The 144,179-nt window shown below is 33.3% G+C and overlaps 1 protein-coding gene across 1 annotated transcript; it reads right to left on the reverse strand.

Moving 5' to 3' along the window:
- Nucleotides 1-22,546: 22,546 nt before the first annotated feature.
- LOC149552588 (protein SPA1-RELATED 4-like) lies at nt 22,547-93,275 on the reverse strand. The gene is made up of 8 exons (XM_089788182.1): nt 92,778-93,275; nt 90,383-91,959; nt 90,061-90,218; nt 25,217-26,225; nt 24,906-25,052; nt 23,555-23,875; nt 23,321-23,380; nt 22,547-22,966 (listed from the first exon to the last, which is right to left on the reverse strand). Exons 2-8 carry the CDS (start codon nt 91,355-91,357, stop codon nt 22,775-22,777), a joined length of 2,862 nt encoding a protein of 953 aa, XP_089644308.1. The 5' UTR covers nt 91,358-91,959; nt 92,778-93,275; the 3' UTR covers nt 22,547-22,774.
- Between the last annotated feature and the right edge of the window lie 50,904 nt (nt 93,276-144,179).

Consider the following 144,179-nt stretch of genomic DNA (forward strand, 5'->3'; position numbering starts at 1 on the left):
CAAATATCTTCCTTGCATAAAAAATGAACCTATACAAACAATAAATACCATAGATTAATTAACCATAAATAAACATAATCTCATCAATTATCTCAATTTCAAAAGTTAAACATTGATACACTACTAACTTGTGGGAAACATAATTTCATATTGCACATCACATGTGGTGTTAATTATGGATTATAGTGTGTGGATTAATATTTCTAATAGTTTTATAGTTGTCTAAGAAGGCATGTATGCCTTAGTGTGGTACTATGTACTTAATTGTGCATTGGAGAAGTCCTAAGAGGTCTACCTAATTTCTTATTTGTAACTAGTATAAAGGAAAGTTATTTCCTTCATTTGTAATATACAAGTTGTGTGGAAATATTATGTATGTAAGTCTTGATACTAGAATATCATACTAGAGCTTAAATATTATTAGATCCTTTAAGAAGAGGTGAATGGAATCTATCATTCCTAGTAGACTTCAAATGAATTGTAAAGTCAAGTGTGTTATTGTTCAATCAATTTAAGCTTATTAGGTTTTTCTATACAAAAGGTGGTTTAACCTTTCATCCTTTGGTCAATGTGCTTGAATAGTGATCCTTTTATTCTCATCAAATCCTAACATAGTTGTGAAACTCCTGACAAGGGTTTAGGTCGTTTAACAAGGATACTTTTACTAAGTGCATTGTAATTAAATCCTAATTGGGTCATATCCTTTAATAGGGAATTTATATAGTAGCACAATATATAGTGGGTAACCTCTTCAAGAAGGAAGTTGAACAACTTGAGGAGATAAAGTATAGCTTACAAGAAGGAAAGGCTAAAGTTTCATGAGACAATTATGATAGTTGAAAGAACAATATGAGAACTCACTTGATTTGCATTGTTACTTATTTTCTTGATGATTACAAAGATAACAAACTATTATAAAATAAGAGAATGATAAATCTTTTTATAAAAATGATGAAAAAAATACATTTTAATGTAATATGATAGCAAGAGAATCACTAATTAGTGTATTATTAGAAGAAGAATTTGTTGAAGTAAAGGGATTGGATTTTAAAATGAGATATGGACAAAATTGAAAATATTGTATGAAGGAGACCAGTATACAAAAGCAATAAAAGTTCCAAAATTGGGAAGAAAACGTGGAGAGTGCGAGAATGCAAGAGGATGAGTCAATTAGAGACTATGTTAGGAGAGTTGCAAAGATATTTACAAGGATAAGGAATACTAGTGGAACAATAACAAAACATGACATTGTGTTGAATATTCTTATATCATTAACAACCTATGAGAACAAGATTAATGTTATTAGGGAATTGATTCCTATCATTCTAAGATTCAATAGGGAGACATTAATTGGTAAAATTCAAGCCTTTGAAAATTCTAGATCAAAAGATTCTTTACATAGGATTGAATATTCTTTTAAGGCTAATGTTTATGAAGATAAAAGAATGCTAACAAAGGATGTAAGAACAAGTAGAGATTGTGGAAATCTTGGAGAATATTCTTAGGATTGGAAAAAGGTAGAGAAAGAATAAAGAAGGCTGAGCTTTGAAGCTTTGATCATAAAAATACAAATGTATGGTAAATGTTTAAGAAAAATTAACTATAATCTATTATACATGTCAAAAGATTGATCACTTTGCATCTAGATGTCCTATCAAAATACCTAAGTTCAAGCTTAAGCCTAACAAGTCAAAAATTCCTTTAAAATGTTACTATGCTAGTGAAGATGAGCCAGATATTAACTTTCAAGATAGTGATGATGAAGATTAAATAGGATTTGTTGTTGATATAGATGAAAGTATTGTTAATAAAGAGAAAACACTAATTTCACATGTTGAGAAGAAACTAGAATGGATTATAGATAGTGAGTGTTCACATCATATGGTATGTGATAGATAAAATTGTTGAGTTGAAGAAGTATGTTGGTGGTGTTTTCATGTTTGGTGATATTACACCTTATTTGATTAAATTAAAGGGTTTTATAAATCTTGATGGTAAAAATAACACTGGTGATGTTCTTGTGTAGGCAAGAGCCATCTGAGAGATCTTGGGGTTGAATCTACTTGAACTTAACTAATAATTGTAACAATTAATCACAAAAAATAATAATTAACCTTGTCTTTGACCTTTTACCGATAAAAAAACATTGGTAATGTTATATTTTTTGGTGATCTAAAACATAACTTGTTGAGTGTCGGATATCTTGTGGATAAGGGTTATCATTTAAAATTCAGATGGAAGATGTTCAATAAAATACCAATCAAGAAATGTGATTGCATTTGGTACTAGAACTAGAGGTAACATTTTTTAATTAAATACTTTTAAATGAGTTTATTTGTTGGTAAGATTGATGACGATTGTTTATGGCATAGAAGATTTTTTCATGTAAAAATTGATAACATTGTGAGAATCAATATCTTTTATATAGTGATAGATTTTCCTAAAATCATAAATCCTACTAACAGGATGTGCAAAGAGTCTATGATAGGAAAATACACAAGGAGCAGTTTATAGAGAAAGATCTTCTATGTTATAGGAAAGTTGGATTTGGCACATACAAATCTATGTGGTCCTACAAAGACAAGAACACATTATGTTGAGAGATACTTCATTCATTTTATTGATGATTATTCTAGAATGACTTAGGTTGGTTTTCTAAGAGAAAAGTTTGAAGCCCCTAATAAGTTTGAGATTTCTAAAGCTAAGGTAGAGAGTGAATATGGATTAAAGATAAAATATTTAATGTATAATCAAGGAGGAGAATTAAACTCTACTAAATTTAATACATATTGTGAGGATAATGGTATTTTCAGATAGACTTCAACCCCTAGGATAGCACAGTAGAATGGTATAGTAGAGAGAAGGAATAGGATAATCCTTGATACAACGAGAAGCATGATGCTTGGAGAAAAGGTACCACATGTTTTTTGAAGAGAAGTTTAATACTCTAACATATACCTTAAACAAAGTTCAAATATTACATGGAGCAGGTAAAACCTCTTGTGGCCTTTGGTTTGGTCATGTGCCTACAATCAAGTATTTTAGTATTTTTGGAAGAAAATGTTATACTACAAGAGATGATGAGATAGGGAAGTTTGATCCTAGAAGTGATGAAGGAATATTTTTTGTCTATTCTACTAAGACAAAAGATTATAAATGGTATAATCTCATATTAAAGAAGATAGCTAAGGGTGCAAAGTTAAAGACAGGTGAAATATTTTGAGTATAAGAAAGAATATATGATTATGAATTAGATGAAGATTAAAATTGGGCTAGCACTAACAAAAGCCAGAACCGAACTTAGAATCAAAATTAGAGTATAGCGGAAGAGGAATTCTTTAAGATTGCCAATGGGATCCATGTTCAAATTGAATAACCAAGAGAAAAGAAAAGAACACCAAGGTATGTATCTTTAAATCATTCAGGTAATTAGATTATTCAAAATGAAAGTACTATTCTAATGACTAGAGAATGAATGATAAATTAATTATGTTTGATTCTATAAGTTGAACATAAGAGTAAAGATGAAGCATGCAAAGAGGAATCATAGGTTAATGCAATAAAAGAAGAGTTAAAACATACTTAAAATAATAACACATGGGAATTGGTTCAAAGGCCTAAAGGATAAACTTTATAGGAACTAAATTGGTATTCAAAAACCAAATGAGTTAACAAGGTGACGTTGTGAGAAGTAAGACAATATTGGTATGCAAAGGTTATTCTCAACAATAAGGTATTGATTTTGAGGAAAATTTTGCTCTTGTTGATAGGTTTGAGGCAATAAGATTATTTTTGGTATATGTAGCTCACATAAATTTCAAAGTTTATTAGATGGATGTCAAATCTTCTTTCTTGACTGGGAAATCGGAAGAGGAAGTAAACATTGAGAAACCTAATGGATTTCCTTTGACATGTCAGGAAGATGTGGTGTACAAATTGAAGAAATAATTATATAGATTGAAGCAAGAACTAGGGTCTTGGTATGTGAGGTTGGATATATACTTATTGAATTAGGGGCTCAAAAAAGGTAGTGCGGATAGTAACTTAAAATTTTGAATTAATCCTAAAGGTTTTTTTTTATCATTTAGGTATTTGTTGATGATATTATTTTTGGATCGAAGTGATGAAATGAGAAATAAAATTTCTAATGAAGTGAAAGATGAACTTTAGATGTCTATGATAGGTGAAATGAAATAATTTTGGTTTGAAAATAACTCAGAATGAGTATGGTCTATTTATATCTAAAACAAAGTTTCTTAAGGATTTGTTGGTAAAGTTTGGAATGGAAAATTATAAAATAGTTGGAACTCCTATGATACATGGATGTAAGTTGATTTGTAGTGCCTACCCCTAGTTTGCATTTATGTTATCATTGCAGAACTCTTTTAGGCTAGTTTTATGCTTATGTTTAGTGGCATTGTTTTAAGATTATCAAATATTGTTTTAGATTTAGTTGATTATATGATGAGATTACTTGGTACTCTATACTTTGTGTATGCATGATGATTATTTAGTGATTTTAGTTATTAATGATGATTAGGTAGATGGATTATCATATGTGTTTTCTTATGGATACTTACCCCATACTGCATATGTATGGTATGTGTGTTTTTTTTCTTTATGTATGGTGTTTCTGATGTGGTTAAGGAAGGGAGTCGTACTCACCTACTAGTTGGGATCTACATGATGCACCACTTTCTGTCATTGCCTGTTTAGCTTAGAATATTGTGTTTGTACATGAATGGATTTTATGCAGGTTGCAGGTACCAGGTATCAACTTCCCTAAATTGCCAGGATGAGCATACCCTATCGCATTATCTCAATAGTAAGAGAGGGGACATAAATTCTTAAGTCCAAATCCTAAACCTTTAAGCCAATTGTCCTAATTGAAAATTAGGACAAGTATCCGAGTTGAGTACTCTCTGAATGTGTCAAATGACATTAATTCATGATTTTAACCCTTTAGTTTGATTTTGTATGTGTTTTTCTTTGATGGGTTTTTGTATGTTGTTTTATGAGTGTTTGGTGAATTTTCTATTAATTAAGTCTAATTAAAAGATTAAATTAATGATTTAATTTAATGGAAAAGTATTATGATATTTTAATATTTAATTAATTTAGAAATTAATTAAATAAAAAAGAATTATATTTGAAAAAAAAAGTTATAAGAATAAATTTAGAACGTGATAATATTTATTTAATTTAATAATAATATATTTAGAGTTCATTTTTAAATAATTTTCCAAATATTATTATTATTTAAGTTAATAAATATTTTATTAATTAAGTTTCAAAAATCAATTTAAAAGTGAAAGTATATTAATTTATTAAAAGTTTTAAGTTCGCATGATGTATGCATGAGATGAAAATATAAGAAATTAATTAAAAAGATAAAACATGTGAGCTTAATAAAGATATTTTATTAAAGTGTGCATGAGACTTAAAAGTTAATAAATTAATTAAAAGAGAAGTTAAGTGGAAATTAAATAAAGTTATTTAATAATTCATTTGACGTGCATGAAAAGATAAAAGAAAAGATAAAGAAAGTTAGTTTAAAGTTGAGTCTGGTGAGTAGAGAGTTATCTCGAGTAAACACACAATTAGTGCCCCGATTTGAGGAGAAAACTCCTTATCACCAATTGAAGGTTCATTTTCGAGGGGCCAAATTTTTGGAAGCAAATTTTAGAAGGGAATTTTTGGGAAAGTAGGTTTGGATAGAAGTGAATTCTCTCACAATCTTCAGGTGGTTGCGTATTAGCATCAGGTTTAGGTGGGGTCTTGTGTTTTGATCACTAATTAATTACACAATTTTTCCTTTCTTGTCTTCTTCAAGCCTGTGGATTGTAAATCTGAATTCTCTATGATGAACCCTTAAACATTTCAATATTGTAAATAATTAAATGCTTGCTAAATATCTTCTACATATGTGGAGATTAGAAAAGTAATCAGAAACCGTTGTTTTCTAGGTTAAAGAATTTAGTGTTTTATTTGGGAAGGGTTTGAAATAAAAAGAAACTTTTATATTAGGAATTTGAATGGTTAAACGTATTTTTCCTATCAAATTAAATTGGTAAACATTACAAAAATATATATATTTAAAAATATTTTAGCATGGAAGGAAGGGGCTATTGTCTTTCAAAATTTAAAATTAAATTAAATTTAAAGAACAAATATATATATCTATATCTATATATATATATATATATATATATATATATATTTAAAAAATATATTTTGGGGGAAGCGGGCCACCACCCCCCACCTCCCAACACCCCTCTACGCCGACAGCCACTAACGTAGGCTCTACAAACGCAAGCACTATCGTCGTAGGCCTACGGCAGCGGTTGGCCATCCCTTTAAAAGGGGGCTGGCGGCTTTAAGCCTACACGTATATTTTTTTTAAAAATTAAAAATTTAATTATTATGTTATTTAATAATACTTTTTATTAATACATTTTTATTATTAATTTATTTATTAATATAATTTTCAATTATATTTATGTTTAGTTAAATATTAATTAATGAATTTTATTAATAAACTTTGTTAAAAAAAAATTAAGTAATTAATAAGTATTAATGTTAGTATTAATTAATAAATAAAGTATTAACTAATATTAATATGGATCTTTTAAGACATGAAATTATTAATTAATTTAGTTAAACTTTATTTAATTAGAATTACTTAATAATGAAATATGTTCAATTAAGTATTAAATTTATTTAATACTAATTTTTAATAAAGTCATAAATTATTTCTTTGAAAATGAGTGAGTATTATTTTAATAATTTAAATAAATTATTACTCCTTGATTATTTTGGAAAAATTGACCTAAATCAAATAGGGGTAACTTTGTGAATTATTTAAAAATGAGAATGGGTTATTTGTAAGGGTGAACTATAAGATTATTTACTTGAAATATACATTGGAATGAAAACTGAAACCTTTATCTTTAACCCAACCATGTGATTTAAAACAAACCAAAACATGTACTTGCATCTTGTTTCTTATGTTGTTTGTGTTTGGGGTTTGGGGTTAACTAGAATGTTGACCAGTTATAGGACATCTACCAGAGGCTTAGGGGTTTTGTAAGTGTGGTATCATGTTGACTCGATCTTGATTACTTTTTCTTAACCATGGTATGTGATGGTATGATCTATGTTGAGTGTGTTTATATTGTTGATTACTGTTTTCAGTGTCTTTTTGGGATAGCGAGACTTATGCTATGAGATATTTTGACTTAACCATTTTTGGAGTCCTCGATCAATTATATTTGAATTGTTTTTCAGTCACTTGATAGGACTAAAGTGTTTGCTTTGTTCTTGATGATGTCATGTTGTGACATGTTTGACTTAACCATTTGAGTCTTTGATCAGTATTATTGGGACACTTTTCGGTTGCTCGTTGAGAAGCAATGGGTATTGTGATTTATCTTGGGATGCTTTCTAGTTGCTCACAGAGAAATAATGTGATTATTGTGGATTATCTTTTGATGTTTTCTAGTCACTTGTGTATGATTGAGGTGATTTTTATATGATTATTGATTTGTTTTTTTATTGAGCCTAGGGTAGGTTATCTATATGTAGTGTCAAGAAGTGGCTTGTAATGGGGGTCTGGGATGTGAGTGGTTTGCAGGGTAACTCATTGTAAGTTGTTTAATAAGTGAAAAAATTATGCTAAATGGGGATTAAAATGAACCTAATAAGAGTCTTTCTATGTTCTCTCCCATGCCTTGAGTCCTAGTATAGACTAGGATGGGAGTAGAGAGAATGCTTGGTTGCGACCTTGCATTTCGTATTATGCCTTGTCAGTACGAGAGGATACTAGTGGCCGCGTAGGGATCACTAGGGACCCTAGGGTCCTGAGTGACTACTAGGGTAACTCCAATGTGATTCATGCGATGACACTTGCCCGCTTACATAGTAGGTTTCCTATGTGTCATGTGTGCCTCCGGGTATAGATGTCGACCTATCTTGGAACCCTTTGAGTTAGAATACATTTAGGATTTCTTGGACTTAGAGAGTACTTTTGATATGTGGATTTATATCATGTTTGGGACTTGAGACTATCTCCTCAGCGCGGTGGGAGTGGGCCATTTAGGTTCCACGTAGTCAAGTGGTAGTGATTTTTCACTCTTACCATTGAGATTTGTCTATAGTCACCATGGCTGGAGCTTCCTTGTCTGCATTTATTTTCATTCTTTCTATGTATCATTTGATGGATGGTTATACTTTATGATGGATGTTTATATCTTTTATGATGAATGGATGTATCATGTATGGTGGATGGTTTCATTTATTTAATGTACTTTGTATCATGGATCCGAGGAGGAGGATGTATTTCTATTTCTACATATGTGTATTTTTTTAAGCCTTTCATACCTTGTGACATGTACAATGGATGATTGAGCATTCCGAATTTAATTTGCCAAGAGGCATTCGGAACAAATGTATATTATTAAAATGGACTTTGGACTTTATAATTATTCTTTCATATGGATGTGGTATTTGATGGACTTAGCATTAGATTAAATTTATATGTAATTCAACGTCTTGGGATCCTTAAGAAATGTAACTTGTTATGTATGTTTTTAGTTGATTGTATGTTATTGCTTCCGCTACTATGTGTTTGATGTGTATGTTATTCTTTCTTGTTTTAAAACAAAAATGTTGGAAAACTTAATAAAACTTTAGGTCATTTCTTTTGGATCCCTTGGTGGGACGTTACATGACTTGTACTGATGATTCACCTAGTATTTTTTAGATAAGGTAGAAATATATGATTAGAAGATTATAATATCTAACTCACACTAGACCAGACATAGAGAATGTAGTTGGCATTGTTTCTAGATTTAAGAAGAGCCTAAGGGATGTCATTAGCAATTGTGAAGAGAATTTTCATATAACTGAAAGGAAAAATAGAATATGTCTATGGTATTCAACAGATCTAATGATATTGTATTATATGTTTGTACTAATGTAAATTTGGTAGGAAGCATTAATGATAAGTAAAAAACAAGTGGAGGAGCATTCTTCCTAGGTGGGAGATTGATTTCATGGCTATGAAAGAAATAACATTGTATATTTTGGTCTATTGCAGAAGAAGAGTGTATTGTTGCTACAAATAATTGCACCTAGTTGACTTGGATGAAATAGATGTTGAAATACATTAGTATACCCCTTAATTATCCAATTATTATGCTCCGTAATAATACAAGAACTATAAACATGTCAAAGATTATGGTTTTACATTCAAAGACTAAGCACATATCTATAATATATCATTTTATGAGAGAGAAAGTGGTAGAGAAGGAAGTAATACTGGAATATTTAAGCACAAAGGAATAAATTATTTACATTTTCACTAAGACTTTACATAAGGACACCTTTGAGTATCTCAGAGGTATGATTGAGGTAATGACCCTACCTTGTGAAGATTAATTGAAATAGGTATGTATCGGTCCAATATGGATTAGAGCACGTTCACACACCTGTACATGATGCTTGGTAATACTTTGAATGAAGAGTGGTTGCAATGAGAAGAACTAAGTTTAAGAGGTCTTTTTTATCAATTTTTTGTTAATATTATTTTTTGGCACTTGATTTTTCATTTTTAGTTGTGGATTCACTTTATCCAAACAACTGATAAGATTAGAGGTATTGCATGTTTTTTTTAAGGAAAGAGATTGATTAGAAGAGATTGTTATCATAGGAGGAGAGATCATTTTTTCATTGATTTGACATTATTATGGAACCCTTCTCCATTGATGTCAAAGGGAGAGAGATTCATGTGAAAAACCTTCATCTAGGAAGGTATGTTAATAAGAAGTTGGGAAGTTGTATATGTTGAGGATATTCAAAAAGTTATATTTAAAAAAAAAAATCAATTGATGGTTTTTCACCATATGTTACAATTAATACCAAAAGGGGAAATTTTTGGGATTTTTTAGATGGAAAATATATTGTATTGATGACAAGTTTTGGCATTGATGTCAATATATGTTATGTGGTTTCAAACAAACTTAGATTATGTATGTTATAGGCTATTGATTGGTACAATATGGATAATAATTATTAATCCTAAGTATTTTATCATGATTTCATGCTTTAGGATGAGCATATACATAATTTCTATGGTCACAATACATTAAATGTTATTTTGGATGAGTTGCAGTTGATTTAGTAAAGATTGGTTGCAAGCTAGTGGACAAGGAATTATGTTAGGGAAAGTTACAATATTTTATATGTAACTTAATTTTTCAAGCATATAATATGTTAGAAGACTCTATTTAATGAATATTTTCATATTTTTGGAATATTTAGTTAATATTGAAATGCACGCTAGCATGTAACATGTGATATGTTATATTGGCAATCAACTGGATGATGTGGTGTGTTGATCTTTATTAGTTGTACCATATTAAAATGGAAGAACCCATCATGTAAGGCCTTTTATCTCCTTACTTTTAGTGACTTTCATATCATGGATGGATTTCTTCTTAATCGTCTCTTTCTCTCACTCAATCATGTTTCTTCCATTTTCATCTATGCATTTTTTGCGACCTTGAGGTTATGCCTTCTCAGGATAACCCTAGAGTAGGTCAACCCGATTTAACCTATTATAGAATAGGATGACCCAAGTTTACCTATCCTAGAATAGGACAACCTAGGTTGATCTATTCCCCAAGGACTTTAGGACCTAGTGAAATTTCTATGTTGGGGAATCAAATTTGAAAATTGGGCGAGCTCGTTAGCTTTCTTTATTTTTGCACATGAGAACTAGTATAAAAAGAAACCTAAGAACCTCATTTCAAATACATAATCTGTAATTCATTACACAAATAATGCAACTCAAGATAGCATATTTTCTAATGCATTTCAAGCAATCAAGATTCAAGGATCCTTTGTGAGCATTTCCACTTCAAGATCTAGTGGTTTTCTTTCCATTAAGGGAGGAGATCTATGTTGTGGCATTCATTTTATTATTATTTGGTTCACATGTACATCCATGGATATATGTTGTGATTTTGATAGATCCTTTGCATTTTTATATATTTCCTACATCCTTTATTGCCAATTCAATATTTATAACATTCAAGCATTGCAAAATCCTTATTGACAAGGGTTTTACCAAGCAATATGAAAATTTACATTTGTCTTGCTTCCTTTCATTCTTTACATTTCATTTCATTTCAAGGTTGGTTCCTCAATATAGGGGTGGACCTAGGAAATCCATCACCCAATAAACAAAACCATTTTTTCTTAAGTACAAGAGGAGGATCAATATTGTAACTATAGATCAAAAGCTACTTACTGAGAGCTTTTGGGAGAACCTGAGTCAATTTTCCTATAGTGACCTAGAAACATGTTCATCTTCCCATTAACTATTTGAACACTTTTCTTTAGGTCGACTTGTTCCTTTAGATCTAGGAAAATTAGGGCTTTTTGGTTTCTATCATGATTGTAGATCAATAGTCCTAATTATAGTTATAGTTTTAGATCAAGATGTTTTGGAGTGCAAAGGCATCTTCATATTTTAAGATAAGTTCTCCATACTTTCTTTCATATCTTAAAATAGACCTATTTCTATATCTTAATTGGGTTGATTGCATGCATTTAGTACCTAGATCTATTTTACTCTTGTCATTAAATCAATTATTAATTTACTTACATTGCACATTTTAAAAGTAATTAATATTACATGAAAGAGGACTTGTTTTTGTACTTCCTTGATATAATTTGGGTTTAGCATTGGCATCCCTTTATCTTACGTGGCTTTTTGTAATCTAATTTGAGTTATATTGAGAGTTATGTTTGTAAGCCCCTCTTTCTTTTTTATTCAATGGCTTAGTGTGAAAGTCTTTGGTTAATCAATTTACCTCACAAAGTTTATATTATCAAATTCATCTACTTCCACATCCCCCTAAACATTGGCAAGGGTTTGTGGAGTCTAGTGTTGTAGATTAATATTTTTGATGGTTGTATAATTTTTTAACAAGGCATGTGTACCTTAGTGTGGTCTTATGAATTTAATTATATATTCAGGGAGTTCTAATATGACGAGTCAATTTCTTATGTTTAATTGGTATGAATTAAATTTCTTTATTTCATTTATAATTTATTTGATATGTGGAATGATTCTGTATGTGAGCCTTGATGCTAGAAAATCATAGCAGAGATGAAAGTTTGCCAAATGCTTTGAGAAGGGGTATGAGCATATCTATCACTCCTAGTAGACTTCAAAGGAACTTTAAATGCAAGTGTATTGGTGTATGGTCAATTTAGTCTTATTGGAATTTTTATCCAAAAGGTGGACTAACCTTTAATCCTTTGTGCAGTGTGCTTAGGCTATGAGCCTTTAATTCTTATCAACTCCTAACATGGTTTTGAATCATGGTTCTAAATCTTTTAACAAGGGTTCAAATCCTTTGACAAGGATCGGTCCTTTAACATGGATAATTGTACAAATTTTAATTGAATCCTAGAAGGGTTAGATCCTATAATAAGGAATTTATATATTAGTACAATATTAGTGGGTGCCATCCCTAGTGAGGCTTTCCCCTTTGGTCAATGGTTTTCATCGAGATCAAAAATTTATGTGTTATGGCATTGGATTTCTTGTTATTATGCATTGTTACCTTTTTATTTAGTGATTATTTTTGCCATTTTTAATTTCTTAATCATTGTCTACAACTGATTCACAACCACCCCACCCCACCGCCCACCCCATCCCCCTTAGTAGTGAGGTGTGGACTTTGCTTATCAACACTTTTGGGACATTTATAGATTTAAAATATATTTCAATATCACTCTTCTTGAAATGGACTTATCTGTAGATCTAGATATTTTTTAAGAGAATGCAAGCCTTCATTAACACTTTCAACAATATATTTTTGTAAATTAGAAGGTTTATTATTTTTTCAAAGTTGTATCTACACAAAATAATTTAAATGGCTCTTTCAACTCATCTTTGAGAAGTGAGATATATAATAGTTGGGTTTTTTTAAGTGTACCAAGTTTTTCAAATTGTGCAATTATTTTCTCTGAGATTTTATTCAATGCCCTCTTCCTATTATATGAAGGTTTTTTAGCATAATACCTCAATTTTTCCACATCCATTTTGATTAAATGATCTATACTCTTTTATAAAAAAAATCCTCTTCAACCTTTGAGCTAGATTAACATTCTCATATGTTTCTTGAGCTTGGGATGAAAAATAAATTAAACAAAAAACTCCTAAGAGATTCTTAAGGGGACCCACATGAAAAAAACTAGAAAGAGACTGATGACAAATGAGAGAGAGGGAGAGAGAGGGAGAGAGAGAGAGGTATACTTGTTTGACCTAGGGATGACCCTTCTCCAACATTCATTGCTTTAATTTGGGTTTCCCCTTGTCCAACATTTTCTTCATCAAAGGCTACACAGCAATAAAAATAACTCTTAAGCAGAAACACCCAAAATATATATTCACCATAGAAAGACTTAATAGAGAGAGAGAGAGAGAGAGAGAGAGAGAGAGAGAGAGAGAGAGAGAGAGATGTGTGCCCTTTTTATCTTGAGAAAACCCTTCTCCAACTTCATAAGGTTATTTTCTTTTAACATGTCCTACATACGAAGAAAAAATACAACAAATGTCCCAATGAAAAACATATCTAGAAATCTAGAGAGAGAGAGAGAGAGAGAGAGAGAGAGAGAGAGAGAGAGAGAGAGAGAGAGAGAGAGAGAGAGAGAGAGAGAGAGAGAGAGAGAGAGAGAGAGAGAGAGAGAGAGGTATATAAGGGGCACAAGGTATATTAAAGGTTCAAGTAGGATTTAATAAGGGTTCCTAGAGAGAGGATCTACTAAATAATAACAATGAGAGAGAGTTAGAGATTCTTAAGGCAATCAAGAGAGATAAGCTTAAGGGGATCAATAAGTAGAAAGAAACTAGAGAGAGAGAGAGAGAGAGAGAGAGAGAGAGAGAGAGAGAGAGAGCGAGTCTATAAAATAACTACAATGTGAGTGAGAGAGATTCTTAAGGGGGTCTAGAGAGAGAGAGAGAGAGGATCTAGGGGAAGAGAGGGGGCTAGAGAAATGATCTATGAAACTATAGTGGGTGGGTGAGTGGGTAGGTGGGTGGATGTGTGTGTGTTTGTGTGTGTGTGTGTGTGTGTGTGTGTGTGTGGTGTGTGTGTGTGTGTGTGTGTGTGTGTGTGTGTGTGGTGTGTGGTGTGTGGTGTGTGTGTGTGTGAGAGAGAGAGAGTCTTAAGGGGGCTACAAAGAGGGGTGATCTATCAAACAACTACAATGAGAGAGTGAGAGATCTATAAAATAAGTAGATCCTATTATATAGATCTATAAATTAGTTGAAAGGGACAAAAATGACGGGGAGAAAGAGAGGTTTTTAAGGGGACATATGTGTGTGTAGAGAGAGAGAGAGAGTCTTAAGTGGGTCTATAGAGAGATAGTCTTAAGGGGATCTAGAGAGAGTTTGTTAATGAGATATAGAGAAATTTCTTAAGGGGATGTAGATAGAGAGTCTTAATTTTTTTAGAGAGAGAGAGAGAGAGAGTAAAAATAGGTTATAATATGCACGACTAAGGATTATTATGTCAAAATAGGTCACAATGTGAAAAATGAATGGTTGTTATATCAAATTGGGTCATAATAGACCCTATAATGTAGAATAGGTCATATTATCCATAATAAACCCTATTAGGTTGTTGTACTTCTTGTTATTATGCATTGTTGTCTTTTTATTTAATCATTATTTTTTGCAAATTTTTAATTTATTAATCCTTATCCACAACTAATCTATAGATCTAGTTCTTTTTTAAGAGAACGCATACCTTCATTAACACTTTCAACAATATATTTTTGTAGTTTAGAAGGTTTCTTATTTTTCCAAAGTTGTGTCTACACAAAATAATTTAAATGGATTTTTTAACTCATCTTTAAGAAGTGAGATTCATAATAGTTAGGCTTTTTTAAGTGTACAAAGATTGTCAAATTATGCAATTATTTCCTCAAATTTTTTATTCAATGCCCTCTTCCTATTATGTGAAGGTTTTTTAGCATAATACCTCAATTTTAACACACCCATTTTAATTAAATGATGTATGCTTTTACAATTATTTTTCCTCTTCAAACTTTGATTTAGATTAACATTCTCATGTTTTTGAGCTTGAAATGCAAAAAAATAAAACAAAAAACTCTTAAGAAATTCTTAAGGGGACCCAAATGAAAAAACTAGAAAGACACTGATGATGATGATGTGTGTGTGTGTGTGTGTGCACACGCGCATGTGCGCGTGCATGCATGCATGCATGTGTGTGACCATGTGACCAAACAATTGTGTGTGTGTGTGTGTGTGTGTGTGTGTGTGTGTGTGTGTGTGTGTGTGTGTGTGTGTGTGTGTGTGTGTGTGTGTGAGAGAGAGAGAGAGAGAGACACACACACACACACAAATGTATACTTGTTTGACCTTACGATGACCCTTCTCCAATATTCATTGCTTTAATTTGGGTTTCCCCTTGTCCAACATTTTCTTCATCATAGGCTACACACAACAATAAAAATAACTCTTGTGCGGAAACACCCAAAATACATATTCACCAAAGAAAGACTAGATAGATAGAGAGAGAGAGAGAGAGAGAGAGAGAGAGAGAGAGAGAGAGAGAGAGAGAGAGAGTTGTGTGTAGGGTTGAGCTTGGGACGACCCTTATCCAATTTCATAAGGTTATTCTCTTTTAGCATGTCCTGCATACAAAGAAAAAATCACAAAAATGTCCCAATGAAAAACATATATAGAAATCTAGAGAGAGAGAGAGAGAGAGAGAGAGAGAGAGAGAGAGAGAGAGAGAGAAGTATTTAAGGGGCACAAGGTATATCAAAGGATCAAGTAGGATTTAATAAGGGTTCCTAGAGAGGGGATCTATTAAATAATAATAATAAGAGAGAGTTGTAGGCTCTTAACACGATCAAGAGAGATAAGCTTAAGGGGATCAACAAGTAGAAAGAAACTAGAGAGACAATTTATAAAATAACTACAATGTAAGTGAGAGAGAGTCTTAAAGGGATCTAGATAGAGGGGGGATCTAGGGGGAGAAGGGATCTATGAAACAACTATAGTGGATGGGTGAGTGGGTAGGTGGGTTTGTGTGGGTGTGGGTGTATTTATGTGTGTGTGTGTGTGTGTGTGTGTGTGTGTGTGTGTGTGTGTGAGAGAGAGAGAGAGAGAGGGTCTTAAGGGATCTAGAGAGATTTTGTTAACGAGATATAGAGAAATTTCTTAAGAGGATGTAGATAGAGAGTCTAAGTGTTTAGAGAGAGAGAGATATATATATAAAATAGGTCAGATTGGGTCATAATATGCAAGCTAAGGGTTATTATGTCAAAATAGGTCATAGTGTGAAAAATGAATGGTTGTTATATCAAATTGGGTCATAATAGACCCTATTATGCATAATAGGCCCTATTATGCATTATAGACTTTATTATGCATAATAGATTGTATCATGTGATAATATGCAACACTAAGGGTTCTTATGTCAAAATAGGTCATAGTGTGCAATACTAAGGGCACTAATATAAAAATGGGCCGTACTAGATCATAATAGACATTATGTCATAATAGACCTTGTTATATCACAATTAATAATATTAAGGGTTCTTATCTCAAACCGGGTTATATTATGTCATAATAAACCCTAATATGTGATAATATGTAATATTAGGAGTTCTTATGTCAAAATGGATCATATTAGGTCATAATATACCCTATTATGGCATAATATTAAATACTACATGTTCTAATGTCAAAATACTAGGTCATAATAAGTCTTTAATAGGAGAGCTAAACTGTCAACAAAAAATGAGGTGGAGTATCATGTCAAAATGTTAAAATAGGTTGTTAAGGGATCTTAATGTGTCATAAAAACTCCTACTAAGAGGTATTTGGTGTCCTAAGGGACCCTAGCTATCATAAAGGGTTTTAGGATGTAATAAGGGATTCTCAAATACCATTTTAACAGATTCTAACTATACTATAATAGTTATACATCATATTTGAAAAATCTATAACATCTAAAAATAAGTAGAGAGAGAAAGAGACATGGAATTCTCAAAATAAGTAGAGGTAGAGAGAAAGAAATAGGAAGAGAAATACCTTGCTTCCTATGATAATATCTTGTCAATACTTCTTTGCACAATATTTGTTCTTTCCCGGCCGAATACTTTCATGTAGTCTTATTTACTATTTTCTTTTTATCTCCCATCACTTTCATTCACAAAATAGACAAAATACACTTCCAAATTTCTTCCTTCTCAAAAATGTGAATTATTCTTCAATTTACAAAATGACAAAAATGCATGTTTATTATATGGGATTATTAGTAGCTCAAGAACACATTAAATTGGTCGACTCCGATTTTGATTGAAAGTAAGGAAGTGCTTTTGATCGGAAGTACCTGAGTTAAGTTGTTAACCATGTAAAATCTATGAAATACTTCTACAGTTTCCATGGCTTTGGGGCTCAAATAGATGGCTCAAATGGAAAAGTAAAGACAATCTCATTTGCATGACACAATTACTCCGAACGAGATTTGTATGGTTGTAGATTTGATAAATTTTGAGTTTATTATGTAAATGTTTCCTAGTGTTCATCAAATGATTGTTTATTACCAAAAAAAACTACATGTTTGATGTTCATTGAGAAATAGTAAACAAGAGGGGGGGGGAAATTGTAAAGTAACTGTAATCCTCATATTGAAGTCTTCTTTCTAAACAAAATTGAAATTGGACAAATACACAACAACTTACAGGCTATGAGGTACAATCCTATAACACAACAATAACTTGTGAACCTCTCATGTGGGAGGTCTTAGGTTTGAGTCTAATCAAGACTAACATATAATATTAATTGATTAGAACAAATAATAAAAATTAAACTAGGCTTCAACACATTAACTATCAAAAATAAACTTACAAGCTATGAAAAGAACGTATGTCAAGATTACAGTTAAGTCAACTTCAAATGTTAATAAAATATGAATATTAAGCGAAAAGTTATGAAACCAATTACAGACTCTTGATATGGTTGTTATAAAACTAAGTTACAAAGAAACACATTAATATCTAGTTTAAGAAAAAAAATGATGCAAATCAATTCCAAAAAAATTAAAATAGATATTTAGAATCTAGACACAAAATCCTAAAATACTATAATTTACTTCATCTTCAATTTCATAATGGCATAGTGACAATATGCATCTGAAAGTGGAATGTTTTTCAAAGTGCATATTCAATGTTCGTTTAAGCAAAAAAATGTAACCCACTATTGTGAGTCAACCTCTCAAAAGCTATAGAGTAGCATTTATTTCTTGTAGCTTTGGAGTTAGAATGGCTTTAGTGGGGACTTAGTGAACATACTATGATGACCCATTTCAAGTTCACGTCCCTAGGTTGACAAACAAATTATTCTTCACCATGATAAAGATGACTACTCAAATAGGATGTCCAATCCATTAGTAGAGTGTTACAACTTATTTATTAATCCAATTGTGAAGTCAAGCATTCATAACATTCATTCTCATAATAAGAGCATTATAGGCAAATTTGATTAGATCATCATATCATTGAGAGTATCGTTACTCTAGTTCATCTAGTTTACAATTCATAATGAAAGAACTGCACATTAATTGAGTAATTTTGATCATTTAATATAGTATTTGCATCAATCTTTCATCATTGATCATAGCATCATACGCCATTTCATATTCTCACATTATAAGTTGTCACTTGAGGATTTAATTGTAGCTGATAGCATAATTCAAGCCCCTATCATTAGAGGTTTAGGGAATGCCCTTGATTTCTTTCATTTCAAATTACCTAACTAGTTAGATATCATGTTTTTTTATTTGGAAGCATGTCAAATACATGTTATATGAAGGTTTTTATTCAAAATACACACACAATAGGAAACTATATTCTCATAGTAGTTGTACATGAATGATGACTTGATCTTAGAGAAATGAATTCAATCCCAAGATTGTCTTATGAGATGATGAAAATGAGACATTGTTTGTCGTCACTTATAAAATGGTTTGATTATATGCACTAGTTATTGGTTATGTTACTTTCTTCTAGCATAATATACTTAAGATTACTTGAAAATTTGAGGTAAATTACTCTATTTATTTGGTGGTAAGGAGATTTTTTTGCAGAAGCATAGTTAACTTGGTTGAATGAAAAACTAACGTACACTTAAATCAACCTTTCCAAACTATTTCTTTATTTATTTTAAAGTTTTAAATTCTATGAAGAAGTTAGAACATGATGCTTATTTTATGACTATTTGATAATTTTATTTTATAACTTTCAATTCTTGTATGTAATACTCTATTTATTTAACTAAAACTAGAACTTTGCCCTTATATTTGTCAAACGTTCATGGTCTCTATCATTTGTTTGTGAAATGAGTTATCTTGTGGGATTATTCAAACTTTGCGCAAATCAACAAATACACGTAGACTGAAAGTAGAGACAATTGAATATCAAATTTAAGGACCATGATTGTGATAGCATACTCTACATATATGAATCAAAGTACATATTCCATAGGAAATTAGTGGTTGAGGAGAATTCCATGTTTCCTTTGATCTCATTTGGAAGTAGGTATGTAGCCATTTTTTTGGGCAAATGATGCTCTTATGACCCAATTTTGTAGGGGTTGTTTCAAGAATAAAACTAGGGTCTAAGGTTGTCCCTATGGTTGACCTTATTGTGTGTGCATCATTAAACTACATATATAATGTGCATGCTTCTAAAAATTGAAAAAGATTAATATTGATTTATGAATCATTTAGTACAAATTTTGGATGTTAATGCGTGCGTGCGTGCGTGCGTGCATGCGTGCGTGCGTGCGTGCATGTGTGTGTGTGCATGTGTGCGTGTGTGTGTGTGTGTGTTTGTGTGTGTGTGTGTGCGTGTGTGCGCGGGGTGTGTGTGTTTGTGTGTGCGCGTGTGTGCACATGTGTGCGTGTGTGTGTGCATGCGTGTGTGCGTGTGTGCGTGTGTGTGTGTGTGTGTGTGTGTGTGAGAGAGAGAGAGAGAGAGAGAGTTTATAGTATCCTCATATTTGTTTAAAAATAATGAAAAGGTATTGAGTAGTTTGCTCCTTGTTGAACCTTGTTACATTAGAATTTTGGTATTTCTCGTGCATAATACCTAAATTATTTGTGTTAACATGAAAATTCCTACGAGTGTATAATCCTTACAATATAACTTACTTTTATTATTGATTTGGGAATTGTCTTTAAGAATATTTCAATTATATACATTTGTGTTGGTTCATGCATAGGTGATTGACTAGTGCCTCATGTGGGTTAATGTATTATTTGCATGGTTGGTAATTTGAGCCACAAAATTTATACCCATGTACATATGTTGATGGGTCATTATGATTTTCTAACAAAATTAGCTTGTCTAATGCATGTAAATGATTAAGAGATCTTGATTGTGTCTATTTGACTATAAGGTGACTCTACATATCATAACAAAGTTTGATATAAATATAGTATAATTGGCTATCACTAGTATCACTTTAGTGATGGATGCCAAGAGCCAACTTTTTATTTTACCTAGACTACGTAGCTTTCACCAATAATATATATATATATTTGTGATAGAGTCTAGGAAACATCATACTCTGATAAGGTTTGGCAAAATTTACTAGTAACACATAATGATATATAGTAGGTGCTACAACTTACATCACACCAAGTTAGACTAACTTTTGCCAATAACCTTGTATAATGAATGTCAAGATCTACCAACTCAAAGGTTCAATAGATTGTGAAATCTTGTTATGACCATGTGTTTTGCATTTGTGCAATGGTTAATGTTGATAACATATAGTGTGAGACACTTCACTCACCATCATAGATAACTACATAATAGGATAATAATGGGCCCATTGTGTTATATGGAGTGCATTGGTTTTCCTTTTCCCAAGCTCTCACCTTATCTTGATTTGTGGGATAATAATGGACCCATTGTGTTAAATGGTGTGCATTGGTTTTCCTTTTCCCAAGCTCTCTCCTTATCTTGATTTGTGTCATTGAATTAGGTAAAGGAAAGTATGCATGTAATAGGATCATGTCATCTTCCTTTTTCCAATTGATTTTTATGTATATATGTGATTATTGTGAGGTGATAAGCTCAGAAGGAAAGAAAGAACAAGTGCCCCCTATCCTAAGGAGCAGATGGGAACTGACTAAGCTCATTAGCAAAGACCCTACAAGTTTAGAATTCTCTCCATCCATTAGTAGGTGTGTGAGGACCTTTCAACAAGAGAAAAAATAACCATAAGAGCTTTGAAAGCATTGTAAGAGTAGCGCTTACTTCAAATGCATATAACAACCAAAAGCTATAAAATATGTGGACTGAGTATTTAGTTGCCTATGCTTCTACTGACACGGGATCTAAAGTGGTGTATGTACATTTAATTGATGTATGAGTTGATTGTGTGTATGCGTATGTGTGTGTGCCTATGCATGTGCTTATATTTGTTGTTGACATCATATCAATGTTCCTTGTTTTATTATTAAGCATGTGTCCAAGTATTAATATCAATTTAATTATAGTTTTTGATATGAAAGATAGGTCAAATGTCTCACCTGGATTTCAAGGATTATGTCTTCTAGAAATGTTTAATGTAAACTATAGAGCCTCTAATTCCTAACAAGGGAAATATACATTGTACCATTTCAAAGAATTGTTGGAAAATAAGTTCGGATCTACGAAAATATCATGATATTGAGAGTTTACTTTTACTAATGTGAAAATGTGAGCTTGCAAGATGAATTTGATATCTTGATGGATTTGATGTATTTGCCATGTGGCAATGCCACAAATCTTAGAATTCTTAATTGGAATAAATTATTAAGTTGTATAGATGCTTGGTGTCACAATTTAAGGTGTGAAATCTAATGAGTTGCTTGGTTAATTAAGATTGCATTAAAATGTAACGTAAATGATAGTAATAAAAATAGCAATAACTAGAGCAATTCTTCAAATAAGTGTTCATTGCCAATCCCCTCCAAATCAAGTCCAATATGTACAATTAATCATAATATTGAACTCATATATTTTTATTAAAGAATAGTCATCTAAGACATCTCAAAATTCCAATAAGATAATAAATCATATTACATTTGTCACACACACATTAATACTAAATCTAAAACTGAATACATTTATTTATTTGAATTTAACAAATATCTTATCATCTCTCCAAATCTATGTAAACTCTGTATTCTTCATTGAAATTATTAATCCTGGTTATTTAATTGATATCCATATTTTTTTTTTCACTAACATACCAAGACCTTAATAGACCCACAAGGCTGACGAGTGGGCTTACAAACCTCTTTAATTTTTCAAGGTTCGGCGTGCCTTGGCTTCCAAAAGCTACTTGTGTATTCACTTGAAATATTATTTCGTTTAACAATTAGTTGAACTGTTTTGCACTTGATATGCTGGCTGTTTCTATATTTTTAGGGGAAAAAAAAAAAAAAAAAAAATCTTTACGTATTAATGGTGAAAGCAAAGGTATACATATAGAATTCAGAGATTTTCTATACAAGGTTTTGTGGGCCTGGCAAGTTTGGACAAAAACTTTGATATGAATCTCATCCACAGAAAAAGAAGAAACAATGATATACACCAGTTCCATCAATTGCATCCGTGACAACAACCGTCTCAAACTGGATTATGAGGTAGATGTGTGCCTCAAAAATTAAACCATCTCCAGAAGTCTTACATTTCCTGAAGAATTGGCAGCTGCTAATGTTTGTGTTTGCCCTCTCCAGCAAACACATGAAACAAACTGTGCATCATCATCTTCCATCTCCAATCCCGTCACTGGGTCTGCAGAGTTGAACTTATAAGATGCCACAGGCATTGGAAGTGATTTGTGGTAAACAAAAACCTGAAAAGACATTACAAAAAAATGTCACTGAAACATTAATCTTTGATTTGCATAACATAAAACAATTGCAAACACATGAACATAAACTAGATTGATGCTTTCCAAGATGGAAAAAAACTATTGATGATTCCTGAACAAATATTTGTATAGATTTGAAAAGTGTGAAATGGATGTTTCAGCACACTCATATTCTCATTCAAACTCTCACACCCGAAATTTTCCTTTACTATTCGCGGAAGTCGTCACAAACTAGATCTAGAAGCCTTGTCCTAAGAACTAATAACATAAATGGCAAGCATTAATCTACGGAAAGGTGTTCTATTGACAACCCACGCAATGGTAATAGCATTTTACCTCATTTGTTTCTGAACCAGTAGCAATATACCCATCAGATACAGAAAGCCCAACAAAATTCTGAAGACAATACCGGCATTCAACATGTCAGTTGGCTGTATATGAGGCAAGTCTCAAAGTTTTATCAACCCCAAGTACCAAGTGGCTGAATCTTGGATACATTTTTTTGTTGGAAAATCTATCTAATCTCTTCAGCGGAAAAGGAAAAGATGCCATTTAGTGATGATCACACACCTTTACATTTGAATGCCCGGTAAATGTCCGGGCAGGACTTGCAGTATTGCCAAGTACTCTTGCCTTGTTTGTTACTAAATCCCAGAGCTTGATTGTGTTGTCCGTCGAAGCAGACACAAGTGAACCTGAATCAAGAAACTTGACGTAGCTCACGGTCTTATTGTGACTTGTCAAGGTGCACAAAGGTGCTTTTACGTTCCGAAGATCGTAGCAGTAGACCTTATAGTCTGCTGAACCCAATGCAAGCAGACGACCAGAATCTGGGGCAAACTGAACACTACAGACATTTGCCTTCGTCCGGACTGTAGCAATACTTCTTTCCTGTCAAAATGAAAAGAACAATTGATGAAAATCTCAATCAGTGCAAAGAAATAACAAGATTTGAGCCTAAGGAAACCGTTATACTTTTTCCATCAATTAAGTTTAAGTTTTATCATCTTAAATTCCAGTAGCAGAGTTGGTGCCTAATAGAACTAGATGTTACTAATCATCCAGGCATGTATAATTCAATTGTGCAAGTCCAAAGTGCTATACAAACCACTGCTCTATGACTGTGTTACCAAATTCTTTTATGGCAATCTTAAAAGCGTGAACTGATTTTTGTAAAAGTCTGGTCCTGCAAAAGTCTACTCAAATTTTGTCTGATAAACGGGGTACAAAATTGGTACAAAGTTTGCTGTTTTTATTGTGAGTTTGCAAATCTGCAGTAGGACTCGATCTGAATTTGGCTGAAAAATGTTTTTTTTTTTTTTTTAAAAAAAAATTGGCTATTGTAGTCAATCCAACCATCCTTACAACCATCCTTGTAATAGATCACTAAAAAGGCAAAAAGTAAAACATATGTCATTTAGACTAAATTATTAATATATATGGTGGTGTATTTTTCTCTGTTTCTTTACTACTAGCATAACAGTGTATGAACTTATATGGTATATGCAGACACAAGTGCATATATTTCTTTTAAAATAACATGCCTTACCGGAAAAGAACTTTTTTCTATATTATCCAGAATTTTGGCTAAGCAGGCCACCAAATTGACCATCTATACTCTGTTTTTTTTTTCATTGTGACTGTATTTTACAATTTTAATTGAAGAGAGAGGTGATTTGTAATAACAAATTTTGATTAAAAACTAATAAAATTTAATAATAAAATATATAATTAAACTGTATAACAGTTTTGATCGTTCAGTTTAGTTCTCTACGTTAGAAAGTGATGTGTATTCATAATAGTATATTTTATAGTTATTTAATATTATTAAAATTTCTACTTGGATGAAAAGTGTAGTCACAAACAATCAAATTTAATAAATGTGCCTGAAATTCCAGGCCTGGTTTAAAAAGGTGATTACCTGATTAATGTTCCAAAGCTTCACCATGCCATCGTCACCTCCGCTTGCCAATTTCGTTGGATCAGATTGGCAAAAGTCAACTGACCAAACACGTTTCCCATGCTCTTTGAAGTCCATAATAGATTGACTTCTAGTTATATCCCATAACTGCAACATAAATCGGTGTAAGAAGGATTTTTAAAACTCTATTTAAATAGAGAGATCACGGCCTAATTATAAGCATTGGAATAGTTGAAGTCCATATAGAAAATATGAGAGAAAAAAAGAGTTTGAAGCAAAGGTGCTGAGGTTGAGGAAATTTGCGAACATACCCTCACAACACCATCGAAGTCACTTGATGCAATCTGGTTTTTGATATAACCATTCCAACAAATATTGCTAAATTTGGATCTACTTGTCATCTCAACAACAGGATAATGAATATCCATATCCTCATGTAAGACTGCATTGTACTCGAAGATTTTAATTTTCTTATTGACTCCTGCGGTGGCGAAGAATTCCTTATCTCGACCAAAACTCAAGGAACACACTAAATTAGAAGAGTTAAGCAAGTCCCCGTGCTTTAGGTTCGCAATCACCTTGAATTTGCTGAATCTCAAATAGTTGCATACGCTGTCAAAGAAAGATCCAAGCTGATCATTCATTCTCCCTCCACCTTGATGCGCTGTACCTGCTAGACTGTCAATTGAACTCACATTACAAGCATCTGTTCCCACGAAAGATTCCCATCCAATGCTGCCCGTACTTGAATATCTTCCTGCTGAATCACCAATACATTGCTTTGCTTTACATCTCGTAGAAACATAGACTTGTTCAAGTTTTTTGAAATGTTTCATCAACCGGGCACATCTGGATAGGAGTTCTTCCTCTCTATCCATCTGGACATCAGACTTGCCATGCTTCCTTCCACTACTTGCCCTTATATGAATCTTACACTCTTGTCGAAGATGTTTACCTAGCATGCTTCCTTTTCCAGTAGATATACCGCTTGTGTTCGTGAGGCTTTGTTCACTGATCTGATCTAGTTGGCTAGAAGAATCTATGGAGTTCTTTCCTTTAGAAATTGGAGATTTATCATTTCTACCGAATGCAAGATTCTGAAGAATGAACTGTTGTCTCACAACTTCTTCTATGTCTCGTGTAAGGCAAGTAATAACATCAGATAATTTATCAGCCCTCTCTTGCTTTTGCTTCTGCACCTGCAGCAGGAAATCTAGCAACAATTCTGTGTCAGCAATTTTCCCCTTCAACTTCACTGCAGCTTGCCGTTCTTCCAAAGCCTCTTTGGCTTCACTTATCATTTCACTCTGAAGAATTTCACTGTCACAATTAACCACCAACGTTTAAACTGAGAGATAGGTATATTATAAGTTAGTCTTTGCAGGATCTAAAATTAAATATAATTACAATTACAAATGATATAGGGGAATACGAAAATTAAAGTTCAATTTTATATTGTGAAATATCCTATATCTGTAAATAAATCACAAATTAACACTATGAATAATATAAATCAACAAACTCTTCGCATTGGTCTTTGCAGCATCTAAAAAACTAAATGCATATAAATAGTAATGGAGAATTACAGTTACAAATGATATAAGAGAATACAGAAAATTGATGTTCAATTTTATATTATGAATAATCCTATATTTATAAATAAATCACAAATTAACACTTTGAATAATATAAATCAACAAACTCTTCCCTTATCCAATGCGGAAACAACAAATAATTTAAAACACCTCTTAGCTTTGACCCACCTTGTTACTTTACAAACTCAGCCTTCTCTCTCCTAATACGAATCAACTACACCTGTACACATCGTCCTAATGCCTGATCCTCTCCTTCATAAGGAACCTGCAATCCTATACAATGTACATTGCCTCCTAATGTAAAGATCTCCCTCTTGACATTGTTTTATTTTTTTCTGGCATTGCTTAATATTAAAATTCATCTACCGACAAACCTTTGCCCCTCTCTATCATATACAATATGAACAAGATTTGTCCTTGCTTAACTATAATGACCGCATTGTCTTGGTGATTCCTTGTACTGCCAGCACTCAAGAGTATACTCGACCAGTGTGCAAATGCATCACAAAAACATCAGCTGAACACACTTCGCCTTTGCTCCTCTAACATAAGAAACACCTTTAAAAAGTATTTAAGTCACTCCCTAATTGATAATAATAATAATAAAAACCTACTTCCGCCTTACCAGTAAACAGATGGAAAATAGAATAACACAACTTCACCAAACCACTGCTCTAACCGATGCTTAACAAAGGGAAACTAAAATTGAACACAAGGGAGAGAAAATAGAATGTAACATAACTCTGCCAAACCACTGTTCTAACCAACGCTTGACAAAGGGAAAGTAAAATTGAACACCACACAATAATTTATCAGTACAAACATTGGAAAACAAAATAACACTCCACCAAATCACTGTGTTAACAGATGCGTAACAAAAGGAGACTAAAATTCAACACAGCACAATCCGTAACGAGATTAAAAATAGAATAACTCAACTCTACCAAACCACTGCTCTATCCAACAGTGAATAATAGAAACACCAATTAGTCAGCTAATTGAAGATAAGGGCATTCCTTTAACCTCTAGTCGGTCCTATAACCTGCTCTTTGACCTTTAAGTAAATGATTAGAAATAAGGTTTCTCTTTCGAGGACAAGTGATATAATTTCTTTTGATTAATACTAGAATAATCTAACATCTTTTATATTCTTTTGATGCACAACAAAATATATTCTTTTAATTGAAAATTATGTGTCCTCCTTCATAAATTGTCATTTTCTATATACGAAATACACAAACAACTTTAAAATTGGCTTTATCTAATTTCTTTATTAAAAATTACATAAGAAAAAAGAGCATTAGTGAAATTGGACCCATCTATCAACATATCAGCCTCAATTTTTCTCCCTTTTAATAAATTAATATAATAATCATTTTAAATATTTTTTTAAATCTCAAACATCCTCTTCTTCATTCAATTTAGTTTTCAAATGTTGTATCTACAGATCAATTTCTTGTATGCAAGGTGCTTATCATTGTTGGAAAATGTCTAATGTCTACCCTCGGGATTCACAACATCGGTAAACTTCCTACTATGAGATCTCTAATTAGATGGCAACAATTTCTTGAGTAGGTGATTCTTTTGGGAGAAGAAGACAGCTCAATTGATGCAAGGTCAGAATCCACACAAATGACATATGCAAATCAAATAAAGATTTAACATTTGAAACAAATCTGATATAAATTAGCACACTTGAAAACAAGAACAATTAGGAGAAATTATCTCCCTCCTCTCAGATTTCTAATATAATCTAGCTTCCCTATTTCATTGCTATTGCAAATCACCATCACATGACCATACGGTCATCAAATAAACATCTTGAATATGACATAAATAAAAATAAGCAAGAGGAAACTACAAGGTCTTCATCCCACACTTGAGCTATAAGTCCACTTCAATCTCTCTCCAACTTGCAACTGACAAATTGAATCCTCCAACTCGTCTTCAATGTCATGAAATATGATGCCTTGAATAACTCCACTTTCTTGTATTGAACGTTGTTATAATGCCACACAAGTCCACCTCAACTTCCACCCATCAAAAATAACATAAATTACTATGGTCCACGCCATTTTGGGGATGGAGGGGAGGACAATAAGGGTCGTGTCTCCAAGCCATTTCCTAGAGGGCTAAAAATAGGGAAGAACAATAAATACATATGTATATGTATGTATGTATGTATATATGTATGAAAATTTCAAAATATATTACTATATTATTATTTTTTTACGTTTTATATAGCTCTAAATGACAATATTAATGGTGCAATAAAAAAATGTACTATTTGAGACACAACATAAGCTTGCACCTCTAACACTTGAAGTTTGATGTATGCATGAAATATAGATTCAAATTAGAGCCAGCTTAGAACTATTAGTTAATTAATGTCAAAGCCCACTTTGATTTGTTTCTACTTTTCTGTCTTAAGAAAAGCATTTGCTTGTGTTGATTTTTAAAATGTTTGACGGCATATTGTGGATGACGAGGGAAGCATTTTGAGGACATTTCTTATAGGACCAAAAATAGGGGACATTTCACCTTGGAACATAGATAATTTTTTAGTGCAAAATTATTTTTTCTCCAAATACCACAACCAAATTAGCATACCACCAAAGATAAATGCAAGATGCTTCATAACTGTTGCCATAAGCCACCTCCACTAATAGCCAATCAAACTAGTCGAATATGGCAGCTCCATAACTCTACAAGAATCTATAGTAATACATGCATTGTCACATGTCTCCTAGATACCCACATATGAAGAGATGCTCTTTAAACATAGTAAATGTAGTATTTTGAAATATGTAGTTTTTGGTAACCATCACCACCACTATCCAAACTGGAAGATTGTAAGAATTTGCCAAAAAGATGTTGTTGGCACCAACATGTCAAACTTGTGCTAATTTATTCAAAATGCATTTTAATATTAAACTAATAATATAAAATTTGTTGATGCAAGATTGCTCTCGCATCATCTTGGAGCATAACTCTCTTCAAGTGGTATCATAGTGAGGTTGCATGTTTAATCATCTCAAATAACAATAGGAAGGAGACAATTGGAAATCTGTCAAGCATTTACCCTCAAGATTTCTGACATTGGATGACATGTTCAACTCCCTTCAATCATATAAATCCTTCAACATCTTTAAAGTTTTCATAGTTTCTTTTTATATGTTTTAATATGAACAAATAACCTTGGAAGAACAAGATGATTTAAGCAAGGTACGTATTTCTATCTTTTTTGACAAATTCACCAAAGCTTATTAGCATTTGTGGGAGTTTGATAAGATTCAAAACCCATCCTTAAGGCATTCAAGTCAAAAAAAAAAAAATTTACTTTAAAATAAAGGTTATTATTTTTCAAATCATCAACAATTATTCAACACAAAGTGTTTTTCAATTTTAATTGGTATCATTTTGTTTTCCCTAATTCATAAGACTATTACAATTTGCTTTATTTGAGCAAAATAAGAAATTTTAAAGGCTTCAAAATTTCTCTAATTTATTTTGAAATTATTTTTAAAAACTATTTATTCAAGATATTTTCTCTTTGTCATAGTATTTTATTCAACATAAATCAAATTTGGTAAAAATAACATGCTTAATAATTAATCAAGAATATTAAAATTAAAATGTTTTCAAATAGTGGACGAGCTTACAACACAACTTCAAACTGTCAGGCTCTTATGTGGGAGGTCTTGGGCTTGAGTCTAGTGGAACTTAACAAATTAATCACAACACATAATAATAATTAATCTTGGCACTAGTATGCTCCCCTGGACCAAGATTAATGTATACTCTCTTTTTTAATGGTTAATACTAGAGTTCCAAGCTTTTGTGCTTGCAACGATCAGCCAATTCGTTTTTATTAATATTTTTTAAAATTATAATTTAATGTGCATAAATTAAATTAAAATTAATTTTTAATTTAAGTAAAATAAAATTTAATTCTTTCAATAAACTAAATAAATATTATTTATTTATTTAGTTTATCGTATACTAATAAATGTCATCCAAAAAAATAACACGTATTAAGTGAATAGTAAAAAATAAGCTAAAATAATTATAAAAACTAAAAACTAAACTAATTTAAAGTCTGTTGACTTAAATATATAAATAAAATAATCATTTAAACAAATCACCATCAAAAAATTTATATACCCTCATCTTCAACCTCTTTGTGACTCTTTTCTTGCCGCTGGATGGGATAAAGTGGCTCATTACAAGACTCCTTATCAATTGGACCTGTTGTTGGTTATAGATGGAAGCATTTCTCTAATTGGCCTCCTGGAGGTACAGACATGGATCGTCAGGAGCTTTCTCAAATTCTGGCCTCTAGAGAGTGTTCCTCTTTGCTTGGTCCAGATGTATTGGCTTGGGGCGGTACCTTGTCTGGTAAATATCATGTCTCTGCTGGGTATCAGGAGATAACTAAACAATTATTTGGGGATGCTGAGGTCCCTTGGTGGAAGCAAGTCTGGAATAAAGTTTCTTGGTCCAAGTGCATTTTTTTCATGTGGCTAGTGGCTCACAACCGTTGTCTTACCTGGGATAATCTTTGTAAACGTGGATTTCAAGGCCCCTCTTATTGTGTTTTGTGTGGTAATGGAGAGGAGTCTGTCTCCCATCTGTTCTTCCATTTCTCCTATTCTACTCAGATATGGCACCTTTGGTGGAGCGCTTGGGGTTGCTCTTGTCGGCATGCTTCCTCTTTGCCTGAGTTCTGGGCTCGCTTGGGTAGTGCTCCCTCCAAGTCTTCTTCTCTCCATGCTGCTTGGATTGCTGGCCCATCTTTCATGCTTTGGCATATCTGGTTGGAGAGGAATCGTCGCATATTCCAAGATGTTCGGCTTGGTGTTTTGCATCTTTGGTGGAAAATATCACATTCTCTCCAGGAAACTATTCTTGTGAAGTGTGAGCTTGATGGGGGTATGGATCCAGTTGATCTTGCTATCTGTAATCGCCTCAATTTTCATCTGCAGGATGGGGTTGTGGCTCATAGGTTTCCTTCTATGCCCAGGCAGCTTCACCATCAGAGGAAGGGTCGAGTTAACCAGGATGGGCACTGGACTCCTCCTCCCTGTGGAGTTCTGAAAATTAACACTGATGGTTCTTCTCGTGGGAATCCTGGTCCGGCTGGTATTGGCGAAGTGGCTCGTTGTAATTCTGGGAATGTTAAATTTTTCTTCTCAATTCATAAGGGTGATTATACTAACAATCTCATGGAAGCTCAGGCTATTTTATATGCTGTGGAACAATGTTGCTTGTGGGGATGGAGTAAGATTATTTGTGAGTCTGATTCCCAGGTGGTGGTGAACATGCTTTCTTCGCAAGAGCTTGAGGATGTTAGTTGGCAGCTGGCCACTGTTGTTAAGCAGATTCTTTTCTTCTCTTCCTCTTTTCAGTTCATTAGGTTCAAGTATATTCCGCGAGAATGGAATAGATCTGCTGATTGTTTAGCCAAATGGGCTTCTAGTCATGATCCGGGTTGGAATATTAGGGATAGGGGGCAACTGTCCTTTGATGGTGCAAGAATTTGATGATCTTGTTGCTCAGGATCGAGCTCCTTATTGAGCTCTCCTTGTTGTATTCCTTTCTGTCTTAATAAATTTTTACCCCTCTTTTTGCAAAAAAAAAAAAAAAAGGAAGAAAAATGTGAGTTAAAAATGCATATAACAACTAATTAAGTTTCTAAATAAATAAGGAAAAAATAGAGTTAAAATTAGAGATAAATTACAAAAATTATAAATTAAATAAACTCTAATCTTAATAAATCAGATTATAAATAATTTAATTAAAATAAAATAATTTTATTTATAAAAAAACTAATAATAACTAATTAAATTAAATAAATAAATTTAAAAATAAGAGTTACAAGTAGAGATAATAGTTAATTAAGTTAAATAAATAAGAAAAAAAAATAGTTAACAATGTAGATGACAACTAATTAAATTAAATAAATTGATAAAATAAGAGTTAAAATGGAATGAAATAACAATATGTTAAAAAATTATTAACGAAAAGAACTTTTACCGGTCAAAGGTAATTTTTCGACCAAAAAATTATCTTAAGAAAATATAGCCTATCGACTAAAAAATGAGTATACATTTTTTAAATTATGAATAAACAAAACAATGTTAAGACTTAACAAAAGGTTGCATAGAGTGATGGACAAAGTAAAATAATGCATGGGCAGCTCATTTGTATGTCAATTATTCACTTAAAAGAATATTTTTTACTTCTAATATATTAACAAAGCTCCTTAATGAATTTGTTAACCTTTATAAATCAAAAGAATGGTCATTTTAAAAGGTCATTCCATATCTAATAATCTTACATTTAAAATTACTCTTATCTATAGACAAAATCTTAATAATTGTATACAAATATTCAAGTAATAGTACACAAATTAACAAATAATAAACCTAAAATAATCAACTTATTATTAATTAACTTTTAGTAACTATGAAATTAGTAATTATGAAATTGAATATAAAATATATATATAGATTATTAGAAATGCTGAGGGAATGACTAATTATTTTAATTTATTAATTACTTAAAAATTACAAAACAATTCTATTTTTATTTTAATAATAATTTATAAATGTCAAATCACACCATTTGAAACTCGTAGCGGCCAGAACTTGGGACCTTCTTTCTCGCATTTTGCAAATCATCCGTCCATCGTCACAATCGCGTCTACTACTATGTCATGCACAAGAATATTATTAGGTTTAAATAATGTAGAGCCTTAGTTTGGAGATATAAAGTAATAATTTATTAGTTTAATAGTTTGATGGATGAAGGATTTTTATCTAATGATGGATATTTATCATTCAAATGAATGAAAAGATATAGCTTTACATCTATATTTGAAATTGTAAAATCAATTTACCATAATATATAGTTTTACAAATATAAGGTTTAAGTATTATTTTGTACATTTAATGACTTAATCTTTAAAAAAAATTGTTGAATTAGAGTCAAGTTGAAATCTTAATTTTTTTGTTGAATTAGAGTCAAGTTGAGAAATACTAAAAGAAAATTTAATGTTTACCAAGTCTTGTCAATATATTACACTATCTTCAAAAAAAAAACTATATATCATGTGACTTTTTAGTTTTTGTCCATAGGATATCAGATTTTAATGAAAGCTAACAATTTTCAAGTCACTGAAATTATTTTATTTTTGACTATTACATTAATATATTTTTATAAATATATTACTTCTAAATTCATAATACTATACAAAAATTAATTATTGCTTTTTACTTTTTATTATTTATGCATAGATTTAGATATTAAGTAAATGTTATTTTACATATTTATATTATATTTTGACATTGTTATTGCTTTGTACTATATTTGTATAATCAATTCTATTTTACAATGTTTTTTATAATGAAATTTTTAATATTATATATTATAATTATAATGGTCAATACTAGCCAGTTGCTGTTACTAGTGATTTGCAAAATTAATTTGTTTAAGTATATTGATTATATGCATAAACATCAATAAGCTATTTCATAAATTTAAAAAAGATATTAAGTAAATGTTATTTTACATATTTATATTATATTTTGACATTGTTATTGCTTTGTACTATATTTGTATAATCAATTCTATTTTACAATGTTTTTTATAATGAAATTTTTAATATTATATATTATTTATAATGGTCAATACTAGCCAGTTGCTGTTACTAGTGATTTGCAAAATTAATTTGTTTAAGTATATTGATTATATGCATAAACATCAATAAGCTATTTCATAAATTTAAAAAAAGTCATGAAATAGATTCTGTTTTAGAAATCAGCTTATATAAATTTATAAATTGTTACATAGTCACTATGAATCTTATTATAATTTCATAGATTATAAGTTCAAGACTCTAGCATACAAATGTATGATATAAAAAAAATAGATTATTTTCATTACAAAATAATCTTAATTTTTTCCTAAATATCAATTACATATAAATTATTTTGATGCAATTGTGTGGAAGATTAATGTTAAATATTTAAAATCTAAATGGGAGAGGTCCAAGGGGGGGGGGCTTAAGTTCTATTTTTGAGGAAGCGGGTGGTCTCATAAGCTACGGGATTATTTGGAATCTTCTTCTAAAAGGTAGAAGCCCTTCTTTTTTAACAAGCATGTGAAAAAGGGGTGGGGCTGGAATAGCTTCACCTTCCTTAAATTTCAGAGCTAAAATTTCCACCTTGAATATACTACATAATTTATGCTACAGCTAACTTTAAAATTTTCTCTAAAAAATAGCAAGCGCCTTCCACTCTATTTTATTGAGTTGTTTTAAAATGTAATGTTTTATAGTATCAAAAAATGGTATGTTAAGGGAGAGTAGAAATATAAGTTGGAGAATCCATAAGAAGAATGAAGGAAAATTCTTATAATTATTTCACTTTTTCAAATGAAGATTGGGCAGACCAGTCCAGAGGTAATTTTGATAGGAGTGGTTGCATTTCCTTCAAATTTGATTGGTATGTTGTGTTTAATTTTATTCCTCTTTATGGAACATTGATGAAAAACAATGGTTTGATACAATCATATAATTATATCTCTAACTTCTTTATTGATGGAAAAAGCATTTCATAATCAATAAACAATCAGTTAATACTCTTATCAGTTCTATACTTTTGACAAGCATGGCCTATGTTATGGAAAATGGAGTCATTTGATGTATATATGACTAAGTCGATTGTAAGTTGAAGCTGCATCAAATGTTGTAGATATAAAAGGATATACCATGTATGGCCGTAGTAAGTAGATAAGAAGAGGCAATCAACCTTTGAACTACATGAGTCAATTGCGCAAGTCACCAAGTGTCGCTCATGCACAAGTATGAAGCAAAGGGTTGGGCATTAATTAGGTGGATATCAGTACATGGGAACTATTCTAAACAGCCAACAGGCGACAATGACCAAAAGAGAAAGACAGTAATGTGGACAAATGACCAGGGCAATAAACTATGACAAAGACAGCAATTATGCATGGCATTGGCTAAGTTGGATAGAAAATGTATCAAAGATTTATTTATTTTTTATGGAGGGTTCAGGTCTGTAAAGTAAGGCTAGCTACCAAAGATTTTCTTTAAAAAGTCAATAATTTTTTTTTAAATTTTTTCTTCAAAATTTGTATAAGTTGAATGACTTACAAAGAGCCCACCAGGGATCAAGTCTTGCTGAGTGCAAGGCTCCCACATCATAAGGGATGAGGCCAGGATCGTGCCCCCGGGTGATGTTGACAGCGTGAATGCCCCTCAGTCCTTGGCTCTAAGTCGAAGAGGTTTCAGGTACCAGTGGGCTCGTAGCGGGTTCCTAAAAAGTCTATGTGGTGGCCTTCGCTGGTTGGTGGCTCGTATCCTTCATGCCTCACAGGTCTGAACCCTCCAACAACAAAAAAAAATTAAAATTTCAGAAAATTCTATGATATTTTCGATTTTTACAATTTTGATAACAGTGTATTTTGTCTCGAACTTAGTCGCCCTACATAAAGCTCTACATTATCACTAGAACTTTGCAAGGGTGACAATCCAGTCAAAGGTCTTGGTAAATATAAAAAGGTTTGTTTGTCATTGTTATCCGTGCTGATCTGAGCATTGCAGTCTGTCCTGGAAACACTTAAAAAGGAGAAAATAGCTTCATCGATGCTACAACGAGGCAATTCTTTTATTCAAAAAATAATAATTGCATTTATTTTTATATGAAATTATCGTGGATAGTTGCAGATGAAGTGGCACCAACTGTTGATCTTATCTTCTGTCTGCTTCTGCGAAACAGAACAATAATGAAATTGTTGAGGAAACGTGGTCGAAAAGGTGCCACCAGTTGGCTGGCATTTTATGGTGGTGGGGGACTCAGAAAATCATACTTTAGAGCAGATGGTCAATCCAATTGCATATTGCAGTTTAAACAAGTTCATATGGAAGTTACCTCAACTTAGTAGTCTAGAGAAATTTCAAATCAGCTCAGCAATAAATATAAAACATTTGAAAAACTTGAGATCAACTCAATAAATGGAAGTTAAAAACTGAAGCTAGTGGAACCATCTCTAGCCACTGGATTTGTCGTAGAACGCTTAGAGTTTTAATCTCTCAAATTTGAAAGTCTTATAATTTTGTAGCAATAATAAATGTGATAAAATTGATTAAATTAATTTTACTCATTAGTCAATGCTAAAAAGTTATAGAAGCTCCATATTTAACAAATAAATCTTCTTAATTAGTCAGGCAACTTGCTAATTCCATCCTAAAGACACTTCATTGTGTTGGGATTAAAGAGTCAATTTTGATCATCACATTAATAATTATTTTTTATTAATTATTTGATACATATTGATTTATCCTATTTTAAGAGGTTGAAATAAAAGAATAAATAACTGATTCAACAACTTCCTATAAAGACTTGCAAATCAAACTTTTTAAATAAAAAAAATGAAACAGTTTTTTGGTAGTTTTTTCTTTGAAACTAAGTTAAGAAATGATTTTCTTTTTTTGAAGATATATACGTAAGAGAAAAATATCTATTGAGATGAAGTTGGAGTCATGATGAAGTATTTTCTTTAGCTTTATTGCTTTGTTGATGATGAAAACTCTTTTCTTTGATGTCTAGCTTTTAAAGTTTGAAATACGTGCATTGTAAGCTCTATAAATACAAGCATTACTAAAAGAGATATATGAGAGAGAGGAATTCATTTTTACAAGGGTTTTGCTCCATGGAGCATGATGTAAATCTCCATGTAAAAGCTTGTAGCAGGAAGATTGTATTGTAACTGTATTTTGTTGTCGAACAATACAATAGCCCTTTTGTTTTTGATGTGTAGTATTTTTTGTTAGGAAAGCTACATGCGAAAACGCCCACCAAATGCCAATTTACAGAGGAAATATAAAAGATTTCAAATCTACTTTAAAACATTAAGATGCACAAGACACAAGAGACCAAATTTAAAGTGGGAAACCCTTTCGGGAAAGACCCACCACCCAAAAACCCCCAAGAAATTTTGTATTACAATAAATAAATTACATACAACAAACAATGGTATCTAGACAAGCTCACAAGCTCATATTGTAGTACAATCAACCTGACTTTCACAGTCCTCTCATTCCTCACGAATCCCACAAACATTTTTACATTTTGTAATTCGTTATGGAATCTGGTGCATTAACTATCAAGAAAAAACCAGTTACAAGCAGCCTTGGAAATCCTCCATTTGACAGTCCCAACGGTCACTCATCCTTCCAACAGTCACTCCTTCGAGTAGTGACTCCTTTCAGCATCAGGTGACTCCCTTCGACACCAGATACTCCCTTCACCCTTCAGACACACGGATGTTTTAGTCACACGGATGCCTCGGTCACATGGATGCTTCGGTGACACAGATGTCTTTGGTGACGCGGATGCCTCCGATCTCTTCGTCCTAACACACCATACTCATTGTACTCACCAATCTCATCATGCTCATACTCACATACCCTTACTCGTACTCACTAAGCACATCGCACTAGCCTCATTGTACATGAGATTGACTTGTCCAAGAAGTTGATATTACGATGGTCCTGTAAATCCATCATTGTACAGTGTTTCACTGTACAATGATCAATCACCATATGTGCTTGTCACTGCCAACAATCTCCCACTTGACGAGGTACATACTCATATCCACAAAGATACCTCACATAACCATGTCCACCATTTGAACTTAACCTTGTCCATTTTCAACAACATCACATAGAAATGCAACAACAAGCTCATAGCATCAAGAACATCAACAATACACCATCCACGTATCATGTCCTTCTACTTACACCTCTAAATACTTCACGGCCCTCCTCCTGAAACCTTCAACAATTCCAACAAACACATTTCTAATCAAGATAACAACATCATCTCCATCTCTAAGTTTTCGTGAGCACCTGCAACTGGTGCAACAAATGATCAATGTACTCAAAAAAAAGAAACTAAACCAAGATCAATGTCAAAGTTTCGACCATGGCCTCGGGAACATTATCATGACAAAATGATCTAAAACATCTCACCAAAGAGAAAACATGTTCTAAAAGAACATACCACAATCTACACCTTTACTAAAAACTCCGTTGAACCCTCAAGATGTCAACATCTTCAGTCACATGAAGATTAACATCTCCAAACAGTACTTCAACAAATGCAAAAAGATTCTTCTACAACATCAGAATCTCGTGCCTTCAATATATGCAATACTAATGAAGATCATTCACTATGTCACTACCAGCAACTCCGCCACTAAGCTGTGGTGTTGAGTCACACGTGACTTCTACATCACTGCCAACAACTCCCACTGTATGGTGATGCTGAGTTACACATGGCATCATGACAAACATCTTCAACATGAAGATTGAATTACTCCAACCAATCATCATCAAATGACCAGCCAAAGCAACACGTCTTGCATCTTCATCAGCACTCTGAGAAGACTCAGAATTGGAAGAACTCTCCATTTTCTTCTTCTTCTTCTCTTTGAAGTCCTTTCAGATACGACCAACCTGCCCGCAGTTCCAACACTTCACTGTGGACTTCTTTCCAGAAGATTCAGGCTTCATGTCCTTCTTGCTTTTGTCCTTCGCTCTGCCTTGAACGATGAGAGCCTCCTTAGCCACCTTAGAAGATTTCCTCCGCATCTCATCTGACAAAAGTGCAACAACCACTTCATCCATTTTAAACTTAGTGGTAGTACTTCCAATGACCATCACAAGATGATCCCATTAATCAAGCAACAAGCATAGCAATAGCATGCAATGCTCTTCTTCATTAATGGACACACCAACATATGTCAGTTGCACGAGCACCATAATGAATGTGTTTAAATGATTTGCCACAGCTGTTCCTTCGTCCATCTTCAGAGAGTACAAGTTCTTTCTTAGGAAGAGCTTGTTTACCAAGGATTTTCACTGATAAATATCTCCCAACTTCTTCCACAAAGAATGTGTAGTTTTCTCCTCGTGAACATTCAAAAGAACAAAATCTGCAAGACACAACCTTATCCTCTGGCCTTTCAATCTGTTAGATCCCAATCTTCATGCTTCATGCCTGAAGGCTTGTTACAAGACATAGCATCCACAGATCTCGATCAACCAATATATCTTCACCTTTAAGTTCCACAACTCAAAGTTTGTGTCGTTGAAGCTTTCAATGTCTACTCTCGCCATCTCAATTTCTATATAAACACTTTGCAAACCCCCACTAAAACCAAATTGACACAAACAACCAAACCCTACCAACAAGGATAACCTAGGCTTTGATACCACTTGTTAGGAAAGCTACATGCGAAAACACCTTCCAAATGCCAATTTACAAAGGAAATATAAAAGATTTCAAATCTACTTTGGAACATTGAGATGCACAAAAAAAACAAGAACATAGAAAAACAATATGCACACAAGATAAACACAGAAGACCAGATTAAATGTGGGAAACCCTTTCTAGAAAAAACCACCACCGAAAAACCCTCGAAAAACTTTGTATTATAGTAAAAAATTTACATACAACAAACTTTGGTTTCTAGACAAGCTCACAGGCTCAGATTGTATTATAATCAACTTAACTTTCACAGCCCTCTCATTCCTCACGAATCTCGCAAACATTTATACATTCTGCAATTCATTATGGAATTTGGTGCATTAACTATCAATGAACAAAATGGTTACTGGCAGCCTTGGAACTCCTCAATTTGACAATCCCAACGATCACTCATCCTTCCAACGGTCACTCCTTCGAGTAGTGACTCCCTTCGGCATCTAGTGACTCCCTTTGACATCAAATACTCCCGTCGACCTTCAGACACGTGGATGCCTTAGTCACACGAATGCCTCGGTCACATAGACGCTTTCAGTGACGCGGATGCCTCTGGTCTCTCCGTTCCAACACACCGTACTCACCGTACTCGCCAATCTCGTCGTGCTCATACTCATGTACCTATACTCGTACTCACTGAGCATGTCACACTAGCCTCATTGTACATGAGATTGACTTGTCCAAGCAGTTGATATAACCGTATGGTGCCTCTACGTAAGGTGGCCCTGAACATTCATCATTGTACGGTGTTTCACTGTACAGTGAACAATCACCATACGTGCTCGTCACTCCCAACATTTTTTACCCAAAAGGCTTTTCCTTGCTAAAATATATGTTCTTCTATTTTGTTTCTTGTTCTTTCTAATTAATGATTTCGCTTGATGGAAATTTGAGAACTAAAAATGAAGGGCTTCCCTATCTAAAAAAGATTCCAATTTATCTTATCAACTTGAAATTATGGCATTATGTGGATTATTAGTATGAGGGGACTGGAAAAGATGAGGACAAAGATGACCATGTTTTTGAAGAGGCAATATTGAAGATAAACTAAATGGGTTGGAGGACTAGGAGGATGAGAGGTCATTCATCTTTGCTTTTAGGCATGTCACAGAATCTTTATTATGCATTTTTTGGGTGAGTATTGTTGTCAAGCATTCCTTGATAGTTTGGGTGTAAATTATTTAGCCAAGGTGTAAATTATTTAGTCAAGCAAGGCCATACTACATCAAATTTTGGTCTAGATGCTATTGGCATAGTTGTTATCTTAACAATAGTTTCAAACAAGTATTGGAACATACTTTGCTCTACCCAATGGCTAAGATTGATGTCTCTCGTTGATTATGGCTCAAATGGGTGTTCGAGGGAAGGATCTATCCCTTGCTATTGTTAATATTGGCCCTCGCGATGTATTATAGATGTCTTAGAATCTTCCTTTGTTGACTTGCTTTTACACATTTTGCGGTGATAATGTCCCTCCTATCAATGCCACATACTTTCTATGTGGGATGAATGCTCAAATGAATGTTGTAAGTCAAGTGAAACTTGTCTTGAGACAACTTCTTTGCACGACATCACTATAATTGTCACTTTGAGGGATTTGTCTTGATGCGGCCTATGGTGCGTGATTTTGGAATTGATAGTTTACCGTTAAAATTTTAGGTTTATGCTTTTAAAGATAAGAACATCTCTTCTCGTGTGTAATTTTTAGCTTCATAAAGGTATGATAAGGGTCTATGGCTTCAAGTTCCTAATTCTATTGTTGATAGGTTGGCATTTAGTTCCAGGGAATTCAATTACTAGGAAATTGGAGCTACACTAAATGTTGATGGTTATAAAAATTGGGTTCAACAAAAATGAAAACTTGGGCCAAATGGATATTTCAGCATTAACGAAGGAGATTCCTTTAATCTCTCTTATAAACCATGAAGATTGTGTACAAACCCTTTTAGATACAATGTGGATTATTCCTTCAAAAATTGAATTCAAACTACAATCATGAGAAGAAAAAAAATGCATCAAGAAGCAACATCTAATGTTTAGGATCTTAGGTTGGCATTGGAATATCAGGAAATTAGGTCTTGATGGGTATATTGACTCTTTCGGCAAACCTATTCTGATGGATGTTCTCATGAAATCCAAGAAACAACTAGTATTTCTCAAATTCTATGTTAATGTTAAGGTAGATACAATGATCCCATATTTGATTTGTTTCTCCTCTAAATTGAATGAATGAATGCAACACATAGTCTATGAGGATCCTTGGTGATGTGCTAAAAATTTCTCAAAGTTTTCATATTGTTGTTGGTATTTGAGAAATATGAGAGAACACATTTTTAAGTAAAAGTGAATATCTAGTGCTAGCAATATGAGAGAACACATTTTTTAAAATGAATATCTAGTGCTAAGTATCAACCTCTTGAGATGACCTTGGTGATCAATAGCAAGAAGGTTGTCCATCTTTAGCGAGAAATAACAATGAAAATAGAGCCCTTTCAAAAGCAATGTTGAAGAAGGATTACAAGGAAAGGGAATTTGAGGGAGAGAGGTTTTGGGAGACATTGGAGGTTTTCCTTTCAAATGAGACACAAATGTCACTCAACCCAGATAAAGAGAAAAGGAGATGGAGTTGGCAAAGAAGATTTCTAACAATCCTTTTAATCTCACAAATTCAAGAGTAGAAATTCAAAAGGAGAGAATATGCAAGAAGGAAATTTACTTTAATGAGCTAGTGGAGGGTATTATTCAAAGCTCTCAAAAGTATTTTGGTTTCAAATGACCTTGAATTGACTAGTCTTTTATGGTCTTTGGGTATTAAGCCTTAAGTTTGTTACATTAAGCTCCTTTTTATTGGGATGTTAAAAGTTTATTGTTTGTTTACAACCTCTGCATTGTTTGATCCTTATTGATCTCGATTGTTAGTTGGGCTTCTTCAATATATTACTCTTGTTTTGTGAAAAAAGGATTTAAGCCCTTTCAAAAACCCCACCTTTTGCCACAAGAAAACCTTCTCAAAAGTATTTTGGTTTCAAATGACCTTGAATTGACTAGTCTTTTATGGTCTTTGGGTATTAAGCCTTAAGTTTGTTACATTAAGCTCCTTTTTATTGGGATGTTAAAAGTTTATTGTTTGTTTACAACCTCTGCATTGTTTGATCCTTATTGATCTCGATTGTTAGTTGGGCTTCTTCAATATATTACTCTTGTTTTGTGAAAAAAGGATTTAAGCCCTTTCAAAAACCCCACCTTTTGCCACAAGAAAACCTTCCAATTTATCTTGTAAACAGTTCTCATCATCTCATCGAATCTTCCACTACATAAAAATAAATCATAAAGCCCCTCAATAGATCGCTCCTTACCCAAAATTCCCATAACATGATATTTGGTACTTGTTTCTTGATTTGGAAACATGTCCTTATTAGGAGGAGAATTACAAGGATATCTCTAAATATTTGATGATTTCAAATGAAAGTCCTACATGACTTTCAGAAATTTCCTTTGAAAATAAACAATTATTCTAAAACGGTTCTTAGATGTATTATGTAAATTGCATTAATTATTTTCCTTTGATGCTAACAATTGGTTATTTTACTCAAAGTGATGATAATGGGCCAAAAAGAACTAAAAGAATTCAAGAATACACTAAGTCTTACATTTTCTAATTTTCACAAGATGAATTATGGATTTTATTATTTCTTGTGAAAATCCAAAAAAGGCACTACTAAGAATGTAATGCCACCAAATTAAATATTCAAAACTTAAAATATTTTTGGTAACTACATTAAATCATTCTTAGTTCCTCGATTATAAATAAGATTTTAATAACATGTAGTGCTACTTCTCAAGAATAAAACATGGTACAAATGAATATTTCATGAGAAGAGGGTTGATACATTGTGAAAAATACCTTCTACTTATTACAAATTAAAAAAATTGAGTTTTATTCGTGATTGAATAATTTTTATGAGATCTCTTTCACAATATCTAAAAACGATTAACTAAATTAAAGTGGGTAAATACGAGAATTGTCTCAAAGAAAACACAAATGTGTATTGCTTATATTTCAAACTACTTAATAATGAATAATAAATAGGTAGAATTTGCATAGAATTCTAGACATCACTAAGAAATACAAGAATGTAATGAATTGCTCTCATAGACTAGCTAACTTCCCACTAACATTGATTTATATAAAGAATTAATATTTTTTAACCAAAATAAAGATGAAATAGAACATACATCTCACAAATTCATTCATTATATAACATTCTCATTCTACATATTTGGATATAGAAATCATTATCCTTAAAGCTTTTACAATCACATTTATGATTCATGCATAGCATAACTGATTTATATGTAATAGTAATTCCATTTCCACGTCATAAAAACAATTCTAAATCTATAAAAAAAATCTGATTTGAATGAAAGTTTCAATTGGTCCATATAACTTAACAAAATAAAGGTCAGTAGAATCTATGTATCACACGATAATTCACTATAAATTATTCTCATCCTATATGTTCCCTACAAATAACCATTATCCTTACAAAATTCCCAATAACTTTTACCACTCATATATATGATTTTAGAACTATGCACATCATAAATCTGAGGTAATTTAGACACTTTAGCAATTCACTTTGCATATACAGAAGGAAAATATAAATTAGGGTGGTCTCAAAATAGTGTGTTTCAGTTTCTGTTTTGGGAATAAGGGAAAATAGGTGTGACAGAAAATTTCATTTTCAAGAAAATCAAATGGAATCTACTTTAACTAGTATTGATACTTCTATTTTATTTCAAATAGTATTTATACAAATATTTTCCTAATTAATCATATATCTATACCAATTTTTTTGTAATTGATCATTTTATTTCTATATTTTTTTGGAGGGGGCAACACCTATGTCATTGTCATGTATTACTATTAAATCATTTTCATTGATATAAATGTGATTTGATATTACCTAAGTATCAAATCAGTAAGCATAAACTAGTTATACTCTTGTATAACAATAATTAATTCCATCATTTTTTTTTTTTTAAGTTTAAGCAAAATCCATAATTACAAATTGACCATATTTAGTGTTTAATTTTGTTATGATATCTTCTTGACTAACCTATCTCTCAAACTTATTTGGAAGTCTTGTTTACAAGTTAGAGCTTCAAGAAAAAATATTTTTGGACAATATTTTATTATTATGTCCAATTTACAAGGCTAGGTATAAAAGCTTCTAATTGTACACTCTAATTCTTGATTTAAAAACTCATCAACTAGTCTATCTAATCCCTAAAATATCAACTACATTCAATCCATGGTCTCATTAATATAATTTTAAATGAAGAAAAATAGTGGAAACACTGCTATCCTAATTTGTGAGGAGAGAAAATACATTAAGTTATATCAAACAATCTTACAAAGGAATATAAAAACATGAATTTGCATAAACATGCAAATAGCATACAACTCCTTAAGAAGACAACAACTGACATAGTGTTTACCTCGGGAGAATCCATAAAATTGGCCTCCACATTCCAAAATAAGAGTATTCACAACAACTATAATGATTAAAATTCAATGACAAACTTAATCTTTCACAAGAAAACAACACAATAAAGCCACATTTTCATCTATGAGCTTTGAGCTTTATCACTCTATAAAATTTCAAATTCCCTGCTCCCTCACCCCCCATGGGTGTCATTGGGAGGTTGGGGGGAAAGGGGGCTCTCCCAAGTGGGCCCTCTTTAAAATATGGTTGATGATGTATGTTTTGTGTAGGCTACATTGCCCTCTTTGGTGGGCCCTACTCCTATTAGTCGTGCAGGTCAAGAATTTTTAACCCCAAGGTCAGGTTCTTTCTTTGACAAAGACAAGTCGACCTTGTTTGTTGCAAAGTTGATCAGGAGCAGCACTCAAGTGGAAAAAAATTGATGATAAATTATAGCAAAAGTTTAGTTGTTTACTTTGAAGTTGGTCTAGATGTCATATTCTAGACAAAACGATGAATTCGTTGTTGGAAGACATGAAACTAGCCCTTATTGGCAAGTCCTTGGTATTAACCCAAATATTGATGAAGTGAGAAGATGGGTTAATGCGCAAAGGAAGTGTAACCATCACTACCATGTCAAAAAGTTTGTTTCTTTTCAACTATGTTGACTATGAGGATCTCATTAAAGTGTTGATTCTGAGTCCCTGCGCCCATAGTTCAAAATCTCGTTCTCTGTCACTTATCAGTGAAGCAAAAAATAAAGCTCTTGGCAATATAGAAGATAACTTGACAATTTCTAGGGGAAAATATCAAGAAATTTAAAAATAACATAAATTTAATTAGAAATTCTATTTTTGCAAAATTCAATAAGGATGTGCATCTAATGAGTCGGTAAATGAATAAACAAACCAAAGAAGCTGATCTAGATTTATGTAAAGGCAATATGTAACAAAGTTGCATCCTCTTGTAGAATGTCGATGGTTGGCAGCCATTTTCAGAGACTCTCAACTCTAAAGCAAACTAGAAATAGAAAATTGTCTTTGCAAAAAGACAAGCAAATACAAATGTCAAGCAAAAATGAAACTAATCTACATCTTCCTCTTCCCCTTCCCCACTAAAAAGAAAAAGAATTTAGAAAACTTACTTGCGAATCCAAAATCTGCTTCAAATCCCCTTGTGATCTATCTACAAGGCTTCCCAAAACTATCTATCTCTATCGAAACCCTTATCCTCTCCTCCAAACACTAAAAATTGTAAAACAAACAATGAATGGGCAAGACTCTAGGTGTCTCTGTTTTACTGGTGTCGCCTAAGAGAAGTAGTTAAGTTATCGCGAGAGGTTTGTGATTTATCGCAAAGAAGTGGCCAACCTATCAACAAGAGTTTGAGGTCTTCTCAACTTGAATTTCTCACTAGAATACCTTAAGATTTCTCATTTTGGAAAAGTTCTCGCATGAAGTAGAGATATTTGCCACTTCTCAAAGAGATTTTAATCTATGCCTCGTGGACGACAAAATTTTAATCCTTTGGCAGGTCTGGCATCAATCGCTCTAACATGGGTCTATCTTCCTCGACTTCCTTTGGGGTTCTAGGATTATAATACTTCTAAAGGTATTGTTGATTCTTTCAATACCCTTTTCATAGTTGATAAGGCCTCCATGTAGAGATCCAAATTGATCTTTGCTAGATTTGTGTCAATTTTGAGGTAAACAATGTCCTCACATCAATTACACTTAAACCAAAACTTGGGAAACAAAATCAATCCGTCTATGAGAATGCTAGCTTATTTTTCCATAGTTGTAACAATAATGGTCACTTAAGTGATGACTATAAACAACCTACCATGGGTAGGGATGAGGTTGTTAAAAGAAATCATATCCAATACTCCTCTCAACACGATAGTGTGAGGAACCAAGGCAAGAAGGCAGAACATCAAGATAAAAAGAGAGTGAAGAATAAAAGAAAGGAAGATCAAAATCAGAAATTATAAAAACAACACAATTCTTGAAGGTGTCAATGGTCAAGAATCAAGAATCGATTAAAACAACTAGACAAAGTATGCCCTTTGTCCATACTCTTCAAGATTCAATTGTTCGGGTCTTAGTTTGTCAAGCTAATACTTCACTACAGGCTTCAAATCATAGAAATAAGGGGGCTAAACAATAGGATCAAGAACATGTGAAAAGGGAACAAAGGAAAATAACTAAATTAAGGAGGATTTGGATAGGGAACATGAAGATTAAAACATGTTCACCCTCTTTAACATAATCAAGGATTGGATTTCCCTCTCTTCCCTCCTAATCAAGATTCAAAACACCAAGAAGGAAAATATATCTCCCCAATTGTGGCTTGGGAAAAACAAGTTGAGACGTATTCTCTACAAGATATTGAAGGGAGTGTGATATTTCTATCAACCAAGGTGGAGAAGAAATTTCTTAAGATATAGTTGACAAGACAATAGATTAGAAGAGTTTAAAAAGATTATTTGGCCTTACTAGGGTTTTCGTCTCCTAATAAGGATAGAGAATGTTAATCTCAGATTGGTTTTGACAAGTGAGTGTCTATACACGTAAGTCATTTACTTAGTTCATGCTGAACAAGTAATGTATGTCGAACACACCATGTAAGTCAGAGCATGTCGGGTAAACAGTGAGTGTCGAGTCACTCATACGCCAAGTCACTCAAGTGTCGAGCAGACAGTATGTGCCAAGTGATTCAGAGCTAAGTAAGCAATGCACGTCGAGCCATTCAGATGACAAGTGACAGCATTGAAGTCACAGTATGTGCCGAGCACCAGGGACTTCAAACGCCGAGTAACACAGTTTTGTCATAGTTGTTTGTATTGGCACAAACTACTATTTAAACCATTTTTGGGCCGACTTAAGGATTGAATTACAATATATTGTTGATAAGGACGAATCTTAAGTGGGAATCTCTATGTATTACATGCACCGAATCAAGTAAAGGGAATGTTTAAGCGGCAATATGGATGAATCACATCCGTTGATTCGTACCTAACCCCAAGTCACCTAGGTCTTCTTAAGGAGGACAAACCCTAAACTTTTTATGAGTGGGAAAGGAATGAATGAATGATTAAGGAGAGTTTTTGCAAGCGCAAACTAGGACATTCATGGTGACAAAGGCATTATGATTTGAATTGAATTGCAAAATCATTTAAAGGAGAGCAGAGGAAGGAAACAGTGAATAGCAAAGAGACATCTGATTGAGAATGATCAAGTATACATCAGTATAGAGGTGATCTATCATTAAGCAATTAGAGTGCTAATCGCAAGATCATTGCTGAGACATTCTAACAAGTGAATCAGTTAAATCTCTTAACAAAGTAGTCCTAATAGGCTGTATTGAAATCCTCTAACAACATGCTTACTTAATTATGAGTTAAAGTCCTTTGACCAGGCACACTTCCAACAGGGTGTTGAAATCCATTAATAAGGTGAGACCTAACAATCATTGTAAGCCTTTAACAGGGTAGATCATGTTTCATAATCAAACATTGTAACCTTCATTGGATACACTTTATTACTACAGTAGTGAAGATTTGTGGGTGTCATCCCCAACCCAGTTTTACCTTCTCATTGGAGGGTTTTCTGGGTAATCATATCTTGTGTCATATATGTGTGAATGCTTACTTGTTTACATACTTTAAATGTATATGCTTTACAATAGTATTTCAATTTACTTATTGAATATGTAAAATGGATGTGTGGTGAATATTTTTATGGGTTAAAGTCTAAAGCACTGATTCACCACCCCCCCCCCCCCCCCCCCCCTTCTCAAAGTTTACCTTTCCTATTGTAATTCCAGCAGAGAAGAGGACAGTGAATGGACCTAAGTGTTGTGCAAACCAAAGAAGAAAAAAACAAATGTAGGTTTACACAACAAAGTTTGAAGACCGTCTCAAAAAGATTCAAGGATAAAACAAGCAACAAGACATGTTGTGAGTGGGAAGAAGAAAAAACCTTAACAATGTGTCAAGGGTTAAAAATAAGAAGACATAATTTGTTTTTCCTAAGCCTTATAACTCATGTACTTTTGCTCTTAAAATGAAAATTATTTCTTGGAACATAAGAGGATTGCACAGCTCTATCAAACAACACTTGCTATAATGATGATTTATCAAATTGAGGATGGGCCCTTCTTTTATATAATTCGCCATTCACCTATAGTTCTCTAGTAGAAGAGAATTAACATCCTTATTATTCAAGATACTAAGATGAAACGTGAAACTTTTGAGAAAATCATATTAAAAAAATTGAAATACGACCCATTTTGTGATTAATAATGGGAGGGGGGTAGCCATCCTTTGGAACCCTGTGAAATTTGAAGGGTCTCTCAAAGTGAGAGATAGAAACAATATAGTGTTCACTATGGAAGAGATAATTGCAGTTGATAAATGGAATATGATTAATGTTTATGCTCGAACAACTAGAGTGAGAAGAGTTACTTTGTGGAAAGAATTAACTGAAATAATTTAAAAACAATAGTTTGGACCATTAGATGGTTCGTGGAGATTTCAATTATCCCCTCTTTCCCTTAGAGAAGCTTGGGAGTCGATAGGATTAGTCTAATAGTATGATGGACCTTACAAATTTCTCTTTGTTACAGGGATAATAGATATTGAGCTAAAAAGTGTCAAGCTTACTTGGACTAATAGAAGACAGGGTGATAATCTGATACAAGTTGAAATTGGTATTTTTTTTATTTCTAATAACTAGAATATCCTTTCTCAACTATCTCTAAATTAGCTCCCTATGACTAGTTCAAATCACAATGCCATCCTTCATAATTGGGCATAAAATTTAAATACCAATCCTTTGATTGTTGATTCTAATTATATCTTTTTACAATTATCTCTTGAGCTAAAGGACATATAGGTTTGAATGGAGAGCAAATATTTGGATGACAATATCTACGCAAAAAAGAAGAGAGATAAGAGCACAATAGTTAAAAATATCCAAGAAAGAAGAGGTCTTTTGAAAGTAGAAGTCAAAGACAAAAACACTAATTTCTTCCTCCAATCCACCATGAAACACAAAGCAAGAAACAAAATCAGGAAACTAAGAAGAGAGGATGTTATTGTTCTCACAAAAGATGAGGATATAGCTATAAAGCTTGTTTCTTTCTTTTCCAAAAATCAATTTAGACAGTATAACTCTAGGGTTATACAAAACTTAATCTATGAAGATGATCTAAAAGAGAAACTTGAACATGTTTCTATGAAGGAAGTAGGAAAGGAGGTGTTTTCCTTCGAGACATTTAAGGCCTTGATACCTAATGGTTTCCCTTCTTCCTTCTTCTAGGAGCACTAGGGTATTGTGGCAGAAGATATATTAAATATGGCTAAATATGTTTTCAAATCTGGAAAATTTCTTAAAACCATATAAATGCTACTCACATTGCTTTGATTCTCAAAAAAGATGATGCTTCTTCCATGCATGAATTTTGTTGAATAAGCCTTCTTAATACTAACAAAATTCTATCAAATTTGGTGGTTTTTAGACTTAAACTTGTCCTAGATAAGTTGGTTTCTCCAAATAAGTAAAAAAGGATGTGTTCAAGGAAGGCACGTAATAAATTTGGTGCTTGTAAATCACGAATTAATTCAATCTATTGATCATAGTAAAATATCGGGCATGATCTTAAAAGATAGATATCTCCAAGGCCTATGATAGAGTTTCTTAGCCTTTATGACAAAGGTCCTAAAGAAATTTGGATCTAAAGGTAGGTTTCTAATCATTTTAGAAGCCTTCTTCACTACTACCTTTTGTTTTGTTCTAGTGAACGACTCTCCCAAAGGTTATTCCTCCTATGGTTGAGGCCTAAGACAAGGTGACCCCTTGCCTCTATATTTGTTCATTCTTGTGGACAAAAGAATTTTATGTGGGGTCTCCTTTGTTATTAAAGATAAATGGAGGAATGTGGTAGTGTCGAGTTGGTCTATAAACTACACTAAAAGAAAGATTTGTTTCTTCGATACTAATGATAGATTAGCCTAGACTGGTATGGATATCATATGTTGTCGAATGGAGATTCTTCTTGCTTCCTATCTTGGTCTACATCTAATCTTCAAATCCACCAATACCTTTTGGAATGGTATAATTGAAACATTACATAATACATTTGCAGGTTGGAAGGGTAAAATGCTTAGTCAAGCTACTAAAATTAGCATTTGAAAGGTTCTCTTCAAAACGTTCTTGTATATTATCTTTCCCTGTTCAAAACTCATGTTTCTCTCATGGAGAAAATTGAGAGTCTCCAAAGGAAATTCCTTTGGGTAGGGGAAGAGAAGAAGGCCAAACTTACTATTTTCAATTGGTATTATGTTAGCCTCCCAAAGCAAGAGGTAGTCTCGGTATTAAGAGACTTAAAATCATTAATAAGGCCCTCCTTTTTAAATTTTGATGGCAATTTATACAACTTTAGGTTGGCTTTCTATTTTTTTAAATCAAAATACCTAACTGGGGTTGATACTCATGCTTTCATTTATAGAGAAGGTCTTCCTAGCGGCTCCATCATCTAGAATAACTTAATAAAATGCGGGGAAATGTCAAGAAAACGTATAGAAAATATTGTTGGTAATGGAGATGACACCTCCTTTTGGAATGATGTGTGGAGAGGGTATAAGTCTCTCTCTTCAATGGGTAATGTTGAATACCTTTAAAACTGTTCCATTAGGATGCTTGGAAACAAAATTCAAGACTACATTTCTTGGAGCAAGGGAACTCCTTCCTAGAACAACATTAAATAAAGGCTTATCTCTAATATACATATTGATAAGAAATGACAACTTGATTGGGACATTGTGATCAAGAATATCATCTCAATATTGAGAGAGTTCTTGCTATTGGATAAGGATAAACAAGATGACTAGATTTGGACACCTACCCAATCAAGAGATTTCTCAATTAGATCAATTTGCTCCATGTTGGAGTTGTCTCCCCAGTGCACTACCTAGTTAGAAGGGGAGAAGGTTTGGATACCTAAACTTACTGCCAAGATTAATTATTTCTGGTGGATTTCAACTCAGAATAATATCCTTGCAGTGGACAACTAGTACAAAAATGGATTTCGATTTATAAAAAAAATTCCCTTTGTTATAGAGAAAGTGAATGCGTTGATCATTTGTTCTTACATTGCCCCTTTCCTTTGAAGTTTGGTCAATGGAGATATGCCTCTTACTTTTGTCAATTGGGTATTCCTAACTTCTCTTTCTTGATTTATGGAATCATCGAAACTTTACGTAATCAAACACGGATCATAAGGGAACTTTGGGAACAAATTCCTCCTACGGTCTCTTGGGGTCTATAGAAAAAGTGCAATAAAATAATTTTTAGAGAGACTTCTAACACTAGTCTAGAGGTTTTTAAGATTATTAATCATCAAAGAATTGAGAATACTAATGTTGCTTCTTATGGGACCTACAAAGATATGCCTACCTTGCAAGAAAACAAGATTAAAAACTCTACGATCTGAACCAAAACATGACCAATATTAAGCTAAAAAGGTTGAATACTCAATGATCTCCTCCTAATTATGGATGGATAAAATGCATTTTTGACACTTGCTCCAAAGGCAATTGAGTCTATGTGGTGTTGTTGTTGTTCAGAAGGCCATAAAGGAAGGTTTAATGAGTGAACTGTTATGTTTTTAGGAATTAAATCCACTAACTTCGTTGAAGCCACTACTGCATGGAAGGTTATAAAGCTTGATAAAGAACTAGGATTCAATAAGATTGTTGTTGAAGGGGATTTGAAGTTGATAGTGGACATCCTAAGAGAAGAAATTGCAAACTTAGGAGATTAGGCCCCAAATGAGAAACAACATAAAAACTTCAATGGTGGAAATTACTTTCTTAGGTCTTGGTTAGTTGTTTAGTCAAGCAAAAGCAAGATTTTGTAATATTATCAATTGTTGAATCAAAATATATTGCAGCCTCCTCATGTTGTACTCGTATGTTATGGGTGAAGCACACACTGATGGATATTGGTGCTACTTTTGATGACCTAATTTGGTCATGTATGATAATACCAATGTTATAAGCGGTGTCCAAAAATCCATTATGTCATTGCAAAACAAAACAAACTTTTTTTAGGATCATTTTACTCAATAAAAGGTACTAGATGGTTAAGTGGAGCTTGAGTATATGCCTACAAAGGAGAATATTGTTGATATATTCACAAAACCTTGTACAATGATACTTCTGAGTATCCAAGGGGAAGTTGGGTGTTATGCCCCTTCTGGTGTTCACTAAATGCACCAATGTGTGCATCGGTCTAGTGATTTGTTAGCTTATTCTTTTTTGGATTAGTGCTTGGTCGCTTCCTCTCAAGGGAAGTAGGGTGAGTCATTAAGGGAGAATTTGGCCATTTTCCATTGTTGTTAAAGAGGGAGAAAGTTGTGTGTTGAAAACAATGAACCTTGATGCCGATATCTTTTGGAGTTATTTGATTTGTTACTATTGAATTTTGTCATCAATGACAAAAAGGAATATTGCTAGAATGTGGCGTTAATGTTATTCATGATGTTCTCATTAGTGGTTGTCACTGATGTCAACATATCCTATGCATGGTTCTATCAGTTTATGTGTACCAATAGTCTTGGTTTATCAATTGAAGTGTATCGACAGCCCATGTGTATCAATAGAAGTATTCACTAAAAGATGTGTTATGCCCCTTCTAGTGTTCACTAAATGCACCAATATGTGCATTGGTCTAGTGATTTGTTAGCTTATTCTTTTTTGGATCAGTGCTTGGTCGCTTCCTCTCAAGGGAAGTAGGGTGAGTCATTAAGGGAGAATTTGGCCCTTTTCCATTGTTGTTAAAGAGGGAGAAAGTTGTGTGTTGAAAACAATGAACCTTGATGCCACTATCTTTTGGAGTTATTTGATTTGTTATTGTTGAATTTTGTCATCAATGACAAAGAGGAAGATTGCTAGAATGTGACGTTAATGTTATTCATGATGTTCTCATTAGTGGTTGTCACTAATGTCAACATATCCTATGCATGGTTCTATCAGTTTATGTGTACCAATAGTCTTGGTTTATCAATTGAAGTGTATCAACAGCCCATGTGTATCAGTAGAAGTATTCACTGAAAGATGTGTTATGCCCCATCTAGTGTTCACTAAATGCACCAATGTGTGCATCAGTCTAGTGATTTGTTAGCTTATTCTTTTTTGGATCAGTGCTTGGTTGCTTCCTCTCAAGGGAAGATGGGTGAGTCATTAAGGGAGAATTTGGCCCTTTATCATTGTTGTTAAAGAGGGAGAAAGTTGTGTGTTGAAAACAATAAACCTTGATGCCGATATCTTTTGGAGTTAATTGATTTGTTATTGTTGAATGTTGTCATCAATGAAAAAGGGGAAGATTGTTAGAATGTGACGTTAATGTTATTTTCTCATTAATGGTTGTCATTAATGTCAACATATGCTATGCATGGTTTTATCAGTTTATGTGCACCAATAGTCTTGGTTTATTAGTTGAAGTGTATCGACAACCCATGTGTATCAATAGAAGTATTCATTGAAAGATGTGCTTTAGATGTTTAATCTATTCCGTTCTCGATGATGGTTCTACTATATGTGCAACATATGGTGGATCAATCATTTTGGGTTCAGTACTTCTTGGAGCGTGTTTGTTTTTTGTTTTTGTCCAACAAATATCATGTAATGTGTTCTTCATGACTGTTGGAGCCAATGGACTTGATGATGGTGTTGCGTGTTGACTTGTGCGAGGTGCATACCATTGATTGAGGTGGTCCACATCTTATTCCTTGCCACTGCTAGAATGTCGACCTATTTCAAACTATTTTTGCCAACATGGTTGATGACATCAAGTAGTATAAGAAGAGTGAGAACTTCAATTGTCTATTTGCCTTATGCAATATTGATACACTAAGTGATTGCAAAACTATTTTCTGGAGGTCTATGTGTTGATGATCGTATGTTAATGCAATTAGTATGATACAAATATATCATTTTTGTGTTGTGATGTGTTGGTGACAATGATCTTAGTGGTGAACTCAATATCTTTTTATGTTCTTTGGCGATGAGCCTAAGTGTACTGATAGTGAGCCCTTTGTATTGGCAGTTAGCCATTTTCATATTAAAGGGTAGTTAGCCCGACCAACAATGAGATAACCTGCAAAGAGCCTCTCCCTAAATGCATCTTGGTCTCTCTCTTCATCTATTATGGAATGCATGTTGTGCATAGAGGCTAACATGTATAGAAAAGTATGGATTGAAGAAAATTTAAAGAGATCTTCACTGTGGTTAAATCTGGATCAAAAGCTTGCTTTCTTGGCTTCATGTAGTCTAATCCAAGACTGTTGTCTTTGAATCATCAAGTATGACAATTAATGTGTAAAGCTTGGCACAATCACAACATTGGCCTTAAACAGACCTACAACATTACTTTTTGTGATTCTAATTTGCAATAATAGAACGATGATGATTCGCTTGGTGGTTTTTTATGATATTTCATCATGATGGCTGATTATTAATGTTGACATTATTGTTTTTAAACGAAAACATTTATATGGTTGTGTATTTTCATGTACTACATTAAAATTAGCATAGTGGTGTATGATCTTATTTGTTGTTGCATATATATGTATATATTCTTGTGTAGACGAACCCAAAATGAATCCGAACCCAACACCAAAAAAATTTCAACAAATTTTGAACCCAAATCTCAAACCCAAATCCGAACTGGCAACTTTTTTATCTATCAAATAATTAATATTTTTCCATCTAACATGTATGTTTGCAGCTAACATGTTAAGAAGCAGTGCACCACCGTCTCTCTGCATGAGCACAAGACTCTGCTTCCTCTTTGCATATCAATATAATTTCTCTAACTCTTTTTATCCACTTTAGTTATCTCACTAACTCTAATGTAACTTACATCTCATTAATGATATGCTTCCTAATGTTGGGGGATGGTTTGTGCAGAATGTAATGTTGTAAGTTGTATCTTGTGTAATAATCGATGCCTCTGCTTTGGCCAAATCAAAGTTCCACGCAAAAAATGTAATGTTGTAAATTTTATCCCCATGTTATTATCCATTGCATGGTGCCTCCACTTTGGCCAAATTAAATTTCCACCTAAGCCTCTACTTCACCTCACTTCCCTAGTCATCATCTTCTAATGCAAGTAAGGTTACACTACGACTAGGCAAAGTCCAAACTAGTCTAGGTGAGTTCCAAGGCAAAACTACTCCACAATATAGGTCAAGCTACAAGGCAATAGGTGATGGATTCTTTCCCCAATCAACCTAATCACTTTCAACCCCTTGTTCCTACTCCCACATCCACAACTCCACCTAACTCCAATTTGACTCCTTACCTTCCTTCAACCCTCACAAGCACCCCCTAGGATCTTTTCACAACTACTGCTACATGGCATTTAAGGAGCATTACAGAGGTATTAGTCATATTTTCTAACATGCTTCCACCTATTCACAAGGTTACAAATTTGTATCCAAATACACACAACATGGACAAGCTCATAGACCTACAACAGACCTAATAGAAATAAGCCTCCAATCTTTGTTTTTGGAAAATAACCTTAACTTCCTCCAAAACACCATCCAAACTAATTTGATATTTGGATGTCCATTTGGAAGATCTATAAGATTCCAAGGTTTCAAGTTCTCAACTGGATTCTTACAGCACAAAGTCCCAAATTACCCAAATAATGAGGGTTTTAAGCCAACTTTGACAAGACTCTAAGGGCCCGTTTAGCTACGGGAATAGGAATAGGGGAATAGGAATAGCTATTCTGGAATACTTATTCCGGAATAGAAAATGGGGCTACGTATTCTTGGTCTCTGTTTGGTTCAGCCAATATTTGATGGGGAATTCGTGGACCCCAAAATTTATGTTTTCTAAAATAAATAAAAGTGGAATAGGAATACATATTCCAATAACACCTATTTGGGTGGAATTGCAAAACCTCATTTTTGGGCCAAAATTGGAATACGTATTCCTATTTTACTTTGTATTCCAATTTCGATTTGGTGCATCCAAACGAAGAATTCAAAATTTTAAGAATTTACCTATGCCTATTCCGCTTGTATTCCTGTTGCCAAACGGACCCTAAAAGAAACAACTCCAACATTTTTCTTGGCTTTGTGTGTGCAGGTTTGAGGAGCGGAATGGAATGAAATTTGAGACTCAAAAGTGTTATAAGATCTCTTGTTCTCTTTCTTTTTTGGTTAAAATATTTACTTTCATCTTATAGTTTACATATTGTTGTTTATATTATTATACTTTATGTTCCAATAGATTTTTTTTTTTCCTTGTACCTTTCTAATATGGCTTTTTGTACCCTATTCACAGAAGGATAATGAGCATTTGTCCAGAAAATTCACGAACCAAAGGTGGTTTTAAGAGCATTACACTTATTTTCCTTGGAAGCATAACACCTCCTATGGTAAGCCATTGATGCTCAGATTATTCCTCGATTGTTTTAACCTTATTTTTGGCTTCACTGTGCAACTCCTTTGTTACTTAAATATGCTACAATTCATTCACATGTATTCTAGAGTATTTTAAAAGCTTCTTGTTGGTAATTTTGCAGTGCATTATTCAACTCACTTCATTACTCCACCATCCCTTTGTGTAAAAGGTCATTCTCGCCTTCATTCCACTACGCTCCAATCTCATGGCTTCGAAGGGGAGTTGTCTCACACCTCACACTCGTTTCATTTTATTTGATAAAGCATATATATAGTGGTCAATATCATTTATTCATTATCAATCTATCAGTCGTTGGATTATCATATATATATATATATATATATATATATATATATATATAGTCGTTGGATTATCACACACGCGCACGCACACACACACACACACACACACACACACACATATATCTTCGTAATTATTTGTGGAGGTATAAACATCGTCATTTTTCTTGGCTTCGTGCATGCAGGTTTGAGGAGCAGAATGGAGTGACATTTGAGAGGCTCTCAAAAGTGTTATAAGATCTCTTGTTCTCTTTCTTTTTTTCTTAAAATATTTACTTTTATCTTGTAGTTTACATATTGTTGTTTATATTATTATACTTTATGTTCCAATAGATTAATTATTTGCCTTGTACCTTCCTAATATGACTTTTTGTACCCTATTCATAGAAGATGAATGCGCATCACATTAGCCTCCTACATTTGCATTGTAGTCCTTGACTTCCATATACATCCAGGACAAAGATCTAGAACAACGCCTATCAAATTCAATCTTGTTAGCATATTGGGAAGATTGTTGAGTATATACAAAGGGGGAGATGGTTGAGTGATTCGCACTTGGATTGATTGCTTATGTGTTGCATTCATGACTTGGTTTGTCATTGATGGTGGCTCATGATGAAAAACCATCAATCCAAATATCTATGTGACAACATTAATCCAACATAATTGTCTAAATACTCGCCATTGACATCAATCTTCTACTAAATACTCTCCCACATAAATTTTTCTCGCCCCCATTCATTACATGAGTTTTTCATGTATTCTTCTCCCTTATTGACATCGATGACAAAGGTGTTAATCCCTAAGTCTTGTTGTCTATTAGTGTCAAACACTTAGTCATTCATATGGCAGAGTTGGTCGGTCGTCATTACAACCGAGTCATCCTATGAAGGTCGAGCACTGTAAATAGGACACTTTCATATTTCAATTGAAGTCGAGTTATACTAATATTGCCGAGCAAGTCTAAGTCTATGGTCGCTGAGTACTCCTATACAAGACAAGTTGAGCAAAACACTATACAAGTCAAGCTATCCAGAGTCAAATCATGTTGAGTCATACAATACGTGTCGAGCAGATAAGAGACTGAGGGATAGCATGGATATCTGTTATGATTGAGCATCGGAGTTTTCATGTGCCGAGCAAGCCACTTTTAGTATATTTGTTTGGAATGACACAAATACAAAGGTAAACTGTTATAGCCAACTAGTATGCATGATTTAAAGATCAAGGAGTTAATCGCAGAGTTAATTTCACATTTTGTTGAAGATCATTAATCCCTATGCATAATAAATAGCCAATCAGAAAAATGTAAAGTATAAGTGGCAAAAGTGAAGGATCTGGATCGTTGATCTTGATCTAGATACTTCTATAGTTGGTTATAAAAGAAGGATCTAAACCCTAATTTCATGTGTGTGTGAGAGAAGTGAAAGTTGGATGCTAGAAGCGAAGTTTGAAGGTGAATCAGAAAGAGTGACCGAGCAGATCAGAGGCAGTGAAGTGCTCAGATCAGATAAGTAAAAGGATTAGTGTTGGAAAGAGGAGATCCGTAATCTGCATATTAAGTGCAACCCGAAGGATCAGGTACTAATACATTTTTTGCAAAGTGAATCAGGGTAAATCTCTTAACAGAGTGGTCCTAACAGACCTTGGTAAATCTCCTAACAGAGTGTTTACTTAGTTGTAAGCTTAAATCCTTTAATCAAGGTAGACTGAACAAGTTTGTAAACTCTTAATAGGATACATCATGAAAAGCAATCAAATCTGTAGCCCTCACATGCGAACTTTATTGCTGCAGTAGTGAATATTTGTGGGTGTCATCCCCACACCAATTTTACCTTCTCCTTGGATGGTTTCTGGGTTTCATGTTTATGGATGTGATTAGTAGTTAGATCTAATACATCATTGCAATAAATGTTTATATGATTCATAATATTGTTGAGATAAGGATTTGTGGTGAAGTTATCAAATTGAATAATTGTTTGAAAGGTTAAAGTTTTATAAATCTTGATTCACCCCCCCCTCAGTATCTAACTTCCCCAATAGACTTCCAAGAATTGGTATTAGAGCATACTTATCTTAGTAGAAGTCATACTTATCTTAGAAGAAGTCTAACCACTTGAGAGTCAAGATCTTGGAGATAGAGGCCTATAAGCTAGGAAAGATCATCAAGAATCAAAAGCTTGATATAGAGCTTTCTCTACATTAGCTTAATGAAGCAAGGGAGGAATTGACGATATCCTTAAAGAAAAGGAAGGAGATGACAATCCAACAGAATGACACACAATATCAAGATGAAGACATTGAAGGTCTATTTGATGATGGAAATTCCAATGAAAGTGATGTAGCAATAGCAAATCTATTGGAGAGGAGCAACACACTAAATAAAGAGATAAGAGGACTAAAGAGAGAACATGAAATCCAATCAGTAAGACTGTGTGAAGTGGCCGAACAGAAAAAATAAAGATGAAGAAGACAATATAATGGCAGAAGAAAAGAAGAGACAAATGACTACGAGACTTGATGAAAGGACCAATGAAGTACAAAGGGTTACACACAATCAGTTGGACATGACTAACAAACTGCTTCTTACAACTCAAGAGTTCAATAAGAAGGATTTGGAGATTGCAAATCTGAAATTTGAGAATGAACATTTGAAGAATGAAATGAACCAAGAGAGGGAACTCATTGAAGGATTGAACAAACCTAAAGAAGCTATGAGATACTTTGAGGAACTAATAAGATCACAGAGAAGACCACATGATATGGATGGACTAGGTTATACCGAGCACCTTTCATCTAACGAGGAAGGAGAATCATCAAAGAATGGAGAACAAAGGATTGCAAAGCCAAAGAACAACAAACCTATATGTTATCACTGTGGAAAGCTAGGCCATACAACAAACATCTACAGAAGCAAAACCCCAAGCCCAAATTCGTTGGTAATTGTTTTAATTGCAAGAAGCAAGGACATCAAGCACATGAGTGTAGATTAAAGGCTAGTAATACACCAGTGGCACCTAGATTTGAATGATATTGTTACAAGATTGGACATGTGAGCAGAAACAGCAAGACCTAAACACCCACACCTAGCAATGAACAAAACAAAGGTGAAAAGACTGTTGAGCAAACAAAGAACCAGATGAATCAAACCTAGAGGAAGAAGGAAGAAGCAAGTAGCAGTGGAGCTAATGATGCCAAGATCACCCAATCCAATGGATCAGGGGATCACACCAATTTGAACTAGGCAAAGATGGAATGTAAGGAATTGTACATTTAAATGCTATATCTTACATCAGTTCTTAACATCAGATGTGTTAAAGTCCATATATGCATAAGATAAGATGCATTAGGACAATATTTGAAGTAAGAACCGAGCAAAGAATGCATATACATAATTGGTGTTGAGCATCAATATTGATGCCAGTAGTGACCGAGTTCTAGTGTGGACCAAGCTCCCATATCGACTGAGCTTATATATTGACCGAGTTAAGATTGAGAATAGCAGTGCAGTTGCAACCGAGTCAAGGTGTTGACTAAGAAAGTATAGTAAACTATAGTAGCTGAGTTGTCTAGTGTTTGCCAAAACAACTTTGTCACCTACATTCATATTGTACATTTAATGGTGCCCTAAACTCGACTTTTTTGAGGTATATGGTGGATTTTTGAAGCCAATTTTGACACCTTTCATTTGAGTTTTAAGAGCAGAGTTTTCAAAGAGATTTGGGCAGAGAAATTTAAAGGAGATTTCAAGTGTGTTGTCAACGATTCATGTTGAAGTGTGGAAGATTATTGTTGCCGAGTTCTTCAGAAGTGTGAAACAAAACCCTAGATCAAAAAAATGGCAACTAGCTTATCTTCAATTGCAAAGAAGCAAGAAATCGAGGTGAGTAATGCTCACTTACTCAAGAATGATGTTTGTCCACCTCCAAAGTATAAGGTTGTACCAGAGATTGCGATGAAGGGTGACTCTATGGGTGATCTGTCATTGATTCCACCCAAGGTCATTATGATTCATGATGGCAAAAGTTGTTACATGTGCAAAATCGGTGAAGTTGGTGATTACGAGATCAAAGTGGCATATGAGAAGCTTTGTGAAGGAGGTTCTTTGAATGAAGAATTTAAAGTCGTAACTAAGAAAGGGTTAACTCTTGCCCTTGACTTCCCGAGGAATTTCAAAGTTGAGTGAATTAAAGTTGCTATTAGCCAAATTCATGACATGCAATTATGATTGGAGACCGGACCAATCAAGATAACCAAGAAAATTATACAAGTTGTGACTGTATACCCCATGTGTGACTGAACAAAGACCATGTGATTCCAGAGCACAAATTTTATTGAAGCAAACACCAAAGCAGTATGGAATGGTCGAGGTATGTTAATTGGAAGCATTGAAGATCCTCTTATTGAGTTTGTCATGTATGTAATTTCGCACAAGTTTTATTAGTCGAGCCGACTGAATAGTGTACCCTACATACTTGTTGATCTAGCATGGAAGATAGCAAAGAAAGGCCATGAATACAACCTTGTCGAGCTGCCGTGGACCCAAGTAGGAAAGAACTTAGTTTCAATTCGCAAGGCGAAGAACTCCATGTGTAAGTTTGGATTACTTGTTATATGTATATTCTTTTATGTTTAGAATTATTTTCCCACTATTGGAAATGTGATATGGGAACAAGGCAAATATGTGACAAGATAGATTGGTGACTTTGTTCGGCAAATTGGTGATAACTTTGAGAATGTTATGGACTGTTATTTTGAGGAATTTAAACAAAAGATGAAGAGGACTATGATCCCTAAGTCACTTGTTGAGAAATACTATGATGATGTATGTTTTCTAGTTGACACAGATAATACATATGTTCAGGCAATAGTACCAAGAGTGGCATGGTTGAGACCATTTCCCTACTAGATGAAGTGATTGTCGCCATTACAGCACTCTTAGTAGAGAAAGTTGATACAGAGGCCAAGCAATTCGATAAGTATGAAGTTGCTAAGACAAGGATAACTATTTATGTTATGACTACTCCTATGAATAGGAGGAGAAAGAAGATGATTAAAGACTTTGAGAACAAATTGGGTGAAGGAGGTGATCAGGAAACACCTTTACAATCACTCAAGGTCTAGGAGAAGATAGAAGTGATGATGAAGATGTTGAAGAAGAAGGTCAAGTCACCTAGCAAGCCAGTGACACTTGATGAAGTTATAGTGATTTTGAAGTGGGACACTGATAACTTAACTTATGAGCAGATGCAAACCTTGCAAGAATTGTTGGCAAGGAAGACCAAGAAAGAAGAATTAAGAAGGGAGCATCAGCAGAAACAGGTACTGCATGAGATCAAAGATATCTTTGTTGATGCTTATAATATCAAGCATGTTGATGAAAAAGCCCCAATAATAGCCCAATCAGTGCATATTGTAGAAAAGGTGAATAACGATGATATTGATGCAAATGAAAAGTTAATGCAGTGGTCTAAGAAAAAGTTTGAGAAAAAAGTCTTGGAGAAAGTGTCAATTGAAGTTGCCATAGGGCAAGTTGAACTTTCTAACCTTGTAAATAACTTGGGAGTTGTAAAGAATATTCAAACTATTTATAAGACATTATGTGATGTACCAAGATTTACAAAGGATATTCAGGATCATATTGACAAGTTGCAGTTAGATGTGAAATCAACAAGACATTCATTGAACATGGACACAAGTTCAAGTTCTATTCATTATAATAGATTGATATTTGGACAAGGAAGATTAGCTGAATTACAAGCTATAGATGGCGGGATGAGAACAAAACTTATATCCATTCAATCAATGTTGATACCTCATTAAAGGTTATGCAAAGAGAGTTGACATTAGCAAAGGAGAGAGCTCAAAGAGATTCACACCTCTCTATTGTTCATAGTCTAATTGATGTAGCTGCTCAGCTAGAAATCAAAATTAAAATTTTGGAATTTGTTAGAATGAGTTGGGACAATGCATTAACAATGACTATACAGATTCACAAACCATTTTTGGACAACTATGGTTTGACCCCATCACCCCAGTAGCCATGAGTGACAAAAACAAGGGGGAAATGGAAATGGATATGATCAAAGGTACGCGGGGGAAATGAACATAAAAGGGGAAATGGAAATGGATATGATCAAAGGTATGCATGTAAGGAATGTAAAGTATGTATGTAATTTTGAATGTATACTCATTTTGGAGTCAGAGTATGTCAGAAGTCATGTATGTATGATGTATATATCGAAGTCTTTATGAAGACCAAGTCATAGTCAAAGGGGAAGTACTGCTTTTCAATTTTGGATGTAATGTTTGATCATGACAAAGTGTGCTTTCCAGTAGTGTCAAAGGGGAGATTGTTCATCCCTAAGTCTTGTTGTCTATTAGTGTCAAACACTTAGTCATTCATATGGCAATGTTGGTCACTCATCACTGCAACCACGCCATCCTATGAAGGTCGAGCATTGTATATAGGACTTGTTCATAATTCAGTTAAAGCCAAGCTATACTAATATCGTCGAGCAAGTCTAAGTCTATGGTCGCCAAGTACTCCTATACAAGCCGAGTTGATCGAAATACTATACAAGTCGAGCCATCTAGAGTCAGTTCATGTCGAGTCATACAGTACATGTCGAGCAAACAAAAGGCCAAGGGACAACATGAATATCAGTTATGATCGAGCATCAGATCGTTCATGTGCTGAGCAAGCCAGTTTTAGTATGTTTGTTTGGAACGACACAATCACTAAGGTAAACCATTTTAGTAGACTTGTATGCATGATTTCATGATCAAGAAGTAAATCACGGAGTTAATTTCGCATTTTCTTGAAGATCATTAATCCTATGCATAGTAAATAGCCAATTAGAAAAATGCAAAGTATAAGCGGTAAAAGTGAAGGATCTAGATCATTGATCTTCATCTAGAAGCTTCTACAGTTGGTTATAAAAGAAGGATCTAAACCCTAATTTCACATGTGTGCGAGAGAAGCCAAGGTTGGATGCTAGAAGAAAAGTTTGAAGGTGAATCAGACAAAACAACTAAGCAGATCAAAGGCAGTGAAGTGCAGAACAAAATTAGATCACATTAGTGAAAGGATCAGTATTGGAAAGAGGAGATTTGTAATCTGCATATTAAGTGCAAACCGAAGGATTAGGTATGGATACATTTTTTGCAAAGTGAATTAGGGTAAATCTCTTAACAGAGTGGCCCTAACAGACCTTGGTAAATCTCCTAACAGAGTGCTAACTTAGTTGGAAGTTTAAATCCTTTAATCAAGATAAACTGAACAAGTCTGTAAGCTCTTAACAAAGCAAATCCCTCACAGGGTAGATCATCGAAAGTGATCAAATTTTTAGCCCTAACAAGCGAACTTTATTGCTGCAGTACTCAAGATTTGTGGGTGCCATCCCCACCCTAGTTTTACCTTCACTTGGAGGGTTTCTAGGTAACCAAAATCTTTATGTTATGTGTTGATCATTTACTTTCATGTTTATTGATGTGATTAGTAGTTAGATCTAATACATCATTGTTGTAAATATTTATGATTCATAATATTGTTGAGATAAGTATCTATGGTGAAGTTATCAATTTGAATAATTGTTTGAAAGGTTAAAGTTTTATAGATCCCGATTCACCCCCCTCTCAATATCTAATTTTCCAATCCAAACTCCCTTTATGATAGCGAAAGCCACTCAAACCACATTACACCTTTCCTTTTCAAAGACATCTAGCTCTTGTGTTATTCAACTTACTAATAGATACCAAGTTTCATTTCAAACATGAGATATGTAGGACTCCTAAAATTCAATTCATTATCTCATCAATAATTTGATGTTGACTATGCCAAGACCAACAATATTGAGGAAAGACTTATCACTAGGGCATGCCTCTCCGTCAACATAGTTCTTGTAGTTATAAATTCATTCCTTATGGGGAGTCATGTAGAAAGAGGCAATTTACAATTGATCATTTGTGCATAGCCATGGATATCACAAATGTATCAACACTATTGTAGAAGAGATCTAATCAAAATTAATATCTAATGTTTGCTTGCACTTCTCTTTGCAATCTTTAATGATGGGGCATCGCTTGCCATAGTTCTGACATTTAACTAAGGGCATCCTTTATAACGACTCTCCTCTATATTTAGACTCAAATCCTTCTTGTTCTTACCCTTCTCTTCTTTTTTTAACCTTCTACAAATAACCAATTCATCTTTAGCATGAAAAGTCTTTTGTTTTAGCTATTTGGAAAGAACGCATATTATAGTCTTATTAATGGTCATAACCAAATTTCCCTAAGAATATAGCAAAGGACATAATAAAAGTAATGCTTTAATCTCCTGTTGGAATACTTTAGAATAATTGGGGGGTGAATTAGTTATCCAAGGTCCAGATGTACAAATAAAACTTTTCAATGCTTAGTAGATCCATATCCATAAAACCTTATTATGCATGCATCCATTAGATCATACAATACTTAAACTTTTCAGGTTACTGTCCTAGGTCAAAACAACTTTGCAGAAATGTAAACATGAAACATAACAGATTCAATAACACATTCAACACAAAGATTTTACATGGAAACCAAATTTGGGAAAAACCACCAATAACATGCTACTAATTCTCACTCTTCTGAAGTGATGCCCTGTGAAAGGCCAACCATGTTAAAGGTTACAATACACATTGTTAAATGTGACCCGGTTAAAGGATTTCAATCACCCTGTTAGGAGTAAGCCTTGTTAGAGGACTTTAGACCATTCCGTTAGAATGTCACCCGATTAAAGGATTTATAAATGATTGTTAGGTCAACCTCAATCCAAAGGATTTACCCTAGACTGATACAATGATTAGAAAGTAACAATAAGGCTTGATTTGATAAAAAATTACAACTCACTTGCAAATTATAGATCTCTGTTTCAGTCCTCTGCTTGGCTTTCATACACTTCAGCTCTAATAGCTTGTTCACCCTTCAAGCATTCATACTCTTAAGCCTTCTTGCTTTGCATGCCAATTGCAAACTCTTCTATTCGGCCATCGAATGAAGCAATACTCTAGACTCCTTGTCTTCCTTAGGTTCTCACACATGACAACCTTTGCTTCTGACCAACTATCTCTATAAATAGAGAATTAAGATCTTTTTCCGCTTAACCATAATCGTCCATTTTAGGGTTAGATAGGATACAATGAATCTACCTACTTTTTCATTTAGTCCCTCTAAAAACTTCTTCAATCTTCCTTGAATTCACCACAAAACAATTTACCTTGAATTCTATACCACCAGCTCATCATAGTTATCTTCCACACGCTTCAAATAATTCAAGAAAACAAAATAATCAGCTCAGATTCATCAAATCTTCAATTTAACATATTTACTGGCACTCGACATCAATATATTATCACTCGGCTTCTATAGTTTACCAATGCTCGACATCAACTAAACTTTACTGGACATATAATAACAATCACTCAGCTTGCAATGTTTTTCTTCTTTGCTCGGAAACACTTGTTTTTCACTCGGCTCCCATTGAATTCTACTTGGCTTGCACTGACTACTCGGCAAGGCTCGATAGACACTTTTCATACTTGACCTTCTTCCAGTCTTAACTTGAGTAATCTTTCATTTCAGACTTCAAGTAGATAAACAATACACTATAGTATCAATGTCTTACTTGGTCTTAGTGCTCCTTTTACATACCAAATAACTCAACTGTTCTCTAGGTGTTACTGTTATCTCCTCTTCTCAAATCCTCTTCATCAATCAACTAGATGATAGCTTTCAAACCAAAAAAGCAATTGTCTCACCAGCAGGTAGCAGGTTTGACATCATTGAAAAAATAATGATTGTGTCATTATAGGCTTCAAAACAATCTTATATCAACATCTCCATCATCCATAGAGAGCCCAATCAATCTCAACTATGCAAAAAAAATTGAAAGCATTGAAGTGCTCAAAAAAACACCATCATTGCCCTTCTTCAAGGAATAGAGTTTCCTCTATAAAAAATGGTCATTTACTATGGATTTGTCGTAGTACAAGTTTCCAGACTTCCAAAAAGCCTCCACAATGACTTCTCAAAAAATATCCAAGAGCATTGCATCTACAACACATAGCCATATCAAAATTTTGGTTTTGCTATACAACACCGCCTAGTCATTTGCTATCATGTAGTAGCCATATTCTAGAGACTTCAGCTTGCGAAACTCAATCTCTGTTGAGGGGTACTCAAATCAAAATTCCATACTCAATAATTAGTGTCACTAAAATTGTCCACCTCCAACAATGTTGTGATTGCCATATTCCTAAAAGAAAGGTTTCATATGTATAAAAATCCTAGTCAAACCAAGATTGGGTAAAAAATATTATTTACAAGCACCTAAGCCCAAGTTGAGCAAGCATCAATGTCAAATGAAAGAAGAAATATGACATTTATTAAATTGTTCCTACACTAGTTTATAAAAGAAATGATGTAGAGAAAATTCAAATATATTAATTTCATAGAAGAATAACATATGCATTAGCATACAATTCATAAGCATACACAACTCACATAGATTTATCCTAGGAAAACCTCTTTCCAAAAAGAAACCTTTGCCTCCAAATCTCTAACTAATTATGTTCACAACTTTATTGGTTAAAAATGTGGTGATGCGTTTGATCAAGCCTTCAAAAGAAAATAATGCATCAACCTAGTATGGAAAAGATGTTTGCGGATGCATATGATAAACCTCAATCATAAACATCAAATATATGACCAAGATGAAAACCAAAAACTGCAATGAGTTGAATTAGAGGCCAAACTAAAGTACAAAATCCAATGCCAAAATAATCATGTTGACCTAAATAATGAACAAATAGAAATGCTCTTTTCCAACTTGAGTGTTCTATTTTGTTCTTAGTAATCTCTAGACAACACTTAACTACTCTTTCTACCATCTCTTTCCATTCCAACAACTCTTGCACACCTTACAAAGATTGACTAGTTAACTCCTCTTTCTACCATCTCTTTCCATTCCAACAACTCTTACACACCTTACAAATATTGATTAGTTACATTTAGAAAATTTCATGGCACTAAGTAGGACATACAAATTTGCCTATTTACAAACTATAAGAGACACAACGTCAATAGGATGCCCCAAATATACAAGTTCATAATAAGTAAATATGAATTAATTAATAAATGAGAACTTTAGGATTCCAAAGTGTATGACCCCTATCCCAACATAATTATTCAAACTCCCTTCTATCAAATAGAAATGAATGACTAAACATAATTTCTAATTTAGAGTCTTCTATTTGATCACGACCACTTGATAAAATCTTTATTATTGTCAGTGTAGGTTTGTATCTTCGAGTTAGTAGTTTATTCCTATTCTTAGGCTTTCCCTACATTTTTACTAATGTTGGCTTACGATTAATTAACTAAGTATTAGTGTGCATGAACATCTTCCATGGGAGTTATAATTGCCCTTTTTAGGCTATTGTGGTGGTCTCTTCCCATTGGTTGTATTTTCCACCTCTCACCTCTCCCCTCTCCCATTTCCTATTTATAATCACTCCTAGCTAGTCTTAATTCATTATATCACATTCTACGATTTCTCTCTTGCATCCTCCCCATGTTATTTTATTTCTTTTAAGCATTTGAAGTTATCTCATGGTAGCTAACTCTATGTTGTTAGCTAGTCTTGTCTTATTCACATTCACAATTCTATTTCTAATTTTTTGCACTTGCTTTTTTGGTTATTCATCTTTATAAATTATACCAAATAACACTTGATTTGAATAATTCCTACAATAAATAGAGCTATAACACATGGTTGGATTTCACCATTTAACCATTGACTAGACAATAAAATATTATTAGAACTCAAATAATGTTCTACATGTAAAATTAGGGTGTAACCTCTTTCAAACTTCTAAATCTTCTATATTAATTTTTAATCATGGTATTCATGATTTGAATCCAAATATTATATTCTAAACATCTATATTAAAAAGGGAAATTTAAATAGTTTTATAATTTGATTACTAAATATTATAAATAGGATACAATTACATTTTTACAATCTACTTACGATCCACATTAAAATTTGATTCTTGAGTTTAGTCACAACCATAAAATGATATGTAATAGATACCACACCACATTGATACTTGCAATTCAAAATATTGATTATTCAAATTACACTAATATCATATTCTAAATATAATTCTAAGTAATTGCATACATAACAATTCACAACAAAGCTTATTTTTAGGGTTTCTACTTCAACCAATAATTTTTTTATATATATGCACATATTTTATGCAACATTATGTAATTTATTATTATGCAATCAAGCTCCTATATCAATATTCATATAATTTAGATAGTTTTTTCTATGAATCAAATGTGGCTTCCTACAAAAATAGTTACTCAAGATCTATTGGAATTTATATAATATTTAACTAAAATTTAGAGTTAAGCAACCTACGACCTACAACTCAAGTCCATAATTTTGTATTGTCTACATGTTCTAACATGAAAATTTGAGTTAAAGTAGTTCTTTGAATAATATTATCTAATCAAAGCATGGTTACCAGGAGACCCGTCTCCCCCCTAAAAGTGGCGTCTCGGAGACCGAGACGCGTCTCGGAGACTTTTCGCGTCTCCGGAGACCTCAAAAAAGGTTGGAGACTTCATGACGAAGTCTCCTGAAGTCTCCCCGTCTCCTAATCCAAAAAGTGAAGTCTCCCCAAAGTCTCCTGATAAAATATAAATGTAAAATATAATATTAAATAATTTTATATATTTTAGCCCTCATTTAAATGTTTTTAATGCAAAAATCTAAGGTACTATATGAATTTCGTAACAACTGCTTGGTGATGTACGTCACCTACTGAAACACGATACAAGTCTAAGACAACATATTGGAAGCTGTGCAGGATTGCAGTAAAGATCCCAAATCACATAAATTTTTGCGGCTGAGGAATTAGGGTGCAAAAACTGTTGTTAGTGCATTAGAAGATAGTATTACGTATGTTACAGAAATCTGATATGCAAATGCTTGATAATAGTATTATTCCTCATGAAAACCAAGCATCTATTTGCTGATAAAGACTCAGCGATAACAGTGATAGACTAGAGGTTTTATGTATGTTAACATGAATGTATTTGGTCCCATATTTCTGTTTTTTCAAGAGGATATCATGTTTCAATTTGATGTATAAGTTGTATTTGTTATTCGTACCTATTTATCTGCTGTTGGCAATATCCTAGTACCAATATGGGAATATTTGTTAGTTGAATCTGTGTAACTGGAAAAAAAACACTATTACAAAATGATTTACTCCCTCTTAAACTAAGCAATCCTAACTCTTAGTTAGAAAATAGAAATCCTAAGTGTGTCTTTATGCATGCATCGATGTTGAATAATTCAATAATTTTCACAATTTTTTTGTAGCAATGCCAATTTGTCAGGTTTTAAAATCTATTTCAGTAATGTGCTTCTGTATCTGACCGCTTATTATTATTATAATCTTTGATAGTTTGACTCTATGAATCTATTTTAATTTTTAATGTGACAACACTAGTATTATTAATTTATTATTTACTTTAGTCTTTTAGTCTTACGGTATTACTATTTTGAAAATTTGAAATTTTGTATTTACTTTTAGTATTAGACTCTTTTAAGTTTAAACTATTAAAAATTTATTTTAAAAAAAAAAAAAAAAAAAAAAAATTTGCCGTCTCCAAGTACCCCCGTCTCCTATTTGAAAAATTGCCGTACCAGTACCAGTACCAGTACCGGAGACCTCAAAGTCTCCCCGTCTCCCGGTGACCTTGAATCAAAGTAATTTACGTTGAGTGAATCCCATCTCTATTCCAATTTTAAATCATCATTAGATGGGTAAAGTCACCTACTAACAATTTAACTTCTTTTAATCACCAATCCTAACTATTCATACACAAATAGATCATTTTAATTAGGTTTCACAAATAAACAAGATCAATTATAAGCATAAATATGTTTCTCATAAGATAATTGTATTCAATCATATTATTGTATTCATTTCCTAAAAATAATCATGGTTAAAAATAATCAAATATATTTATCAATCTTAAAAAGAAAAGGAAACCATTATCCATATTTTCCCAAATGAATGTTTTTAATTATGGATTCAATTGGCAACCTTCATAATGAATTATGAAAGCACCTCATATTCATTTTGTAATCAAAAGTTTTTTTTTAATCATTTTATATTGAAACTTATAATTTCTTAACTCATATATTAAAATTTATAATCCCTTAGCTCGTTAATTGTTTTCCACATAATTTATTTAATTATCTTTGCTACAATTTGCTCAAATATTTAAATGTTATAAAAAAAATATTTTATAATTTTTAGTCTCTATAACTTTATTAATACTTCAATGAGCATATGAAATAAATATAAAACATAACAATAATAATCTTGACATTTTGACTTCATTAGTTTTCTAAGAAGAATTGTGAAAATTTGATTTAAATTACTTTTATAATAATTTTATATTGAAGAAATGTCTATACAGATATCAAAAGATGTTTTGATGACTGACAACATAATCTTCTAAGATAATGATAAATCATTTAACTTTATTAATACTTCAATGACATATGATATAACATAACAATAATAATTTTGACATTCTAACTTCAATAGTTTTCTAAGACGAATTATGAAAAAAGATTTAAATTGTTTTATAATAATCTTATAATGAAGAAATGCCTATACATAGATCAAAAGAACATAATCTTATAAGATTAACTTATAAGACAATGATAAATCATTTAATGACATTGTAAGTTGTGCTTGTGAATGCATAATGTGTAAGAGCATATAACGACGTGAAAGATAGGTTTACATAGCGGAGCATCTTTGACCACTATTTACGGGATAGGTAAGATGTAAAAAAGCTTAAATGGACCGAATTTAAGCCATCAAGTTCAAAGATTGAAATGCATAATTTGGGAGTTCATCTATTCATAAGTCAAACTCAAACTCGATGGAATTTGGAAGGTCGAATTGGAATTTGGTTTGACTCGTGGTATAAGAAACCATTTACAATTTTTCGCATTAAGATGATTATAGAGCAAGATGATGTAAGAATGAATCAAAGAAAAGTTGAATACCTTTTATAGCTCCTATTAAAAGCACCACGACAATACTATTGTCTCTTTTGTTCATTTCATATCATGAAATTGTATCTTGGAGTATAACATTTTCAGGTTTTTCTAGGGGTATTGTTTCCCTTCTAAATATTTGGTATGATTTAGGTGTAATATTTCTTTCTTAAAATTATATTAAAATTTATTTCAAATCTTTTTATATGGTATTAGAATTATAGACTTGGTAGATCTGAAGAAATTTTGGAATTAATTCTATTTGAATGAAAGAACTACATCGATAATTTTTTAAGAATACAACTATAATGTTGTAAATTGTATTCTTTTAATTAATGAGTTCAATTTCACATTCGCCCACTCATTTTAGTTTTCTACTCCTCTAAGCACTCTTGAGACCATTTCTAGATTTAATTTGATATTTATCTCAAGAATGAGTCCTATTCTATTTTAAATCTCAACACAGTCCTGTTTAAGCCCTTATTTTAGTGTGGTCATTTACTCTATATAATCTCAAGCTTATAGAAGGTTCTATCATAATTTCAATTTCACTGCACTTAATTTCCTACTTAAATGTCATAAATCTTAATATTACTTACAGATATGATATTGGAGCTCTATTATTGTGCTTCCGTTAAAATTGGGTGTCCAATGGGAGAGTAATATGTTGGCCTTCACATTTCCAAATCTGGTCTTGAAATTAGTATATAACCATTGTACGTTAACCAAATTGAAAAAAATACCATAAGCACCCTAATAAGACCACTCTGAATTCATTTCAGCATATCTCATTCGTATCACTCCAATTCAAGAGAAAATATAAGCTCAAGGAGCATCAAGCTATAGCAAGACATCTTCAATTGTGTTCATGAAGGATTTACGATAATTTATCAATTGCATAAACACATGGAGGACATATCCTAAGAGCATAGCATCGTCTTTGAAAGGTGTGATCCTTGCATTTAAGGATTCATATTCAAGCATTTCCTTCATATTTCTCCTACCAAGGGTAAGCTATACTTGGGTTTGACTTAGGCCAGCCCCTCCCTATATAGAGCAATGTTATTTTTCTCTCCTTTTGTCTAGTAATAGGTCCAAAAACATGTTTCAAGTCATATCAAAGGTACAAGAGCATAATGCAAACACAAAAGAGACAAGAAAGCAAAGTGTGACAAAAAAGGAAGCGACTAGGGCACTAGTGCACTTTGACCATAAAGGTGACCAAGAGGCAGTTTGAAAGCTTTAAAGCCCTGTTTGAACCTGATTCTTTACCTAGAACATATGTAGTATTCATCCATAGTTTGCAACATTTTAAGCTTCGATTTTTTATATAGTTTCTTCTCTGCATCCTCTTTCCAATTCTATACATCTCAGTTGATTCTCATATCTACATTTGTCTATTTGTGTTGATTATTGCTAATTTCATATCTTTTAGCCTACTTCTTGCACTTCCAATTTCTAAATCATATCCAACCAGTTCAAATCAAAAGAGGGAGAATTTTCATCATCATCACCCATAGTATGTAGCTCTCCCCAAGGCTCAGAGTTGGGCCTAATTGGTTGTCCTCTAATCTAACGGTGTTGGGAAATGATTCCTAGTTTATATGTTTAGGCCATATATCTATTGTTCCACCATTTCAACAATATGAAAAAAAGGGTATCAAGAAGTTTAATGGTTAGAATTTTAAATTGCAGAAGCTCAAAATAGAATATTTAATTGTAGACTGTACTTGATTGATTATAGTAGGTGATCAAACACTTATTGTGATGAAAGATGAAATTGTTCAACAAAAACTTAATTAAAAGGCTAGGTCCACCAATATAATTATGACTTTTAGACTATTGATACACAAGTGTGTCCATAAAAGATACTACCAAGGACTTTTGGAACAAGATTAAGAACTTGAATCGATCTCCTTGATGAGCAAATTATTACTATGAAAGAGGTTGTATTCTTTTAGGATATCAAGTGATGATTCACTGATCAAGCATTTGTATAAGTTGAATACTTGCATCAACCAAATAATAATTGATGTGAGGATGGATGAGGAATAGTATGTTTTTTATTATGGGAAAAACAAGTTTTACAGGGACCAGAAACCCATTACATAATAGAAAGTATATAAAGCATTATGATGCAAATCAAACATATGCATTGGAGAAGACAAAAATCTAGCACCCAAAACAGGCCAACAGACCAACAATAAACTAAAGGCAACAAAAACAAAAGACACTAAACTAGAAGAACGGAAGGACAAGACACACAAGCTATTAAAACTAGAATAACTCCTTAATGGTGTTAGTCACCCCATCCCCCATAGCAATCATCCTTTGCACCACCTTCTTGAGGTCTTCTAGGTCATCAGTTGGAGCAGTGGTAGCTATCTTTCTCTTGCAAGATCTAGTGTGCTTCCTCGGTCCTGCATACTCATCCTGATCTTCGTTTATATTTCTTTAGACAACCCTTGTTCTTCTATTGGCACAAGGTGATAAAAGGAATCGACTTCTTGTAACATTACTCTATTTGTATCTTTTTTCTTCTATATGTCATATACATGTTATGTCATGCATATGCTACTATATGTAAATCTATCTTTGTGTTGTCTAATACATGAATGATGTAAAATGGTAACTACCATTCTTTTTGGCATTTATAATGTTAGCCCAAAAAAGGCTTCTTCCTAGCTATTATGCGACCACCTTCTATTGTGTGTGGAAGTATGATATCTTTGGGGGATGATGACAATTCATTTTTATATAGTTCTAACATACATGAGTTATCATATGGTCATAATGACCCTGGAGTTAGTAGATCCCTTTTGTGCTTTCTTTCATCATGTGTTCATTTCTCTAGACTTGTCCTTGCTTAAAGAAATCTCATAGTGGAAACGTCTCTTGTGGGTGGATGTATGCTTTGTTAAAGTCATTGCTCTTGTTAAAGCATTTGCAATTGCTTTAACATTGGGGTGTACACTTCACTCCTTGTTTCACATTTTGCGCACACACACACACACACACTCAATGCTTCAATACAATACTTATGTAGAGATGACTAAGGAGACAAAGTTTTCCTTGTGTTCATTTTTACATTATAATGCCCTAATCATTACCCAATGGACCATAAGGTTAATCCTTCCTTCCCTCTCCCATTTGGCCCTTTGATTGATCGTTTTCATTTGATCCTTTAAATGACAATATTCTTTTGGTCCTTAGACTAACTTATTTTCTAGGTCCCTTAATGGGAACAGGTTTTCCTTAAGGATTGATCCCTTTTGATGGGTTGACTAGTATCTCATAGCTTGCTAGACTATTAATCTCATGGTTTGCAGCAATGTTTTCTTGTTGCGTGATCCATAGTAAGGCAATACCTTTCTAGGGTAGTTGGGTCCCTTGATGGAGGAAGGCATTCCTTCAGGATTAGTCTCTTTTGATGGGTTGACTAGCATCTCATAGCTTGCTAGATTAGTAATGTCATCTTTTGTAGCAATGTTTTGTCATTGCATGATCCATAGTAAGGCAATACCTTTCTAGGGTAGTTGGTCCTCTCTCTCTTGGATTCAATGAGGATCAAAGTCACTTGGAGGATTGGTGTTTCTTTGTCTCTTTTGCATTAATAAAATTTTCCAATGCATTGATCTACATAACCATTAACATGAGTTTGTCTCATACTCCCGCTCTATGTCACAGGGTTCGGCGAACTTCAAAGATTAAGTTCGAAATCCGTCGAATATTCAGGGGTTCAAAAAAGTTTGATCAAATTAGCTAACAAATAGCTTGCTAGACTATTAATCTCATGGTTTGCAGCAATGTTTTCTTGTTGCATGATCCATAGTAAGGCAATACCTTTCTAGGGTAGTTGGGTCCCTTAATGGAGGAAGGCATTCCTTCAGGATTAGTCTCTTTTGATGGGTTGACTAGTATCTCATAGCTTGCTAGATTATTAATTTCATCTTTTGTAGCAATGTTTTGTCATTGCATGATCCATAGTAAGGCAATACCTTTCTAGGGTAGTTGGTCCTCTCTCTCTTGGATTCAATGAGGATCAAAGTCAATTGGAGGATTGGTGTTTCTTTGTCTTTTTTGCATTAATAAAATTTTCCAATGCATTGATCTACATAACCATTAACATGAGTTTGTCTCATACTCCCGCTCTATGTCACAGGGTTCGGCGAACTTCAAAGATTAAGTTCGAAATCCGTCGAATATTCAGGGATTCAAAAAAGTTCGATCAAATTAGCTAACAAATTTGTGTTAAAACAAATGTGTTTTGTTTGCTTAATTTTTTCTCTATGTTGGATGCTTTGTCTGGCATGTGAACAAGAAAAAGGGTTTAAGACATCGCACAAACAGAAAGAGGGTGGTTTTCACGGCAATCTGCTCATTGAATGGTTTTCCTCTCCAACCCGTCGTTGACTATGATTACTCATTCCTAGGTTCTGTCTGATTTTCTGTCATCTTTATTGGACTTCTACAAAAAAAAATTGCAAGTTCTCAATGATCTTCAGTGGCGATGAACAAGCCCCAATCGGCATTTCAAAAAATTTCATTTCACTTTATGTTTCGGAGGTTTATAATATTGCGGTTTATATTGTTATTATAATGTATGTAAATTGCAATTTCTCAATGATCTTCAGTGGTGATGAACAAGCCCCAGCCGGCATTTTCAAAATTTTCACTTCACTTTATGTTTCAGAGGTTTATAATATTGCGGTTTATATTGTTATTATAATGTATGTAATTTGTATTTTATTAGTAATATATTAATATTTTTTCTTTATCAATAGTTTTTTTTAATTATTAGAAAAACATTAATGTTTAATGTATATTTTGCTTATATATTTTATTAGTAAAATATTAATATTTTGTTTGTTTAGCTATTATTATTAATTCATTTATTATAATTGCATATATTTTGTTTATCTATTTTATTAATAAAATATCAATATTTTATATGTTTAGCTATTATTATTAATTTATTTATTATAATTACTTTTATTTATTTATTTATAAATTATATAAGGTGAATTTTATGTCGAATTTTTTGGACCTCACCGAACTTCATCTGAACTTCATGGTTGTCGAATTCTAACTCGAACTCGAACCTTGTGACTTAGCTCCCACTAAAGTGGGGCCTAAATGTATTGTCCTAAAACATTAGCAGCCATAATTGGATACTCAATTATGCCCTATTTTGGCGATTTTGAGGTTTCATTTCTATTATGCTTGATCTAGCTACCTAGCTTCCCTTATCTGGAATCTTTCCTATCTTCCCAACTTCACATTCAAATCCTAGTGTGTTCTCTGAGGATTGGACCCAAATTTGAACCGAAGCTCGTTTGAGGTGATATGGTGGGAAATTAGACCATATGATTAGTCTAGCTAAATTTTGAATCCTCAAATGTGTGATGAAGTATATAACACCTTATCTCTCCTCATTTTGGTAAGCAACCAATAACATATGCAATCTATCTATGATCAAGAAGCAATCAAGTGAATTCAAGATTTAAAGGCAAACATCCAAGATCTAACCTCTCTCCAAGCATCCAAGGCAACTTGAAGGCATCTTCTCCATTGCAAAACAATTCTCGTCCATGGTAGCTAAGTATTTCAAGCAAGAAAGAAGAGTATTTGCCTTCAATACATTCTTATTCTCTAACAAGTATTCAATCAAGCAATACAACATTGAAGATCAAGGAGTGGCATTTATAGTTCCATGCATTTATGAAGGCACCATTGATTCTTTTCTACATTCCAAGGTCAACAAAGCAACATTTAAGCTTCTTCATGAGTATGTGTAATCTCAATATCCATTCATGTAGGTATTGGCAAGGTAGATCTAGTAATTACTTTTCTTTATGTAATGTTATTTCATTTTCAAGGTTGATTCCTATACAGGCGATTGACCAAGGAAAACCTCTTTCGACAACCTTTTCCCTACTTTTCTATATAGGTACAGGGAGCACAAATGTTAAAACTTTATAGAGAGGTAGGATCTATAGGATTGTCAATTAAAATTTTGGGCAAAACTCGTAAGAGCACAACACCCAAGGCTTCTTATTCTCAAAACACCTTCAAATTTGGTCTGTAGCTTATAGTACAATTATCAAGTTTTTGTTTTGTTTCTAGTCGCTACAAGTTCATGTTTGTTTTTTTAGTCTCTACTTTCTTGAAACTGCTTAATTTTGTTTATTTTAGTTATTTATCTTGCATCGTTAGATCATTCCCCAAATCCATTTCATTCTTAATCATAATAGTGAAGGATCATTTCATTCTTAAGTCCTACTTGAGCTCATTCAGTCATCTTCTTTCTAATTGTGCATTAGGAAAAGGTGGACAAGGCCCTCATATGCGTTGCTTCCCTTTCTCATTCTAGAAAAATGCAGTCCAATACATAGTCATCTCTAACTTTCATTGCAAAATGAATCAAGACATGAAACTTTGGATTTAAAATCTTCCAAGCTTTGTGAGTACAACTTCCATTCTAAATAAGCATATCTTCAAGAATAAAGAATTGTGAGAGCCACCCATAGTACAAAGACGAATTGACATGGCTTCCTTTGGGGAGGTCATTAGTTCAAACCTCGCATTATCAATATATATAAAATAAATAAGTTAAAAATAAAGAATTGCATAGCAGATTCCTAAGCAAAAGACATTATCAGTGGCACAACAAAGCAACAACAATCTAGAAAAACTCCATATGTCTTCAACAACCAGCTTCATAAATCTCCAACCCATAATACATGGAAAACTAATTGTAGATGTTGTGGGAATAGAAGCATAAAATAGATGAACAATTGTTAAAAGAACTCAGTGATCAAGAACTTCTTTATGAACTTCAACATTGATTGTCAATCATCTACCATCTTTGTACACATTGTCATGTAAATAAGGTGATCCCACAATTGTGGGGTTATAATTTTTGGCCAAAGATGACATTGAAATCAACATTTTAAACTAAATCTTCACTTTCTAACATATATAACAACTAAACTAATAGGAATTTGATGATGGTGCAAACTAATGATTTGTGAGATTGTCTGCAAATTCTACTTATTATTTTCTAAATCTTAGTGTTGATGTTTTGTAGCTTTACTCAGATAAATGACATCAAGATATGTATATGTGTGTGCGCACGTGCACATGTGTGTCTGCATACATATAAAGAGATATTATATATATATATACACACACATATATACATATATACATATATACATATATATATATATAATCTCTATATATATATGTATATATATAATATCTCTTTATATATACATATATAAATATATGTATATATATAAAGATTATATATATATATATATATATATATATATATATATATATATAAAAGAGTTTAATTATGATAATGAACATACATGTCCCACGAAGGGACATGTCTATTCTCTCACTCTCTTATAAATATAAAGGGAGGCTGCAGTTGGAAAACACATACCAAATGCATGGCAATGCTATCACATTTGCAGCAGTCCTCATGAAAAAAACATGGTATTAGAGCAAAGTTCCTTCTATATTTAGCCTAACAGCTTGAAGGTAAATGAGAGAATGAAATAATCAATATGCAATCCTTTCAAAGGAGGAGAAATAAAAATAACATCATCCAATGAATAAGAGCGTGATTGGAGACCTAACAAATATCCTAATGTGCGGCAGAGAAGAAGTCTCTTTACATATATATATATATATATATATATATATATATATATATATATGTATATATATATATATATATATATATATAAAGAGATATTATATATGTACATATATAAAGAGATATTATATATATATACATATATACATATATATCTACATATATATATATGTATCTGTATGTGTGTCTGTGTGTGTGTGTGTGTGTGTGTGTGTGTGTGTGTGTGTGTGTAAAGAGACTTCTTCTTTGCCGCACATCAGGATATATGTTAAGTCTCCAATCACACTCTTATTCATTGGATGATGTTATTTTGATTTCTCCTCCTTTGAAAGGATTGCATATTGATTATTTCATTTTCTCATTTAGCTTCAAGCTGTTAGGCTTTATAGAAGGAACTTTGCTCTAATACCATGTTTTTTTTCCTGAGGACCGCTGCAAATGTGATAGCATTGCCATGCATTTGGTATGTGTTTTCCAACTACAGCCTCCCCTTATATTTATGAGAGAGTGAGAAAATAGACATGTCCCACATATATATATATATATATATATATATATATATATGAGTTTAATTATGATAATGAACAAACATGTCCCATATGTCCCACGAATATATATATATATATATAAGTGTGTGTGTGTGTGTGTGAGAGAGTTTAATTATGATAATGAACAAACATGTCCCATCTGTCCCACGAAGCGACATGTCTATTCTCTCACTCTCTTATAAATATAAGGGGAGGCTGCAGTTGGAAAAAACATACCAAATGCATGGCAATGCTATCACATTTGCAGCGGTCCTCAAAAAAACAACATGGTATTAGAGCAAAGTTCCTTCTATAAAGCCTAACAGCTTCAAGGTAAATGAGAGAAAACGAAATAATCAATATACAATCCTTTCAAAGGAGGAGAAATCAAAACATCATCATCCAATGAATAAGAGCGTGATTGGTGACCTAACATAGATCCTGATGTGCGGCACAATTGATATGTTGTGGGATGGCCACCCAACGTCAAAGAAGCACAGGCAGGGATTTTGAAATGCTACGGTGCTCAACACTAGAAGACACATTGTTGCCATATCCAGTCAGTGTATGAATGTGTATTGGGAATGAATGTGTATTGGGAATGGAGGGAGTGTGGAAAAGAGGTTAATACGCTCTACTAAGACATGACAAGAATAATGGAGATTGCAATGTACAGAACTAGGCATCACTGGATAGTTTCTTACCTTATGTGGGACACAAAATTATCTATTTGTAATTGCATATCGGATCGTGGGGGTACCACTGATAATCTTCATACATACTTTCAAAACAAGACTTGGAGATATTCTACCCTTACCCGCCAAAAAGGAAACAAAGGAAAAACACATTCAAGAGAGGGGTGATGCCATTGGTTCGACCGGCGGCCCTATTAGACAAAGACTAGCTTAAACCTTGAACATGCATAAGGAAATTATTATCGATTGACATCTACAATAAACTCGACACGTGATAAAGTATATTCCTGACTTATAATAATGTTAACAACTTTATCACCACTACTAAGGGATTAATATATGTCATCGCCTAGGAAATAAAATTAAAATATGATTGAAAGGGTTGACACTTTGATTCCTCTGACTAATACATGCCACAACCAATGAACGTGCACCATAATGGGATTTTTTCTTTCACAGAAAAAGAGAAAGGTTTTTATAAACATGTTTATAACCTTATACACTTGGAAATAAAGTGTAGAAGGAAAGGTATCAAATATGTTTGCTCAATCGAAATACCATATTCAAGTAATGTGAATGGTAAGGTGGCCCCTAGGTATAAATGTCTAGAGATTCCAAAGGTATGTCATCAAGGATAGGTAGGATCAGCCGCAAAGTAAACAATGCAAGGAGCCCTCTATTCGATCGTCCATTACATGGGAGGAGATCCTCAACATAATCGCACATAATATTTTGTGTTAAGGAATATATTATGAGGTGTGGTAAAGACTTTGGGTACCAATCCCACTAAGGTAATCTTCGGAGGTATATTATGTTACACCCTTTTTATTAGACGCAATATTATATAAAGTAAAAAGGAAAGACTACCAACGGGTGCGGTTGGGCATAGCAAAGTTAAAGTGGACCTAACTTGTAGGTATGATATATGATATGTTTTATATTATTTCAATATTATGAATTAATTATTATTCTTATTATATATATAGAGAGAGAGAGAGAATGAAAAATATTTGTAGAATTACAAATAGATAATATGTAAAAATCCAATAAGAATGACATGATGAATTGAAGTAGATCACTAGAATAAAAGTAATAAATAATTGTTCTTCGATTACAATATTAATATCTAATGAATTGAAAGATTAAATAAAAGGATATTGATGTACAATTAAGTATTTATCCTTGAGTATTTTACTTAACTAATCAATGTAGTCTCTCTCTTATTTGTATATACTATAAGAGCTATGTCTTGATCTTTTCCTTTGAGAATGTTGTCGCAAGAAAAGGGGGATTGATATCAAATTCAGAGGGAGCTTAACACTCCATTAGAAGCATTATTAGATGAGGAGCTCAGGAGATTGAGATTCAAAAGGAGCCTGACATTTCATTAGAGGCAACCTTGAAAGAGAGGGAAAAAATAAAAGATATGATTCAATCAACCTTCGGTGATCCCCATCACATTGATTCAGAGGGAGTAAACCATGTTGAGATGAATTCTCCTATGATCAACAAATTGTGGCAATCAAGAGGATTTTGATTCATGAATATACCTTGTGACTATGTGATTTTGATGGCCCTACCCCCTATCTACATCATGAGGAAGTCACGACTTCCAAATGATGTCAATTGTATTTGCAGAAGTTATTGAAAGGTGACGATCTTACAATCGCTTAATTTTCTATTCTGATGGATATCTTAGGATGTTTATGCATATCATGGTAGATTATACTTTGCATGGAGAATGTTTATATGGTAAGCATTATGAGAATGCGTTATATTCTGATGGATATCTTAGGATGTTTATGCATATCATGGTAGATTATACTTTGCATGGAGAATGTTTATATGGTAAGCATTATGAGAATGCGTGTGCACATACCTTATAAACATTTTTGAGTACATGATGAATGTTATGCAAATTGATGTTCTGGAGGGACATTACACAAAGCACTTGGTGAATATCACGCGACTTGATGTTTTGGACGGTCATTACTCAGAGTACTTGGTGAATATCTTGCATCTCAACATTCTAGAAGGCCATTACTCAAAGAGTATTTGGTGAATATCATTGATATTCTGGGAAACCGATATTCATAATATCAAATGTGATACCAAACATGTTTAAGTAATTGGTGAATATTATGTATTCAGGGAGACCAATACTTATGATATCATATGTGATAAGACTTTTTCAATAGTTGGTGAATACCTTGCATCTCAACAATCTGGAAGACCATCACTCAAAAAGTATTTAGTGAATATCATTGACATTTTGAGAGACCAATACTCATGATATCAACTGTGATATCAAACGTTTTGAGTAAATGGTGAATATCATGTACTCTGGGAGACCAATACTCATGATATGAGATGTCATATCAAAAAAAAATTAGTACTCCGTGAATATCAAATGTCAATATTCTAGGAGACCAATACTCATAATATCAAATGTGATATCAAACCTTATTTAAGTAATTGGTGAATGTCATATGTTGATATTCTGGAAGACCAATACTTGTGATATCAAATGTGATATCAAAATGTTGAATATCTTCTAATCAAAGATATTCTTATATTACATCGAGGTATTATATGATTATGTGTTTATCCCCTAGCTAAGAGGGAGTGTTGATGTTTTGCAGCTTTACTCGAATAAATTACATCAAGATATGTATATATATTTATATATTATGTTCCCCAGGCACACGTACCCAGCCTAAAAACAGGAGTTTCGAAAACGGGGACATCTTGGGGACAAGGGGACGAGTATGGGACGTCCCCCAGCCGTCCCCTAAAAAGGAAAATTATCAGAGGATGTCCCCAAAACTTGGGGACGGCTACGAAAAAGCCGTCCCCAATAGAAAAAGGGGACACCTATACGTCCACCAATCGTACTGAGTACGGCCAACCGTCCCCAAATTTTAATTTTTTAATTTTTTTTTTTAAATTAATTTTTTTTAAATGATTTTTTTTAATGCAAAAAAAATTTAAAAATGAATATTAAAAAATAATTTTAAGGCTCTTTAGTAGGTCGTCGAGGTGGGCCCCACCCCTCCAAATGCGGTAGAGGCAGAATAGGAGCAGCAATCTGCTTCATTTTTCTATGTTATGTTTTTTATGTTGAACGTGAACATGATTATGATACATTGATACTTATTACTTTATGGTAGCCCTCTAGCCTTTGGGCATATAGCTTTAGGCATATTTAGATTTAGATTTTCAAATTTATCATGTTTATTATTGTGATATTGTTCATTGATATTGATATGCATTTTGACAATTGAGTACTGAAATCAGATATTATTTCCTAAATGGCATTCAAATGTTGTATATTATGGTTCTATAATGTTTACATGACATGCTTGGTGCTTAGTTTCATATGAATAACATATAAATTTGCAAATTTCAATGTATATTTTAAAATTTTCCTATATACTTCCCATCGACTGATCTTGCTAGGCTGATAGCGCACAGCAAGGGCATCAACAGCTGATGGGATTCGAACAGCAAACCGCCCATACAACAGGGCTCGCGGCAACCGTATCCCCATCATTATTTTTCATAATCATAAAAATATTAATTTAATAAAATATCATTAGATGCCCTCATGACCATTTTCTAACACCTTGACTTGAACGATACTTTATCTACACGCTTGAAACACCTTTTTAAATAATTAAACAAATATAGTCATTTAATTTAATTTTTGATAACTTTAATATATATTTAATGAATTAACTTTCCATTTTAATTCATTTTAAGATATAATAACTTAAATATGTTAAAAAAACAACTAAAATGTTCTAAAGATGATGGGCTTCTACAAGAAGTTTGACTACTCCTAAAATATTAGATTCACACACAAAAATACCTTTATGAATGTCTTGGTTCCAAAACTTTAATACTTATATCATAATTTTCTTTTCAAAAAAACTAACTCCAAAAAACAATTCCAAGAATGTTGTAATGGATTCAAGCCTCAAGGTACCCCAAAATATTAGATTCACACACAAAAATACCTTTACGAATATCTTGGCTCTAAAACTTTAATACTTATATCATAATTTCCTTTTGAAAAAAACTAAATTCAAAAAACAATTCCAAGAATGTTGTAATGGATCCAAACCTCAAGGTAGCCCAATTTCTCCATCAAAATTTGGTTTGGAAAATCAGTATCATACTTTGTTAGATTCAGTATACTCAATACAAATATCACCATGTCTATATTTGAAATCATTTTAACAATGAAGAAAACAGATATCGATATGATTTATCATTGCTTTTGTTAGGCATTGAATTTTTACTTCAGAAAATAGTTAATTAATTTTAAATTACGTTGACTGAAGATGCATAACCGCTAAGTATTTTTTTCTGAACTTGAGTATTTTTGTACAAAGGTATTCTTAGGAAGGTATTTTAAGGAAAAAGGTATATACCTATATCAGTGGACTACAGTCCCCGTCTCCTTGTGATTATGGATAAACACGAAAGCTTTAAAAATATTGAAAATACAATAACAATGTAATAATTAAGGGACGTCTTAATAGTAGTTCAAATTGACAATTATTTTGGACAATGATATCATTCGCCTCTTCTATGTCTTGTCGTACTCCTTGTCCTATATCCAATCTCAACCTGTCCTCTACTACCTTAAACACAGAGTTTACTCGCTCAGCTCAAGTGAAGTCCTACTCGGAACATTAGTACAATTTCCTATTCAAAATGAAATGGCGCTCCTATTTGTATTTAAAGCAAATTTAGACTGGCAGCCACCATCTAACTACAATTGAGTCTATCTAGGGAAGTGCATATCGAGAAAGTAGTAAATATCAACGTACCCGATTTCGTTTAAGATGATTGTTTATGAGTATCTTATCCAGGCTTATCCTAGGGAAAAAGAATATGTTAAAAAACTGATGCTAATTTCATGATTAGATGATGCGCTAAGAACAGAAGAAGGATAGAAATTCTTGGTTTATTATTAGTGAAGTTGAAAGGTTAGAGATCAAATCTTTCCGAATTCCGCCATAAAAAGAAAATCAGACCAACCAAGATCTACAGAATTGTCAACATGCTTCTGAAAACAATGCAATGAATTATGAGTTCAAAACTCCTCTAACAGTTGTGTAGTGGCAGTCCCCATAATCAAAAGTAACGCATGTAGAAGGCCGAGGCTTCCAAGGTAGATTAGAATGATAAATTTGGACAGAGTAATCAAAGCGATGACAACACACCTAGTTGTCCGCCGCAAGACCATTGTCAGAGCATTGTTTTTATGTTACACATCCTTCTTTCATCCAGATTTAGACCAGGTGTTCAGGCAAGCAATGCCTATTCAGTTATCTACCAGTAACTTCATAGAAACTGTCATGAATATAAACTTATCATTGAGTGATTTGCAGATTCTATGGAAGACGATGGCCACAATTGACAGTACCCTAAAAAATGTTTGCTCTAACGTCCTTTGTATTAAGGATATAAAGATTACCAGGTTTCAGTGGCAAGCACACGAGTAGTACCCAGATAGACTTTTGAGATTTGGCCAACTAAACATGAGGATGAGAATACACGTTTCTTCTGTGGTATCATCCCTTGGTTGAAGTCGTGAATCCTTCATTTTGGTCGATGGCGAAAAGCAAAACTTGTGAAATTTACTCTTCTTTGTTTTAGCACTAGCCTCTAGGTATTCCAAATTGATTATACTGGATAACGTTGATCCTTAGAGCTGTTATAGCCAGATGGATCTTAAGAATAGAAGCGGCACTTCAGCATATTTCGGTTTGTTTTACAAGGATCAAGTTAAATGGTTATCTAGGCGAGAGGAAAGAGAAATAATAGCCTTAAGTGTAGCTTACCTAGGAATTAAGAGAATTGCGAACTGATCTCTTCAACCTAGACAAGCAGATGAAACTTAGCAAACTGGAAAGTTGGCTCAAAACCTACGAACAGTAAAGAACCGAGAGAGCTAGAAAAAAACTAAACATTGTATTTTATACTTTTATGTAAAAACATAGCTTCTACCTGAATAATAGAAGATAAAGTTTTGAAGGGTGGAGGAGCAGGGGGCAGGGGCAGGAGAGGATATCTCGGGTAGAACCCATCACATAAAGACCATAGAACCGGTTTAGCTAAAACTTCCCTCTGGAGAATGGAGTTGCCTACGCTGATTCACTTTCCTCCTGTCCTTCGTACATCAGATTAAAATAGTTATTTATACTAATGGTATCAAAAGCCTTCTTGATCTGTGCAACTTGCGAGGCCCGGTCTTTCATGATTACCAGCTATGCAATTTCCAAAAGAATATGCTGCATATGACTCATTATGTAAGAGGAAAATATATGAAAATTATGAAGATCATATGACTGATTATGTAAGAAGAAAATATATGAAGATTATGAAGATCATATGACTGATTATGTAAGAGGAAAATATATGAAGATTACGAAGATCCCCAACCACAGTGAGGAACATTTCAGGTTTAAGATGAAATGAATGCAAATATATATTTGCAAGCCTTGAAAATAATTTATTATGACATTTTACAGATCAAAGCCACAGTTTTCTCTCTAAATTACCTCCAAAATTCACCCAACTTGTTCGACATGAATCAATATATGCTAATTTCCATTTGTTTTCAAACTTATCAATTTCCATGTCGGCAATAAGGATACTGATGCAATCTAACAATGAACTTAAGAATGCAGATGGGAACCTGGGCACTAACGCTGGTATGAGATGAAATGAATGTAAATAAAGATGAAGGGCTGGGTAGAAAGGCTTTTACTCTAGGAGATAGTTACCCAATAAAAAACAACTTAAGCTGGCAAAATGATTTAATTGATAGCTCGCAAGAAATATAATTAGTTGCACGAGAGCATACTCGTAGAAGAGTAGAAATGGAGTTAATACTTGTAGAAGAGTAGAAATGGAATTGTGCGAATCCTATTCTATACTTCAAGTCAAGGATGCTGTATGGGAAAACTAGATCAGTCCCTTTTGTTTTTCATGATCTAATAGGAAATGGGCAAGAAACATTTGCCGAGTGGTGAAATTACAGGCCATCCGAAAATCAAGCACCGTTTATATTATGAGTTCTTACCTAATTCATTTAAATATGTTTCTCATGCCAGATATATTATTTCTCCACTGAATAATAAATCTTGCCTGGCAAGTGGCATGACGAATTGAAAATAAAGATATAGTGGAATATGTCTTCAGCATCGTCAAGTTTCTTGGTTTTTTGCAGAATAGATCAGGGTAAAATAAAATGTCTTGTGCCTGGATCGTCTGCTTTGGGAGATGGATAATGAATTGAAATGTTAGGGAAATTTTAACGGTTGTCCAGATTTTATTTCCTTATGAGAAAGGTACGCGACCTTCAATTCAAGGAGATAACGCCTTTTAAGATGCACCTAAAAAATTTCTGAACCATGTCAGAATGGATTCAATATGGAGAGATGTCGACTCTCTAGACTTGGGAGCTTAAATCAGTAAGTCAGCCATAGTCGGCATAAGGTGCATGCATTTAACAAAAAATACAACCGAGCTTTCTCCTGGGAGTGGATTGCCATGTCACATGCAAAGTTAAAGTCTCGAACCCCAATTTCATTAATCATAGTATCTAGGGGACATCTTATTGCGTCCCCATCAGTTGACATTGTTGTTTTACTAAAGGATATGTAACCGTTATTCAATCTGTGTCTTCTAGCACACATGAAATGCTTCTACAAGAACAAGTATTCAACCTTGTGAAAATCATAGGCACTTAAAACATTCATAAGATTAATTCGCCGAGACACTCGTTTATCCAAAATAAATCCAGACAACAATCGTAAATCTAATCCATCTAGAAGATAATTTAGAAAAAAACAGTAATGTTCTAAATTGCTTGTTTACTAACCTTATTTTCGGACGAGAAGCAGCGACAGGGTGAAGCAGCAACACACAAAATGAAGCTTCTTTGGGCCACTTGCATAGCAACTGAGGAGGAAGGACACGATGCCGAAGATTTGACATAATTGCCTGCTGCTCTGCTTCTGAGCTAAAAGTGCAGAATAACTGTAACAAAACAAATTAAATTTGGGTGGAGCTAATCCAGTTTCAGAGTAAACGTTTCATATTGAGAATGCTATAGCATAACATAGCAATAATTGTTAAACTCCTTAGGAAACAAATTGATGCTGCTGTGAATTATCAGATTTAGTTTGGTCACTGTCTCGTACCTCGAAAAAGAGAACACCCAAACAATAAATATCCGAAGAGAATGAAATTGATCCCCCGGATAGCTCCTCTGGAGTGGTGTACCATTTCACTTCCATAAGCAATATTTGCTTCAATGGGAAGCGGTTAGTACTATCTTCAACATTCTCTTCTTCATTCATGGTGTCCACGTCCTCTCGATTAGTCCCTTCCCCTGAATCTGAATCCGTTACATGTGGAATAACATGCATTCCACCAACATCATCTAATTTTTCAGTGCAATCACCCGTAGAGATTAACCTTCCAGGCTGTCTGGAGACATCTGTGTTGGCATCTCTAACTGATGGCTCCTGACGTCCAGCTCCCCTAGTTGAAATGTCTCTTGCACGGGCTTGATGGCTTGCCATGTGAACTGAAGCTGTTTGATCAACTTCTCGCCCTGTTCTTGAAACATGCACCTTATTATTACCACGTTGCCTCAATTTATAGGTTGCGGTCTGTCCTGGAAGTGTTTGAGGCAACCTTCCAGTCGAGTCATCTGAAGAATCAGAACCTGAGCTTGTACAAGAAGTAGATTCTATAAATGAAACTCGATTAAAAGAGGATAGCATGAAACAGGAGGGCCGAATATTATGCAACACAACTCCTTCAGAGTGTGCAAGACTAACAATCTCCAGGATTTGCTTAAATATGTGCAAGCATTCCAATCTATTTACAATTCTATTAGGCATATTCAACCATTCTCTTAGGCTAATATCCTCCTCTTCCAAATCATCCATACAGGGTTGCGTAGGCGTTGGATTCCGGAAAGCAGATTTATGTTGCTGATTCTCAACGTTGCCACAAGGGCTTCCTGCACATTTCTCTTCTTGTTCGGTCTGACTACAGCCAGTATTAGAAGCATCTTTTGACATATCATTGTTGATACTGGATTCTCCAGAATAATAAAATTCTCCCTGCCCAGATTGCTCCCTGTTCAATCCTTGGAAACCGTCCATTCCAGAATTTTGAACGCTAATTATGAAGGACTTTGTCTACAATAATTCAGGTTGGTGTTCCACCTTACGGCTCCTAATTTATGGACTAAACTAATTTCTATTTCTCTGAAAGACTTCACACGAGTCAAAAACCAGTTCGACATTGCAACTTCTGTCGAAAACAACATTTAGGAATGAACCATAAAACCAAGGATTAAAAACTTAATGCCCTCTGGGTGTTCCTACTGTTCCAATAAAAGGTTTTGTCTCAAGTAAAGCCCTTTTATGTTTCCATTTCATAAAACCCCTCTGTTTTCCCTTGTACGCCTTATTTTGCTTCTGAAGCGGAAAAGAAACTGCAATGACACATCCACATTCCTCCAATTCATCTAAAACACTGATCCCCCAAAAATTTGTCCCTCAGGCAAGTTCATTCACAATCTGGATATAAACTCCTCAGACACCGAGGAAGACCCTATGCAAACCGCCCACGGCTAAGCTGATCTATAAACGGGATACGTGATCTCTGAGAAAGTCGGCAAGCCTCAACTACTAGTACAAATTCCAAGCTATAGCACATTGCAATGGTTCTCTTGGGTAATTTCATACCCACTGCTTCTCTCCTGCAACCATGACCCCATGCTATAAGTATCGTTTACTCTGTATTCAAGCTCATAGAAATAGGTTATTCCCAACCACTGCTGATTTTAAGACCTTGTTGATGATTCCCAAAAACGATATTTACTAAGCCAGAAGATAACTCAAATATCCAAATTTAACTCCCAACCAAAAACCAAAATACAAGAAAAATCTCTCGCGAAAATCATAAAACCAAAATACAAGAAAAATCTCTCGTGAAAATCACAAAACCAAAATACACAAAAAGCCTCTCGTGAAAATCATAAAGATTTCAACATAATACCCTTCCTACCTTCCCCTTGCTCATAAAAATACCCAAACCCTTTTAAATACACCAATCTATCATTCAGAACAAAATTCAACCACTACAACAAATCACAACAACGTCAGTAACGTCATTGAGGGGCGAGAGCGCCAGGATTAATATGAAGCTAATTAACATTCCCCGATGCTTGAAATGTTAAATACTCCGAGCACATAAACTTTGCAAATTAAAATGTAAATCTCTCAAATAAAAGACTCAGAACTTTACAAACTCAACAATTTACATGATCACCGTCGAAGACCCTGAGAAGAACTGTAGAAGAGAACAGAAGGCAGAGCCGACGATATGAAGAAAATCTCTTTACAGAAAAACAAGGCACATCTCAAAGTGCTGGAGAGCATTCATTTCCAATCCTATCTTCTCAACAGTAAAGGGACCGGGCACACACAATCCAAAACGAGATAACATATTAAAAAAGGAAAATTTTAAATAGAATCCACAGGTACAGAAACAATATCCTTGAATAAAGAAACAAACCTGAAAGTGATCCGATAAGAAGTCTGAGCTGCGAGCTTGATTTCACTGGCCTACCTTTGCCATAAACAAATCAAACAACTCGGGCATTTTAATTTTAAAATTTCCCGTAAAATCATTCACTCGATGTGGCGGATATAGAATTGTTTGAGGGCATGAACTTTTACCCATCTTAACCACAAATCTGAAGGAAAGGGGCAAAAACCAGAAGCAATGTACGAAGGAAAACGGACCTCAGGAATTGAAGCGAGTGGTCCAGGTCAGACATAGAAATAATAGTAAAGAAATAAATCTATGTTATCTGCAACAGCCACATGTTTGTACGAGGTGCAGAGACTGTAGCAGTATAGCAATAGAGGCCGCTGACAAAAGGGCGCCTCCAAATTCACCGCTAAAACCCGGGGACAAAACTAGCGGAAGCAGGGGATGTGATCAGGGATGTTTGTTTTTGTTTTCCGCCTAATTTGCAAAATCATATTTTCTTGTCTATTTCCTCCTCCTCAGCTTTTCTATCCTCCTGCGCTCTCAACTCCTCGTACGTGGCTTCACCAGCGCCATGAAACCATCTGCCCAGCTGGCAAAGCCTGGGAAAAAAGAAATGATATCCAAGCGTATATATACGAAACCGTATATTCTTCCTCTGACACAAATCCGTACGTGTTGTTTATTTTTCCAACTTTACCATGGCTATCACTTTCTATTTTTGCGCGACAAAAGGAAAGCAGGGGCTTTTGGACCTGCCCCCAAGTAGTAATAACCACGTTGACGACACGTTCAAAAATAAATAAATCTGTCTAGGGAGATCATTGTGATTGGATTATATATTTATTTATTTATCTATGTATGTGATTGGATTATATATTTATTTTTTTATCTATCTATGCGATTGGATTATATATTTATTTATTTATCTATCTATGTGATTGGATTTGTGATTGGATTATTTTTTTTTTTTTAATCTATGACATCCACTATCTTAGGGATTTGTTACAAGAATGAAAGAAAAGGAAATGCTAATTTTTTAAGTGTTTTTTTAACTTCATTTTTCTTTCGAAGTGATTTGATTGGGTGGTTATGAAAAACTTAATATTTCATTATTATTATTCAGATTAAGTTACTTCTTAAAAATGTTTAGAAATGATAGAAACACGAAACAAGAGTCTGTTTATCTATACTATTGTATTATACTATGGGTTATGAGAATGATGAGATATTAGCAAAACATAAAGGTGACACAAAGGAGGTCTACAAAAAAATTGGTAAAAGGAGATTAAAAGAAATAAGAATTGAACATATTGAGTAGGAAAGTTAATGTAGGAGTTAAAAATAGTATATTATAATATAACATAATAAGAAATTATAAGGGCATAAAAAAATTATTATTATAATAATAATGGACTAATTGAATGTGCATGATTTCAAATGAGGTGTTTGTTATGATGTCAATGCAAATCCATTATTATGAATTCAAAATTTTTAACTTTATAATCCATAACCATCAAAGGGAGTAATGCAAAGATATAAAAATATAAAATAAAGCTCTCAGGCAAGAATATGAGACATTGATACTAGAACGCTTCTAACCATTTTTTCATCAATATTTGATTTCATAAAAATAAAAATTCATTATTTATGTAAATGGAGGAAATAGTTTTATCTTTTCAAATCCTTCCAATATCCAACAATGGAGGGATTCTAGATAAATATAAATATAAAACATAAATCAAATAAATATGAAGATCCAAGATTTAAGAGATGAATTATCAAAAGATGAGCAAAGATACGAAGATGAATGTAAATGCAAGATTGACTAAAAAGCCAAGATCACCAAATCACTAGAATGGATGCTAAGCTAGATTGCAAATGATAATGGATGCAAAAGGATGAGAAGAGGGGTACTTAAATATATGTCCTCTGCAGGGGATCACATATCAAAATGAATGTGGGATAATGAGATATCAATAGTATAGGAAGGATAAATGGTAAGGAGATAATATAGGTGGTAAATGGGAAATGGTAAGTGCAAGAGACTTTTAGCTAATATATGTTTATTTAAATAAGTGGAGAATGACATATTTATTTAAAGGAATTGATAGATTAATGGTAATAGACTAGTATACCTAAAATTTTAATTAATTTTTTTGGTAAATTAAACCGAGAGATATCTAATTTAAAATATAATTAAAATTTTAGGTATGCTAGTATATGCCCATTAAAAACCATTACGTATTATCGTTGCAATTTGAATCATTGAAGAAAGATATAATATCATTTGTATGACTATACCGCTTCTATTAAAACATTATTATTCAATCAATCATCTTCATCTTTACCGTCGGTTGCCTGTCAAATTTTATTATAATAGCTAAATGTTTACATTGAAGATTGCTTCCACTATAGGAAGCCTCTCGGCTTAAATATGTATTATTTAAAGGAATAATGAGAAGAAGAAAATAATGAGTTATAAAAAAGTAATGAAATGATAAGATTGTTATAGTGGAAGGTAGAATTATTAAATAATTGGTTCACCTAATTAATAGAAAAATTAAGAGTTATAAGAGGACAACTCAATAAAAAATTAATATGTATAATGTAGCCTATTGCATTGTTTCAAAAAACATTTTGGGCTTGAAAAATAATTGTCATTGTTGATTTATGCATGTTTTCGACTAGGTGTGGATGATAGGTGTGCCTCCTCAAGAGATTAGATGAGATATCTAAATGAAAAACTCTTGGTAGATCGTGGGGAAGATTTTAATTGATGTTGCATGATTGATTAAGTGCAAGATATGATAAAATATTGCATTGCAAAAGAAAATAGTTAGACACGTGATAATTAATTTGCAAGATTTTGATTGGTTGTAGCAAGATAAGATTGATCTTGATTAATAGGCTAATGTAGGTGCAGACAACTGAACTTGATTAATGATTTTAATTAAACTTAGTAATCTTACTTGCATTATTGATTAAAAAAAATTTAAAATTTTTTTGGATCGGTAAGAGCTCAAAGCCAAGATTAGTTATAAAGTGTTTTGATTATTTTTTATTATTTATTTATTTAATTAACTCAAGTAGATTCGAACCTAAGACCTCCCAAATAAGAGGCTCACACTTTACCATTATGTTGTAGCTCTTGCCTGATTAAATAATTAGTTATTATTTAGCCTTCTAGGTAATTAATTTAACTAGTTATGGTCTAATTAATTAAATATGCAACCCTTGGAAATTCAATTAATTAATCCCCCTTCCTCTACTAATTAAATAAATATCATCATTTATTTCAATTCATCCATTTAACCCTTTCTTCTATTTTTTGAATTAAATTAATCAATTTACTTCTAATAGAACACATGACTCCTAGTTTTAACCCCTATCTAACCAAACCCCAAACCACTTAATGTAGAATTCCAACTCAACCAAACCCCTTCACACTACTAATCCCATTTAATTAGTTGAACATCCTTGTTTGGCTAATTGAGCCTCCACTTATTTTTGTCCATCTTACTTGCCTTTTTCTAGTCCTCTCACTTACTCACTAATCATCTCAAATTTAAGCCTAACCTCACCCTAAATATTTGCACAATCCTAATCCAACAATTAAAACATCCTAACCTAAACCTAAGTCAACTTCACGTGACATCCTCTCCAATCCCAAACTCCACTTGTTAACCTTAAATTCTCTTATACTCCAATCACATCCCTTACACCATTCTCACCCATTCCCACTTCCCAAAATGTTTACATTCATCAAGGCTTAACATTTGGGATTTGAGTTAGGAAGTGCCTTTGTGGCATATCTTCCCAATGCCCATTGTTCTCTCAACCTTTCTTCTTATGAAAATTGTTGCAAGACTATGAATTTGAGAAAGAAAAACTGGTGTTAGTATGTGATTCTCATTGAGAGAATCCCAATCCTTCCTCGTATCTTAGTATTCACCATCCATTTCATCCTTTCCTTACCTATAAATTGAACCCACAATTCTTTACAAATCATCCACCTTTTATGCATCGTTATCATGTCAATTTGCCAAGTCAATAAGTAAAGCAATGTCATTGTGCCAAAATTCCTACTCACCTTTGAATCTTGAATATCATTTTTTGAGCTTACATTTAAAATATTGGACAAATCCACACATCAAGGAGAGGTTACTTGGGACAGGAAGGTGTGCATGTTCTTAGGCCTCTTTTCATTTTTTGATTTTCTTTTTGTCTCATCATATCTGTTGCTTTTATCAGTTGTTTGAATATATTATTTGTTATTGTATTTCTTTCGCTACTATTTCCTTGCAAACATTTTAGCACACTTGGTGGGAGCCACTTCACGGGCCATTTTATTTCATCATTTTCTTTGCAAACCAACATTTTTCTAAGTTTTATATTTTTTTTAGTGTGTTTTGCAAGGGTTTTTTGTATTTGCAAATTACAAATGTACAAGAGGAAGTGATTGTGCTCCCACAAGTATCTTCAAAGTTTATAGTGGAAAAAATCCAAATTGATAAGAACACAAGAAAATTGATAGGAAAACACATTCCACCATTAGGAATGTTATCCAATAGACTATCCTTCTATGGCCTTCCTAAGACCCTCATTTCTTCTATTATATATATTTTTTTCTCTTTTACTAAACTTGTGGGAACATGGTCAAAGTTGCAAAACTATTAGGATTACAAGCTTCGTTAGAACTTAGATATGTTGGTTATGTGTCATTTTGATGATAGATTTCATCATTGATGACAACATATATTTATGAGTTCATGACAAACAAAGATTGTGTACATTGTAGAGGATTATTGGAACAACAAAGTTGGCATAGAACAAATTAAGATATGCAAGTTGAGGGTTATATTGCTCATAGATGAGTACATATGCTACATCCATGTTCACTTACATTTATGTTGACTGTTGGATGAGTTAGATTTCATTTGGTGAAGATTGGTAGTACATCAATGTGTTGGAAATATTGTCAGAGATAGTTATTGTGGATTTGGATATATCTTATTGATAACATGAAATTAAGGATAGTGAGCTTGGATCATGGTTGAAGACATGTTCATGATTATATATTCATGTTAGCAAGTCTTAGAGACCATTTTGGAGTGATTGTTGAAGTGAACATACAATATATTTTACTAGAAGTTGACTATGTTGGTGTAACATGTTGATCTTCATTGTAAAATGTATTAAATCTATTCTAATGTATGGGAACCCTAATGTAATAATTGTAATGATGCTTAAGAAGGTGGGTATGCCTTAGTGAGGTCCTATTTAGTTAATTATACATTGGTAAAGATTTAATAGACCAACCTATTAATTTATTTGGAAAGGGTATAAAGGAAAGATGTTTTCCTTGGTTAGATATCATAGAGGTGATCCATGTATTCATGTGTATGGAAAAATGATGTGATCTTGGAGGTCAGATAATCATAGCAGAGCATATACTGGCTTGGTACATGGTATTGAGCTTCAAAGGGATTGTACTAGAAATTAAGTTCTAGTTTGGTCAGTTATGTACTTTGTATGTTATCCTAAAGAGTTTATCTTCATAGTTATTGGAGAAATTTAGACAGTGGGTCTAGTTGTTTCCCTATTAACCTTCATTAGGGTTATAACCTTTTAATAGGGATTCAAGGTCTCCTAACAAGGATATGTTCTTTAATAGGGACTCTTGTACTGAGTGCACTATAATTGGCTTCTAATATAGTCTCATCCTTTCTCAAGGAACATGTATATTAGTTCATTATCTCATGGGTGTCATCCCCACTAGGTTTTTCCCTCTGATCAAGGGTTTTCCTAGTCAATAAATTATTATTTCACTAAGCATAGTTTATATTTTTTTATGCTTATTAAAGTTGCATATAATAAGTTGGTTTAAAGTTTGATTATTCACAACTAATTCACCCCCACCCCACCCGAACTCTCAGTTGTGTGTGGACTGTATTTCTTAACAATTGGTATTGGAACATCATGTCCTCTTTGAGAAGGAAATCTTAGCAGCTTGAGAAGTTCCATGGAATATAGGAAGGAAAGTATGAAATTTGATGAAGAGAACTATGATAGTTGGAAGGATAAGATGTGAACTAATTTGATCTGCAAGGGATTGACTACTAGTTGATTACAAAGACAAAAAATTATGTAAAGGTAGAAAAATATCTACTTTCATGTACAAATGAGGAAAATAAGATCTTCCTATATAATATGCTTACAAGAGAAGCATTGATCACTGCAATTCCTGAAGTTGGATTTGCTGAGATAAAAGGTTTTGATCTTGCTTATTGATTTTGGATTAGATTAGAAATGTTGTTTGAATGTGATGAATATACAAAGAAATCTAGGCTACAAAATTGGAAATCTAAGCTAGAAAGTGCTAGAATGCAAGAAGATGAATTTGTTAGGTCATATACTCAAAGGATGACTGAGATTGATATTGGTATAAAGGGTTCTAGAAGAATTGTATCAAAAGATGAGGTATGCTACAAAATTTTGAGATCTTTAACTGCTACTTATGACAATAAGGTAAATTCTCTTGAATAAGTTATCTCTCTTAAATAAGATAAGAAAGAGACTTTGATTGGAAAATTATAAGCTTTTGAGACTAGTAGATTAAGGGATAATTTTCCTAGAGTTGAGATTGCTTTCAAAGCTAGTGTACATAATGATGAAAGGATAGTAACAAAAAGTGCAAGTCTTAGTGGAGACTATGCTAGAGATTAGGCACGGGTTTGAGAAGAATTATGGAAGGTTGATGAGCTTGTTTCACTTATTGCAAAGAGAGAACCCAGAGGTAAGAAAACACCTTTTATTTGTTAGAATTGTAAGGTAGTTGGTCACCTTTTTTTTTTCAGATGTCCAAAGAGAGAACCTAACATTAATCATCAGAAGCCTTACAAGGAAAATATGCCAAAGGATTATATGTATGCAAGGGATGATAAAACTAAATTTAAGGAAATAAACTTCTTAGACAGTGATGATGAAGATGAGATACTATTAAGGAAGAAAGTCTTCTTGACGAAGAAAAAGCACTTGTATCACATGTTGAGAAAAAGAAATTTGTTTGGATGATCAAGAGTGGATGTTCACATCACATGACCAGTGATAAAGATGTTTTTTTTGAGTTTAAGTGCTATGATGGTGGTGTAGTCAAAGTTAGTAACAATGCTTCTTGTCCTATGAAGGAAAAGGGATCTATTACACTTTATGGGAAAACTAACACTAAGGATGTATATTGTTTTGATGGCTTAAAGCGTAACTTGTTGAGTATTATACAACTTGTTGATAAGGGATATCATTTGCAACTCACTGAGAAAACATGTATAGTCAAGGATAAGTATGGAAAATTGATTAGCACAAGTACAAGAACTAGAGGTAGTTGAATCATATTGAGATAAGTTGTTAAGTTGCAAAAGTGGGTGACTATTGGTTATGGCATAAAAAAAAAATTATATAAATTTTGATAATATGGTAAAGGTGAGTAACTCTAATGTTGTAAAAGATCTACCAAATATTGTGAAACCTTATAATATGATGTGCAAGGAATGTGTGATGACTAAGTAGAAGAAGAGTTTATTTTATAGAAATGCATTCACTACTTGGAGATTTTTCATACAAATTTGTCTGATCATATAAAGACTAGAACTTTCTATGATGAAAGGTATTTTATTATTTTCATTGATGTTTATAAAAGAATGATGTGGGTTGCATTTTTAAGAGAGAAATCAGAAGCTTTTGACAAATTTAAGATATTCAATGCTTAAGTTGAAAATGAATTTGGTATGAGAATCAAATGTTGAAGGCCTGATAAAAGAGGGGAATTTACATTAGATCAATTTAACATCTTTTATGAAGACAATGGAATTCATAGATAGGTTTCAGGTTCTAAGACTCCACAATTGAATGGAATACTAGAAATAAGGAATATAACTATGAGCAAAGCTACTAGAGTAATGCTTGTAGAAGCCAATGTATAACATGTTCATTGGAGAGAAGTAGTACTACTGTATTATATACTATTAACATAGTTCAAGTCAAGAAATGAACATGTAAGACACCTTATGAGTTATTTTTTGGTCATACACCTACTATAAAATACTTCAAAAAAAAAGGGAGTAAGTGCTATATCAACAAATAAGATGATATAGGGAAGTTTGGCCCTAGAAGTGATGAAGGTATCTTTCTTGGTTATTATAATAAGAGCAAGGAAAATAGATGTCATAATTAGATATTAAAGAAGATTATTTGGAGTGCAAATTTTAGATTTGATGAAAGATTTCAGGTATAAGAGAGGATACTTGGTTATGATTCAGATGACAATTCAAATTAGGTTAGTACTAGTCAAATACTAGTGATAAATTAGAACATAGAATAAGAGTAATTATTTGAGTTGGACAATGAAATATAGATGCATATTGAAGAAGAACCTAGAGAAGAGCGAAGAACACCAAAATATGTTTTAAGGAATCATATTGAAGGTCAAATCATGGGTAATGCTAATAGAGGACTGATGAAAAGAGTCAAGGGAAGAGAAGAAATTTGTTTGATTTCACAAGTTGAACATACAACTATTGATGAAGAATTTAAATATAAATTTTGGGTAAATGCAATGAAGGAGGAACTTGATCATATAGATAAAAACAAGACATGGGAATTGGTTCATATACCTAAAGATAAGAATGTCATTGGTATAAAATGGGTATGTAGAAACAAAATGAATGAACAAGATGAAGTTATAAGGAATAGGGCAAGGTTAGCATGTAAAGGATATTCGCAACAAGAAGGTATAGAATTTGAAGAAACTTTTTCTCCTATTACAAGAGTAGAAGTTGTTAGAATATTTTTGCCTTATGCATCTAATAAGAATTTCAAGGTATATTAGATGGATGTCAAGTTAGACTTATTGAATGAAAAACTTTAGGAAGAGGTATATTTTGAATAACCTGATGGTTTTCTATTAACTAAAGACAAAGACATGGTATGCACGTTGAAGAAACATTGTATGAATTAACACAAGCACCTAGATCCTAGTATGAAAGGTTAGATAAATATTTACTGCATTTGAGTTTCAAGAAAGGAAATGTAGAGAGTAACCTATACTTGAGAACTAATCTAGATGGCTTGTTGATTGTTATTGTATTTTTTGATGATATTATTTTTGGAGGTAATGATGAAGCTAGTGAAAATTTTCTGATGAAATGAAGAATGAATTTGAGATGCCTATGATTGGTGAAATAAAGTATTTTCTAGGCTTGCAAATAGCACATAATAAAGATGACATTTTTTTATATTTCAAGCTAAGTATATTAAGGATTTGTTAGCAAGATTTTCTATGGAAAAATGCAAACTTGTTAGAACACCTAAGTTGTTTGGATACAAATTGTCTAATAAAGATGAGTCACCTAGTGCTATACAGACTAGATAAAAAATTATGATTGGAGGATTGCAATATCTGACACATATTTGGCTAGATATAGAAAATATAGTTGAGAGAGTAGCAAGATTTCAAGATCCTAAAGAGACACATCTAGTAGAAGTAAAGAGAATTTATAGATATTTGAAGGGAACAATAGATTTTGTATTATGGAATGATACATCTAATAATTTTACATTATATACATATAATGATGTTGATTGGACAAGCAATGTTGATGACAGATAAAGCATAACTAGTGGTGCATTCTTTCTTCGTGGAAGATTAGTTTCTTGGTTAAGTAAGAAACAAGATTGTATTTTACAATCCATAATAGAGATGAGACATGGTGCAATAGCTAATAATTATAATCATATCATGTTGATGAATCAAATGTTGAAGGACATTGGTATAGAATTTTTAGTACCTATAAGTATGCATTGTGATAACACAAGTACTGTGAGTATGTCAAAGAAACTTGTTTTACATTCAAAGTGTAAACACATTGCAATAAAGTATAATTTTTTGAGAGAGAAAATTGTAGAAAAAGATAACATATTGGAATATTGAGTACTAAATAATAGAAAACAAATATATTTACAAAACCATTGGCTAAGGACATGTTTGAGTATCTCAGAGGCATGATTGGGGTAATATCCCCACTTGGCACAAAGTAAATGATGCAACATTGCATCAATCTAGTATAATTAGAGAATTGTTGTTACACCTAGATGTGATACTTGGAATTATTCCTCACGAGGAATGGTCACATCGGGAAGAACTACTCTAAGAGTTCTTATGATTGACTTCTGACATAAATATGTCTATTGGAACTTGGTATATATTTTTGGTTGCAAATTGGCTTGATTTATGTAGGTAATTTGATTTAAAAATGTTCATCAAAAGGGGAGTACTTCAGACTTGGCATATTGGCACATTTTTCATTGATGTCAAAGGGAGGAGAAGTTAAATGAAAAACTTAAGCAAGAAAAAAGTTAATGTCAAAGGGGAAACATCATAAAAAAAGTTATATATATTGAAGATATTTAGTTGATTATATTTAGAAGATTGTTTGAAAGGCTGTATATGTTGAGGATAATCAAAACACTGTATTCAACCATAAAATAGTTGAAATTCATGTTTTTTCATCATATGTTTCCATTAATGACAAAGGGGGAGATTGTTAGGAATGCAAATCTGGTTAGTACTTGGATATGTTGTTTATGTGTTTTTTTTTAGGATAGGATTTGTCATTGATGATAAAACATGTTTATGAGTTCATGCACTAGTAGAATTGTGGTAAATAAATGACTATGTGACTAAAGCCTTTAGTCACAAGAATAAAAATTTTAGTAATGTAACCAAAAGCGATCAAATTCTAGTAATGTTTTGCAATTTGTAAGTATTGTATACCAAAAAGTAGGTACACTTCTATAAATTCTTATTCTCAAGAATACACATGGAAGAGAGCATCTTAAGAGGCGTCTTACAACTCTCCATCTATATATTGAGGGGGGTGAATCAATATTTTACAAACTTTAGCCCAAAATTGGATTTTATTAATAACCTTATAACTTGCATATGAGAGTAAATTAATTATGTTGAATAGTAAACATAACCGTGCAATAAGAGAGCACATAACTCCATATTTTTTTGATTAGGGAAACCCCGACCAAGTAAAAACCCTGGTGGGGATGGTACCTACAAAATGATCCACTAATCAAAAATGTCTAGTTAAAGATATTGACCCTGTTAGGAGTCTATTACATCCTTATAGTGTCTCAATCCTTGCCAGAGGACTTAGGCATTGTTAGAAGCATCAACTTTGTTAGGAGTTGTTTCAACCCTATTGTGAGTTGATATATACAAATACAAAATGTATGCAAGATGAGTTCACTACCCAAACATGCAATATACAATGTGGTTCCTTAATACAAAGAGTTAGATACAAAAACCTCTTTCACACTACTGTTGATATCCTCAATATTTGATATTTGCTTTTACTGCTCTGTATAAAATTTTATCTAAGTTCACATACCTCTGATCATACATTAGAATTCATATATTACACATCACATCTATATCACACTTATTCACATTGACTTTGCATTTCCAATCTTTCCTATATACCTTTACAATTACAATATCATTGCCCAATCGACCTTGTATGCTTTTATACACTTTACAAAATGTATTATTATAACTTGTTGACTTAGGGTTAACATCTAGGATGTCATCCCTAATTAGTTAAATAATTATTTCATAAAAAATATAATTCCTTGACCCAAAATACCCATTCTTCTACTATGCTTTGTTCTTCCTATATACTATCATAACTCTTTTTCGTACTATATGTATTGACCCACACTCTAGCATACGTCATCATAATAATTTGTACTTCCTTTCCTTAAGTATGTACATGCCAATATGAATTATGTGAAGCTCGACAACCAAAAGTCTATCTGATCTGCCAGATAATATGTATGATACTTAGACAATTTTCTAAGTATGAATGTCACAACTTAATTTTTAAAACATGTCTTCTTCATACCTAATAGATGTTTCTATGAATGACAAGATATAATTTATACCTTAGCCAAATTTCCAACAAATAGAAGTATGGTGGCTCTAAAATGAACCTAGCTATGCAACCCTTGCAAGGTGCACCATAGAATGAGAGATTCAAAGATAAGAGAAAGAATTCTAGGATCCAAGAACCAATATGCAAATGAAATGCAAGATGCAAGATAAACTAGCAAGATGAGAGTATTTAAAAAACATCCTACTTATGCTATGTGAGCTATTCTAATGCATAAAAGAAAGGTTAGCTAAGAATGTCATAAAGGAAGTAGAATGAGAGCTAAGCTAAAATGCAAGGGTGCAAGAATGCTCCAAGTCTTCAAAGCTCCAAAAGCACCTAGAAATCCTACATCATAACATTAGTACAAAGAATGAGATTAGAGAATGAGGAGAGAACACTCCTTTTTAAAGAAGAGTGGATGGTTGAGATTAAGAAGAAAGAGAGGCGTAATCAAGGGTAGGGAATGTGTCTTGAGTGATCTATGTGCACAAGCATCTCAACTAATCAAGATCAACAGTGGGTTTTAAGAGGCAAAATGATGTGTGGAGGAGAATTAAAGTTATTTTGAAAATAGAAGATTCCTTTCACATAGAAAATGGTGCATTCATGTGTAGACAAAAATACATTTTCCTATTATTTTCAAAACAAGAATGATGTGTTATGTGTACACACATAGGATAAGTGAGGTTTGGGGAATTTTATTTAATTAAAAGGGAGCAAGTCCTTTCAATTAAATAAAGACTTAGGATAAGGTGTTCAAACCATAGGTTATAATCGAATAAATAGCAAAGTGATTATTTGATCAAGAATAAGCAATGGATAAATTAAGCAAAAATGCTAGAAAGGGGACTCAGAGTTTAGATGAACATTTTTGGGTGATCACAAGTATAAGTGACTAAATAAATGACTAATTTGGTCATCGAGTAAAATTACAAGGTTAAACGAAGATAAGTTACTAAATAAATGATCAAATAAATGACTATGCAATTGGTCACTAATAATTAGTCGCCCAAATAAAAGACTAAATGATCAATGAATTTTTTGTCATATTAACACATTCTTTAATTATTTTTAAACTTTTCTTACTCACCGATGGAGTTTTTGTCCTATGAATACTTAATTATTAGTTAACTTCCTCAACTATCCTCTCAACTGATATTGAAGTAGAAACAAACTCAAAATCACCTCAATTTGCACTCAAACTCCTCAAAATCTATATATGAACTGAATAAAATAAAAAGCCTCCATACACTAAAAAGAAAACTATAATTCTATCTCTGCATATCAAAAAGATATATTATCAATCAACTATTTTTAAAATCTCAACATATAATTTCTATTAATCACATTAACATCATGTAATAATTAATCATCTTTATAATATATCACATTATTTTTATTATCATTATATTTAATATAAGTATTTAATAAATAATGAGAACCACTATTTAACAAATATTATCGTTGAAATAAAATAATTTAATAATAATTTTTAAAATTTAAATTATATTCATTAATAATTTAAGAAAAACTTTTTAAATATAAACAATGTTCATATTACACATACAACCCACACATAAGGATTCATTTGGAAAAAAAAGAACAATGATTTTACTTTTGATTAATTTAATAAATGTGGAATTCTTTTAATAATTATAAAGGATAATAATTATAGTGTGGAAATACTTATTTTAAAATTTGATCAAGAAGATATTTTTAAGTCCCCACTTTAAATTCTCAGAATGAACTTTAAAAAAAAAATCATCATATTATGAAAATGTTTTCTTTAAACATTTTATCTAAATTATATTTTTAGGTTGCACTTTCATTTCTTTTTAGGTAATCTATTCTAAAAAAGGTATAGTTTCTTAAAAAAGACATATATAGAATTCATTTCTGTAAGAAATAAATTAATTTAGATAAATAGGCTATGAACATGTAAATGAATAATTAAAAGGTTGAAAGTTGATTGTGGAAATCAAATGTAAAAGAAAATGGTACTTATATCGACGCATAATTATACAAGACATTTATGAAGATTTAGTTCTCTTAACTCTTTGAATGCCATTAACCTCATGTGTTTGTTGGTCTAAAATTTGGTACAAGACCTTTCCCTTTATCTGTATAAGCTTGTACCTTTAGATCACATCCACATATATTGAATCCAACTATTTTAATCTCATATTTTTATAATTTGTTGAATTTACACTTTTCTCTACTCCGAAGAATAATGATATTGTTAGTGTAAATAATTAATTATTATTACACTTTACTTATGTTTACTTAGGATAATACATTTTTATATTAGTTGTCATGTAGACACTTAGGAATATGCATAGTCATATGAGTTGTCTTGTTGAAAACACAAGAGTTAGCAACTTATTAGAGCACATGGTGTCTACAACATCTCTTTATGAGATACACCTATGTAAACTCATCCTCTCATCATCGCACAAACTCTCGTGCTCAATGGAGGATAATCCACCTTTGGTGGACATGTAATGAGTTGTAATCCTTATCTCTTTGATGACTCATAGTCATTCTAGTTGCCTTTATATACAGGCACTTGCATGATGTATTCATCCAATTATCTAGTATCCAATCATCTGATATCCATTATCATTTGATCATCATTAGTCTCTCTTGTGCTATCTATTGAGCTTCTTGATCTTGGCATCATTTTTCCCTAAGGGAAATTCTTACATGGTATTAGAGCTATACCAAATTATTACGTGGTATCAGAGCCATAGGAGTTTCATTACATAACCATTGGAGATATTTTTATTGTAGGTCAAGATTCGAGCTAGGTGGTGCAAATTAGATGTTGGCATCACATTCAGAAGGTCAAAAAGCCCCCAAATCGACTTTTGTTTCATCAAAATCAAACATTTGAGATGAAATCTAGAGTCATTTAATTTTTGAAGGTGCGATAGCAACAGGTTCAAGAAAAATAATTATAGAGGTGATTTTCAAACAACGATATCTCCCTTATACAAACTCCTTTTTTCGAGCAATTTTTTTTTTGGGGGTTAGAATTTTGTGATCTACACATTGCTGCAAGTTGTTTGCAATCCCTATTCCTGAACTTTTCTACAAATCGCAAATCTCGATTTTTGCAACTTCAAAGGCTTAGTTCAGGCTCATCTGGACACATTCAGGTGTTATTTTTTTTTGAGAATGCATGATTTTTTGTCTACTTTCCAGATTTGGTATCATTTTGGAGTAATTCTGAGTAGACATAGTACTTTCAAATTTTGGTCTTATTTTGGCCTATTGGCACTTGTAATTAATTAGATCCTTGAGAGGTCTTGTGTTTTATCTTGTTGAGTCTAATGTAGCTTCATATTTATGTTGCAATCATCAAAATCAGAAGTCCACTTTGGTTCATTTGGACAAGTGGCCCATTGTAATCGCACTAAATACAAAGTGCCAAATCATGCATTAGGGGGGTTTCTTTGATTTTTTTTGCATTTTGGGGGTGCATACATTATTTGATTTCATGGACTCATGTCAAAAGTGCCACTTTGGTTTAAGATTCAAATTTACAAAATAGAACTATCAGAAATGGAGTGCTTTGATGATTGATCATCTAGGAGAACATAAGGAAGTGTTTCCTTATCTATATTTGAAGATATTTCCACCTAATACTAATTGGGGACATCTTTCTCTTCTTCTTCACTTTATGTATAACAATATGAGTAAGGAATATTTTACTCCTCTTAGTAAGGCAAGTAATCCTCATGATGTTTGGATGTGTCTTTGGGAAGCATATGGAGATCCACAAGTCCCTCCATTACCAGAGGACATTCTACCTCCAGTCACTCCAGTTGTGGTGCCTACAACTCCAGTTGAGATCATACCTCCTGATGCTCCTGTTGCTTCTACTGATCTAGTTCTAGCCATAGATGCTCCTAATTTAGTGCAATAGGAAATACCATGTCTTCCTATTTTAGCTTCATGGGATGACTTCCTTCCAGACATTGTAGTGTTTTTTGTGGCATCTTACATTGAAGATGTGGGAGACATTATTAATGACATCCATCTTCTCTTTGTTGAGGAGAATTCTTCTTCACTTGTTGCGAGGGAACACTTTGATCCTCAACCACTTGATCTTTCTTTTGAGATTGATATGATTGTGGACACTTCTTTTTAGTAGTTGAGGAGGAATCCTTTACTTCAAAGGAGACATATCAGTCTTTGGAGGTTGTATTCTAGTTTCCTTAGACATCATATCTTTTGAGGATTCTTCCTACTAGTTGAGGAGCATTCTCTACTACACCTATGGCATCACTACTTCCTACAAGGAGGAATGTCATTCAGTTTTCATGGTCCAATTTCTTTAGTCATCAAGGAGCTTCTTTCATGGGTGTGCATTCATCATTAAGGGGATGCTACATTGCTTTTCTTCCCATATCTTCCTATAAGGATGATTCCTTATCTTTGGAGTTCGTTTCATTGTCATACATGGACATGTTACCTTGTTTGCCAACTTCTTTTGGGCATCCACCACATTGGCTTGTGGCATCTACATTCATCAAGGACTTGTCAACATATGAGTAGACTTCAGAGGCATCATTTATAGCATACTACATATGGATTCCTCATCCATCTTCATATCCACAATGGGAAGTATACTTGCACCTATACTTGGTGTATCTTCTTCCTAAAGGGAGAAATGTCATTTGTAGGCATTGGATACTTTTTTGTCTTCATGACATCCTTGCAGGAGATTATTCAATATGGGGGGATACCATCATGTATTTTTTCTTATGGGGGATATATGCTTGTACATGCATGATGTATGGGGGGTCTTGATTAATCCATCCTTGCATGTATCTTGTACTACCTCATCTCTCTTTTTGGAGGAGGTTTTTCCCATGAGGTTTTCCCTCTTTCTCCATTTTCAGAGATATTACATTACATTGCATTGAATAGCATTGTATGTAGAGCATTGCATTTGTACATGGGTACCTAACATGGCCTAGTAGTTGGGACCCAGATTGCATCTTACATTTAGCTTTGTGAGCTTAAGTGCATTCCCCTAAGTTGCACTTAAGGGGGAGGGGGTATTAGTGTAAATAATTAATTATTATTACACTTTACTTAAGTTTACTTAGGATAATGCATTGTTATATTAGTTGTCATGTAGACACTTAGGAATATGCATAGTCATATGAGTTGTCTTGTTGACAACACATGAGTTAGCAACTTATTAGAGCACATGGTGTCTACAACATCTCTTTATGAGATACACCTATGTAAACTTATCCTCTCATCATCGCACAAACTCCTATGCTCAATGGAGGATAATCCACCTTTGGTGGACATGTGCTAAGTTGTAATCCTTATCTCTTTGATGACTCCTAGTCATTCTAGTTGCCTTTATATACAGGCACTTCCATGATGTATTCATCCAATTATCTAGTATCCAATCATCTTATATCCATTATTATTTGATCATCATTAGTCTCTCTTGTGCTATCTATTGAGCTTCTTGATCTTGGCGTCATTTTTCCCTAGGAAAATTCTTACATGGTAGCAGAGCTATACCAAATTCTTACAGATACATATAAACATCTTTATAAAATTGATAGATATCTAAGGGAAAAGTTCTCTTAGGTCAACTCTTTGAAAATGGACTAGTTTTCTAGTCTTACCAAATGTTCAATTTAAAAGGAAAATCAACCATATTAATGGTTTAGTATGAATACCATAGATTGAAATTGATTTTAGCATTTGAAGATAAGTTCATGACATTATTTTCTTCTTTTATGTATACGATATCTCACAATAATGTCAGTGAATGAAAATGAATGCCTCTAAAAGAAATTACATGGGACTGAATTCTGTAAATGTTAATTTAGTCAATTGTGTGTGAGAAAGAAATTGTAGGAATTGGATTTTTAAAAAATTTGAATCATAATATTGTGAAGGTTAGGCTTATGAGTTTAGGAATTTTTATTATAAAAGGTTATGACTCCTCTTTAAACAAGCCAAAATCACAATATGAGATTTCACAATTCAAGTGCTAAATATAGAACCTCACTAATCACAAATGAGCTAGGCACAATTCCCTTCGCAATGAAAATAAATGATATAACTATTTCCCTTACTTTTTATGTTCACTTCCCTTGCCATCTCCATACCCAAGTTTTTTTAGTACTTTATTTATTTATTTTTCCTTTCTCCAATGAAAGACAAAGGAGTTTGTATTGTAAGACTACCATAATTAGCAATCCTACCACATTTGACATTGATCATTTTGATGTCAGCTATAACATTCTCATTTCTTTTGTCTTTAAATCACACTACATCTTCAAAGTTAACAACAATAAAGCAATTGATTGATTTAGAATACAAAAACTATTTTAAAATATACATAGAAAAACACAATACTAACTGACATCCAAAGGTAATTAGAAGTTGGAAAAAGATGAGAGTATATCAAGAGTTCAACAATTTTTTGCATATCTATATGGTTATAATGCTAGCCAATTGAAATATATTATATTTTATAATATCAAAATCAAATCTTCCCTACTTTAATTACAATTAATTTTATTTATCCTTGTCAATTTTTAATTTTGATTTTAGAAAATCTAAATTATTTTATTAAAATTATATGAAATAATGATTTTAATCTTTAATATTAAAAAACTTTAATATTATTCATAAACCACACCTTTTTTTCCCATAGTGATAATAATAAAATAATCTACATAGCACTAGTAGACAATAGTGCATAATATTTAATTAATAACAAAAACAAGATAATTATGGTACAAGTTTTAATCAACTCTCTTTAGTTCGAATAAATATACTTGACTAGTCAAGTAAGATTTTAAAAAATGTTTCCCTCCTTTGCCAACTATCATGAAAATGCTTTAGCATACATTTGAATTATATATTAAATTATTATTATAATTGTATTAGTTTTTCCCTATAAAATATATTGTAATTCTTATTCTCTCTTTTAGTCTTTTAGATGATCAAATAATGTACCTACTATAAAGTTTTTCTACTAAGATTTTTTTTTTAAAAATGACTATTTACGTATGTTGATTTAACTTATATATTCTAAATTATTTATTTTCAAATATATTAAAAAAATATTTAATAAAACATAATTGATATACTTTTTATAAATTAGGATAAAGAAACAATTAAATATGATTGTATTATTAGATATTCTATAAACTATATTTATCATATGAATATTAAAATTATCTATTTATTTTATATTTAAAAATAATAATTTTCTCACCAAGTGATAACTTTATACAGATAGAAAGTGAAAAGACAATCCTTAGTGCAACTTTTGTCGTTGAACCTTTTATTGTGCAACATAGCTCATCAATAGCTGCTCAATTCCAACATACCATCTTCACTAATGAGTTCATAGGTTTTATTTCTCACTTTCCTCTCCTCTCAATGTTTTTATGAAATTCTGCAAATTGGAGAGGATACCAAAGGCATATCTTATGTTATAGAGATTGGTGTTGCAAACCCTATATATGTAATTTGTTGATCACAAGATGCAATACACTATAGACATCATTAAATCCATGTCACTATATTTCTTACAAACCCTAGTTCCTAATCTAGAGTAGAGGAGACTCGAAGAGGGGCATTTGAATCAAGAAGTTGTAAGGAAGCTAAGGTGTGCGAAATCACTTCTTACACTAATCTTTGAGAGGACGATTATGCAAATTCAACTAACTATTGCAGAGATCTCAAGAAATGCATAATAACTTAATCAAAATAACAATGAACTCATAACACAATGATTACCGTGGGGAAACCCTTCGAGGAGAAAAAAACCCACCCTCCAAAACCTGCACAATGTATTCTCAAATTAAGAAGATCATAATACACTTGCAATGTAAGTTCTTATAGAAGCGCATCATCACAACTCAAACTTAGAATTGGACTTAGAGAGATACTCCTTCTAGCACCTTGTCTTGCAAACTGAACTCAATGATACAAACACCTCCCCAAGCCCTCTTTTTATAGTGATTTGCCACTTGGAAACCATTTGTGGTTTTACAACCATGCCACATGTTACCCACTTGTAATTTGTAACTCCAAGAATACCATTTTCGTCCATAATTTTTTCCTCTAGTTTAGACCCCCATAAAAGTCATATAATGAGTTGTTTACACTCTAAAAATAGCCCTTCTACATTGTTCTAGAGACTAGATACATTGTTAACAACTCATAGACCTTTTTCCAACTCATTAACATGTGGAAAACTATCACAAACAAATTCTAGAGTTTTCTTGGAAAAGCTTGCTAGGTTGAGAAACAATTCTCAACATTCTCCCACTTATTGAACACCTTGCAAGAGTCATGGGATCCACAGTGTCATGGACTTAATTTATAGGGGTTGAGAGGCTCATAGACTCTAAACACCATCTAAACTTCTCTATGCTTACAGGCTTAGTTGATTCATTAGTAGCATTCACCAAACTCTCCACCTTTTCTAGCTTCACCTTGCTGTCCTCGACCATATCTCTCACAAAATGATATTGTACACCAATGTGCTTGGTTTTCGCATGAAATGTCGGTTTCTTCGCTAGGTAGATTGCACTCTGACTATCACTATAAATTGTCACTACACCCTGTTTGAACTCTATAACTGAGCATAGTCTCTTTAGCCAGATAGCTTCCTTGAAGGTATGAGTAGCTACAATATGCTCTACCTTTGTAGTGGACAAAGTGACTACAAATTGTCGCTTGCTCATCCAACTGATTGCACCACCAAATAATGTAAGCTCATATGCACTAGTGGATCTTCTTCTATCAACATCACCACCCCAGTCTGAATCCACATAGCCTCAAATATCCAAGGAATGCTCATTTCCTATTCCATGAAAAAATATCGAGTATTCTAAGGTACCCGCAAGTATCTACAAACTCTTTTTACTGCATCCCAATATGCTCTTCCTGGATTATACATATAATGGGAAAGTACTCCTACTACTTGGGCAATGTCTAGTCTTGTACATACCATAGCATACATCAAACTTCCAACAACACTTTGATATGGTATTTGAATAATCTCTTCCATCTCCAATGGGGATGAAGGACATTGTGAGCTAGAAAGCTTTGTTCCCATAGTAATAGGAACACTCAATGGTCTAGAATCCTGCATATTGAATCTTCTTAGAATAGTACCAACATACTTACTCTATCCTAGCGAAAGCTTTCTGTTTTTCCTATCTCTTATAATTTCCATTCCCAGAATGTACCTTGCTACACCAAGATCTTTCATTTCAAACTTTGCTGAGAGTTGAGACTTTAATTCTGCAATCAAACCTTTTCCTTTGCCAATGAACAACATGTCATCAACATATAAGGTAATAACCAGGAAATAATCACCATCAGACTTGCAATATATATAGTGATTAGATTTGGATAACACAAATCCCAAACTCAATACATGTGTATCAAACTTTTGGTACCACATCCTAGGACTTTGTTTTAGACCATACAAGGATTTCTTCAATTTACAGACTAAATGACTTTTACCTTTCACTACAAAGTGCTCTGGTTGTGTCATATAAATTTCTTCCTCCAAATCTCCATGAAGGAAAGTTATCTTCACATCCATCTGCTCAACTTCTAGATCATAAGTTGCTACAATAGAAAGTAAAAATCAAATGGATATCATTTTTGCTATAGGAGAAAATTTTTCACCATAATCAATTCTTGCAACGGGAATAACCTTTTGCACCCAAACGTGCTATATACTTCTCAATGCTTCAATATTAACCCATCTTCCTTTTGAACACCCATTTACAACCAATAGACTTTTGTCCTTTAGGCAATGGTACAAGTACCCCTGTGTCATTCCTCTTAAGAGCTGCCATCTCTTCTTCCATGGCTATCTTCTAGGACTCTGAATCATTCATACCAAGAGCCTCTTCTACAAATTTCGATTCATCAATATTAAAATTGAAAGAAAATATATAACTCCAATTATCAAGAGAATATCCAGACCTTTCTGGTGCTTTCCTCTGTCTACTATACCTTCAGACAAGATCTAGTTTAGGTTCAGGTTCAGGTTCATGATCAGGTTCTCCCTCTTCCTCTAATGATTCAAAACTCATAGAGCTCTCTTCAATAACTTCTCTTTCTAAGAGCCTCGATTCAACTTTCTCAGGTGTAGTAGGAAGTTGAATCACATCTTTCTTTTCTTCTATCCATTTTGGCTACACTGCAATAGAAGAAGGTTTAGTTTCTCTAAAAATAACACTTCTGGAATAAAATGTCTTTTGTGCAATAGGATCCCAAAGCTTGTATCCTTTCACACCATAACTATATCTAATGAAGATACATTTGATAGCTTTTTTGTCCAATTTGTCTACTTCTCCTTTGGCACATGAGCATATGCCTCACAACCAAAAATTCTCAGATGTCTAAGTGAAGGCTTGTGGCTTGACCATGTTTTCATTGGTGCCTTATCAACAAGAGTTGGTGTAAGAGACCTATTTATTAGGTAGTAGGAAGTGGCTACAGCTTTAGCCCAAAACTTTTGTTCTAGTCTAGCTCCACTCAACATACTCCTAGCCTTTTCCATCAATGTCCTATTCACTCTTTCTGCAACTCCATTCTATTGTGGAGAATACAGAGTTTTCTTCTCTCTTTTAATGCCACAATTTTACACAATGTGTTAAAATCATTGGAGCAATATTTATTGACATTATTAGTTCTCAAATGCTTTATCTTCTTTCTAGTCTACAACTCAACCATTGCTTTAAATTCTTTGAAATGGCTAGAAACTTCAGCTTTACTTTTAAGAAAATAAACCCATGTTCTTCTATTGAAATCATCAATGAAAGAAACATAATAAACTAATCTACCAATAGAAGGAACATCAACTAGACCAAATATATCTAAATAGATTAGATCTAAAATACATGAGCACTAATGAGAACTTGAGTAAAACTGAATGTAGTTTTGTTTACTATAGATACAATGCTCACTAAAATCAAAATCAAGATTGCACTCATTCAACCCATCAAAAATGTTTTTATTCTTTAAGGTTCATAGACCTTTCTCACCTATGTGGCCAAGTCTCTGGTGCCATAACATAGTCTTCTCTGTAGGTAACTTTCATTCAGTAGATAGAGCACCCTTGGGTACCTAAAAACCACAACCATCTATTGAAAGAGAAACCCTCTCCTTCTCCAACAAAGTAGTCATCTTCACAGTCTTATCAGAAGTACTATTGCACTCAACTGTGCATGCATCAAGCTGGTACAATGTACCCAATCTATTTCCTCTTGCTATTCCATAGCACCTCTCACCATTTTCACACCTACTTTAGAAAACTATACATATCCACCCATATCTATTAGTTTACTAATAGATAAAAAATTCCTCGCTAGTCTTAGGATATGTAAGACACCATTGAATCTTCTAATTCTACCATCAACAAATTTCACACAAATACTTCCATGACCAACAATATCAAGAACTAAGTTATCACCCAAATACACCTTACCACCATCAAAAATTTTATACTTACTAAACCAAATTCTATTAGGAGTCATGTAAAAAGATGCACCTAAGTCTATCGACCATACATTTTCACCTGCATGAATGTCCAAGGCTACGATGAAAACATCTCCATCTTCCTTCTCAAACTTAGAATCAGAATTTTGCTTCTTCTTTTTCTTTTCCTCTTTGTAGTCCTTTCGAAAGTGCCCAGATTTGCCACAATTCCAATAGGTCACCTTGGACTTACCACAAGATTTTGATCTCCCCTTATTAGTAGACATAGAATGATCATGTTGTTTTTCATTCTTGCCTCCTTCCTCTGGTCTTCCTCAAACACTCAAATCCTCTTTGGCATTCAGAGAGACCTTCCTTCTCATCTCTTCAGAAAGTAGAGAACCAACAATGTCCTCCATCTTCAAGACAACTAAAGTGCTCCCTATGGCCATGACAAGGCTATCCCATGAATATGGCAATGAACATAGCAATATTTGGCACCTCTCTTCTTCATCCATTGAAACTCCAACTAAGTTCGACTAAGTCACCAACATATTAAAGCTTTCTAGATGCTCAAAAATCTGTCCACCTTCTTCCATTCTCAAGGAATACAACTTCTTCCTCAAGAAAATCTTGTTCATGAGTGATTTTTCTTGATAGATCTCACTTAGCTTCTTACAAAGCTTCTTCGCGGTAGGTTTTTCATGGATATTAATTAGTATAGAGTTTGCAAGACATAATTTGATGAGACTTTTAGGTTTTCTATCTCTCACATCATACTTTACCACTGAAGTTGGATTTGTGGGCCTCAACTTCTTTTCATTGATTGCATCCCATAGATCCCAATCAATCAATAGATCTTCCATCTTCAGCTTCCACATTTCAAAGTTTGTGCCAGAAAACTTCTCTACATCAATCCTCCTTGATGTACTTGCCATCTTTGCAATCCTACAACATAGAAATAAAAACCTCTGCACAAGCTCCCACTCAAACCTTGATTAGCTCAAAAAATCTTGTACCCAATAAATAGAACCAAAATTGGCTAGGCTCTAATACCACTTGTAAGGAAGCTAAGTTGGATGAAATTGCTTCCTACACTAATCTTTAAGAGGACGATTATGAAAGGTCAACTAACTATTACAAAAATCTCAAAAAATGCATAATTTCTTAATCAAAATAATAAGGAACTCATAACACAATGATTATCATAGGGAAACCCTTTTGGGAGAAAAACCCCAACCACCAAAACCCACACAATGTATTCGCAAATCAAGAAGATTACAATACACTTGCAATGCAAGTTCTTATAGGAGTGCATCACCACAACTCAAACTCAAACTCAGACTTAAAGAGATACTCCTTCTAACACCCAGTCTTGCAAACTAAACTCGATGATACAAACACCTCCCCAAGCCCTCCTTTTATAGTGATTTGCCACTTGGAAGCCATTTGTGGTTTTACAAAACCATGGGCCAAAACCATGGGCAAAACAACCATGCCACTTGTTACCCACTTGTAATTTATAACTCCAAGAATACCATTTTCATCCATAATTTTATCCTCTAGTTTAGATCCCCATAAAAGTCATATAATGAGTTGTTTACACTCTAAAAATAGCCCTTCTACATTTTTCTAGAGACTAGATAAATTTTTAACAACCCATACACCTTTTTCCAACTCATAAACATGTGGAAAACTACCACAAACAAATTCTAGAGTTTTCAAAAAAAATTCTAGAGTTTTCCAATAAAAGCTTGCAAGGTTGAGACACAATTCCCAATAGAAGCCAATCAACTAGGCTACAAGATTATCATTCTATAGCTACTCCTAGAGAAGCTAGTGGGGGAATAAGTTAGACAAGCAACCACAATGAATTTCAAGAATTATGTAAGATAAAGATGGTCATTACATGATGTAGATTCATTTGACTACATTGTAATATAGGAATCAGACAAGGAGCAAATCAAAGTGATTATTGTGACATCTATGTTGAGCATGCCTCCATGTGTATAGAGCTAGCTTAGTGAAGTCTTGTTCATTATAAGCAAGCACAATTCTCCCATGGCATAGAAAAACCTATTACTAGAGCTCATGTCTAATCTCTAGGGTTATGTTGATGATATGGTGATAAATGGGGTTCTTCAAATTGTGAACTCAATTTTTAAGAAGTTTAGCTATCAATAAAAGAGCAACAATCTATACATTGATCTCAGGTATTGCCTTGATAGATTCATGGCTTCATTGCTCGATGTTTTTTTGCAAACAAGGTAGCTTATTGTGGGGAATATGTAGAATGGAGTAGTGTTAGGGTAGATGTTTGAATGCTAGAGGTTGTGTTACAAGATCTTCTTTTTGTTATATATTCAGGAGCTTCCTAAGTTTTTTGAGAACCATATGAAGGAATGGATGGTAGAGTTTAACACTTACTTGAACTATTTGGTTAAATGCCATGATTACGAGAAATAAACAGAATTGGTGAGTGAAAAAATTTTAAGTTGAAGAGTTATTCTTAGCATATACTGGGAGCTAGGACCTGCATATTTCATCCCAAAACCACTATTTGACTCTAGTTTGGTTATTGATATGTCAGACAAAATCATTGTTCTTTGGGAGTTAATTTTCATCATTCTTGGAGTGAAAATGCATAGAAAATTCTCACTAGTAGATCACCATATTGGGTAATCATTCTTGGAGTGTGAATGCATAGATAATTATCACTAATAGAACACCTTATTAGGTGATCAACCACCTAACACAAATATTGTCATCTGAAATTCATAGCAAAGGTTTACAATAAAAATAACTGGATTTGATTGCAGAACTGGAATACACAACCATTAAAGAGACTCTCTATAATTGTTTACTTTCCCAAGTCTCCACCATTCATTTCAAGACTTAATTAACAACTACCTATTTGTGACTTAGGGATATCACAACTAATGGGACATTGCAAGTAAATTGTGTTTGATGTTCAAATTGTAGTTGAGTTTTGTATGTTGACTTTAAAATGCATAGAGTTGTTTATGAATTCTCACCTGCATTATACATAATCAATATTGTTCCAAGTTTTAGTTTAATACTCTAACCAATGATTTGTATGTATAGTTTTTGAGCATAGAGTTATTTGTAAACAATTTAGGTTCATGGAGGAAAAAATTGAAAAATAGACTATCCTATTCAGTTAATATGTTGGGTTTGTATTTACTTTTTAGCCATTTAGATCATATTTATAAATGAAAACATAGTTAGGGTCATTGCACTATGTTTTATGTTGCCCCTTTATGTTCAATTTATACCAACCAAAGGCACAATTTCAAAGTCATTATGTGGCTTTTTTTTAACATGATCAAATGTTTTTCTCTATTTTATTCTTCCCATCCCCATGTAGGTTATGCATCCAAAGGGATTTGGATGTTTTGTGAGAGTTTGGGCATCCATTTTCTTAGTGGGAAGAACTCCTAATGGAATTAAAAAGTATCTTCAATACTTAATAACAAAATTCAAACATGGGGAATAAAAGGTATGAAATATGAGAACTTGAAGAAATTCAATTCAATGACCCTTACCTTTCCCAACATAGTTCCCTTATGTGAGGCACCTAATCCCCTCTGATCTTCATAAACTAGTCCTCTTGTGACTTATGATGCATCGGTATGCGCTTCTTGCCCATGCTAAGGATAGACAAAGAGAATGAATGCATCCCAAGGTAATGAATAATCCACCCCACTATTCTAAAGAAAGGATCTACTTATTTTTTTTGCCTTGCCCAATAATCTGCCCATTTCCACCTGGCCCCCCTATTCTAGTCCCCTACTATTCTAATGGTCTGTTTGGCTGTGAGAATAGAAATATGAGAACTAGAATTGTTATTTTGGAATAGAAAATGGGGATACATATTCCTATTCGTGTTTGGTTCAGTTAGAATTTGATGGAGAATTCATAGACCCAAAAATTTATGTTTTCTGAAATAAATAAAACTAGAATAGGAATATGTATTCCAATTCCACCTATCTAGGTGGAATTGAAAATGCTCATTTTTGGGCCAAAATTGTGATATGTATTCTTATTCACAATTCTGATTTGGTGCACCCAAATAGAGAATTTGAAAATTTAAGAATTTACATATGTGTATTCCACTCATATCCCCACTACCAAATGTGTCCTAAAGGGCTAGTAGGTCTATAAATGAACTCATTAATGAATTGATTCATCTGCGAGGTAGGGGAGGATCTCCATCATATGGATCTTTGAGCCATAGAAAAGGGAGCAAATTTAGTTGCTTAGTCCATTCTAGGCTTTTAGACATTTTCTTTTCTTCAACCTCATGTAGGTGATTCTAGTGCTTGGGACCCATCAGTGGACTAATATGGTGCTACGGTCGAGTCTAATATGGAAATCTAAATGTAGGTTTTTGAATGAATGGTGAGTGCAAATTGGTCGAGCGAGACTATTATTCTATTACCCCAAATAGATTATTGTAAGGGAGGGGCCTATAGAATGGTAGGGCTCCCAACTACTAGAATTTTTTTCTTTCCACTTGCTACATTGATCCCTTCTTTTTTGTTTTTAGAACAAGCTAGTATGTGCAAAAGAGTAGGGCAGTTCGATCTCAAAATGTATTTGTCTCCCCCAAGTCAACCCTAATAACCACATCTTTACCTTAGCATCCAGCCTGGTTGGGTTCCCCAATTATGAACTCTATTCATCAGACACAATACCTCTCTTCCATTACATATGTGTTAACAACATTTTCGTAGAGCAGACCAAAATCAATTAATGGTCGGTCAAGGTAGGGGGTATGCATGTGAACGCACACGATGCAATAAAAATTTAAAACTTAACTCCACTTATATATTACCATGTATAATCTTATGTTATTGTATCTATAACAATAAAAATAACATGTATTAACAGTTTTTGATATTCTCACATATGATGTAAACTATAAACCTATTATTTCAACTCAAGAATGTTGTGTGGATACAATAGTATCACTAGTTGAACCACAAACACTAATTCAATTTACATAACCTGTGTCACATTTTTTTCATCCTCATTGACCCCATGCACTTTGACTTAATTGCAATGGAAATGGGTACTTTTAAAAAAAAAATACTAATTAGAGAGCATGTAAAAACTACATGTGAAATGTGAAAAAACCAAATATATTCCAGGCTCCTCAAAAATAAGAAAACACATATGAAAGAAGGAACATACAACTTATTGAATCCTTTATTTTTATGGTTATTCTTTGAGCATTACCAATCTGTGCTCCAATGTTAACAATGTTAAAATGAATCAAATAACTGGAGGGGGGGAGGTGAATCAATTATCCTCAGGTCCAGATGTACCAATTCAAATTTTAACATCTTCAAACAACTTAAATAATCTAATTAACTCACTCAGTCTATACAACATATCATCAACAAATTAACATTCTATTTATTTCCTAACTCACTGTTTCATGTAAGTGTTGACTGACATCAAACTTAACAATTGTAAAAATAACATAAATGACACTAAGATTTAACGTGGAAACCCAATTTAGGAAAAACCACCAAGTAATGTGCTACCACTTTTCACTCTTCTTAAGTGAGCTTGGTTAAGAGCCAACCCTGATAAAAGTTACAAAACACACTGTTAGGTGTGACCCTATTAAAGGAGTGACCCCGTTAGGAGTGACCTTGTTAAATGACTTTGGATCATTCCATTATAATGCCACCTTGATTAAAGGATTTACAAAATGATTGTTACGTCAACCTTGATTAAAGGATTTTGACTATCATAATGGAGTAACAATAGGTTTGATCTATAAAACACAACTCACTTTGTAAATTCAAATCTCCAATCACTCATCTTTTGGTTCATTTATTGGACTTCATTATCATCTTCATCATTGATATGCTTGGCATCCCTTCAAGAAATCACACTTCACCAATTTCTTTACTTCTCCTTTGTTACTTTGTTCTTCACAAGTTCTCCTTAAGATTAATCAACAATGAACCAACCTTAGAAATAATCTCTTATGCCTCCTTAAATAGGTAATTTTGATCTTTTGCCACTTAAACATCAACATAGATCTTAGAGTCGAGTTAGATTCATCGAATCCTTCCATCATTGTGTTCTCCTACTCCTTTTCCAGAAGATTCTCATCAAATATTTTCCATAGAGTGCATAACAAACCCTCATTGTACATTAAATATGCTAGCTCATCAATCTTTATCATCCATATAATTTGACTAATAAAAAATTCTACTATGTCGGCCTCAAACTTGATTCTTTCACAAATTATAACTTTTGTTGACATTTGGAAATCACTAAGTTCTTTTTCTTGGTCATTACTATGTAGCTCGGTTCTCTACTGTTGTGTCTCACTCATCTTCTATAGTCTCACTCAGTCACCACTCCAACTTTCTCGACCATAACTAGCACTTGGCTAATATCATTTGTTTGGCTTCTTCTTAAGTTTCTTAATCTTTTGCTTCAACTCATTCATTGAGTTACCAACACTGGTACTCAGTTAAGCTTAGAGTTCTACTCAACTACTTCTCATTTATTTCATACATCAATTTACTTGTCTTATTTACTTCATATTATATTGATTAAACAACATATTATCTTATCAATGACTAATTTATCAAGTGCCCATTGTAATTCCATGATATTTAACTTCTCTTCTTAACAACTTGACTAGCTCACCTTGCTATCTCCTCTTTTCAAATCATTTTCATCAATCAAATGATATGGCACTCTACACTGTTAGTAACTACGTCTCTAGTAGGTTTGACATCAACGACAACATAAAATTTGTTCCATTTATGATTTCCACCAATCTCCCTCTTTGGCATTGAGGAAAACACCACAAGTTACCATGCAATCCAAAAATATTCATTATAGCTTCTTTGAACTTTTATTGTCAACTCCCTCTATGTTTATGTTCTCTCTTTCTTAGTTTCATTTTGATTCTCATCTATGCAATATCTAGATGCTCCCTCTGACATTAATTTTAGTAGTATCACTATGTGTTGCAGACTTCCTCAATGGAATACTACTCCCTTTTTCATCTCATCACATACTATTCTTGATATAGGATGGTAACTATCATATCTCCCTCTTTCTAGATAGTAACTTAGTAATATATTATCCTTCTTTAACAATAATGTCAAAGACATCATCCTCATGTTTTGTATATAGAGTACAAAACCTCTTACGGTCTGTTTGGCTATGGGAATATAAAAATGAGAATATGAATACTTATTCTCAAATGTTTATTCTTGAATAGAAAATGGGGTTACGTATTCCTATTCTTATTTGGTTTACCTAGAATTTGATGTGAAATTCACAAACTGGAAAATTTATGTTTTCTAAAATTTAAAAAAATTGGAATAGGAATATGTATTCCTCTTCCACCTATTTAGGTGGAATAGAAAATCCCCATTTTTGAGCCAAAATTGGAATATGTATTCCAATTTTATTCCTATTCCAATTCTGTTTTGGTGCATCCAAATAGAGAATTCAAAATTTTAAGAATATACATATGCCTATTCCACTTGTACTCCCATTGCCAAACGGGCCCTTATTGATATTATCAGTTCACTCTCTCTATCATCTGTGACTTGACAACCTCACACTTCACAACTTTAGGTAGATCCTAAAGTGTGACCTCCTACATCAATCTATAAGATATTTTGATCATAAAAATTGATGCAATAGTGCATCTCTTCTTAGCTTGCTTTAGGTAGGGGAATGATCCCTAACTTACCTCTTAGATACTCAAAATAATCCTTAGGTAGTTCCTTTGTCAGTATGTCATCTATCTATTCTTCTATGTTCACATATTTCAATCTCACTTCTTTGTCTTGCACTAACTCTCTCAAGTAATGATACTTGATCTTAATATGTTTAGTCTTTGTATTCATTACAAAGTTCTTCAATATATTAATAGCACGTGTGTTATCATGGCAAACAATAATAGGTTCAATGATCTCTTCCTTCGTTCCTTTCAAAAATTGTTTGATTCATACAATATTAAAACAATTGACTGTTGTAGCAATATATTCAACCTCTAATGTGGATTGAGAATATAGTTTTACTTCTTTCTTGTTCATGGAATCAATCTCCTTCCTAGAAAGAAAGTGCCTCCACTTGTACTCTTTCTATTATCAATATTTCTTGCCCAATCAATATTCACATAAACCTTCAACTCAAACTTATCATTTTTCTTGTACCATAGTCCATAATCTTCTATTCCTTTCAAATATCTTAGTATACTACCATCATATGATTTTCTCTAGGATTACCAGAAAATCTAGCAATAATTCCAACTATTAATGCAATTTCAAGTCTGCTATGTACAACATATTGTAGTTCTCCAATCATTGACCTATATAATGTTTTATTCACCTTATAAGTTGAATAATCATTCTTTGATAATTTATGACCAATAACCATAGGTATTCCAACAAGTCTTGATTCTTCTATTCCAAAAGTCTTCAATATCTCCTTGATATACTTGGATTGTGTAATGTAAATGCCTTTCTTCATTTGATAAACTTGCAAACCAACAAACAAATTGATCTCTCCAAACATTGACATCTCAAATTACTTTTTCATCTCATTAGAAAATGTCTTACACATCAAGTCTTGTCCTCCAAATATCATATCATCAACAAATATTTAAGCTAGCAATATTTTACTTTCATATTCACTCTTCAAGTACAATGTCATTGTCATTAGTTCTTGCAAATTCAATTTTCACCAAATAATTGTTTAAGGGCTTGTGTAAGTTACATTTTGTATTCCTCTAGCTTGGATCAAAAAATCCTTCATGTCGTTCAATGTAGACTTCTTCCTCCAAAATTCCATTAAAAAATGTAGATTTGACATCTATTTGGTATACTTTGAATCCTTTGTAAGAAGCATATACAAGTAAATTTCTTACTCCTTCCAACCTTGAACTAGTCTTGCCTTGTTCCTTGTGACTTTGTCTTTCAGGCTTAGATTGTTTCAAAAAAAAACCACTTAGTTCCAATCACGTTCTTATCCTTTGGTCTAGGTACCAATGTGCAAGTTTTGTTTTTCTCAATTTTCTCAATCTCTTCATTCATTTATCCTTTCCAATATTCATTCTCTAAAGCTTATTTAACTAAATTGGGTTCAAACTCACATAGTAAGCATGTATCATTCTTCATTTTTCTTATTGTCATGACTCCTAGATTATTGTCTCTAATAATTTGATCTGGTGTATGATGTCTTCTCACATACTTTGCCAAGATAGGTTTAGTACTTTCTTGTTATTATGGTTCACTTGATTCTTCATGTTCATTTGCATTTGATGTATTTTCTTGCAACTCGGCTTCCTTTGTCTGATGGTCGACAATCTTAGTATGTAACTTGACTCCTATAGCTTGATTCTTGGTAGTTTGTTGATGCTCAACAAAATCCTTCTACTAAACCTTGACAATGCCTAGCTTTTGATGCTTGAAAACCTCTTTTTATGGTTAAGGTAAGGTACTAGGTTCACCTTCATACTCATAGATAAAGATTTTGTAATCTTAAGGTTCTTTCTTGCATTATTCCTCATTATTTTTTACAAATTCATCAACTCTAACATTTGCACTTTCCACAATTGTTTTAGTGTTAGAATTCAAACACTTATATGCCTTTCTTTTAGTTGAATATCCTAGAAATATACCTTCATCACTCTTTGAATCGAGTTTTCCTTTTTTGCATCCTTCAATGTATAACATTTTCTTCCAAAGACTTTGAAATAATAAACATTAGGTGCATAGCCATACCAAAGTTCAAAAGGTATTTTGTTTGTACCTTTCTTCACTTGTACTCAGTTTAGACTGTAGATTGCAGTACTTACAACTTCTCTTGAAGATTCTTGTGAAATATTATTCTCCATCATCAATGTCTTGTACTGTCCATGATTGATCTATTCCTTCTTTCAACTATCCCATTATGTGGTGGTGATATTGGTGCACTTATTTGTCTCTTGATTCCTTTGTTATTGTAGAATATGTTGAACTTATATGATATGAATTCACCTCCTCTATCTAACCTCAAGCACTTCAAACTCTGTCTTGTTTCCTTTTCAAATCTAGCCAAATACCACTAATTTTTTTGAAATGCATCATATTTTTCCTTAAGAAATATCATAGTCATCATTCTAGAAAAGTTGTCAATAAATAGAATTAAATATTTGTCACCTTAATAGCTTTTCACTCCAATTGGACCACATAAATTAGTATGAACCAACTCCAAAATATCATCAAATGAATAAGTCTTCCTCTTGAAACTAGACTTTGTCATTTTATCCATTTGACATTGTTTGCATGTCACTTTATCAGGCTTTCTTAATCTTGTTAACCCTCTAACTCTTTTCTTCTTACTGATGCTTACCAAATTATCAAAGTTCACATGACATAGCCCCTTATGCCATAGCTAAATATCTTCAAATTGTGCAAATAGATAAGTATCTTCAGATAGTTCTAGATAGAATAAGTTACCTCTTGTTTGCTTTCCACTTCCAATTAGTTCACCGGTAGCATCATAGATCTTTGGCTTCTTATTTTGGAATTCAAGTTGGTAGCTTGAAATGATCAACTATGCCACACTTAACAAGTTATATTTCAAACCATAAACCCAATATGCATTGTCAAAATGATCTTATCATTCAATATAATCCATCCTTTACCTTTCACATAGCATGGTGCATCATTTCCAAACTTAACACTGCTTCCAGTATAATGTTCTAGCTTCTCAAACTTACTTGTATCACCAATAATGTGAGCAACTACTATCAATTATCCATGTATCATTCTTAATCACATGTGATTAATGATGTTTTCTCATCAGAAACAAAATCATCTTTCATTGTAGCTTATACAACTTCTTCATCATGATCATCAAAATTACTATCAAAACCATCTTCTTCATCAATGTAGCAAGGTTTCCTACCTTTACCTTTGTAGTCTTTATTACCTTAGTTGTCTCTATTATCTGTCCTTCCTCAGTACTTGAAGTCTTTCCTCTCTTCCTTTTCATCTATGCCATGACAAATTGCAATAATATGACCCACTTGATTACATGTAAAATAGATAATAGGAATTTTACCTTTGTATTTGCCTTTTCATCTCGGTAATCTTCTTGTCAATAATACTTCTAGTTCATCAAGATCATCATCTGATTCACCATCACTTTCCACATGTCTACTCTTCTTCTTTCCCTTAGACTAATCTTGGGTTAGTTGAGGCTTGAAAGCATATTCAACACTAGAAGGTGGGTAACTATTGAAATTTAACAATTCAAATGCAATAAGTGTGCCAATCACACTATCCAAGGTTAGTTACCAAGTGTACATCTCAGTTCTTGAATTACAGATACTTTAATTGCATATATAGGAAGTAAAGTCCTTAATACCTTACTTATCATAGTCTCATCAGATATAATGCGTCCAACTCCTTTAATAACATCCATAATCTCCTTGATTCAAGCATAATATTGTGGAACAATTTCACCTTCTTTCATTCTCATGTCATCGAATTTTCCTCTCAAGCTTTTTGCCTTAGCCTTCAACACATTTGTGTCTCCACCATGGATTTAAACCAACTTGTCCTAATTTATATTAACAATATTGCATTCCTTTACATCAACAATTTTAAACTTAATTTAGGGTTGTTGTCAATTCAATCATCATTTTGTTGTGCTCCAGTTTCTCCTTCATTTGTTCAATAGTCATAGGTCTTGGAACCTTGATGCATTCATTGTCCAGGTAGTATGTTGTAGAATATTCAATACTAGATAAGTGCAATCTCATCAAACATTGTCATGTTGGGACATTCTCCTTATTGAGCTTGGGTATCTCACTCTTGTACATCTCGATCTTTGACTTGATTCCTTTTAAACTTTCCTTACAAGCACCACAATTTTGATACCAATTGTTAAAATGAATATGATAATTACGGGGGGGGGGGGGGGGGGGGTGAATCAATTATCCTGGGGTCCAAATGTGCCAATTCACCTTTTAATAGCTTCAAACAACTTAAACAATCTCAATAAATCACTCGGTCTATATAGAAAATCATCAACAACTTAACGATTTGTTCATTTCCTAACTCATTATTTAGTGTAGGTGCCAACTGATAGTTAACTTAACAACTATAAAAATAGCATGCATAACATAACATCCAGACAAGTAAATGATGCCAAAATTTAACATGGAAACCTAATTTGGGAAAAATCACCAAGAACATGCTACCACTCTTCACTCTTCCGAAGTGAGTTCAGTGTTGAGATTATGTATGTTGCACACATGCATAATATTGTTTAGATTATAATATTTTATTTTATTATATAATGTTGTACCTAGGAGCACCTAGATGGACATGCAACATATAAAGATTCTCATGAAATATTCTTGATGAGTTGTATTGTAACATTGTCATGATATTTGATGTAATTATTTAATATTGGAGAAAAAATTAAATGTCAAATATTAAATGTGGGGTCAATGGGTTAGGAAGCATAAGGTTTTAGCACATAGTTTATGTAAATACCACTTGGCGGTTTTGTGGGACTTGCTACTATATAAGCAGACACAAGGGTAGTTGTAGACACAAGACAAAAGGGAAAAAGACGAGTTGAGCAAGACAAGGCTTGACAGGTTAGCCAAGGGAGCATTTGTGAAGGTTGGAAGCATAACATGAGATGTGTGGATCCATGCTTGTTCACATGGATTACTTGGTTATGGTTATGGCTTTTAATGCTTCCATAGTTGTATTGCAATGGCATTTTTTTTTGAATAATATATGGTGATGAATTATTTTGGAGGCTAGGTTTTTTCCCTTAATGAGGGTTTCCCAGGGTATATCTCGTGTCACATTTTTTGTGTGTATGTTGTCTATTCTTTAACATGTAGATTTTTAATTGCATATTTATTTCAGATCTATTATGGGTTAAGTGGAAACAATAACATTTTTTGTTGCAAGTTTCCTTACAATTGGTATCAAAGCTATGGTTTTATTGTCGTAACCCTAGATTGAATCCATGGGAATACATGGAAGAATGATAAAAGAAAGGGCAAGATATATAGGTTTTGTAGGTTATTTATTGTAGATCTAAGGGTTTTAGATTTGTTGTTATAATGGGATGTTGGTAGATTTTGGGCCTGTGAAATTTTTGCTTAAAAAGGGTTTTTGGATGTTTCATTTAAATGAGGTTTTTAGGGTGAAGCTTGCAAAAATGACCTCCTAGGAAAAAGTAGACCTCACCTTTGGATCTTAGTTGGTTTTTCTATAAATTTTGATATATAATATGCCTTAGTTTGGCCATGTTGATAAAACAAATACAAAGGTTTTTAGTTTTAACCCATGATGGCCATCAAATTTAATCCTATCAGAATTTTCATCACAAAAAAAAAAAAAAAGTGAAAATGATAAACGGACTATCTTGCTAAAAAGGCCATAAATTTCACTTAGGATATCAGATTTTGGACTTCTTATAGTCATTGGTGTAGGTTTGATTATATGGTTTGATATTTTGTCAGGTTTTAAGAGCCTGAAAGTTAGATGTTTATTTTGAGCACAGATTTGGACATAACTTGAGCATACGAAGTCATATTTTGGATGTTGAGTAGTTAACATAAAATTCTTGGAGAGCTCTAGACATTGATTCATATTTGGTGTAGGTTTGGCATGATTTATTTGGTGATTTATTGATCTAAATGGTTTATGATATATATATATATATATATATATATATATCGATCGTGGTAACATTGTGAGTTTATGACATTGTATATTTTAGAGATTTGGATTTGATGTCATTGTATACTCAATTCATATTTTAGATTGGTCTCATGATGATATGATTATCAGTGTTTGGTTTGGCTATGTATGATAACTTGTTGGGTCTACAAGTTGTGTAGTGTTGTAAGCGGTCTATACTTATAGATTGCATTTATGGCTTGGTTATGGGTTGTCTTTGCCCATTGATATTTTATTATTGATGCATATTCGGATTGGTGGCTTGGATTTGGGTTATCTATGCCCTAAGTCACATAATTTGCTGATTTTTTCTTCATGTAGAAGGGATGAGATGTTGTTACCAAGTACAATCATGGTGGATGATTGTGGTTGACTTTTTTATGCTAAAAAGTTAGACACATCAAGAGTTAGTTTCTTGGTTCATGGATGTGACCATGGTGTCATGGATTTTGGCATGACATGATTGGATATACGAATACTTTGTTGATGTTCTTTGCTTTGGATTCTTGATTTGTTTATGGTGGTATATTATTTTTTTGGTTGAGTATCATGGTTATTTGGGTTCTTTTGAGGAGCTCATGATGTGCACTTTGAGCTCTTTAATGTTTTGATGCCTTGGTTGATTATCATGATTATAGAATAAATTTTCATCATGATGTTATGGATAGCTTGGATATACAGTTTAGTGGGATATTGTGATAGTGATGAGGTGCTAATACATGATTAGTTCATGATTGGGTTTGTATCTTCTTGGGTTGGAGATCTTGGTTTCACTTGATATTGACACTTTGGTTGTTTGTGCATGTAGACCTAGAGGATCTTCATGTAGAAGATGGATTTTATGATGACATGGGTGACTTAGTACTATGGTTGAGTGGCAGTTGTTAGCATTGATAAATGTGTGTGTCTGTGTGTCTGTGTGTGTGTAGAGAGAGAGAGAGAGAGAGAGAGAGAGAGAGAGAGAGAGAGAGAGAGTTTGTAGATGTTGTAGGTTTGTCTTAGATTCTATTACTGTAGAAATGTCTTTAACATTTCCATGGTCTACTTATATCTTCATGGTGTGTGAAGGCCATTGCATCTTGAGGTCTCATGGGATTCTTGGTAGAGATGTGGTTTATGCTTTCATTTGACATGTTATCCTTGGTGTTAGGATAGTTTCATTATATGCCATGGTATACTCTTGATCCATGTTTAGAGTTTTTGACATGTTATAGTATACTCATATGGAGCATTTTGTCTCTTTGGTTGAGATGGTTAGATCATTTTGTCATGTTTATGTTCCTGAAACCATGGTTGAAACTTTGACATTGATCTTGGTTTAGTTTATTTGTATTGGGTACATTGATCATTTGTTGGATACTTCATGATATTGCTATGTTGCATTTGGGGTTGGCATGGATTTATTGGTTACAGGTGCTCATGGATACTTAGAGACAGTGGCTATGTTGATTTGTCTTAGATTAGAGAGGTATTTGTTGGGAAAGTTTTTTGGTTTCAATAGGAAGATTGAAGGGCATTCACCTAATATGGACTTGAGAGGAGATTATTATTAGATGAGTCTTGGTTTGAGACTTGGATATCTTGATGAACATTCTCATTATCCACTCTTGGGCTACTCTTTAGTTTACTACATGAGAGGTATAGCTCATTTTTTCTCTCAGGTGTATTATATTTATGCTTGTCTTTCATGGATATGGATCTTGAGCTATGGTACGTGAGTTATTTCTAGAGGGTTCATTTGAGAGATGGATTGACATTGGTTATCTCCATGTGCATATGTTGTTAATGCTGGTTGAGTTTGGGAAAAGATTTTATAGACATATTTCTTGGATTAAGAATGGTTATTCCTTGGTTTAGGAATAGTTTAGAAGTTTGATCTTCTTGTGAGAAGCTTACATCCATGATTAGTTATAAGGTATGGTTTTGGTGTTGTTCTGGTTTCTTGGTTGGGGTGTTTTTTATGGAGGATATCATACTTGCACAGTTTACATCTAGATGTGTGTGAAGAAGGACATGATACATGTTAAGATTCACATGGTTTCTTTTGGATCTTGGTTATCTTCTTGGATGTTTAGTTTCACTTCCATTGAATTTGAGATTGGTTGGATATTGTCATCACTAGTTTGTGCTCATGTATGTCATGTGAGAGATGGCATGGTTATTCCTTTATCTCTTTCCTTTGTTGGTTGTGGAGAACTTGGGAGAGTGTTGGAGACTTTTTATGAGAGTTGGTCTTGCAAATTATTGGTTTATATCTTATGGATGTCCTTGATACTACATGGATTGACTTCTTTGAGATGTGAGCTGATTGGTTACAAATTTGACATTATCTTTTGTAGTGGGAGCTTCATGGTATATATGTGGTAGGTTATAGATTGGATATGTTGATGATGTGAGATTCACTTTGTGTACCTTTGGAGGTATGGATAGTTGGATGGGTTTGGCACTTGCTGTGGGTGCTATTTTAGCTATGAATTTTGACAACTACAAATACATGTGATTACCTTTGGATCAGGTTTGTGTACTTAGCATTTAGTTGGTACAAGATTTTATGATTCATATATGACAAGTTGGGTGGCTTTATCTTTGGATGGCTTTTATGTATGTCTAGTAGCAGTGGCATAATAGGAGGTGGCATCATTCATGTTTGAGATGTTGGATACTTTTTCTTTTTAGGTACTAGGATGGAGTATATGGTGTACTTTGATCCATGATGGTGGATGTGCTAGGAGGGATTGTTTCTTTTTCCATTTATGTGGCTATGGATTGACCCTATGCAATTTATACAACAAGCAGGAGATTGTTGAGATTATGTATATTGCACACATTAAATAATATTGTTTATATTATAATATTTTATTTTATTATGTAATGTTGTATCTAGGAGCACCTAGATGGACGTGCAACATGTAGAGATTGCCATGGAATATTTTTGATGAGTTGTATTATAACATTGTCATAATATTTGAATTTGATGAGTTGTATTTCACAGGAATCCAACTCTGGCACAAGCAAAGGGGTTTCCCCTTCAATGGTCAATCATTTCCTTGTGAAATTTTTGACCACCACTTCTAGTCACCTTTCCCAGATGAAGGCTCTCTTTGATAGCTGCAAGGAAGCAAATGAAGGACCATGGATATCAGTCAAGAATAAGAAAAAGAAAAATAGCAGGGACCCCCCATCGATCTTGCCTACAACAACGAGGAGTAGGGTAAAAGCTGATACTAGAAGAAAATCTAGTACTCCAGGTAGGAAGAACAAGAATCAAATTAGAAAGGAAGAAACAAGGAGGAATATTCTGCATGGGATCCAAAGAACCATCCAAGAAACATGTAGCCAAAATAAAGCATGAAGATCATCTCCTAGAATATTTGTGGACTCAATGGAATCCACAAATAGGAATTGTTAGGAATATGATTAGGGATTAGAGGCCATATTTATTTTCGATACAGGAAACAAAGATAGAGGAGAAAGTTGAAAAGATTTTTTTCAGTAAAGAATGAAGAACACGACTACAGACTCTGATGGGACTTTTGGAGGCCTATTAGTAATTTGGAAGGAAAACTTTGAAGCTGACATCATCTTTGACAAAGGTAATATTTTGCTCATGCACTTCTTTAATCCTAAGGCTCAGGTCAACTGGTTTCTAATGAACGTCTATGCCCCTAATACTAAGAATAGAAGAAGAATATTTTGGAAAAAATTTTTGTGATTTGGTGGCCCGGATGGGTGAACCAAAGGACATTGTTATGGGTGATTTCAATACCCCTCTCTTGGCTTTAGAGAAGATAGGAGGGCTCCCACCTGATGTGGATGGTAGGCAACATTTAGCTAACATGATAAGGGACCTGGCCCTTCTGGATGTTGATCTTGGGGGAGGTAAATTTACTTGGTCCAATAGGAGAATTGGAACAAATTGCATCTAGGTGAGATTGGATGGGGCCCTCATAACTTTGGAATGGATGACTGACTTTCAATGCAAGCTCTCATCTATGGTGCATCTTGAATTGAATCATTCCCCAATCTCTCTTACCTTAGATACTATAAATAGAAAGAAGGCTTTCCCCTTTAGATTTGAGAAGATGTGGTTTTCACACCCTAGCCTATTTGACAAAATTAAGGAGTGGTGGGGTATAGAGGTTGATGGAATTGCCATGTATAAGGTAGCCAAGAAAATTAGATTCATTAAATTAGAGATTCAAAAATGGAATAAAATGGACTTTGGCAATATTTTTCAAGCTACAAAGTGGATTTTGGAGGACCTTGCTAAGGTGCAGGAAGAGATTCAAACTTGGGGTTATGATGATATTAAGATGAATTTTGAGAAGGATATTCTAGCTTAGCTTCACAACATTGTGGAGAAAGAGGAAATATTTTGTAAGTAGGGGTCTAGGTTGGTCTAGCTCAAGGAAGGGGACAAAAACTCAAGATTCTTCAACCTCTCCACTTTGAAACACAAGTCTGCCAACAAAATTTGTGAGATAAAAAATGGGAACGATACTATCAGGGAAGACAATGAGATAACAGAGGAAGCTATCAGGTACTTTTCCTCCATCCTAGGTAAATACCTTAACTTGGAAGAAGAGGACCATAATGTTATTCTTAACACATTCCTAGTGTTATTAGTGATTCTCATAATCAAGCCTTAGAGGCCATCCCAAAGTTAGAAGAAATTTAGGAGGCAATATTTTCTTTTACACTTGAGAAGGCCCTTGGCCCTAATGGTTTCCCCACCTTTTTCTTCCAGATGTATTGAGAGATTATTCAATATGATCTTGTCAAAGCTATTCAGGATTTTTTTGGTGCTAGAAACGTGCTTAAAGAAATCAATACTACTTTTTTGGTTTTGATCCCTAAAGTCACTAGTGTGGATTCTTTTGAAACTTTCAGACTGATTAGCCTCTGCAACTCTTTTTACAAGATTTTCACGAAGGTCTCAACTAATAGATTTATCAAATCACTTTCAAAGGTTATTGTACCTTAGTAATTAGGATTTATCCCTAGAAGACAAATCCTGGACTCCATCATTCAGGTTCATGAAGTGATCCATTCCCTTGATGTTGTTAAATAGGAGGGTTTTCTTCTTAAACTTAATCTTTCTAAGACTTATGATAGGATGGATTGGGGGCTCTTGGACATAATTCTAGAAGCTTTTGGCTTCAATGACAAAGTGAGAAAGATTATCTTTGAATTGGTTTCTACCCATTCCTTTGCAGTCATGGTTAATGAGACCTCCTCTGACTTCTTCAAATCCTTAAGGGGGCTTTGGTAGGGAGACCCTCTCTCACCTATAATTTTCATCATCTTGGCCAAAGGCTTGGGTAGGCTCATTCATTTCAAAAGGAGTAGAGGGGATTTAGTGGGCCTGAAACCTTCCTCTAGTCTCTTGGTCTTCACCCACCAACAATTTGTGGATGACACCATTTTGGGGGGTAAGGCCTAAGTTAGAGAAGTTAGGATTGTGAAAAGCATCCTCAATACCTATTTTAAGGCTTTTGGGCAACTCATCAACTGGAACAAGGGTTCAGTGTTCTTTTTTAACACCCCAATGGACAGACATAGGAAAACTATTGGCATTCTAGGTTGCAATGTTGGCATCCTCCCTTCCATTTATTTGGGCCTCCCCTTGGCAACCAAAGCTCTTGAAATTTTTTGGAACAATCTCATTAACAGATTCAATAGGAAGTTGGCAAGATGGAAAGACATCACTTTGAGTCAGGTTGACAAAGTGATGCTGATTAAATCTACTTTGTAGAATTTTCCCACTTTTTCTTTAAGCCTCTTCTCTATCCCTTCTAAGGTGACTGATAATTTGGAAGAAATTTAGAATAATTTCATGTGGTTTGGCACCGATGACAACAAGAAATACCCTTTGGTGGCTAGGGAGAACATTTGCAAATCAAAGAAGTAGGGGGGACTGACGATTAGAAAGTTGAAATAGTTCAACTGTGCCTTTCAAGTCAAATAGATTTGGAGGCTTTTCAAAATCAATGGGGAATGGACATATATATTGAAGTTTACGTATGCTACTAACATCAGTTTTAGACAGTTTATCAGTAGGGATCTTGACCCAAGGGGCTCCAACATCTGGAATCGTTTTCTGAGAATGAAGAGCTTAGCTTTTCAGAAAGCAAAATGGAAACTAGGTATTGGAGAAGATATCAATTTATGGCATGATGACTTGCTTAGATTTGGGCCTCTCTGGGACACAAATCCTTTTTAACAAATGGTCTAATGGTTGTATGGAAAGATATGGCAGCAAGGTGAGTGACTACAAGATCCATAATGAGTGGATTAATCTAGATGAGATGTCCCTAGAGCTCAAGCCATTGATGAACATGGTAAGGAATATTCCTCGATCCAATAAAAAAGATTCCATAATCTAGAGGGGACTATCAATGGAAATTACATTGTGACCTCTGGCTATGAGACTATGCAAAACAATGCCTTGCCCCAGTTTGGGCCAAAGCCTAGTATCCAGGTCTCATCCCAAAAATTAACATTTTTTTTCTGTACTATGCTCTAAAACTACATTCTTATGGTGGAAAACCTTACCAAGAGGGGGAAATATAATGCCCAATAGATGTGTTCTATGCAAAAATCATAGTGAGAGTGTTGAGCATATCTTTATCCATTGCCATTTCATCAGAACTATCTTGTCCCTTTTCTTGTTTTTTTTCACTATGACCTAGTGTTTTCCTTCTGACATTTTGGGGCTCTTTGAACAATGACACCATGGGCTATTAGGGGGTGATACCATGGTTATGTGTAATTTGACCTTATCCCATGCGTGTTGGGGGGTTTGGAAAGAGTAGAGCAATGAAAATTTTAGGGAGGAGGAAACAAAGGCAAACATTGTCTTCCACAAATGCCTTAATGCTTTGATTGAAAACTACACCAAAATCAAAGGTCTTATCCCCTTTCTCTACACTAAGGGTAGGGACAAAAAAAAGAGGGAAGATTGTAGATGGACTCTTTTGCCTGAGAGATGACATAAAGCTAATTTTGATGGAGTGGCCAAAGGCAACCCGGGAAAGGTAGGGGCAGATGCATCATCATAAATGCTTTTGGTAAAGGGATTGTTGAGGTTTCTGCCCCTCTAGGAATACAAACTAATTGTTATGTGAAGGTGATTGTGGCTCATCAAACAATCAAACTGGCTAGAGAAATGGGAGTTAAATATATCTAGCTGGAAGGAGATTCAATTTTTTTAATAAATTGCCTTAATGAGAAGAACAAGCCAACATGGATGATAAATGGAAGATTGCATCCAACACCTCAAGACCTTCAAAATAACCTATGTGGCTCATGAGTATCAGGAAGCCAATCAAGTGGCATATATATTGGCTAATTGGGTAGTCAAGTACAATGAAGTGGTTAAGTGGATGGATGGGAATAATTTCCCATTAGATATTAATGAGTTGATCAAAAGGGAATAGATCCCAGTTAGATTGGGAATCATAAAATGTCCATTATGATTGTTTATGAGTTATGGGAAATGGTCAGAAATATGATATGTACATTTATTATGATTATTTATGAGTTATGGGGAATGTGCAAAAATGTGATGTGTAAGTATGACAACACTTGTACTTCTCACATCAACAATATCCATCAACTTACTTCAAGGACTAATTTTGGGTAGATAGTTCACAAGGTGAAAGGAAGTTTCAAGAAAACAAGGAGTGCCAAAGACTTTTTGGCTTCAAAGGGCATCAACATTGGAAATAGAGCTTGTGTAGAGGATGATATAATGGTGGGAGAAAGGCATAGGAGGGAACTAGAGGACGAAGCGTAGAAGTGGTGCAAACACTCCAAGGTGTAAAACATTCTAAAAAAGGGAGAAATCACAAATTTCATAGAACAACTCCATGGTTGGAACCCCTCTGTTAGCACGAGTATGGTAAAGAGTTGGAATGAGAGAATTTTTAAAATTGATGGGGTGGATTTCATGGTGATGGAGGATGTTATATATGCTATGATCAACATTCCCATTATAGGGAAGAAATTCTACAGAGATAGAACGATCTTAGGGTAGGCGATGGTTGAATTCACAAAGGACTTAAAGGAAAAGAAGGCACTAGTGAAGAAGGGTACTTACTATCTGTCGAGCTCCATCAAGCCACTATGGAGGTTTGTGCTGTAGGTTATTATCAAGTACATATCCCTCGACACCAAATTCAACCACCTTCACACCCATCATTTTGTTCTTCTCAACCATTTTAGGTATGGGTGAAGATTATATCCCCTTCTACCTCTATTCTTCTATGAATGAGAATATTAATAATTATAAGGAGAAGCATTCTAGCAACTTGACCTTCTATGAGGGGCTTTTACTATTAATCTATAAATTTCTTAAGGCTAGGTCTATGGGGAAACAAATTAAGAATAGGAAGGAGGGCAACAAGGGCAGAGGGGAATCTGAAGAGTCAAGAGAGGACTATATGCTTTCTGATAATGAGGACAACCTTGGGATGCACACAGACTCAGATGAGGATGAGTCTACACAGCATAACTTTGGTAAAAGAATCATTAAAATGGAAAGGAAGAAGGAAAAAACACTTATTGAACCTAAACAGGGTTTTGACTCATCTTCAGATAGGGACTATAATGAAAGGGTTGAGGGCATGGATATGGGGGACAACAATGGTGAAGGTGAGGAGGAGACTTATCTCATAGAAGGAGAGGGGACAAAGAGAAAGAGGGGCAAGAGAAACATCACCATCAAAATGTTGACCAGCAAAGAGGAGGAAGTTATGACCTCCAAGGGCCGAAAAAGAGGGAAAGTCTCTAATTCCAAGGAGGAAAATAGGAGATGGGGAAGGATGGGGCAGAAGGGGACATTAATTAGAGTGAAGGGGAGGAGTAGGATTAGGGCTATGAGGAATTTAGAATGAATGAATAAAAGTGCTCAATTAAAGGCAAGGATAGGAATGTGGTGTGGAGAAAATTTGACACTGTTTCTACTAAAATGGGGATTAATAGAGAATTGATCAGAACTTTGGTCAAAGAGAATGAAGAGGGCAAAATCCAAATGGAAGAGTTGATTGACCCAACCTTTGTAATTTTTAGTGGCACCACTAAGGAAAATCCTCAAATAGATGTCCTCAACAATGCCAAAAATAGTGCGGTGGACAGCTTCCACACCACCAAATAGATTTTTCATGAAATCCAAGAGCTCAAATATAGAGTGAGCAACTTGGAGAGGGAGAACTACAACTTGAAGAATAGGATAATAGAGGATGAAAATAGCATGGACAACAGAGTGGAGGAAGTGAAGAATAGGGTCCAAATGATGGAGAGCTCTACACATATTATAGTTAGACAAAGCTATAATATTATCAAAGAGGCTAATGAGAATATAAAGCTACTCTTTAACAAAGTAGAAGAACATAGATCGAAAAAGGAGGAGGACCCAAATCCCCATAGCGCTAAGGATAGGTCACCTAAAGATAGTTTGAGGAAGCATACTAGATCCAACATGAAGAAGGAGGACATCCCAAAACCTGACAGGGATCTCTTAGACATAAAGGTGGTGGCTGGTAGATTGTCAGAGTTAGAAATTAGTGCAGTGGAAATTCTCAAAGAAATCACTTGAGTGGTCTTCTTGGCTTTTTTGTTGGTCCTAGTTTTTTGTCGTACCCCCACCCCCCCCAATTTTTTTAGGTCTCTTTCTTTTATTAGTGGGGGTTTGCTTCAGTTGGTTGCTTTTAGTTAAATTTATAACTCTAAGCATTCCTTTTTTGTTAGAAATATGTTATTTAAGGGTTTCAGGGCCCTGTTAAAACTTGTTTTCCTTAATCAAAAACATTGTCATAATATTTGATGTAATTATTTAATATTGGGAAAAAGAATTAAATGTCCAATATTAAATGTGGGGTTAATGGGTTAGGTAGCACATGGTTTATGTAATACCACTTTGTGGTTTTGTGGCACTTGCTACTATTTAAGAAGCCACAAGGGTAGTTATAAACAAGACAAAAGGGAAAAAGGTAAGAGTTGAGCAAGACAAGGCTTGACAAGTTAGCCAAGGGAGCATTTGTTAAGGTTAGAAGCATGACATGGGATGTGTGGGTTCATGCTTGTTCAAATGGATTACTTGGTTATGACTATGGCTTTTAAGACTTCCATGGTTGTATTACAATGGTATTTTTGTTGAATAATACATGGTGATGGATGCTTTTAGAAGCTAGGGTTTTTTTTTTTCCCTCAATGAGGGTTTTCAATGGTATATCTTGTTGCAAATTTTTGTTGCCATGTTGTCTATTCTTTTACATGTGGATTTTTAATTGCATATTTATTATAGATATATTATGGGTTAAGTGGATATAATAATATTTTTGGTTGCAGGTTTCCTTACACTGAATGAAGAGTCAACACTGAATTAAGAGCCAACCTTGTTAAAAGGTTACAAAATACATGATTTGGTGTGAACTTATTAAAGGATTTAATCACCTATTAGGAGTGGCCTTGTTAAAGGAATTTGGATAATTTCATTAGAATGTCACCTTGATTAAAGGATTTATAAAATGACTGTTAGGTCAACCTTGATTAAAGAATTTTGACTATCACAATGGTTAGAAAGTAACAATAGGTTTGATGTGTAAAACACAACTCACTTTGCAAATTGAAATCTTCATTCACTCAAGTGTTGGTTCATTGACTGGACTTTATCATCATCTTCATCATTGATCTACTTGGCATCCTTTCAAGCAATCACACTTCACCAATCTCTTCACTTCTCTTGTACTACTCTGTTCTTCGAATGTTCTCCTTAAAATCACCAATCAATAACAAAATAACCTTAGAAATCACCTCGTATGCCTCCTTAAATAGGTAATTTTGATCTTTTTCCACCTAAACATCATCATAGATCTTAGGGTTAGGTCATAGTCATTGAATGCTTCCATCATTGTGTTCTCCTACTCCTTTTTTAGAAACTTCTCATCAAATCCTTGTCATAGATTGCATAAAAAACTCTCATCGTGCATTAAATATGTCATCTCATCAATACTTACCATCCAAAAATTTTTACTAATTCAAGAATTTAACTATGTCAGCCTCAAACTTGATTCTTTCACAAATTGTAGTTTTTACTAACACTCAGCAATCACTAAGTTATTCTGCTTGGTCATAACTATGTAGCTCAATCTATATTATTGTGTCTCACTTAGCTTCTATAGGCTCACTTAGTCACTACTCCAACTTGCTCAGCCATAAACAATACTCAACTAATACTATTTATTTAGCTTCTTCTTAAGTTCCTTAATCTTCTGCATTAACTCCTTCATTGACCGACAAAAATTGATACTCAATCAAGCCTAGAGTTCCACTCAACTTCTTCTCATCTATTTCATACATCAATTTAATTATTTTCTTTACTTCATGTATTGATTAAACAACAAATTATCTTGTCAATAACTAACTTATCAAGTTCTCATTGTAATTCCATGATATTTAACTTCTCTTCTCAACAACTTGACTAGCTCACCTTTCTATCTCCTCTTTTCAAATCCTCTTCGTCAATCAAATGATATGTCACCCTACATTGTTAGTATATGTCTCTCCAGTAAGTTTAACATCAATGAAAATATAACAATTGTTCCAATTATGATTTCCAACAAACAACGTTTATTTCACCTTCCTCTACATTAGCATTAACCATATTTGACAAGTCTTAGGAACACATGCATTCTTTAAGGATATGTTTATTATTAAACTACCTTCAGTATCTTCATCAAGAAGAATCAAAATATTAAATGCCAACTTGTTACATGAAAAAAATAAAAGAAAAACATTATTCCTCACTTCTAATAACCTAACCCCTATGCTCTTCCATCAAAAAGAAGATTAAATGAAAAATTTAGAGCTATAGTGAAAATTGGGACAATGACCAAGAACTCAAATAGATGTTGAGTATATCATATAATTGATAGGAAAAATATGCAGAAGTTTCCCATAAAAAACACATAATAATTATGTATTTCAAGCTAAAAGGTTTCATTAAATAGGAATTTAACCTTTCTCTAAGGAGTTGGAAAATATTAGGTTAGCTAAAGTGAACAAAAATGATGCCAAATATGACCATCTACTTTCCACCATGAAGGGTTGGGCATCATCACAATAATGCATCACCTAATATTCTACAATGTACTCAAAAAAAAAATGGAAGGAAGATACATTAGAGGAATCAATATCCCTGATAAAGTGCAAATATCTATGTAATTAATAGATATGCAAATGGAGGAGCAATGAAAAATTATTTAGAGTGGGGTGTGATGTAAGCTTAATGAATGAGGCATTTTTTTCACTTTATATGTGGTTTCTTGAATTGGCCTTAGTGGAGACAATTAATTATGGGTGCATGTCAAAGTTAGGCAAGTAGTTGCCTGATGAAGGCTTGAAAATTCTCATTGATCTTACTCTAAGATTTTGCATGATTATTATTGATGTGGATCTATAGTATCTAGATTCTTGTAAAGGGCTTAGAGTATTGAGACTAAATTTTACTCCAGGTATAATTAGTTGTTGAATATTGTCTATGGTTGTAGGATGCAAAAATCTATGGACATTTCATCCGACCTAATGCCTCAATGTGAGTAGTGTAAAATGGATTAAATATTTGGGTAGGCTTGAAAGTTTGGAAGATTTGACAATCAAGAACTGTCATGCTATTTTTGGGGTAGAGCAGGATGATTGGATGAGATAAAGGTTCTAGGCTAAATTGCAACTAGTTGATGTCCAAAATTTGGGGTTTTTATTTTTTGGGATTTTCAAGATTAGCAATGAGGTTCTTAGTTGAATTTATAGCCACAAATTCATGCAAAATTATATCCTATAAGTTAGGGGCTGAAGGCTCTAGAAGGTGGATCAAGCCTATCTCTGCAAAAATACCTTGATCATTAGAAATTTTGGAGTTGGTTGCTTTGATTGTTAAAATCTCATTACTCCATCTAGTCTTAGTTCATAAGCAATTATTTTTATAGTTTGGGGTCAAAAGAGAAATGGATAGGCCAGTCTTGAAGCTGGGCCAAGTAATTTCATTTGAATCCTCATTGGGAGAAGGTTTAAAAGAAGTTTATCAAATAATAATAATATTTATCTATAGCAACAACAACATCATATTGTTCATCAAGCAATTAGACTAACAAATTATTACAAATTCAAAATTTCCACTGGCGGATGCCAGATACAAATTCTGCATGGACATTATAATTGATAAAAAATATAGGGGAAACCTTGATTCCTTATATGTCTGTTGCTATTCCATGCCAATGTTTTGGGGAAAATGTCTATTACGAATATGTCTATTGATTCCTAATAACAAAATAGAAATTTAAATCTCCTTTAGGGAAAATGTTTTTTTATATGTTTAGTAGATTTAAAACTATTGGAATTGGTTGAATGGTACCTATCTTTTATCCATACTTAGGGACAACCCCAATCACTTTATTTGTAAACATTTAAAATTCAGAGAAGCCTCTATATTTCATAGTTGATTGTATTGGCAATACATAGGGTCTCTTATTATTTTTTACATTGCACCTAACTACCTATTAGAAAGTTTCCAAAATATGGTAAACACAATAATAAAATGTTTAGAATATACATATAGTTTGACATTACCAATAAAACTTGAATTTACAATATGAAAGGAGAAAACACCACCAACCTTCTGTTAGTTTTCTATTCACTTTTCTCTTCTATAAAAAATCATGCAGTCTACCATGATATCATTAGAGAATAAATCCTGAATATTTTTCTACATTTAAAATCAAAATTGTTGGGATTTACAAAAAACTCCCATAGTTATATGGAAATTTAGATTTATGGAAGGTTAATTATCTATAAAATATTCCATCTACCTATCTTGAAAATATATAATCCCATCCTTAATTGTGTCATCAACAACCTTGATCTTATTTTTCTATCCATCTTGCACCTCATTCTTGAAAGATGCAATGGCATAGGTGCATGAATAACGATGTTACAATGTTTTTTGAAATACACTACAAATAAACTTAATGAATAAATCCCAAGTTGAATGATCATTACTCAATGGATGAGATTATCTCAATAACTAATGACATTACAATCATAAAACAAAAATTCAATACCTCTTCCTTGTGAGTAAATTGGAGAATGTCTCTAGT

Source organism: Cupressus sempervirens, chromosome 6, assembly GCF_028749045.1.
Source record: "Cupressus sempervirens isolate cs-2001-9-10 chromosome 6, ASM2874904v1, whole genome shotgun sequence".
NCBI classification, from domain to species: Eukaryota; Viridiplantae; Streptophyta; class Pinopsida; order Cupressales; family Cupressaceae; genus Cupressus; species Cupressus sempervirens.

Excerpts from the sequence above, each read along its gene's own strand:
- LOC149552588 (XM_089788182.1), bottom strand. The coding sequence starts at position 91,357 with ATGGACGGTTTCCAAGGATTGAACAGGGAGCAATCTGGGCAGGGAGAA. Across the intron at positions 23,876-24,905 it reads AGCTTTGGAACATTAATCAG|GAAAGAAGTATTGCTACAGT; the intron begins GTAATCACCTTT and ends TCATTTTGACAG. Across the intron at positions 22,967-23,320 it reads CTGGTTCAGAAACAAATGAG|GTTTTTGTTTACCACAAATC; the intron begins GTAAAATGCTAT and ends ATGTCTTTTCAG.